The following is a 117687-nucleotide window of genomic DNA, read 5'->3' on the forward strand; positions in this document are numbered from 1 at the left end:
AAAATACAAAAATTAGCTGGGTGTGGTGGTGCACACCTGTAATCCCAGCTACTCAGGAGGCTGAGGCAGGAGAATCGCTTGAACCCAGGAGGCAGAGGTTGCAGTGAGCCGAGATCGTCCATTGCACTCCAGCCTGGGTGACAGAGCTAGACTCCGTCTCAAAAAAAAAAAAAAAAATTTAAAGGGAGAATCTAAAGGACTAGGTGATGAATTGGATATCATCCAATTAGATGGAAGGGAAGGAAGAGCTAAGTTTCTTGTTTGGGTGATATGCTCACAGAATTTCCTTATTTAAAGACTCTTATACCACTGCCTGTCCACCCTTATGGCTTCAGCTTCCAGTTAGGCTACAGATGACACACCCAGATCTCATAGCTATTTTGTTTCACTGAGATGATGAACCCAGGAAAAGAAACAAGTTCAGAGGAGAAGAAAATTAATTTGGGGACATGTAGAGAATGATGTGTGTGTGTTTAACTTTATTAATATTGTCCAAATTATCCTTTCTAACCTGGAATCTTGCCAAAGGTGTCACTTCATTTCCCCACATCTTTTCTTCACACTGAAGTCAGCCTGATTTTTATAAAGCAGTTCTGCTCATATTTTTCTGCTTAACATAACTTGATGACTTTTAATTGTTCTTAAGTAAAGGCAAAAGTCCTTGACATGGTCCACTGGCTGCAGGATCTTACGCCCATCTTTTCAAGCTTTTCTTACATGACTTTCCTCCTCTCTGCACTTTGTTTCCTCAGATGTCACGTGCCTAAGGATCTTTGAGCACGTTAATTCCGTCTGAAAAAAAGGTGACTATCCCTTCACACCATAACCTCATTAGTTCATTTCAGGTCATCCTTTAGATTTCAGCCCAAGCAAGTCTTGCTCAAAGAAATGTTCTTTGATCCCATTGTAATCAGTAAGGTCCCAATGATTATACCCTAGACTTACTCTCTTTAGCACGTACTTAATTTGCAATTATGTTTGTAATTATGTACTTACGTTCATGTGATTGTGTTAGTTATTACATCACTAGACTGTAAGCACTATGAGTCTAGACACCATTTTGTTCATCACTGTACCCATAATGACTACTATGCTACTTGGTGGTCAGTGAATATTTATTGACTGAAGGAATGACACATATTATCAAATTTTAACTTTTATCATATTGTAAGGTAAAGTGATATCATGTTTTAGTTTACTTTTTATGATAATATGAAACTGATTATTGACTAGTATCTATCTTCTGTGAAATAATGGTTCATAGCCTTTGCTATGAAACATTATTTTGCTATGAATCACTTTTCTATTAGGAGTCCTATGTTTTTATTATTAATTTGTAGAAGCTCTTTGCATAGTGGGATTTTATGCCTTTTGTATATATGTTGCAAATACAGTATATTCTCACAAGTCATTACTTATATTTTCCCTTGTATATAGTGAGGTTGTGTGCTATAAGCTTTTTTTAAAAATTTTAATTCTCTAGACAGAGTCTCATTCCATCACTCAGGCTGGAGTGCAGTGGCACGATCTCAGTTCACTGCAACTTCCACCTTCCTAGGTTCAAGCGATTTGCATGCCTCAGACTCCCAAGTAGCTGAGACTACCGGCACACGCCACCACACCTGACTAATTTTTTTTTTCTTTTTTTAGATGGAGTTTCACTCTTGTTGCCCAGGCTGGAGTGCAATGTTGCAATCTTGGCTCACTGCAACCTCCTCCTCCTGGGTTTCAGCGATTCTTCTGCCTCAGCCTCCCAAGTAGCTAAGATTGCAGGCACCTGCCACCACACCCAGCTAATTTTTTGTATTTACAGTAGAGAAGGGGTTTCACCATGTTGGCCAGGCTGGTCTTGAACTCCTGACCGAAGCTGATCTGCCTGCCTTGACCTCCCAAAGTGCCGAGATTACAGGTGTGAGCCACTGAGCCCAGCCTGTGCTATAAGGTTTTACGTAGTCAAATCTAAAAGTCTTTTCCTTTCTGGCTTTTGAATTTCTCTTGTTTAAAAAGGGTATTCATATACCAATTTTTAAAATATTTCCTACACTCTTAATTTTCCTTATATTTGGGTCTCTTTCTGGATCTTCTATTTTGTTACATGGATCTCGTTGCCTATTTCTGTGCCAATATTATATGGTCTTAATTACTGTAGCTTTCTGGTAAGCACATCCTCTCTTACTCTTTCTTTTCTAATTTTCTAGACTATCTTATGTGTTTTCTCCTGTAGATAAATTTTATTTTTTATTATTTATTTATTGAGACGGAGTCTCACTCTGTCGCCAGGCTGGAGTGTAGTGGCGCAATCTTGGCTCACTGCAATCTCTGCCTCCTGGGTTCATGCCATTCTCCTGCCTCAGACTCCTGAGTAGCTGGGACCACAAGCGCCCACCACCACACCTAGCTAATGTTTGTATTTTTAGTAGAGACGGGGTTTCACCATGTTGGCCAGGATGGTCTCGATCTCCTGAAAATTTTTTTTTTTTTTTTTTTGAGACCGGGCCTCACTCCATCACCTAGGCTGGAGTACAGTGGTGCAATCATGGCTCACTGCAACCTCTGCCTCCTGGGCTCAAGCAATCCTCCAGCCTCGGCTTCCCAAAGTGCTGGGATTACTGGCATGAGCTATCACACCTAGCTGTAGATAAATTTTAAAATAATCTTGCCAAACTCCTTTTGCAAAATTTATTAGAAATTCCATTGTGATTATATTCAGTGTTAAGAGAGAAACAATACATTCCCTATGGGGTAACAACAATTTGAATGACAGTAGCTTTGTCATCTGAAACCATGGAGGCCAGAGGGAGGTGGCACATTTTCCAAGTGCTTGAAAGATTTTTCAGCCTCTAATTCTATATGTACCAAAAATATCTTTCAGGAATTAAGGAAAAATAAAAATATTTCAGATGAAGGAAAATAATAATTGGTTGACTGCCCTTCAAGACTGACTCAAGAGCATCTCTGACTGGAAAGGTAACAGGCTGGAACTTCAAAAAGACAGAAAAAACTGTGGAGTGGTTAAAATTGGGGTAAATGTAACAGACTACCTTTCTCGTGAGTTTTTAAAATCATGCTCAATGGTAGAAGCAAAAATTTTAACATCATCTTATGTGAGACTTCAATGTATGTAGAGGAAAGATTTAAGACAATTATAGTAAAGCGTGAAAGGGCCAGGTGCAGTGGCTCACACCTGCAATCCCAGCACTTTGGGAGGCTGAGGTGGGAGGATTGCTTGGGGCCAGGAGTTTGAGACCAGCCTGGGCAACATAGTGAGACCCTGTCTCTAACAGCAAGAAGAAGAGTAAAGGGACCTAAATGGAAGAGAAGTTTTTACACTTTAGTCAAAGTTGTAACATATCAATACCTGTAGGTTGTGACATTAGGCATGTATATCATACTACCTATTGAAACCACAAAGCTATATTCAAAAATACTTTCAATAACTAAAAACTGGAATTCTAAAATAAGTTCAAGTAGCCCACAGGAAAGCAAGAAAATGGAAAAAGAGTAATAAGAAGCAGAAGGAAGAAACAGAAAATAAAAAATAGATGTCCCACATAATGCTTATGTATAAAAAATAAAAGTCCCACATAATGCTTATGTATAAAAAATAAAAGTCCCACATAATGCTTATGTATAAAAGTAGGAAACACACAGACACACAGGTGTATATCACTGTGAGTATACTGTAAATTCTTTTTTTCTTTCTGTTTCTTAAATATACTAAGATAATTCTGACGAGTTACTCCTCTCTGCTAGAACACTGTAGGATTTCCACTCAAATTCACCTTCTCAAAAAGGCCTATTAAACTACCAATTATATGTTCACTATTTGGGTAATGGCTACTCTAGAAGCCCAATCTCCACCAGAATGCAATATACCCAGGTAACAAACAGGCACCAAGTACTCCCTGAATCTAAAATAAAATTAAATTTAAAATTTAAAACTTAAGGCCGGGCACGGTGGCTCACGCTTGTAATCCCAGCACTTTGGGAGGCTGAGACGGGTAGATCACTTGAACTCAGGAGTTGGAGAGCAGTCTGGCCAACGTGATGAAACCCCATCTCTACTAAAAATACAAAAATTAGCCGGGCGTGGTTGTGCACAACTGTAGTCCCGGCTACTCAGGAGGCTGAGGTGGCAGAACTGCTTGAACCTGAGAGGCGGAGGTTGCTGTGAGCTAAGATCATGCCACTGCACTCCAGCCTAGGTGACAGAGCAAGGCTCCATCTCAAAAAAAAAAAATTAAAAATTAAATAAGCTTGAATAAGATTTTAAAAAAACCACCAATTGCAGTTTTCCTCACATTTAAATCAATCTGTATCATATTACCCTGTTTTGTTTTTATCATAGCATTTATTCAAATATTAAAAAGTGTATGTATATATAATTAAAAAGTATATGTATATATACATACACTTTTATATACATATATGTACATATATATACATATATATATGTCTCTTGTTAAAATATAAACTCTGTGAGAGAAGAAATCTTTTCTTACTCAGACTTTTACCCTATTGCCTAGAACATTATAGGTAGTACATGGTAGGTAAAGGTTCATAAAACATGTTTTGAATTACTATATTCAATTTTTTTTGTAAACGTCTGTGCACAGTTTCATTGTATACATTTTCCATAAATTAGCCAATAAACACTTACAGGAGACAGTTTTACTTTCTATAACCTTAAGTTTTATGCAAATGAAATCTATGTTTTATAGTTATTCTCCTTAGTGTATGTTTTAACATTTTTTCACCCACATTATAGATATTAATGTCATTATATATAATATTTTTACTTTTTTTGAGACAGGGTCTCACTCTGTCACCTAGGTTGGAGTGCAGTGGTGCAATCATGGCTAACTGCTGCCTCAACCTCCCAGACTCAAGTGATCCTCCTACCTCAGCCTCCCAAGTAGCTGGGACTACAGGCCTATGCCACCTTGCCCAGCTAATTTTTATTTTTTGTAGGGACAGGGTCTCCCTATGTTGCCCAGGCTGATATCAATTCCTGGGCTCAAGCAATCCTCCCACCTTGGCCTCCTAAAGTGCTGGGACTACAGGTGTGAGCTACTGTACTGTTTCTTATGTGCCAATTGTAGAATTATCCTTTCTGGCATTTGTCTTTTTTAGTGTGATATAGGGATGCAACGTTATTATTTTGTACAAACTGCTTGGTTGTAGGTCCAAACAACATGTATTGGATAAAACATGCTTTGGGCTGGACATAGTGGCTCATTCCTGTAATTCCAGCAGTTTGAGAGGCCAAGACAGGAGAATCACTTGAGGCCAGGAGTTCAAGACCAACCTGGGCAACATAGCGAGATCCCCATCTCTACAAAAAAAATTAGCCAGACATGGTAGTGTGCACCTGTAGTTCTAACTACTTGGGAGGCTGAGCCAGCAGGATCACTTCAACACAGGAGTTGAAGGCTGCAGTGAGCTATGATCGTACCACTGCATTCTAGCCTGGGTGACAGAGTGAGACCCTATCTCTAATAATTAAATTGGCCGGGCGCGGTGGCTCACACTGTAATCCCAGCACTTTGGGAGGTCAAGGCAGGCGGATCACCAGAGGTTGGGAGTTTGAGACCAGCCTGGCTAACATGAAGAAACCCTGTCTCTACTAAAAATACAAAATTAGCTGGGCGTGGTAGTGCATGCCTGTAATCCCAACTACTCAGGAGGCTGAGGCAGGAGAATCACTTGAACTCAGGATGCAGAGGTTGTGGTGAGCCGAGATCATGCCATTGCACTCCAGCCTGGGGGACAAGAGCGAAAGTCCATGCCCCCCCCAAAAAAAATTAAACTAAATTTTAAAATCAAATTGTTTTCAGTAGCCTAGAGAACACATAGAGGATGCTTCTCTTCAATAGGGCTCTGCCACATGAAGTCATCTCTGGATGTATTTTTAAGAATAAGGATATATATATGATCTCTCTATATTATATATATAAGATGTGTATGTAGAGAGATATAGATATAAGAATAAGTATATATATATCCCCCTCAGGGTTCTTTTAATGACTCATTTTTTCCTTTTCTTTGATCCTCAGTTTATAGCTTCAGCAGCAGAGATCAGAAGAGATCAGCCTAAACATTTCTTAAAATGATATTGTGAACACTAGCGTATAAGTCTTTGGAGACACATGTTTTCATTTTCCTTGGTAAATACAGAAGAGTGGAATTGCTGAATCATATGGCCAGCATATATTTAACTTTTAAGAAACTGCCAAACTGTCTTCCAAAGTGGTTTTATGTTTTTAATTCCCACTAGCAACGTCTGAGAGTTCTGGTTCCTCCACATTATTGCCAGCACTTCGTATTGGCAGTGTTTTGTTTAGCCAATATAATGGGTGTAATGTGGTATCTCAGCTTTATTCTTCATAGCCAAAAATCTGAAACAACCCAAATGTCCACCAACAGGTGCATAGAGAGACAACTGGGTATATTCATACAAAGGAATATTCAGCAATAAAAAGGAACAAACCACTGATGCCCACACAACACGCACAAATCTCAAATACATCAGAGTGGAAGTAGCCACACAAAAACAAATACTTTTGCATAATTTCCATTTATATAAAATTATAGAAAAGATAAAAATAATCTATAGTGTTAGAAGGGAGATTCGTGGTTACCTGGGGTCAGTGATGGGAGTGAGATTTGACTGGGAAGAGAAACAAGGGAATATTTTGGAGTGATAGAAATGTTCTACATCTTGACAGGAGCTGTGGTTGCACAGCCACAGACATTTTTCAAAGCTCATAGAACTTGAACTATACATTAGAAATACATACACTTAGCCAGATTGGTGGTGTGCACCTTAGTTCCAACTACTAGGCAGGCTGAGGCAGGACAATCACTTCAGCGTAGGAGTTCAAGTACAACCTAGGAAACATAGCGAGACCCAATCTCTAAAGAAAAAAAAGAAAAGTAAGTATACTCATTTGTATGCAATTTTTTTTGAGACAGAGTCTCGCTCTGTCACCCAGGCTGGAGTGCAGTGGCACAATCTCAGCTCACTGCAGCCTCCACTTCCTGGGTTCAAGTGATTCTCCTGCCTCAGCCTCCTGAGTAGCTGGGATTACAGGCACCTGCTACGCTCCCAGCTAATTTTTTGTATTTATAGTAGAGATGTGGTTTCACCATGTTGGCCAAGCTGGTCTTGAATTCCTGGCCTCAAGTGATCCATCTGCCTCAGCCTTGCAAAGTGCTGGGATTACAGGCATGAGCCACCACGCCTGGCTCTATGCAAATTATATCAATAAAAATTCTAAATGTTTTGAAGAAATAATAAGAATTGATAGCAGTGGCTCAAGCCTGTAATCCCAGCACTTTGGGAAGCCAAGGCAGGCAGATTGCTTGCACCCAAGACTTAGAGACCAGCCTGGGAGACATGGTGAAACTCATCTCTACTGAAAGCTATTTGGGCATGGTGGTGTGCACCTGTAACCCAGCAATTCAGGAGGCTGAGGTGGGAGGATCACCTGAGCCCAGGAGGTCGAGGCTGCAGTGAACCAGAGCTCCACTGCACTCCAGCCTGAATGACAGAGTGAGACCCTGAGGAAAAAAAAAAAAAAGCAAAGCAAATAAATAGACTAAAATTTGTTAAAGGAATATTTAAAACATAGCGTGTCTGACCCCACAGAAAGCAACAGTTGAACCAGAAATGGTGCCTGGGCCCTGTGGAGAACAGATCTGTAATTTTTTTTTTTTTGAGACGGAGTCTTGCTCTGTCACCCAGGCTGGAGTGCAGTGGCGTGATCTCGGCTCACTGCAAGCTCCACCTCCCGGGTTCACACCATTCTCCTGCCTCAGCCTCACGAGTAGCTAGGACTACAGGTGCCCGCCACCACGCCTGGCTAATTTTTTGTATTTTTTTTTTTTTTAGTAGAGACGGGATTTCACCGTGTTAGCCAGGATGGTCTCGATCTCCTGACCTCATGATCTGCCCACCTCAGCCTCCAAAAGTACTGGGATTACAGGCATGAGCCACAGCGCCCGGCCCAGATCTGTAATTTTTATGTAAGAAGTAGCAAGTACCGAGAGTGGCCTAATAATACATATATGTGCTAGAAGATTTAAGGCCCGACATTTATGAAATTTTTAGTTCAGTGAACGGAGGAATGCTAAGACATCCCTTTAAGGGAAAAGGCAAGTTAATTGCTATTTGTACCCCACACATGCAGAGGTAAAATGCTTGGTGGACCTCGTTGGATTTGGAAAGCAGCATAGAACACACTGGGAAATTCTATTCTAACAAACAGACCTCTTGATGGATCCTAAGTTGTACAGCGTGTGCTTTTGATGCAACTGCAAGGTCCATTTTCAAAGTTACCTCATTTCTTCTATATTTTGGGTTCTCAAAATAAGGTAAGACCTTCACAAGTTGTTCATCTATTTTGGCCTTTAAGATCCCTGATCAGTTAACAGCTTCCAGAGGTTTATGTAGGTTTCACAACTCTCATCACCATTATGACCATGAACCTCCCGCACTAACCATGCCTGTCTTGCTCCTTGTGAGTAAATTGTGCTATGAGAACTGTTCCATTCCAGAACCTATCATCCCCTTTGACATCAGGAATCTCATTTTAATGACAGTATCTATAACACACAACTATACCCACGTTTTTACATGAGGCTGGTTCTCTCTTTACCAAGTAATTTCTCATTGGTGAAAGAACTGTCCTCTGGCTCCTGCTGGGGGTCAGAATCGGAGGAATGAGTGAGTGGATTACTTATGACAAACCTATATTAACAGTATTTCCTTACATCCTTAGATTTATGCCAAGAAATTTTTAACATCTCTACTTTACCTTAATATTGGCCTCTGTCAAGTCCAGCTTTCAGCTAATCAGCTAAGTAGAAACAAAGATACAAATAGATCAATAAAACCAAAGTCTTGTTTATTGTAAAAGCTAACAAATAAATTTTGCCAAGATATAACAAGAATAAAAGTAAAAAATAAATATTATTAATGGAAAAAAGGCAATATAACTACAAATACAGAAGAGATTCCAAATTTGGGTTTTTTTTTGAGATGGGGTCTCACTCTGTCACCCAACTAAGGTTCAGTGGTGTGTTCATGGCTCGCTGCAACTTTGAACTCTCAGGCTGAAGCAATCCTCCCGCCTCAGCCTCCCAAGTAGCTGGGACTACAGGCAAGCACCACCATGCCCGGCTAATTTTTTTAATTTTTTGTAGAGATGGAGTCTCACTTGTTTTGTTGCCCAGGCTGGTCTCGAACTCCTGGACTCAAGCGATCCTCCCACCTTGGCCTCCCAAAGTGCTAGAATTACAGGCATGAGCTAGCACGCCCGGCTGAGATTTTAAAATCAGTAGGAACATATCTGTAATTTCATGTCAATAAACATATATAATTAGCAGGAAAAAATCTACAAAAACTTCCTCAAGAATTGATAAAGCAGTGTGAAAAAACTGTGACTTATATGCTATCTTTTGTGGTAACTTGCTAAATTTTTATAAGGTTTGTCTCCAGCCCTCTAAAATGCATGTGGTGTCTCCAACCTGGTGGCCACTTCCTACCTATCCTGCCTGACTGACATGACTTTGTTGCCATATGTATTACTGTGATGTTCTATAAAATGTTCAGTCTATTCAGATTATATTATGATAGCTGACAGCCCTGGGGTAAAACTGTGAATGCACAATATTGTCTGTCCCATGTTAATGCTACATTTTCTGATTCTTCTTCCTGAATGGAATAAAAAGAATTGATTTTCCAAATCAAAGGCCACTGCCACATACCCAAGACCACTTAAATCTGCTTTAGAAATAATGTCATGTCTGCAAGCGGAACATGGACGTGGCTGCGTTCACCTGTAGTTATTCCCTAGGATTTGTCAGGCCACTACAAGGTCCGTGTTATCGAGTTAAATAATGGTATCCCAGGGGCACTGCTACCACATTCTTCAGGTCTTTACGAGTCACATTCATCTCTGTCACCCCCTCCAACTCTTCTCCCCAAAATGCAATATTGTTTTCAATTTATGATCTTACCTTCGGGGTGGGATTCAGAGGTTTTCACCTGGCCTTCCCCACTATGGTGGCTTTTAACCAAAGACCAATAGTCCAATGTAGAAAGTACTCCAGCTGCCAAGAATGTCAATCCCAATTATACGTTCGAAGACCAAGCAAATGAGTAATGCATGGGTCAGGGTTACTGGGACCATTGGCCCCACAGTAAGCCTAAATGTATGACCAGGCCTAAATATGCTCTCATGCTAACGGAGGCATGATAATGCTATGAAAGTCTGGTATCAGTATCAACTCAGACTTAACATATAATAGTCTTTAAAATCTCTGGATATTACCCTTTACCCAGTGTATAGTCAACCAAATAAGTGCCCATCAGTCTTTGATGAAGGGCTGGAGGTGTCATCACAGTATATATTTGCTGTGGTGTCATAGGGTCCTTCCCCTTGGGGACCCACCTACCTCTTTAGTGTCTTTCTGATCTGAATATTAGCTCAAGTTCAAGGATCATGGCATTTTACTGAGGCAACTGCCCTTAGCCTCTTGCTCACCCATTCTCATCTTCTTGGATTATGTTTACTAACAAATTTCCTGGTTGCCTGTCTATCTAGTTTATCCTTAGGGAAGTCATGTTTTACTAACCATCTTCACAAGTTCCTGTGTATCAAACCCTCTTGGCTGTCACACTGAACTTACCCTTTATTATAATAAATGTGAATCCCTGGCTTCTGCCAATTAAGACCCACCACACAGGCTTTCTTCCTTCAATTGGGGGATCCTTACAGGTGTGATGCTCCAAATACCTTCCAAGAAAATACTTCCCATTCTCCTGGAGGGATTCAATGCTTTTGGGAGTTATGACACTATTTGAGACTGTGGCCTTTTCAGGCAGCTCCCAGCCAGTGCGTGAGCAGCATGGGGGATAGGATGGCCTGGCATCATTTCTGCTCAATGTGGAACTCCTCTGTGGTAAATATTTGTGCTTGCATTTTACTTTGAGCTGACAAGAAATATCCCATTCCAGAGAGACTCTGGCAAAGGTGGCAGCCCAGCTGCTACATATTTCACTGGCAGTTACCTGGGAAAATGTCCAAATGGAGGAAAACACCCTGGTTGGTGTGATGACCCAGGCAATTAAAAGGTATGGAAGGGGCTGGGTGCGGTGGCTCATGCCTGTAATCCCAGAACTTTGGGAGGCCGCAGCGGGCAGATCACGAGGTCAGGAGATCGAGACCATCCTGGCTAACACGGTGAAACCCCGTCTCCACTAAAAATACAAAAAATTAGCCAGGCATGGTGGCAGGTGCCTGTAGTCCCAGCTACTCGGGAGGCTGAGGCAGGAGAATGGCGTGAATCCAGGAGGCGGAGCTTGCAGTGAGCCGAGATTGCGCCACTGCACTCCAGCCTGGGCAACAGAGTGAGACTCTGTCTCAAAAAAAAAAAACTTGATTGCCTCTCCAATTGGGTGTTCTTTCTTTGTAGCCAATGTAATGTAGGGAAAGAACACAGTTTAAAGTGACAAAAGGACTCACTAAAGGAATAAGCCCATTAAGCTTCATATCAGTGCATTAGTTTATCAGTGTTATGACAAGTTACAACACATAGCTGAAAACCACCCAAATCTGTTATCTTACCGTTCTGAAGGTTGGAATTTTGACATTAGTTTCACTAGGCCAAAACCAGGGTGTAAGCATGGGTGCATTCCTTCTGTAGGCTGTAGGGGACAATCTGTTTCCTTGCCTTTTCCAGCTTCTACAGGTCACCTTGATTGGTTAACTTGTGGTTTCTTCCTCCATCTTCAAAATCACCAATGACTGGCCAAGTCTTTCTCATACTGAATCACTCTGACACCTCTGTAGCCAAATATTCCTTTGCCTTTCTCTCATAAAGACACTGGTGATTACCTCTAGTCCACCCAGATTATCTAGGATACTCTCTCAACTTAATAATTATTAACTTAATCACATCTGCAAAGTCCCTTCTACTATGTAAGGTAACATATTTATAGGTTCCAGGAATTCATATGCCAACATCTTGAGGGAGCCATTCAGCCTACTAGTTAGTATAGAGATTCAGAAAAACCCAAACAGCAGAACTGAATGTTCAGCTACTTGTGTATTAGGACAGTGTCCCTGGTAACTCTGAAGCCAAAGGATATAAACTGGGCTATACAAAAGGATATTGCAGCTTAAGTGTTTCTCATCACATTGAGGCGCCTTATAAACCATCTCAGACACCAAATGCAGCCATTCTGGTTTGTGAAGTTCAGTTGATCCCAAAGTTTTATACATCATCATTTGAAATATCCTCCTGCATGCAAGTCACATCAGTAACTTCAGAGAATCCCTTTATATTCTTAAAAAAACATACAATTTTATGCCATGTAATTTTGCCCTTATTCCCATAATGTGGCCACTCCTTTCACACAGACCTATCCTACACTGGATGGTTATTGTAGGAGTCCTTAATTCAGTGATCTTTTCACCTGAATTACCTCTAGAGAGAATTTAGAGGTTAGCCTTTATTTTTAAAACTGTTGACTTAGTCAATGAAATAAGATTTTCCAGTGTAAGGGAAGGTTTTATTTGAGAGCATCAAATTTGGGGCTGTGTGCCTTAGCAGGCATGGGGATGTGCTGTTTCGATCTCCCTTCAAGGAAAGGCTTGTAGTACAAGTGTGAGGAGTTCAGTTAGCAGACAGCCCTCACTCACCTGTCAAGCTGTTCATGGTCAGCCTTTGCTGCAGAAGAGCTTCGTCCAAAGTCACCTCCCTTCCCAGATCAGGCTGTATTCAGTGACTGAAAGAGGTGTGAACATAGACTAGACCATGCTTGTCTGACACATGAGACCTATCAGGCAACACTCACTACAGAGATCCATTCTGAGTTGGGAGTAGTTTTGTAGGATCTGCATTGCAGTTTAACCTTTTCTTTTGCTTAATCCTACTTCCTTCTCTTTTCTTTCAGATACTGATCTACAGTGAATGCCTCCAAAGTATATCTCAGAGTTGTCTTTCAGAAAACCCAACAGATTGCAGCTTGTACCATTATTGAGGTGCTCCAAAATAGCAAAGGATGGGCCAAAGTTTTGGAACTGGATTACTCATTATCCAGCTGACATACAAACCCCACCACTGTGGCAGGTGGAGCACAAAGAGGCCCCGGCATAAGGAGGTGGTTCAATCATTAAATAGTTCACCAATAGTAAATTAAGAGGCAGCACCTGTGTTATGTAACAGATGTTTGAACTTAGGAGATAAATTATTATTAAATAACAGGTTTGGGTGGCTGATATGTTTTGGCTGTGTCCCCACCCAAACCTCATCTTGAGTTGTAGCTCCCATCATCCCCCCGTGTTGTGTGAGGGACCTGGGGGAAGGTAATTGATCCTATCATGGAGGTAGGTTTTTCCCATGCTGTTCTTGTGGTAGTGAATAAATCTCATGAGGTGGGATGGTTTTATAAAGGGCAGTTCCTCTGTACACACTCTCCTGCCTGTCACCATGTAAGACGTGTCTTTGCTCCTCCTTCATTGTGAGTACTTCCCAGCCATGTGAAACTGTGAGTTCATTAAACCTCTTTTTCTTTATAAATTACCCAGTATGAGAACAGTATGAGAACAGTATAGCAGTATGAGAACAGACTAATACAGTGGCTACTGCTAAAAGCCACTGATGCTCTACATAAAGATAACAAACAGTTGAGGACAAGTAATAGACAATCGATTGCAGCTATGAAAGTTAGAGGGCCTTTGGCTGCACAAAAAGCAGTTCACATCCACTGTATCACAAGTGGTATTAGGTCCTTGGCTTGCAGGAAAAAAAAACTATTGCGTGAGGAAAGGCCATGTGGAAGCCTCAAACTATAATCCACCCACGATAGTAAATAAGAACAATCTCTGGGGGGATAGTAGAGATTAGAGTCACCCTTCAGGATATAAAAGATTTAGGAGTGATGGTTCCCATCATATCTCTAGTAAATACTCATAACTGCAGTTCAACTTCAAGCTCAACTAAGTAGTAGTCCTGATCACAGCCATTAGGCCAGATGTGATATTTCCACTAGAAGAGATTAATACAGCCTCAGATACATGGTATATGGCTACTGATCCAGTAAATGCATTTTAATATCCCGATTCAGAAAAAAAGCATAAATGTTTGCATTCATATCAAGTGAAATGATGTGGGAAATGAAATGAACATACACGGCCAGGCGCAGTGGCTTATGCCTGTAATCCCAGCACTTTGGGAGGCCGAGGTGGGTGGATCACAAGGTCAGGAGATCGAGACCATCCTGGCTAACATGGTGAAACCCCATCTCTACTAAAAATACAAAAAATTAGCCAAGCATGGTGGCAGGTGCCTGTAGTCCCAGCTACTCGGGAGGCTGAGGCAGGAGAACGGCGTGAACCTGGGAGGTGGAGCTTGCAGTGAGCCGAGATCGTGCCACCACACTCCAGCCAGGGCGACAGAGTGAGACTCTGTCTCAAAAACAAACAAACAAAAAATGAAAAACAATGTACATGAAATGGACAACAATATAACTACAGTTTTGCTCCCAGGGCAATATTAACTCTCTCGACTTCAGAGCTGTGGTTATGGGAAGCACAAGGTCCCCCCAGAGGATCATCTGTAATCTTCCTGCTTCCACACTGTGGTACCCAAACCCATGTGTTCTTTCTCTTTGAAAACACAGCACCGTATAAAGGTCAAATATCAAGGATTAGCCCCAAAGGGGGCACTTTCCACCAGAGGACAGAGTGTTCTAAATTATAAACTACAGATACAGCATGGAACTTTGCACCCTTGTGTCCAAGGACCAGCATGCCAGAAAAGCCACTCTTTGCTGGGGCATTGACATGGATCATCAGCAGGTATGGCTGCTGTTACACAACAGGGCAGGAGAAAAAAGGAGTGGAACTCAGGTGGCCCATCTAGGTGCCTCTTTGAACTTCCTTGCCCCATTGTGATGTAAGTGGACAAATACAGCAACTTGGATCTGAAAAGGACATGGTGCCCAGGGCTCTGACCCCCTCAGGAATAAGGGTCTGGGACAAGCTACCACATAAGCCACTTACATCCACAAAGGTGCTAACGGAGTGTGTTGAGAATCTACACTGAATAATACAGAAAGCAACCGCAACATTAGGGGATGTGGTTTGTCCTACGAATCTTCGTTTTCTTAATCTCTCTTCAGAGAGAGCCCCACCAGAATCCTAGAGCAGCAGCTTCCCAAATGTAACACAGACAAGGGGATCTAAGCGGTGGGAAGGATGGACTGTGTGATCACAAACATGCATTATGACTCAGATCTCTCCTCAAGGAGAGACTTGCCCAGGGCAGGGAGAGTCATCAGCAGAGAGCCTCCACTTGTGAAGCTGGCCTCAGCTGAAATGAGCTGCTTCACCTAAGAAATCAGCATCACTGAAGAAAATAGCTGCTTCACCTAAGGTTGCTTCCTTCCCAAGGCAGCCTGAGTCTGGGTGATGGGGTGAGCAATGCAGGGTTTTAAGGGCCTGGCCGTCTTGGTTCAATACGAGGCACTCCAATGGGCAGTACATGTTCCAGAGTTCCCTGCTGGCTCCAATGCAGTGCAAATTGACTTCTTCCTCAGCTCAATGTTTTCTTAACTTCTTCTTCGATCATTTCACAGCTGTTGATCCTCAATAGACATCTTGCACCCAAAGTTCTCAGTAACCACTTTCAGAGAACAAGTTACGACATAGCCTGATTTCCTCTGTTAGAAATATTTGGGTTGTAACAAACACAACTTGAGCCAGATGAAGCAAACATGAGAATTTATTAGGATATTTGAAGTATCTCACAGAAGAATTCAACAATCAAGACATGAAAAGGGCAGAGGTGGACCTGGACATGAAGACCAAAAGAACCAGGTACTGGAACACAATCGGGACTCTTTCTTGATTTTGCTTTCATGATGGCTTCATTCTTCTCTCTCACTGCAGACCATGTTTCTCCATGTGGCAGAAAAACAGCCACTCACTGCACCCACATTTAAATATAGCTTGTGATGCTAAAATTACATAGACAAAAGAGATAGTCCTAGCTTTCTAGAAGCTTTCTAGTGGGAAACATAAAACATGCAATGATTATATTATCACAGTGCGAAACACACGTACAGGTTCATACAGATTCAATAGGCATTAACAAGGAACAAGGGCATTTCAATTGCAGATTTGCAAAAACGTAAGTGATAATAGAAATCTCAAGGAACTACAAGTTGTTCACAGAGGCCAGAAAATATTGCATAGGAGGAAAAAGTTTTCAGAAATGACAGGCATTGTTTTGTACAAAAGTCCTTGCATACCATAAGGAGAATGTTACACTTTATGTTACACAATAAGCCACACGATATTTCAACATGAGGCATGTGTAATCAGGGTTGTATTTAAAAATAATTACTATGTATACATGTGAAAAATGGACTGAAAAATGATAGCAAGGTGCAGAAAACATGCATGCATCTGCAAGGGTTATGGTTGGTTAAATTTATCAGCAGTTAGGCCAGGGGTAGGTGTTGAACATCTGAAAGTTTATTGGTACCTCTATAGACTAGTAAGACCTCTGAAATTGACAACATGGACATAGATTACTGGAATGACCAAATGACTGCAAAGGTCTCAAATGCAGATTCCAAATGCCTACTGCTGTAGATTTTGCTAGAAAGTTACTTTTGATAAATATGGCATTCTGTGGGTGCATTTTATGTCAACATTCTAAAAGTGATGTTCCTGAAACTAAAATATCACAAATATATGGACCCATAGATAATGATGTCAGATCCCGCAAGAAAAAGCCACACAGAAGGCAATCCTGGTACAGGTCTCAAAATTCAGTCTGGACCTTAAGGAAAACCCACTACTTAGTAAAAGGAAAACAATGTAAATTGTCCTTTGTAGAACTGTGCACAATTCCAGGTCAGTGGGAAAATCCAGGCGGTAAGAGAACAAGAAAAGGTGATGCTTCCTGTATTTGGCCTCCTTTAGTATGCTATCTCAATGTACCTTATTGTGCTCCATAAAATCAAAAATAAATCCACTCTAACTTTAAAACTTTCTTCTTGATGTAGAATTTGTGGTAGGAACCAATAAGGGGCAATGCAGAGACATAGATTTGTGATTTACAAGGTAATTTCAAAAACACACTAAAAAATCTCTAATTTCAGAATCAGAGCTCTCATGACACTTTAGATGGTGAGTTCCAGTGATTACTGCACAATGTATTTGAACCTCTGCATTAGTTCTTAACTAGACCTCTGCTGTCAGCATCAATCCTCTCCATAACACCTGACGTTTAGAAAAAAATGTTTGTTCTTGGGCAATCAATAGGCTAATGTTGAAGTTCCATTATCTAGTGTAGGAAGTATCAGGTTTAACTGCTTAATAGTTAATGGAATAATCTAGAATTTCCAAGACCTAATGAATCAATCTCTGGGATTGGAAAGAGAATGATGACAGATGGAAAGAAAAAATAGGGCAAAAATCACAAAGTACAACATCACCCTGTAACTGTTCATTTGCATTAGTTGGTCTTCCACGTCTAGTAAATTGAATTTGAGATATTAAAAAGTAAGAAGTTCTTTTTCTTTTTTTGAGACAGAGGCTCACTCGGTCGCCCAGGCTGGAGTGCAATGGCGTGATTTTGGCTCACTGCAACCTCTGCCTCTCAGGTTCAAGTGATTCTCCTGCCTCAGCTTCCCAAGTAACTGGGATTACATGCACACGCCACCATGCCCGGCAAATTTTTTTTATTTTGAGTAAAGACAGGGTTTCGCCATGTCGGCCATGAACATGTTGGTCTTGAACTCCTGACCTCAAGTGATCCACCCTCCTCAGCCTCCCAAAGTGCTGGGATTACAGGCGTGAGCCACTGTGCCCAGCCAGGAAGTTCATACGCTTCAGTATGAAAAGTTGGAAAATTAGATGCTTTAAAATTATAGCATGGAAAGACAGAATTATTTGGCTGTTGAACCGGTATGCTGGTTTAGAAAATTATTCTCATTTACTTAAAATTCCAACTTTCCCAAAATGTTGCAAAATCAATAATTAAAGGAGAAAATACTGTTTAAGGTAAAGGTGCGAAATACCATACTGACACAACAATTTGAACATAAAAGAAGTCTTGAGTTTTTCTAAGTTTGCAATCAAGCTCAATATTGGACTTTTCTAAATTTCATCAGCATACAAAAAATATTAACTTTGCCAAGCAACATTATTGAGAGAACATTACAAAATCCTTACTTAGCTAAGGGATTGTTCATGCATTTTTATGGAAACATACTTATATAGTAAGTTCTCAATGTGAAGTTTTCCATGGGGATAATGCAACTAGTGAAACAAAGTCAAATACATTTCAAATGATAAAATGGAAATTTTGTTTCCTTATACAGATAGTTCCTGACTTAAGAGGATGTGACTTACAGTTTCTCAACATTACAATGGTATCCATACAACTATTATTTTTCACTTTCAGTATTCAATTACATCAGATATCCAACACCTTTTTATAAAATAGACAATGCATTAGAATGTGTTCTGAGAATGTTTAAGGTAGGCTAGGCTAAGCTATGATGCTTGTTAAGTTGGGTGTATTAAATGCATTTTTTACTTACAATGTTTTCAACTTACAATGGGTTTATTGGGATGTAACCCCACTGTAAGTCCAGGATCATCTGTACTTTTCCAGGGACCACAGAAATTTGCTAGAAGATAAAATAGGCGTCCTTGAATGTCAAAAATGTTTTTCCAGCACAAAATTCCCTAATACTTTACATCTTCAGAAATGTGATTAGTAATTCATTTATCCATCTAATTTTTACAAGATATTTTATGCAACACAGAAAGCATAATAGCAGCACAAAATATCCATGATACTTTATCACAGTAAATTAAAATAGTGGCATTTGGGTTACATATCACTCAAGATACATATATATATACTATATGGAGGCACCTTACTAAATGAGAAAAAGATTTGATACAGCACTACTTTATTTCATTTAGTTTGGGTGTTGTAATGTAGTTCACACATCTTTATTTTGCTCATTCAGTTATATATTACTATGGTTATTCTGTGGTTCCTGCCTTTGCATATTTATTTTATATAAACTGTTACTCAGACTCTGAGGATGCATAAGACTTACATAATGTTGGCATCAGTTACTGAATAGAAAGGTCCGTAAAAACAAAAGACCCCTTATGTATGTCTATAAGGAAAAAGAAATGGGTTATCACTTAAGGTACTTATTCATGTAGCCATGTTACATGAGTTTCCATTTTTTATATTATTGGTAAAAAACAAAAACCAGTGGTGTGTAGTGTTGTCTTCACAGACATCAGAGGCACTAAAAGGCGTATGCATTTCATACTCCCAATTACATTAAATTATATGTAAGTCCAAAACACAAAACATATGTGACACTAGAAGATAAGCCACAAATACCACTAACAAATGTCTTAGATGTTTCAATGACCAATTTATTCACGTATTTTTAAAACTTCACACTTCAAAGTGAACATCTGTCAACCACTTAGAATTGGGTATTTTTGGTACCCATGTCTACAAAAAGTGTATGGCTTCCCTTGACAGTACTATATTGAGGGGCAAGTGTTCCCAGGGTCTTTAAATTGTTAGGTTCTCCATAATATGAATTCTCCAAAATACAAAATAGTCTGGTTACTTGTTGCACTGTCCCATATTTAGTACTTTCATAGAACTTCATTCCTAAGGGCATTTTCTTATGTACAATGAACTGTCATTTCTTCAAAATATTGCCTCATTTCCTGCATTCATGGGGTTTTCCCTCATCCCCAGTGGGAATATTTCTAATAGCTTAAGAGAGTTGACTTCTGGAAGGCTTTTGGATATTCACAGGACTCTTCTTTGCTGTGAATGTTCTACTCCATAAGGCTTGACTATGGTTTTAAAAGTTTTTGAGATCCACTGCATAGATTCACTCTACTCTATGAATTATGGTCAGCTTTCCATATACCACCTCATTTAGAGTTCTCATCCTCATGGAGTACAGACACCCAACACGATGTGACTGTCTAAAAACATTATCATAATTGCATTTCCTGAAGTCCAAGATAATCTGTCAAAGACTATTAACTGTATTCCTAGGATTTTTTTACTGTATGAGTTCTCTGATGATTGATGAGCTGTGACTTCTGTGAGAAAGCTTTCCCACATTCAACGCATTGATAAGGCTTCTCTCCTGTATGAATTCTCTGATGATTAACCAGCTGTGACTTCTGAGAGAAGGCCTTCCTACATTCACTGCATCCATAGGGTTTCTCACCCGTATGTGTCCTTTGATGTGGTATAAGGTGTGACTTCCGAGAGAAAGCTTTGCCACACTCACTGCATTCAAAAGGTTTCTCTCCTGTATGTATTCTCTGATGATTGATGAGACTTGACTTCTCCCTGAAGGCTTTTCTACACTCATTGCATTCATAAGGTTTTTCTCCTGTATGAGTTCTCAGATGTCTAATTAGCTCTGACTTCTCAAAAAAAGCTTTCCTACAAAGACTGCATTCATAGGGTTTCTCTCCAGTGTGAATTCTCTGATGGGTATTTAGCTGTGATTTCTGGGAGAAAGCTTTTTCACAGTCCCTGCATTCATACGGTTTTTCTCCAGTATGAGTTCTCTGATGAGTTGCAAGACTTGACTTCTCACCAAAGGCCTTCCCACATTCACTGCATTCATAGGGTTTCTCCCCTGTATGTGTCCTCTGATGTGATATGAGATGTGACTTCTGACAAAAGGCTTTCCCACATTCACTGCATACATATGGTTTTTCTCCTGTATGAATTCTCTGATGATTAGTGAGACTTAATTTTTCACTGAAAGCTTTCCCACACTCATTGCATTCATACGGTTTTTCTCCCGTATGAGTTCTCTGATGTCTAACGAGCTGTGATTTTCTGCTGAAGGCTTTCCCACATTTACTGCATATAAAGGGTTTTTCTCCTGTGTGTGTCATCTGATGTGATATGAGATGTGACTTCTGGGAGAAGGCCTTCCCACACTGAATGCATCCATGAGGTTTCTCTCCTGTATGTGTTCTCTGATGATTAATGAGACTTGACCTCTCTCTAAATGCTTTCCTACACTCGCTGCATTCATAGGGTTTCTCTCCAGTATGAATTGTCTGATGTCTAATAAGCTCTGACTTCTCAAAGAAGGCTTTTCTACAATCACTACATCCAAAGGGTTTTGTTCCTGTGTGAGTTCTGTGATGTGTAACGAGTTGTGACTTCCTGCTGAAGGCTTTCCCACATTCCCTGCATTCAAAAGGCTTCTCACCGGTATGAATTCTCTGATGGTTAATGAGATTGGACTTTTCACTAAAGGCCCTCCCACATTCATTGCATCCATAGGGTTTCTCTCCTGTGTGTGTTCTCCAATGTGATATGAGATGTGACTTCCGGGAGAAGGCTTTCCCACATTCGCCACACTCATATGGTTTCTCTCCTGTATGTGTCCGCTGATGGGATGTGAGCTGTGACTTTTGGGAGAAGGCTTTCCCACACTGGCTACAATTATAAGGTTTTTCTCCTGTATGAGTTCTGTGATGTGTAATAAACTGAGACTTCTGGGGAAAGGTTTTGCCACAATTACCACAGCCAAAGGCTATGTCTCTTATATGTCTGCTCTGATGTTTAATGAGACTTGGTTTCTTACTGAAGCGCTTCCTACATTCACTGCATTCATAGAGTTTCTCCCCTAAACGATTTCTATGATATATGATAATCTGTGACTTTTTATAGCTCTCTTTATATTTATCACAGTCATAGTATTTTAACCAGGTTTCAGTATCCTCAGGCTTGGAATGGAGAAAAAAATTATCAAACACATTAAAGTCATCTGATTCTGCTTTTCCATAATCTCCTTTTGGAATAAGCAAATCTAAATGATGTTTTAAAATCAATCCATCTAAGTCACCTTCATTGTTTGATTTCCTTAAAGGAACAAAGTTCATGTTCAGATTGAAATTTTTTCCAAATGCATCACATTCATGACCTCTTTTTATAATTTTAAGCTTGTCTTGGTTATCCTGGTGCCACATCATGTTACCATCTACTTTCCAGACTTCTATAAAGGAAACAAAAAAAATCTGTTTGGTTGTGCTTTCTAAAAACAAAACAAAACAAAACAAAACTAGAAATGCTATGCTGAGGGGTTGGCTGCTTTTAAGGCTTAGTTTCCAAGTCTGAAATAAGTCCCAAGCATAATAACTATCTTCTAGGTATTGCGAGGAAATGCTAAAAACAGAAACAGGAAACTGACTGGAGATTAAGTCACCTTTGGTTGTTGACAAATATGTTTATTAAATGGGGAATGTGAAAAACACATGAAAAGCAATGAGAAGCAAAGAAAAAAGGTTGGAAGAAGCTTTGACCCAATGTTTTGAGTAATTAATTCACTCAATACTTTCTGAGTATATACTATGCCCAGGCAGTGTGTGAGGTACTAGAGACACAAGAGAAAAAATAAGTTCCTGTAGGCCGGGAGCGGTGGCTCATGCCTGTAATCCCAGCACTTTGGGAGGCCGAGGTGGGCGGATCATGAGGTCGGGAGATCGAGACCATCCTGGCTAACATGATGAAACCCCATCTCTGCTAAAAATACAAAAAATTAGCCGGCATGGTGGTTGGCACCTGTAGTCCCAGCTACTCAGGAGGCTGAGGCAGGAGAATGGCGTGAACCCGGGAGGCGGAGCTTGCAGTGAGCCGAGATCGCGCCACTGTACTCCAGCCTGGGTGACAGAGCAAAACTCCGTCTCAAAAAAATAAAAATAAAAAATAAAAAAATAAGTTCCTGTCATTATAAAATTTACACTGTAATGGAAAAGATAAATAATATTTTAAAAACAACAAACTATATACTGTAGTAAATACTGAGAAGAAAATGAAAATATTTGAAAGAATAGTCATTTCAAGCTTAAACAATGAGAAATATTTTGCGTATTGTTTCTCATTTCTAAAGTTTTATTTAAACTTGCCATATGCATCTTCACATTACTATTAAGAAAGCCACTTAATGCAACACATTTTCAAAACCATATCATCTTTCATCTAAACTATTCAGGCACAGAACTTTAAAATCCATGTGTACTTTCACTAAAACTATCCCAAGACTCAAGTTCCCATTCTAAAAATAATCTGACAGTTTGACAGTCATTTGTTACATAGCTCTATTTCCATTATCCTCATGATATAACCATTTATACTATTGTAAGTGAACTTCAAAATATGTATTTTTTGAGATAGGGTCTTGCTCTGTCGCCCATATTGAAGTTTAGTGTTGTGATGCAGCCTCAGCCTCCCAGGCTCCCAGGCTCAAGAGATCCTCCTACTAAGCCTCCCAAGCAGCCAGAATACACAGGTGTGCAACCACATGGCTGGCTAATTTCGTTGTTGTTCTTGTAAAGATAGGGTCTCCCTATGTTGTCCAGGCTGCTCTTGAACTCCTGGGCTCAACCAATTCTCCCACTTTAGCCTCCCAAACCAGTAAGACTTGGTCTCTCCCAGAGTCTTGGGGTTTCAGGCATGAGCCAACATGCTGGGCCCATTTTTCAATAAAAATCTACATTTCAAATTTTTTGTGAGGTTGTACCTAGAGGTAAGAAAGATAATCAGTAATGTGAAAACATTCTACAAATTTAAATGTCAACTGAAGGTAATATATTTGTAGGATTTATATGGTGGAGGTAGAATCAACAAGATTTGCTGATGTATTTGGTACAGAGAAAATAAAGGGAAAAAGAGAATCAAGAATTACCCTTAGGTTTGGAGTTTGAACAATTTGGTAGATTATAATGTTTATGAATTGAGGAAGACTGAGGGAGAAATATGAGGGTTAAAATCAAGACTCCACTATAGACATATTAATTTTGTTTTTTGAGACAGGGTCTTGCCCTGTCACTCAGGCTGGAGTTTAGTGGTGCAATCATAGCTCACTGCAGCCTTGAACTCCTGGGCTCAAGTGATCCAACTCAGCCTCCTGAGTAGTTGGGACTACATGTGCATGCCACCATGCTCAAGATAATTTTTAGAATTTTTTTGTAGAGATGGGTCTCACCATGTTGCTCAGGCTGGTTTCAAACTCCTAGGCTCAAGTAGTCCTTCCACTTCAGCTTCCCAAATTGCTGGGATTACAGGTGCAAGCCCCCACAGTTGACACTGTTAGGCCTAATATATTAATTTTGAGATGGATGTGAAGTTTCAATAAAATGGTATCAGAAAATATGGGTGCAGAAAATGAAACATCTATAAATTAAACTTACATTCATGTTATTTTAAATGTTATCTAATTATTGAACTATTAATACTTAAGTATGTGTTTTAAATTTACATCTGCCTTCCCCCATCTTTATTTTTTTCCTATTAGAAAAATGGAATTGCCTTATATTTGGTCATTTGTGGTGTATCCCAAATAGTCCCACTCTCTCCATCACTTTCTCTGCTATATTCTAAACTATCACATTACCTCAACGAAATACCCTTCTACTTGGTTTCCTTGCTTCCAATTACATTTTCTACTTGGCAGTCAGACTAAACTTTGATAATTCTAAATCAGATTTTACTTTTCAAAATTTCTTGACTCAATTATAAGTCCTTTGTATTGCCTACAAGTTGAGTATGATCTAGTTCCCATGCTCTCTCCAACTTATCTGTATCTCTCAGGCATACTGACCTCAGCCACATGGGCTTCCATTCCGTTTCTAAAAGTAACTAAACCATTTTCTGACTTAACATATTCTTATTTATCATTCCTTTTGGAGACACTTTTCCCCATGCTCATTTCACATCTTTCATGTCTACAATTAGTTTTCCCATGTCATTCTCTGTTATGGACTAAATGTGTCTCCTCAAAATTTGTATATTGAAGCTTAACTCTCAGAATGGCTGTATTTGGAGATAGGACCTCTAAGGAAGTAAGGTTAAATGAAGTCATACGGGTAGGACCCTGATCAAATAGGGTTATTGTCTTTACAAAAATAGATATGAGGCCAGGCACACTGGCCCACATCTGTAATCTCAGCACTTTGGGAGGCTGAGGCAGGCAGATTACTTGAACCCTGGAGTTTCAGAGCAGCCTGGGCCACACAGTGAAACTGTGTCTGTACAAAAAAGAACCTGTTTTTAATTAGCCAGGTGTGGTGGTGCACACCTGTGGTCCCAGCTGCTTGAGAGGATCACTTGAGTCCAGGAGGTCAAGGCTGCAGTGACCCATGATTGTGCCATTGCACTCCACGCTGGGTGAGTGAGACCCTTTCTCGAAAAAAGAAAAAGAAAAAAGAAACCCCACAAGAGATCTCTCTCGATCTCTCTCTCTTTCCATGAACACACCAAGGAAAGGCCATGTGAAGACACAGTGAGAGGGTGGCTGTCCACAAGGCAGGAAGAGAGCCCTCCCCAGAGAGATTACTCACTCTCTCTCTCCATGTACACACTGGGGACAGGCCATGTGAACACATAGTGAGAGGGTGGCTGTCCACAAGGCAGGAAGACAGCCCCTCCCCAGAAAAAGATCATGGTGGTACCTTGATCTTGGGACTTTCCATCTCCAAAACTGAGAAATAAATTTCTGTTGTTTAAGCTCCCCAGAATATGGTATTTTGTTATAGCAGACTGAGCAGACTAACCCATTCTCTTATCTAATTTATTTCTGTAATAACACTTAGCAGGATCTGAATTTTTTCCTGCTTACTTAGTACCCTGTTCTTTTTTTGTCCTCTACCAAGTAAACACTATGTTGGCAGGAAATATATATCTCTAATGCTCTAATATACCCATAGTACCTAGCACAGTAACTTAAAAATAAAATAAGTCAATAAATATTCTATTTTATCTGAAGCAGTCTGGATAGAAAAGAGCATCAGGACCAAAACTACCATCCACAGAAAGCCCTGCTTGCAAGACTGGCCCTTGGCTGGCATCTGAGAACATGGGTTTCAGGAATGTCCCTACTATTTCCTAACTGATAATTACTATGCCGAGACTGTATACAAACAATATGATCAGCACATGTTAGGCAGAGAATACCTACATGACCAGCTCCCAGTAAAGACCTTGGGCACTTATCTCTAATGTCTTTCCTGGGCAGAAACATCAAACACATGCGTTACCATATTTTTGCTGCAGAGGGATAGTAAACTTTGACCCTTACGGGAGGGAGGGAGCTTAGGAAGCCCGCACACGGGTTCTTCGAGACTCTGCCTGTGCCTTTTTCATTTGTGATCCAGCTGTGTCCTTACAGTGTCACTGTAATAAATCTCAGTCATAAGTACAAATATGCTGGGTCCCGTGAGTCCTTCTAGTGACTCTGAACATAGGGGGATCTTGGGGACTCTGACACACAGCCTCCATTTGTGTAATCTTGATAATTAGCTCTCCACTGCCTTGCAATAAAACATATGCTCAGTGTTTTAAGTGCTCAATTTTTTAAAAAAAGAACACAAATATCTCATTTTCTTAACTAAGTGTTATGCTTCTGCAACTTATTTTCTGGTCTTACTTTGTAATCCTTTTCAGTAAAGGATTAAACCCACTAGGTGAGTGGATCTCGACTAAAAAGGGCACATAAAAACAAGAAGTTTCTCAAATTACAAATCCCAGTCTTACCACATAAAACAAAAACAAAAAACAAAACAAAACAAACAAAACACAGGCATGGTGGCACACACCTGCAGTCCCATCTACTCAGGAGGCTGAAGCAAGAGGATCACTTTAGCCCAGGAATTTGAGGTTGCAGTGACCTATGATCACGCCAATGCACTGCAACGTGGGCAACAGACCAAGACCCTGTCTATAAAAACAAAGACAAGGCTTTTGGAAAGAAATTTATCGAATATCACATGTTCTATAACTAAAGTGAAGACATTTAATTATAAGCCCCTGCATCTATGTGTGCAAACAAAGCTCAGGGACCAACCTTCTAAAAAATATTATATATACTATGATCAGGTCACAGATGGGACTTCAGAAAAAGCTGAGAAAAATTTAGGTTGGGGTAGTAAAGGAACATTTCATAAATATGAATGCAGTGAAAATCAAGTTCCTATGGAAAGGATTAAGAATTTCTAGGTAACTAGTATAATACCATCAAAAGTTCAAGATGTTACATATCTGAAAACACTTGAGAAATGTTTAAATGGAACTGACCATGAATGTGAGGAAGGAAGAAATGACTGAATAGGCAGCAATAGAGTCATACTATGGAGGTCCCTGAAAGCAGAGATTACAAGTCTGTAGCAGATGCTACCACTGCCTTGCCCATACTCTGACATGATTCCTACCTGAGGCACTCACAACTCTCTACCCAAGAACTTTCTTGAGCTGAAAGCACAAGATTGGTCTGTATGCAGGGACCCCGGACATTCTGGATACTATGGCAGAGCAAACCTCAAGACTGAGAGATGGGAGTTAGTACATAAATACCTGGGCTTCCTGGTACCTCAGAGTGTCAAGACTGAGGAATATTCTCACAGTACCTCAGAGGAACTCAGGAGAACTGAGCATCCACCACCCACAGCAGTAGTCGGAGCGTCAGCCCATCCTTCACTGGCATTAATGCCCCCAGCACTTCCATGGTCTGACTTGCCCATTCTCTCACTACATTTGTGGGGACCATGACCCCAGTAAGTTCTCACACTCACATAAGTATCTGAGGGTCTGCTTTTGAGGTAACCTGAAGTAAGTCAATGTCAGAAAGTAGATAATGAGTAAAGAGGTTCAACTGATCAGAGTAGTGTGGGATGCTTTAGGAGATAAAATATGGTGGCATCATTAAGATAGCCTGTAAAATATTAGAATCTGGATCTATCCAGCAATTTGACAACTTCAGAAATGAGACATCATGGACCTAGTTTTAAGTGGAAGTTGAGGGAGGAAGACTTTAAAAAGATACTTTCCCAATAGAAAAAAATTTTTAAACCACATGAAAGGATGGTAGAAAGGGGTTATTCAGCCATGTGCGGTGGTTCACACCTGTAATCCCAGCACTTTGGGAGGCCAAAGCGGGAATCACGAGGTCAGGAGTTTGAGACCAGCCTGGCCAACATGGTGAAACCCTGTCTCCACTAAAAATACAAAAAAAATTAGCCAGGCATGGTGGCATGCGCCTGTAGTCCCAGCTGCTCAGAAAGCTGAGGCAGGAGAATCTCTTGAACCCAGGAGGTGGAGTAGTGAGCCAAGATCACACCACTGCACTCCAGTCTGGGTGACAGAACAAGACTCCATCTCAAAAAAAAAAAAAAAAAAACCACAAGAAAGGGATTATTCATATACTTCATGGTGTCTAATCTATAAAAAAAAACACAAAGGAACCTATTTAAAAGGGAGGATAAGGATAAATTAGGAGAAATGATGGCTCCATTTTCTAATATAATGAGACTGAACAGATGGGGGTTTTTGGGCATCAGAGAACCCAAATTGAAGACAAAATCAAGATGCTTCAATGTACAAATGGAGGTGTCTTTGACCACAGGGGAAGGAGGGACTGAATGGGATCAAACATATGAGAGGACAGAATACCAAACAAGAAGTCAAGGTCCTAGATGTTACAGAGAATAACGTCATGGCCAAGATAAGCAGGACACATTTCATTTTAAGCTACAAAGAAGCTACATCTAAATGTGACTTACTTCAGTAGCTAATGTCAATTGTTCTGAGATACCACTAAAGGTTTAGAGATTTTGAAAAGAGATCCCTAAAGCACATTTCAGAGATGCCAACCCATCACTGACCAGCCAACCCATCAATGACCAGCCAAACCATCAGTAACCAGCCCACCCGTCACTGATCAGCCCACCCATCACTGACCAGATGACACAGGGCTTCTGCTCTCTCCCATCTGCCTGGTTCTCATACACTCACCTGGAGAATCTGAACTTGGAATTTCTCCATCTCCTACCCATGGCTCTTCTCCTTGCTCCAATTTGAAGATGACATCTGGTTTCATAACTTCATACCCTGTTAAGGGAAAAATCACAAAGGCCTTGGGCCCAACCGCTTGGGGTTTAGGGCCTCTGAAGATGAGCAAGGTTTCACATCAAAGTTGGTCTGATGAAGTTGTACCTCAACAGAGTAAGCAATTCTCAAAGTTACAGTAACGGTCTCCCTTGGTGGCTAACAGGGTCTAGTACAAAGCCACTGAACACTTCAGAGGCTCTGGAGCCAGTAAGCCTGGGTTTACATCCAGGCTCTTTAATTTACTAGCTGTTAGTTCTTAGGAAAGTTACTTAACCTCTCTTGGCCTCGATATTCTCATCAGGAAAAATGGATAATAACTGTACTTGCCACACAGGATTGCTCTGATGACTAAATGAGTTGATATACGTAAAGCACTTGGTATAAGATGTGGCATATAGTAAGTTATATGCATTAGGTGCTACCACTACTGCTCAAACTATTACTCAAACTATTACTACTTAAGTTTCAGAGGCTGCATAACAAACTTACGACTTCATTATTGAAAGGTGAGAACCAAATACTTCCTTGGTGTCATAGTCCAAGCAATTGTGATCTAAGTTTCAGGTCTAAAATCATTAAAAATTTCAGAAGCCTAGCTATAGGCTTCTGAAACTTCCCAGCAACTAAAAATAAAAGGCAATGCATTGGGCATAGTCCAAGGTCCTTAAGAAAGCTTTTATTACCCAGTGACACTAAGCTGCTATAGTTCTCCAACATCACATCCTTGTATAAATTCTTCTGAGAGGGATCCAGTAGCTGCCACTCCTTTTGGGTGAAGTCCACAGATAAATCGTCAAATGAGAATGACTCCTGTAAGAGCACAATCCTGGTAAATCTGAAGCAGTTAACACTGTATGATGTAAGAAAAAAATATTGGAGCTTGAGCACTTCATTCTCATAACAAGTTATACAAAATGCCTACTATGTCCCTACCTTTGCATATTTTGTGTGATAAAATGTCATTGTGCATTCTTCCATCCTTCCATTTATACAACTGTTAACCTAAAGATTAAAGAAAGCCTCTCCAGAAGAAAACGATGTTTGTTTAGGAACAGAGTACTGCCATGAGAAGACACGTGCCACAGTAAACTACATGTGTATCCAGGGAGGTAAAGAAAGACGAAGGTGTCTACAGCCATTACAATCATACCACCCTCAAGGCGCCCGGTCTCGTCTGGTCTCGGAAGCTAAGCAGGGTCAGGCCTGGTTAGTACTTGGATGGGAAGAAGGACAAAAGTTTTTAAAGGAAAAAAATGAGACGCATCACATAATTGTTTTGAAACAGTTATCCTTGGCTACAAAGATCAATAACAAGGGTGACACCAGTCCAAAGCTGGACAGGCAGCTGCTGGGCAGATGTCCCAATAAAAGTATTTTTTGTGTAAGGCTTCAATGGCCTTTGTACAAGGCTGTGGCTTTTGCAGTCTTTTGTGTTAATTTTTATCAGGCATGCAAGTGTGAGAACACTTTTTTCACAGGCTTCCCAAGCTCTACCTGTAGGGGTTAAAAAAAATTAACACTAGTGACTCCATTTTGATTCTGACAACTTTCACAGAAGACATGCAAACTGGAATAGGTGACTTTAAACCCCCTGAACCACCAATAAAATCTTCACTGAACCTCAAATTTGGCACTGGAAGAGGTAGTAGCAAAAGAAAGAAAATAGGATAGGCAAGGTGGCTCCCACCTATAATCCCAGCACTTTGGAGGCCAACGCGGGAGGATCACTTGCGCCCAAAAGTCTGAGACCAAACTAAGTAATATAGTGAGACCTTGCCTCTACAAAAAAATATATAAATATTAGCTAGCTATGGTGACACATGCCAGTAGTCCCAGTTACTTGGGAGGCTGAGATGCGAAGACTGCTTGACCCTGGGAGGTCGAGCCATCAGTGAGCTGTGATTGCACCACTGCACTGCAGCCTGGGTGACAGAGTGAGACCCCACCTCAAAAACAAACCGATACACTAAAATACCAAGAAGGAAAATAATAAAATAATACTCTCAAAAGTCGCATTGTCTTACATAGGGCTGCAAATACGCACTTACAAATAAAATATAATAACTAAGAAATAAAGGAGAGCACAGTGTGGATAAAAAGCAGGCAGCACTCCACTCTATTTGAGTGTAGAGTTAGGCTCTATGGAAAAGGTAAAATTGAAATGGGTTTTAGAAAATTAGTTGTTTTCCACAAAAAAAAAGAGGATGCAAAGACATTCTGGGAGGCAGCAGCTCTGATTTAAAAAAAAAAAAAAAAAAAACTGTGAGGACTGAGGAGATACAAAAACATCAGTCTGACAGGATAATAGGGAATGGGATAGTGATGAGATTAAAGGCCACCAGTGGGGGCTGGGGCAGAATGTGGTTAGCTTAGCTAGGACACTTTCTTGTTGCCAAGTTAGCCATGAAAGACCTTATAAGAAAGGGAATGATAGAACCAAACAGATTTTAGAAAGGTGACTAGATTTTGGATCAAGATGAATTTCTGTCTCAAGGTCTCCTAAGATAAAAAGAAAACAAAAGCACACATCTTTTAAAAATCTAGAATGCCACTGGAAAATCAAAAAATAAATTTGACCCTCACAGCACACAATACACTTTAAGAGGAGTCAGAGAATTTGAAGACAGATCAACAGAAACTGTCAGTTTTGAACAGACAGAAAATGACTTAAAAATGAACAGAGCTCACGACACTATCAAATAATACCAAAGACTCTAACGTGAGTGTCATAGGAGTCCCAGAAAGAGAAAAGAAAGAGCATGGTGAAAATAAAGTCTCAAGAAATGATAGCTGAATATTCTGTAAAACTGGCAAAAGATATAAACCAAAAAATTCAAGAAGTTCAGTGAATGCCAGACAATAAACATAAGGAAATCCATACCCAGACACATCATAAATGGCTAGAAAGAAAAAAAATCACATCACTTAAAGGGAACAGCAATTCAGATAACTGCAAATTTCTTTCTTTCTTTTTTGAGACAGAGTTTTGCTCTGTCACCCAGGCTGGAGTGCAGTGGCACAATTATACCTCGCTGTAACCTCTGCCTCCTGGGCTCAGGTGATCCTCCCACCTCAGCTTTCTGAGAAACGGGGACTACAGGTGCATGCCACCACACCCAGTTAATTTCTATTTGTTTGTTTTTGAGATACAGTCTTGTTCTGTCACCCAGGCTGGAGTGCAGTGGCCCAATCTCAGCTCACTGCAACCTCTGCCTCTCAGGTTCAAGCAATTCTCCTGCCTCAGCCTCCTGAGTAGCTGGGATTACAGGCACCTGCCACTACGCCCAGCTAATTTTTGTATTTTTAGTAGAGATGGGGTTTCACCATGTTGGCCAGGCTGCTCTTGAACTCCTGACGTCAGATGATCCACCCACCTGGGCCTCCCAAAGTGCTGGGATTACAGGTGTGAGCTGCTGTGCTCGGCTGAGAGTAAGCAAATTAATGACTGTCTTAGGCTGGGGTGGGAAGAGGGATTGCCCAAAACTGTCACAAAGATTGTTTTGGGGTGAGGAAAATCTTCTAAAACCAGACTGTGATGATGGTTATACAGCATAAGTTTACTTAAAAATCACTGAATTATACATTAAAATGGTGGATCTTATGGAGGTCATACTTCAAGAAAGCTGTTAAAAAGATATTACAAACTTGTGCCAACATACTTGACAACTTAGACAAAACAGCTACTTTTTTTTTTTTTTTTTTGAGATGGAGTCTTGCTCTGTTGCCCAGACTGGAGTGCAGTGGCGCAATCTCAGCTCTCTGCAACCTCTGCCTCCCAGGTTCAAGCAATTCTCCTGCCTCAGCCTCCCAAGTAGCTAGGATAATAGGCGCCCACCACCACGCCTAGCTAATTTTTTGTATTATTAGTAGAGACGGGCTTTCACTATGTTGGCCAGGCTGGTCTCAATCTCTTGACCTCGTGATCCACCCTACTTGGCCTCCCAAAGTGCTGGGATTACAGGTGTGAGCCACTGCACCCGGCCAAATAGCTATATTCTTTGAAAAACAATGAACCCAAAGTAACAAGAAGAAACAAAATCTGAATTAATCCTGTAACTGCTAAAGAAACTGATTCCACAATTTAAAACTTTCCCTCAAAAAAAATGCAAGATCTATGTAGTTTTAGTGGTGATTCTTCCAAACATTTACTTAAAATGATCTGGCCAGGTGTGCTGGCTCATGCCTATAATTTCAACTATTTGATAGGGTGAGGCAGGAGAATTGTTTGAGGCCAGGAGTTCCAGACCAGCCTGGGCAATATAGTGAGAACCTGTCACTACCAAAAAAATAAATAAAATAAAAAATAAAAAATTTAAACTAACTGTACTTAGTAGTATGTGCCTATAGTCCCATCTACGTGGGAGACATGTTTGATTCCAGGAGTTCAAGGCTGCAGTGAGCTATGATTGTGCCACTGCACTCTAGCCTGGGTGACAGAGTGAGACCACGTCTCTTAAAACAAAAAGAAAAAAAAAGTTATTGCTGATGTTTTTGTTAATATGAAAAATCCAGTCAAATCTAAAGAAAAATCATCAGAACTAATAAGTGAGCTTAAGAAGTTCCTGGCCAGGCGTGGTGGCTCGCACCTTTAATTGGGAGGCTGAGGCGGGTGGATCACGAGGTCAGGAGTTCAAGACCAGCCTGACCAATATGGTGAAACCCCATCTCTGCTAAAAAAAAAAAAAAAAAAAAAAAAAAATTAGCTGGGTGTGGTGGCACACCTGTAGTCCCAGCTACTTAGGAGGCCGAGGCAGGAGAATCGCTTGAACCTGGGAGGCAGAGGTTGCAGTGAGCCAACATTGTGCCACTGCACTCCAGCCTGGGCAACAGAGTGAGACTCTGCCTCAAAAAAAATAAAAAAGTATACAAAGTCAATATGCCAAAATATAGCGTATTTCCATGTTTTAACAAGAAAATTCTTTCAAATAACAAAATTTCAGATACCATTTACTGTACAAATGGCTAATGGCAGGTTCTGGGACAAAAAGATAAACCTGTGCCTTGACAGATTCTGTCACGCTGGAAAGCAGTGTTCTATCTGATCAAGAAGAAATGATCAAAGTAACATGTCACCATTTTGCAACTCCCAATGAAATACTCCATCTATGCAATGATCATTTAAAAAATGTTGGCCGGGCGTAGTGGCTCACACCTGTAATCCCAGCACTTTGAGAGGCTAAGGCAGGCGGATTGCCTGAGCTCAGGAGTTCGCGACCAGCCTGGGCAACACAGTGAAACCCCGTCTCTGCTGAAATACAAAAAATTAGCTAGGCGTGGGAGCGTGTGCCTGTAGTCCCAGCTACTCAGGAGAATCGCTTGAACCCGAGAGGTGGCGGTTGCAGTGAGCCGATTTGTGCCATTGCACTCCAGCCTAGGTGACAGAGTGAGACTCCATCTCAAAAAAAATAAAAAATAAAGAAGCCACCTCAACTGGGGGAAGGACTGCAGTTGCAAGTGCAGTGAATGCCACAAAATGCGAAGTGAAAGAAGACAGAAGTGGCCGGGCGCGGTGGCTCACGTTTGTAATCCCAGCACTTTGGGGGGCCGAGGCAGGCAGATCACGAGGTCAGGAGATCGAGACCACGGTGAAACCCCGTCTCTACTAAAAATACAAAAAATTAGCCGGGCGTGGTGGCGGGCGCCTGTAGTCCCAGCTACTCGCAGAGGCTGAGGCAGGAGAATGGCGTGAACCCGGGAGGTGGAGCTTGCAGTGAGCCGAGATCGCGCCACCGCACTCCAGCCTGGGTGACAGAGTGAGACTCCGTCTCAAAAAAAAAAAAAAAAAAAAAGAAGACAGAAGTGAGCATACACTACAGCAGACAAAATCAAATATAGTGTTTAAGGACGCACAGATAGGAGCAGAACTATAAAGTCAGGAAATGGTGACCAGAAAAGGAACCTGGTTACCTCTGTCAGGAGGAAGAGGTTGTGACGATTGGGAGAGGGCACATGAAGGGACTCATCTGGGCTAAGAATATTCTATTTCTTGACCTGAGTGGTGGTTTCATGCATATTCCACTGATAACAATTCATCAAACTGTATTTTTTAAAACGTACTTTTCTGCATGTAAATTAGGCCTTACAGTTTAAAAAGGTAAAAAGTAAATAATTATGGTCACGAAGTCCTGCTCTGGCATTCTACCCTTGGGACATACTCTGAAGAATGCTATGAAAAATGCCGTAAGGTTCATGCGTTTATTAGCGTTTCTCTTGAGAACATTACCCACCACAGTAGCCCCCACCTATCCACAAAGGAGATGTTCCAAGACTCCAGTGGATGCCTGAAACCAGACAGAACCAAACCCTATAAAGCCTGCGCTTTTTTCCTACACATACATACCTATGGTGAAGTTCAGTTTATTAATTAGGTACAGTAAAAAATAAACAACAATAATAATAAAATAAAACAATTATGACAACATAGTGTAATAAAAGTTACCACACACTGAGACTATAACTTCTGCAGTTTGAGGTGTGACGGCAGAATTACCATGTATTTATTTTTCCTTCTTCGCAATTTCATGAATAGATTTGTTCTTACTGTAGATCTTAGCAACCTCAGCCTATATTTTTCGTTATGTTGAGAACTTTCACCTTCTCACTTAAAGCTTCTCTTTGGTATATCCGAATTACTAGCATCACTACTTTTATGTCTGGGAGCCATTATTAAGTAAAATAAGGGCTACTAAAATACAAACACTGCAATACAATACCATGAGCTGATCTGACAGCTCAGATGGCTACTAAGTGACTGACAGGTAAGCAGCATATACAGCATGGATCTGCTGGACCAAGGGATGAGGCAGGTCCTGGGTGGGATGGTGGAGGAGTTCATCATGCTACTCAGAACAGGAAGCAATTTAAAACTTACCAATTGTTTATTTCTGAAATTTTCTATTTAATATTTTCAAACCATGGGAAATTGGAAAATTGAAACTGCAAAAAGCAAAACTGCAGATAAGGAGGAACTACTGCATATCTCTCATTCATAAGACTTCATCAAGGAAAAAGAAATGGACACCCGATAACCAAGAAATATTTACTTCCTATGGGCAATCAGTTTGCTTTTACTTTTAAACTATGTAAAGCGTATAAAAGCTCACATTTCTCTATTACGACTACCAAAAATTTGAAAACAAAGTTTGCAGCTCAAATGCAGTAATTATGTAAGATGTTATGGCTTTAAATATGCTATAAATACTCAACCCTAAGAACCTGTCATGGTCCAGTAGTTAATATATCACTGTGCTAATTTTGTTCCAATCCTGATCATCTATTCTGAGGCTATTTTCCTCTGATTTCTTAACTATTTAAACTTTTCTTTTTCACTGGAAGGCTTATACATCTCTTCTAATTCCCTGGGAAAAAATAAGAACTCAACAGTCAACTCACCTGTAACATGGTCATTTTCTGCTGCTGTACGAGATGATCAGCAAGGCTGAGATCGGTTCTACTGTGCGTCTCTTCTGCTTCTGCCCCAAAACTGTGGAGTGAGATCTCAGCTAGGTCTTCTACACTGAGAATGAATTCCTGGTTCCAGGAACTCCTTTCTTATCTCACATGAGCAGGCTTATTTGTAGGGACCAGGATCTGTGGACTTCGGGAGAAATGTACTTCAACTGGTATATTCACACTGCACATGAAATCTCTTTCCCTATTGCTAGGAACTTGGAATTCATGATCATCTAAGGCCAGAGGTACACTTGCTATATAACTGAAACAGCGCTCTCAGGGAAACAGAATATAGTAAAGTGGAACAGTGGCAGCCTAGGTCTCTGCAAACAGATAAAGAAATATCAGAAATAATGTAATTGTGAGATTCACTCAATATTCACTGTGAATGCTGAAATGCAAATCAGTTTAACAGGTGCTGTTAGGAAAAACACAGTTTATATGATTTGTATTAAAACAGATTGAGTTTCAATCAACTTTTTTCCTTTACCAGCTAGATGACTTTTGGCAAAAACAAACAAATTTCACCATTCTGAGCCTAGTTTCCTATTAAAATCTTCTAGTAATATATCCTTTTGTCTGCCAATTCTATCCATTTCAGAAGGAAACGGGTTAAAATCTCACAATATGACTAGAGATTGGTCAGTTTTTCCTTATAATTCTGCTGATGTTTGGATTATATGCTTATGGCTATGTTGTTTGATGTGTCAAGGTTAAATAGGGGTTTTTAAAAATCATTGTGTAACAACGCTTCATTCCCCAAATAATGCTTTTTGCCTTAAAATCTATTTTATCTTACATGAAGTCTGCAACATCAGCATTCTTTTTTTTTTTTTTTCCTTTGGTAGGGTCTTGCTCCCTAACCCAGGCTGGCATGCAGTGGCACAATCATAGCTCACTGCAACTTTGAACTCCAGGCTCAAGGGATCCTCCTGCCTCAGCCTCCCAAGTAGCTGGAACTACAGGTTTGTGTGCCTCCATGCCCAGCTGTTTTTGTATTTTTTTTCTTTGTAGAGACAAGATCTCACTATGCTGCCCAGGATAGTCTCAAACTCCTGGGCTCAAGCGATCCTCCCACCTCAGCCTCCCAAAGTGCTGGGATTATAGGCATACAACACCACACCTGGCTTCAGCATTCTTTTCGTATTTACCTGGTATGTTATCATCTGTTCAACTACACTAAAAATCTCAGCATCATTATCTTTGTCCCTTATAAGCAGCTCAGAGCTCAACTTTATTGGTGTTTTAAAAAAAAAAAAAATCCAAATTAGTCAGGAGTGGTGGCTTATGCCTGTAATCCTAGCACTTTGGGAGGCCAAGGCAGATGGATCACCTGAGGTCAGGAGTTCAAAACCAGCCTGACCAACATGATGAAACCCCATCTCTACTAAAAATACAAAAATAAACCAGGTGTGGTGGCAGGTGCCTGTAAGCTCAGCTACTTGGGAGGCTGAGGCAGGAGAGTTGCTTGAACCTGGGAGGTGGATGTTGCAGCGAGCCCTGCCATTGTACTCCAGCCTGGGGTAACAAAAGGGAAACTGTGTCTCAAAAAAAAAAAAAAAAATCCAAACCAACAGTGTGTCTTTTAACTGACAAATTGATTTAATGTTTACTGTGGTTACTGTTTTTTCCCCCTCCTTTCTTGCCTTCAAAGCCTCAATTTCTGTATTTGCTAAAATGGTGAAGATAAAGTGGACCTCACAATGGGAGTCTAAGAAACAAATGAGGTGTTAAAAGGAAAGCGACTGGGGCCTTGTAATAACAGTTACAGCTAACGTTCCAGTGCTTTCTGTATGTGAGACAATATACTAAGCATTTTAAATTTAACTCTTATGCACAACTCTATAAGGCATTTAACATAATCTCCATTTTACAGAGAGAAAACTGGGACAATGAGTGATTGTAAAATGTGCCTGTGATTGCACATTTAGTAAGTAGCAAAATTTAAATGTTAATTCTCTATCCTGCTACGTTCAAAGCACGAATACTAAAGTCATATTGTCATTTGTGCAAATCTACATGCACAAACACACACAACATAAATCCTGGACTCAGCTCCTATTCCCATGCATGCATTCAGTCACTAATTCCCACAAAAATACAAATGAAGGACGGCCTGCCTCAACCCTGTATCACACTAACAAGCAACACTTTAACTTCTTTTTCATGCCTTTTTGTGGTTCAAACTTCAGTGCCAACTCAGAAACACACAGCAGTTTCTTCCAGTTATACAAGAAATGACTACTTTATACCTTAAATTGTGATAATACATAAATCTTAGAACAAAAGCTGGCACACAGTCATACAAAACATATACTAACTATAATTATTATTATAAAAGTAAAATATAATGGCAAAATATAAAAAACATACACAAGCTAAATAAGAACTATTATCTATGATCTCACCACAGGTAACCATTCTTGAGATGATGGAAACTATTGTGATATTTTTCATACAATGGAAGCATATGGTCTTATTTAAAAACTGTCTTTTGTTTTTTTCCCATTATGTGAAGAACATCTTTCCAGGTCAATAACCTTATTTCTGTAAGATATCAACAACTTACATAAAATAACGAAAAAATAAAATCCTACTCATAATTGAAAAAATACATAAAATATGTAGGAATATCAAGACCCATATGAAGCATACTAAAAACACCAATGAGAACTATAAAAATAGAATTAAAGAAATTTATAATTCGATTTTATTCTGGGATAGGAAGACTTCATATTGTGAAGATAATTTGACCTCAAATGATTTATATAACTCATTCAACTCCAATCAGAATCTCAAAATTCTAAAGTTTATGTGTAAGAAAAAAGGTTCAAGAACAATTCAGACACTTTTTTTTTTTTTTTTTTTTTTTTTTTTAGTGCAGTGGCGCGATCTCGGCTCACTGCAGGCTCCGCCCCCCGGGGTTCACGCCATTCTCCTGCCTCAGCCTCCCGCGTAGCTGGGACTACAGGCGCCTGCCACCTCGCCCGGCTAATTTTTTGTATTTTTAGTAGAGACGGGGTTTCACCGTGTTAGCCAGGATGGTCTCGATCTCCTGACCTCGTGATCCGCCCGCCTCGGCCTCCCAAAGTGCTGGGATTACAGGCGTGAGCCACCGCGCCCGGCCGACTTTTTTTTTTTTTTTTTTTGACAGGGTCTTACTGTGTTGTCCAGGCTGAAATGCAATGGCATAACCATAGCTCACTGCAGCCCTCAACTCCTGGGCTCAAGTGATCCTCCCAACTCAACTTACAGAGTAGCTGGGGCTACAGGCATGCCCTACCACACCGGGCCTGGATGCTTTTGGAAATACAAAATAATGAGTGTGAACAGGCCCACTGTAATACATATAAATTATAATCATTATAACATTTGACACTGGCTCCAGAGAGATTATACAGATGAAAAAAAGCAGAACTGTTTAAATATGCAAGAGTTAGCATGTAATAAATGTAGCATGTCAAAGCCATCAGTAAAACTAAATTATTTAATATGAGAATATTTGAAAGAAAATAAAGGTAGCTATTTCATACAACTACTTCCAGTGGGCTAAATTTTAAAATAATGGAAACCCTGAGAACGTCTAAAAAAAAAAACCACAGGTGAATGAATATATGTATAATTTGAGGGGAGATTTCGCTACACCATAGAAAAAAGCAAAAGTCATTTAAAAAATTTAAAAGTCAATAAATGTAACCATTGAAAAATACAGGGCCAGGCATGGTGGCTCACACCTGTAACCCTAGCGCTTTAAAAGCCTCCTTCGACAGCAGCAGAGCCAGGCTGCGGGTGGATGCGGTCCAGCAGGGCAGCCGCTCCTTAGGGCCACGGCACGGCAACCTGGCTGGCCCGCGGTCGAGGCCAAACGCGCCCGAGGCCGGCGCCTCCACGCCCGCCTGAAAGGACGCCCAGGAGCGGCGCCTCCGGAAAGGCCGTGCCCGCCTCACAGCCCAGAATCCGCGCGGCTCCGCGGCCCACGGCATCTTCACGACCCGGCCCAGCCCCAACCCGCCCCAGCCCCGCATCCGCGCGCGGACGTCCAGGGCCTTGAAGCCGAAGCTCCCCGCGGCCACTCCCGCGCGCCTCCCCCGCCATCCCCGGAGCCCCGAGCGCCGGGCCCGCAATAAACGCACTGAACTCACAAAAGACGCCGCCGCCGAGTCGCGCCCGCGCCCGCGCGCCCGCGGCCCCGCGATCATGTGACACCACCCGTCCCCGTGTCCCGCGCACGCGCCCGAGCCGTCGGCTTTTGTGCGCTCCCGGGCGGCTCCGAACGGGCCGGGACGAGTCGGGGACTGCACACGCGCACACTCGCACGCGCGTACACGCGTACACTCCCCTCTCACGTGGCAGCGAAGGACAAAGAGGAAGAAAGGGCCACCTGCAAGCTTTGCCACAAGTATATGTGCGCATGCGCGAAGGACGGAGCCCGGCGAACTCAACTTCCCACGGTGCCCCGCGTCCGGAAGTGCCTGTCGCCTGGAGATGCAGTGACGCCAAACGGGCTCACACGGTTTTCTGAGAAACATAAAAGGAAACCGAATCCACCAATATTTTTTTCTTTTTTTGAGATGGAGTATCGCTCTGTCGCCCAGGCTGGAGTGCAGTGGCGTGATCTCGGCTCACTGCAAGCTCCGCCTCCCGGGTTGACGCCATTCTCCTGCCTCAGCCTCCTGAGTAGGTGGGACTACAGGCGCCCGCCGCCACTCCCGGCTAATTTTTTGTATTTTAGTAGAGACGGGGAGTCACCGTGTTGCCCAGGCTGGTCTCGAACTCCTGAGCTCAGGCAGTCCGCCCGCCTCGGCCTCCCAAAGTGCTAGGATTACAGGCGTGAGCCACCTCGCCCGGCCCACCAATACTCAATTGGTTTGACTTCAGTTGAGGAAACCAGAAAAAATTTAAATATATTTATGGAAAGAAGGTAAGAATTAACAGAAAAAAGTTGATCCATAACTCGAGTCGTAGGGAGAATTATAGGTAAGTCATGATGCTGATGACAGCGAGATGGGGCCAGGGAGATGGAGGAGAGGGAGGAGAGAGATGAAAAAAGAGACATAACCACAGACAAAATGTCTCATTGCCCGATGTGCACAGAAGCCAATACTATGGCACCAGGCGTTTGAGAAAAGAAAAGCTTAATTGCGAGTTGACCAACAAAGTGACAGGAGTTTAGTTCAAATCTGTCTCTGTGCTGCCCTTAAGGCAGCACTTTTGTGAAAAAAGGTTTAGAGGGTGGATTCTGGGATTCACAGGTGAATGGTGAAGGAAAGAGGAGGTCTGGAAAGTCCCCGACCATGTGCAGTTGTCTCTTCAAGCCTCTTCTTGGGTCGCATGTGCAAATTAAGGTAGAGTTAGTGTGAAAAGTGCAGTGGAAATTCAGGCTGCGACATCAGCAAGCTCATTCTGCATGGACTCCGGTTGGTTATGATTTCAGTCAGTTGTATTATCTTACAAACGGAGTTTCAGCAAACTGTTTCTTATCTGCCATCCTGTAAGCTCAAGAATTTCTGTTAGCCGGACGTGGTGGCTCACGCCTGTAATCCCAGCACTTTGGGAGGCCGCAGCGGGCGGATCACCTGAGGTCAGGAGTTCCAGACCAGCCTGGCCAACATAGTGAAACCCTGTCTCTACTAAAAATACAAAAATTAGCCGGCTGTGATGGTGCGCACCTATAATCCTAGCTACTCCGGAGGCTGAGGCAAGAGAATCGCTTGAACCTGGGAGGTGGAGGTTGCAGCGAGCCGAGATCATGCCACTGCACTCCAGCCTGGGCAACAAGAGCGAGACTCCATCTCAAAAAAGAAACATTCGTTAGTCACTGGTTTCTTTAACTCTTTGGGGGCGTGGTTTCACAACTTTTTTTTTTTTTTTGAGACAATCCCTCACCAGAATCTAGGCTTTTTCTAACCTGCTCCTCCAAACTCTTTCAAAGTCTGCCCATTACCCACTTCCAAAGCCAGTTCCACATTTTCAGGATTTGTTAGCAACAGCCCCACTCCTAAATACCAATTTTCTGTCTTAGTTTATTTTCTGTTGCTGTAACTGAATACCTGACACTGAATAATTTATAAAGAAAATGAATTTATTTCTTACAGTTCTGGAGACTGGGAGGTCCAAGGTTGAGGGACACTTCTGGTAAGGACTTCCTTGCTAGCAAGACTATCTGCAGAGCCCCAAGTCAGCCCAGGGTGCACACTGTGAAGGGGGATCAAGCAGCCGAGCCCATTTCTCTCTTTCTCTTCCTATAAAGCCGCTAATGCCCACCCTCATGAGCTCATCTAATCCTAGTTACCTCCCAAAGGTCCCACCTCTCAATTGCCATAGGCAGCTTTCCCACTCTCCTAACACTGTTACAATGGGGATTAGTTGCAACGTAAGTTTCAGAGGGGATAGACATTCAAATCATAGCAGTATATATCCAAAATAAATAAAATAAAAAGATATCTCAGTGATATCTGCACTCCCCTGTTCATTGCATTATTCACAATAGTGAAGATGTAGAAACAACCTAAGCATCTGTCAAAAGATAAATAAAGAAAATGTGGTATATGTACACAATAGAATATTACTTGGCCTCAAAAAATAAGAAAATTCTGTGATTTACTACAACGTGGATGAGCCTGGAGGACATTATGCAAAGTGAAATACAAATAGAAATACACGGATACAGAAAGAAGATACCACACAATCTCATGTAGATGTGGAATCTTAAAAAGTCGAACTCATAGAAACAGTGAAGAGTGGTTACCAGAGGTCAGGTGGCAAGGGTGGGAAATGAGGAGATGTTGGTCAGATGTTTTAAAAAGAGAACACACTTGGCAGTTATAACATGAATAAGTTCTGGAGACCTAATGGACAGCATGGTGACGACAGTTAATAATGTGTTGTACGCTTGAAATTCACTTAGAGTAAGTCTGAAATACCCTCATCACACATATCCAAAAGGTTAACTATGTGAGGTGATGGATACATTCACTAGCTTGATTGTGTCAGTCACTTCACAATGATATATGTATATCAAAAGATCCCGTTGTCACCTTGAATAGATACAATTTTATTTAATTTTTTTCTTTTCTTAAACATTTTATTGATTTTATAGAGGGATTTCTTTTTTTGTTTGCACTTTTCCAGCCATTGGGAGAGTGGCTGAGTACTGAGTCTATCACTACTTGGATGATACAGGTAAGACTCCAGATTCACATTTCCAAGTACTAAGAGTTCCTCTGAAATGCCACAATCCAGCCGGTCTTCATTTACATTTCTGCTGAACACAGCAATGCCCACTGGTATCTCTGAAGTGTAATTGCATCTCAGGTCGGCATTTCTCCAAGTAAAGCAGCTGTTTGGAATTGAATGCTCCCCTTCTTTTTTGTCTTATAAACTGAACTGCATCTTCATACTTAATTCCATATTCAAAGCAAGCGCTGCCAGCACAGGTACCCTTCCCAATCCCACAGCACAATGCACTGCAACGCAGCAACCTGGCTTTTCACGCCCTTTGTTGTTTAACAGGTTTAGCCAATCATCTGCTATCTGATTAGGTGGTGGAGCTTCGTCGTCAAAAGACCAATCTAAAATGTGGATTCCTTGTTTTTAACCTGGAACTTTACCAAATGTAGCATCACAAACTCAAACCAAAGGTGTCACTCCACGCATCTCTGTGAACTTGTTGCAGTGGCGCTGGTAGACTTGTGGGTTATGAGAAAATGCATGCTCCTGTAAATCTCCACAAGGGCCGAGCAGTCCATTATGGCAAAGAAAAAGTGAGCATGTGTGTGAGTAATGGGGAAAGTGAAAAAAAAATCAATAAATCTTGAAATGTTTCACAGCAGAAAACTTTTTAATGTTTTATTTTTAGATCACTAAACTGCCTATTGATCAGTGTTTTTTCTATTTAACTTGTCTATTCCTTATGAAGCTTCTGTCTTCAAGATAAGCAGAATTGTTCAGAATCCACTGGAATCCAAATTCAACTTGGGCTTCAATTTCTGCAGATGTACACCTCTGGACTCCAAAAAATCCAAGGACATACAAAACTTAACCAGCCTTTATTACATTTAGTTCAACAAGTTGAAAGTGTAGGTCACTTTCCACTTTTGTTTACTTGATGCTTAATTTTACTGGAATTGTTAAAAGAGATATACTTGCAATTTTTTTTAAAAAGGTATCTATTTCTGAGGCCAGTCTTGGTGTCTAGAGTTTTCAAGGCAGGGTTAATGACAGCACGTAGAACCTCAAAGCTCCTTTGTCGGTGAAAATGCTGTGCTAAGCCTGGCAGAAGTCTGCTCCCACACTCAGAATCACCATAAATGTGCAACATCACCAAAAAGTGCCGGTATGCTGGGGCCTGGGCATTGGAGTTGGGGATGGCTGCCCCAGCCTCTGTACACGACACCTGGCCTGGTGGATCCAGAGTTAGTCTTGCTGCCCAGCTGCCACTCTAGCCACTCCCTAGACACAATTTTAAATTGTCAGATATACCTTTAGTAAAGTTGAAAAAACAATTCCAGAGGAATTAAAAGAAGGAAAAATTTCTATTTATTAAATAGCATAAAGATACCAAAATTGATGAATGTATGATTTGAAAAGAAACCTCAGATGAAAGTTAAGATTATGCAAGCATAAATATTGAGAAGTTATTAACAGAGAGAAGCTGGCAGTGCATTGCTAAAATATACTATAAGCAAATGGATTCTATTCTAGAAACACAAAGTTGATCAGAAAACCTACTAATATTACCATCACAGTAAGTTAAGGGGAAAATAAAATCACTTCAATTACATGAAAAAATTAACTTTACAATATATTTTAGATTTTATAAAAATAGCAAATTTGTTTGCTACCTTAACATGATTTAAAAAAAAAAAAAAAAAAAAAAAACATAGGATTTTAACCGTAAAGCCAGTGTGCCTCTTAATGGTAGAACATTAGGAGGAGTTAGGAACAAGATATGGATACTGACTTAGATCAGGATTTTAAAAAACTGGACTAATATCAGAAATGCAGAAACTGCAGATAGTGAGTTTCAGTGGTTACTGCCGACGTACACACGTTTCTATACCATTGGGGGGTTGTTTCTTAAGTTGTCCATTTTTTTTATGCATGGGAGGCATAAAAGAGGCAGAGGTTTGCTGACTTCCGGGAAAAAGGAAATTAAGAAACCAACTTATTACCTGTGGCTAAGTGCAGTGGCTCACACCTGTAATCCCAGCACTTTGAGAGGCTGAGGCAGGAACATCGCTTGAGGCTGGGAATTCAAGAGCAGCCTGGGCAACATGGCGAGACTCCCCATCTCTACAAAAAAAAATTTTGAATCCCAACAAGAAAACAACTTAGCCTGGGATAAGGTCTTGCCTATTGCCCTGCTTAGAGTAAGAGTCGCCCTAGAAGCAAGCTCCTATCAGGCCCCTGTGGGGAAAAGAAAGAGAGATCAGCCTGTTACTGTGTCTATATAGAAGGAAGTAGACATAAGAGACTCCATTTAGTACTGTATTTGAGATGCTGTTAATCTGTGACCCTACCCCCAACCTTGTCCTTGCAAGAGATATGTGCTGTGGTGACTTAAGGTTAAAAGGATTTTGGGCGGTGCAGAATGTGCTTTGTTAAACAAGTGCCTAAAAGCTGCTTATGGTTAAAGGTCATCACCATTCTCTTAAATCTAGAGAAAAAGACAAACATTCATCTCCTGCCCGTCCCTGGGCGATGGATGGAGCAATACTGCTAAAAGGTTTATGGAGATGTTCGCATATACATTTCAAAGCACAGCACCGGTGATGGTAAAGATAATTATCAATAAATACTAAGGGAACTCAGAGGCCGGTGCCGGTGTAGGTCCTCTGTAAGCACAGCACCGGTCCCCTGGGCCCCGCTTTTCTTTCTCTACACTTTGTCTCTGTGTCTTATTCCTTTTCTCAAGTCTTTCGTCCCACCTAACGAGAAGCACCCACAGGTATGGAGGGGCAGGCCACCCCTTCAGGCCCCTATGAAATGCTTTATGAGCGACCCTTCCTTAAAACTAAATTTTGTTAAAATTCATAAAACAGTCATATTGTAAAAGAACTAGATACCAAAAAATATGCACAGTCTGGCCAGGCACAGTGGCTCAGGCCTGTAATCCCAGCACTTGGGGAGGCCAAGGTGGGTGGGTCATGAGGTTAGGAGTTCAAGACCAGTCTGGCCAACATAGTGAAACCCTGTCTCTACTAAAAATACAAAAAATTAGCCAGGTGTGGTGGTGTGCACCTGTAATCCCAGCTACTCAGGAGGCTGAGGCAGGAAAATTATGTGAACCTGGGAGGCGGAGGTTGCAGTGAACAGAGATCACGCCATTGCACTCCAATCCAGCCGACAGTGTGAGACTCCATCTAAAATATGATATATATACAAAAATATCTAAAATATATAAATATGTATTATTTATATATATTAATATATATTTAAAATGATCTTATCCATCTATTATTTTATCCATCCAAAATAAATAAATAAATATACACACACACACACACACACACACAGTCTCTGGGTGCAACTTTGTTCCTATAGATGTTCTTTGTTCCTATAGATATTCTTTGTTCCTACAGATGTTCTTTTACAATGCCTTAGCCCAGGAGAACAAGTACCCCTTCAAATCTGGAAAAATCACAACACTGAGCACCAAATACAGCCCAAATGGAATGGACCCTTTTGAAGTTCTCCTGGTAACTCATTCATTCATAAAGTTAAAAGGATTCAAGCCCTGGGTTAATCAATCACCAGAAAGATTGAACCTGTCCACTGCACTCCAGCCTGGGTGACAGAGCAAGACCCCATCTCCAATAAAAAAGTAGTATGTGATCATATTTAAAACTCTCCGCAACCCCTCATTACACAGCTTACACTTACCACAGACAACAGGAAGCAGTAGGGCCAAGTCATCCAAACCCCAAATGGCTGTAGAAGCCCACAACTAACTTCTCCACCCACGAATACACTTGTGAGCCCCTAACTGATCACCCAGGAATACACCTGTGAGCCCCTAACTAATCACCCAGGAATACACCTGTGAGCCCCTAACTGATCACCCAGGAATACACCTGTGAGCCCCTTAACTGGTCACCCAGGAATACACCTGTGAGCCCCTAACTGATCACCCAGGAATACACCTGTGAGCCCCTTAACTGGTCACCCAGGAATACACTTGTAAGCCACTAGCTGATCACCCAGGAATACACTTGTGAGCCCCCAACTGATCTTCACTTACTTTTCAGAAAAAAAACAAAACACTGAAAGGGCTCTTGGATCTCCAGATAAATGAAAAGCCATTTATCCATATTTTCATTCCTCTTAGAGTCTAAAACCAGCCTCTGCCTGATCAAACTAGAAGGCCAGAAGCAGATGGCAGCTGAAGGAAACAGCTCACTCAAGATGCCAACCAGGCCTCTGTTCATGCCATCATGGATAAGATCTATTTTTGAGGGTCTAATTAAGCTAGGAACTATAATTTTATGTATGTTGGGATTCCTTTTCCTTCTTGTCAAGGTACAGATGGAGCAGAGCTATCTTGTATGTCAGTAGCCCCACTCATGCATTCTTTGTACTCAGTCAGACCTGCGTGCCTTGAAAGCATGAAGTGGCTAGAATGGTCGTCTCCCCACTTCCCTCAAGATTGAGGAGTGCACAAAAAGGGGGGTACCTGTAACTGTGGGACCAGCTCAAACAAATTAGCCATTTCTTAAGTTGTTGCAGGCACACACAGAACCAAAATTGCCTTGGCACATGCAATGCAAAAAGCTTTAATTTCTAATTGTTATCATCACCAGCCTGGCAGGCCTGCATTGGCATCATCTGGGTCTAGCTGGAAATGCCATAAAAACTTGACCCACCCCCAATCACAGAGACAGATCTGAGCATTGCCTCTTGTCTCCTTGCCAGTTGACTTGGTATAAAGCTTTTTTTTTTCTTCCCCAAAAGAGGGAACCATAATGTTGGCTTCTGTGCATGTTGTAAAGTAAGCCTATTGCTCAGTAACAAATATATCTTTCCATTTTTTAGTTTTTCTTTTTTTTTTTTTTTTTTGAGACGGTGTCTCGCTCTGTCACCCAGGCTGGAGTACAGTGGCGCGATCTCAGCTTACTGCAAGCTCCGCCTCCCGAGTTCACGCCATTCTCCTGCCTCGGCCTCCCAAGTAGCTGGGACTATAGGCGCCCGCCACCACGCCCAGCTAATTTTTTGTATTTTTAGTAGAGACGGGGTTTCACCATGTTAGCCAGGATGGTCTTGATCTCCTGACCTCGTGATCCACCCGCTTCGGCTTCCCAAAGTGCTGGGATTACAGGTGTGGGCCACCGTGCCCGGCCCATTTTTTAGTTTTTCTCTTACAAACTTTAAAACATTATTGTATTCATAATTTTTCAGTTTATATGTGGTTTTTGGAAGATTTATTCCCAGACAGTTCTCATTTTAAATTTAACATTTTATAAGATATATTTCTAAGTAGCTTATTTCTATTGCTATAATGAATATGAGGGTTTTTTATAGTATTTTTTGTTGTTGTTGTTTGTTTGTTTTTGAGATGGAGTCTCACTCTGTCACCCAGGCTGCAGTGCAATGGCACGATCTCGGCTCACTGCAACCTCCACCTCCAGGGTTCAAGTGATTCTTGCATCTCAACCTCCCAAGTAGCTGGGATTACAGGGGCTCACCACCAAGCCTGGCTAATTTTTGTGGTACTTTTGTAGAGACGGGGTTTCACCATGTTGGCCAGGCTTGTCTTGAACTCCTGACCTCAGGTGATTCACCTGCCTTGGCCTCCCAAAGTGCTGGAATTACAGGCGTGAGCCGCCACACCCTGCCTATAGTATGTTTTCTTATTGGAAGTTGGTGGAATCACGGACTGAATGTGCCCCTTAAGTCATATATCGAAGCCCTAATCCCCAGTGTTGCTGTACTGGGAAGTGGAATGTCTAAGAAAATAATTAAGGCTAAATAAGGTCATGAGAAGCCAGGAGTGGTGGCTCACGCCTGTAATCCCAGCACTTTGGGAGGCCGAGGCAGGCAGATCACCTGAGGTCAGGAGTTCGAGACCAGCCTGGCCAACATGGTGAAACCCCATGTCTACTAAAAATACAAAAATTAGCCAGGCGTGGTGGTGGACACCTGTAATCCCAGCTACTCAGGAGGCTGAGGCAGAAGAATTGCTTGAACCCAGGAGGCAGAGGTTGCAGTGAGGCAATTGTGCCATTGCACTCCAGCCTGGGCGACAAGAGTGAAACTCCTAAAAAAAAAAAGTTACGGGATCTTTGAGGTGTCACTTTTCTTTTCAGGAACGTCTGTGGCCGGTGGCACCTTTGCTCGAATTTTGCTCAGGCCCGCTGGGCTCATTCTGCCCCCTTGGCCTAGCATGCTGTGCTCAGCTCACACTACCAGCCCAGATCCCACACCTCTAAGGGAGACTGTGAGTCAGGTGTGGAGCAGCAAGGGGTGTGTGAGCAAGCATGGGATTCAGCCACTGCACCGACACGCTGGCTGCTGCTGTGGGGCAGGCAGCTCCAGGTGCCGGCAGGGGTGCCAGCTCTCTGTGAGGCTGTGGCTGAACTAGGCACACCACAAGCAGCTTCCATGGCTGGCACTAGAGAATGCGGTGTTGCCCAAAGGCTTGGAGACCCCAAAAACCACAGGGCCCCAAAGAGGGAGTCACAGCTCTGGCTCAAAGATCTCCCAGGTCTGGGCTCCTCGAAGCGCTGAAGCTCTTCTTTTTCTCTTCACCCACAATGTGGCAAGCAAGGGGCATGTTTCAGCTGTGTGTGCTACAGTTCTTTCAGCCTTGCCATTCAGCAGGTCCTGAGTTCTTGTCCTGCGACCAGAAAGAAGGAGGTAGGCAGACAAGTGAGGGTGAGCAAGATGAAGGGGAGCTTTATTGAGTGATAGAATAGCTCAGAGGAGACCGCAGGTGGCAGCTCCTATCTGCAGCTAGCGTGTCCCTCAGTGTTTAGCTCCTAGCACAGAGGGTACCTCCTCTCTGCAGCTGGTTGTCCTGACAAGGGCTCAGCTCTCAGCGGAGAGGAGGCCCTAGAGTGAATGGCTCCTCTCTGCAGGCAGATGGTCCCCCGTCTGGTCACCTCGGCTGAGCCTGGGGTTTGTACGGGTCTCAGAGAGGAGGAAGTGCTTGCCGATTGGTTCATGGGCAGCCATGGACGGCCAGGAAAAGGAACCATAAGTTCCCACTCCGGGCTTGGGAAGCTGGTAGAGTGGCCCAGTCCAAGTACCAAGGCCTCAAAACCAGGGAAGTCTGTGGCTAACTCTCAGTTGAAGGCTGAAGGCCCAGGGACCTTGGGTTCTGATGTTGAAGGGCAGATGATGATGTCTCAGCTCCAGGAGAGAGAGTGAATTCACCTCTCGTCAGCCTTTTTCTTCTGTCTGGGCCCTCAACAGATTGGACAGTGCCCACTCACATTGGGTGAGGGTGGATCTTCCTTACTCTACTGATTCAAATGCCAGTCTCCTCTGGAAAAAGCCCCACAGGCATACCCAGAAATAATACTTTGCCAGCTATCTGGGTATCCTTTAATCCAGTCAAGCTGACACCTAACATTAATCATCACAAGATCTTGCTTGCAAATAACCACAAATATTCCTCTTTCTTTCCAGCCCATATACCTCTTAATCTTCGTTCCTTGTCTTACCACATTGGTTAGGACTCCAGCTCCATGCCGGGGAGAAACAATGAGAAAGAGAGCAGTGATCTCAGTGGTTCCTCATTTTAATTATACTGTTTGTAAGGTTCTGCCTGAAGTATGTTTGCTGATGGGTTTATCATTGTAAAAAGGTGTTGTATTTTATTCTGAGTTTCTTAAGAATTTTATAACAAAGAATTGTTCCAATTTATTGAATATTTTTCTTAACCTATATAGGTATTTGTTTCATATCACTTATTTCTACATTATCTGGTTAAAATGATACATACATAAGCTTTAATATTATCTTTGACATATTATTTATTTATAAAGTTGAACTAAGCCAGATGCAGTGGCTCACGCCTGTAATCCCAGCACTTTGGGAGGCCAAGGCAGGCGGATCACCTGAGGTCAGGAGTTTGAGACCAGCCTGGTCAACATGGTGAAACCCCGTCTCTACTAAAAATACAAACATTAGCCAGGCGTGGTGGCAGGTGCCTGTAATCTCAGCTACTTGGGAGGCTGAGGCATGATAATCACTTGAACCTTGGAGGCAGAGGTTGCCATGAGCTGAAATTATGCCACTGCACTCCAGCCTGGGTGACAGAACGAGACTCTGTATCAAAAAAAAAAAAAGTTGAACTATATGAAGTTGTCCTTTTTGTGGGTTGATCCAGTCACTCTTCTACATAACAGAACACCTCAAAATTTAGTGACTTATTACTTTAACTTGATTACCTAAAAGAAGAGACTTACTGGCCGGGTGCGGTGGCTCACGCCTGTAATCCCAGCACTTTGGGAGCCCGAGGCAGGTGGATCATGAGGTCAGGAGTTCAAGACCGGCCTGCCCAAGATGGTGAAACCCCATCTCTACTAAAAATACAAAAAGTAGCCAAGTATGGTGGCGGGCACCTGTAATCCCAGCTACTTGGGAGGCTGAGGCAGAGAATTGCTTGAACCTGGTAGGAGGAGGCTGTGGTGAGCCAGGATCGTGCCACTGCACTCCAGTCTAGGAAACAGAGTGAGAATGCATCTCAAAAAAATAAAGGACTTATTATATCTAATAGTTTCCTGGATCAGAAATTCAAGACAGGCTCAGCTAGGCAGCTTTTTCTAAGGCTAGATTTAGAACAGAAGGGGCTGGAATGTGTGGGGGTGCTTTAGGCATCTCTCACTCTTGATGTAGTCTCTGTGTGTGAGCTAGTTTGGGCTTTCTTACCGCAGGGCAGCTCAGGGCCATTGGACTGTTTATATGGCTGCTGAACGGTGCAAGAGTGTGAATTCCAGGGACAAGATGGAAGCTGCATCACCTTTTATGACCTCGTTTTGGAAGTTACACAGCTTCATCTCTGCTGCATTCTTTTTTTTCTTTCTTAAATAGAACCAGGGTCTCACTGTGTTTCCCAGGCTGGTCTCAAACTTCTGGGCTCAAGCAATTTTCCTGCCTTGGCCTCCTGAAGCTCTGGGATTACAGGTGTGAGCCACTGCACCTGGCCTATTTCTGCTGCATTCTGTTGGCTACAGGCAAATTACAAGTCCACCCTGGTTCAAGGAGCTGGTGTCGACCTCAACTCTCATGAAAGAAATAGCAGGCACACTGTAGAAGAGAATGTGTGATAGGAGATACTATTTTTGCCATGTTTGGAAGTACCACGGTCTGCCCTCTGGCTGTAACAATTCACATCCCCCCCATGCAAAGTATAGCCATCTCCTCCCCCAAGATCCCAATGTCTTATCCCATTATAATATCAGATTGAAGACCAGGATCTCATCATCAAACTCTGCTACAGGTGCAGATGGGACTCTTGAGGATGCAGTTCCTGAGGTGCTATTTCTCCCAATCTGAATGCCTGTGAAATATGAGACAAGTTATTTTCATCTTACACACCCAGAACGTAACAGTGGGGCAGACACAGAAAAACTGTTACCAATACTCCTATTCAAAAGTGGGGACAAGAGGAGGCACACAGTAGTCACTGTTCCATAGAAATCCTTAAATCCTGCTGGGTACCCATTACCAGTTCGGTGATTGGGGTTTGGTTCTGCTTTCTTGGACTTCTCCTCCATGGCTCTTTGCGCTACCCTCTGGATCTTAGTTCTGCTGAGTCATCCATGGTTTTTCATAAAATGTGACCATGTTTGCAATTGAGTATCCTCAACCTCCTTCCTGAGCAAAAAGGTTGAGAGTTCAAATACCTTTTTTTGTACAGTTTGTCCTTATCTGTAAAGTTAGCATCACTGTTTTTAAGAACGTGTGGGATTTTTAGCTATCTGTGTACAACCCATTCCATTAGACAAAAGCCACACCCCAAAAATCTCTTAATAAGACTTTCTCTACCATGGGCTCTCTGTGGGCCTTTTGTGGGACCTCACCCTTAAAATTCTTAGCAGTTCTGTTGCTTATGAGAGAGGGCTCACAGAAGCATTCTCTCAAGTCCTTAGAAGTCCTTTTTGTTTATTCATTGAAGGGGGTCAGGAGGCACCACTTCAGATCTTTCTGGAACCTTAAATAAGGGTACTATAGTCAGCCTTGGATTACGTCTTTTCCCTGAGGAGCTTTCTTACTTTGAGAATGCTTAACAAGCTGAAAAGACTGTTTACCATTTCCTCCATGGAATGGTTCATTTTTTAGTTCTCTTTCCTCTCATTTTATTATAAGCAATGAGAAGCCAGGTAGCATCCTGAACACTGGGTCTAGAAAACACTTGGCTCCATCACTGAGGTCATGAGGTACATCTTCTATTTTCCATTTACATTAGGTGACAGTGTTGATAAACCCGTCACTACATTAAAAAGTCTCATTTTCTCCATGTTTCAATAATGCTTCCCTTGTGTTCGTTCCTTCAAGCTCTCACCAGCAACCTCCTTGATGACTTTTAGTCTCTGCTAATACCATCCCCAAAGCCCATTGGGTTTTACTGGTATTTTACTCAAAGGCCTTTCAGATTCTGCTCATCATTCAGTGCCAAGGCCAGTGATCCATGTAAGTAGCACCCCACTTCCAACACTAAATTTCTATTCCAATCACTACTGTGGTCTAACATATCACCTCAAAACATTATAGCACAAATAGCAACAAAGACATTATTATCTCTGATGGTTCCTGTTTGTTAGGGATTCAGGAGAGGTTTGACTGAGCCGTTCTGGGTCAGGATTTCTCATGGAGCCGGAAAAGCATGGAACGGGAGCATATGGAGCTGAACAAGCATCTCTTTATGTCATCTCAGAGCCTCTCTATGTGGACTATTTGAGATTTCCTCCTAGTACTGCAGCTTCAAGGACTGCTTACATGGCAAACGAAGGATCTCTGCAATCAAGGCAGAAGCCGCATGGCTTTTTATATCCTGCAGTCTTACATGATCACTTCCTCCATATTCTTTTGGCTACAAGTGAGTCACAAGCCAACAAAACTCAAAGGATGGGGCAAGACTATCAGTAGGAGGAGTGGCAAGATCACACTGTAGAAGAGATGAGATGGAAGCTACTGTCATAGCCCGCTTCAGAAAATAAAATCTGCCACATATGTAAAACATGGTTGATTATTGTAATTTCCTATGGTTCAACCTTATATACAAACGTATGGCGAAAGAGACCTGGATTTCATTTACTCAGAAAATTTTCATATATTAGATTGACCTGTATTTATTTTTTCTTTTACTGTCTCTATCCCGATTTGGTGTAAAGGTTATAAAAGAATTTCTAGGTGAATTTGGAAGTAATCTATATTTTAAAAATTTTCTAATACTGCTTACATAATGATAATCAAGTCCTTAATGTTTGCTAAAATTTTATTGGACATCCATCTGGGCTTTGCTATATTTCACTGAGGGAAGCTTTTGATACTCCAATTCAATTTTCTTATTTATTGCTGATTTTATTCAGTCTTGCTTTTTCTGCTTGGTCAGTTTTGATAAGGTGCAATATTCTAGAAAACTGAAAAATGTGTTATCTGTTTTTATTTGACTGGCGTATGGTTATCCTTAGTATTCTCCCATAATTTTTAAAAATCTAAACTGTTGTATAGCCCCTGTTCATCAAATATTAGTTACAAGTGCATTCTCACGAATGCTCTTGAATCTTTCACCCGAACAGAAAATTAAAAATAACTTGAAGCCTCTACTTACTGTTCCCTTTTTCCAACTCACTGCTTCCTCCACATGGGTAGACACTATCCTAAAGATTTTATCATTTTCTAGCTTTTTTCCCCGTTGTTTTGTCACATAAACACATATGTCTAAACAATATATAACTCCATTTTGCTTTATCTTGGCCTTTAACAAAGATGTTATACTACATACAGTATTTGGGGAATAACATTTATCACTATTAAATGTCTAGGACTTGAACATATTGATGATTCAATTGTAGTTTATTTCATAGTTGCATATTTTATCAACTGGATAATAGTTTCTTCATTCTTTTACATCTTTATCAGATTTGTTTTAATTAAATTTGTATTGAGATAGTTTCACCTAGAGTATACAAAATAATGCAGATATCCCTTATACAGTTTTCCCAGTTTCCCCCAATGCTAACATTTTGCAACACTGTAGTATATCACAGCCAGAATACTGACACACAATACTTAAGATTTCCCCAGTTTTACTTATACTTTGTATGTATGTGTGTATATTAAGTTCTGTTCAATGTTATCACCAGTGTAGGTTCATGTATCAACAACCACCTTCAAGATGCTCAGCAGTTCCAACACCATAAGGTTTGTATCTATTTTGTATTTTGATGCCATTAAAAATTGATTCAATTTGTTAAATCCCATTTTATATTATTTTCTGATATATAGAAGTAAAATTGATTTGAATATACTGACATCCAATAATTTTGCAAAATTCATTTTTTCTTTTTAATGACTTTAATTTTTTTTGTGTGACAGGGTGTCACTCTGTCACCCAGGCTGGAGTGCAGTGATGTGATCTCGGCTCATTGCAACCTCCGCCTTTCAAGTTCAAGTGATACTCCCGACTCAGCCTCCCGAGTAGCTGGGTTTACAGGTGCACGTCACCACCCTGGCTAATTTTTCTATTTTTGGTAAAGACGGGGTATCACCATGTTGGCGAGACTGGTCTCAAACTCCTGACCTCAAGTGATCCGCCCACCTTGGCCTCCCAAAGTGCTGGGATTACAGGCGTGAGTCACCACACCTGGCCTCTTTTTAATGATTTGATTTAGAAATGACTCCACACAACATGAAAGTTTAAAAAGTAATATAGAATTTACACAATGATAATGAATTTGTAAATATTCTTTACCAATATTCCTCAAATTTTTACCATGTTAGCTTTCTCTACAAATAAACATTTTTCTTTTTTTTTTTTTAGACAGAGTTTCACTCTGTCACCCAGGCTGGAGTGCAGTGGTGTGATCTCGGCTCACTGCAACCTCTGCCTCCCAGGTTCAAGCAATTCTGCCTCAGCCTCCCAGGTAACTGGGATTACAGGTGCCCGCCATCAAGCCCGGGTAATTTTTGTATTTTTAGTAGAGATGGGGGTTTCACCATGTTGGCCACGTTGGTCTCAAACTCCCAACCTCAGGTGATCTGCCCACCTCGGCCTCCCAAAATGCTGGGATTACAGATATGAGCCACCATGCCCGGCCAAATAAATGCTTTTCTTGAAATGTATGAGCATTGGCAGGGCATGGTGGCTCACGCCCGTAATACCAGCACTTTGGGAGGCCGAAGTGGGTGGATCACCTGAGGTCAGGAGTTCAAGACCAGCCTGGCCAACATGGTGAAAACTTATCTCTACTAAAAATATAAAAACTAGCTGGGCGTGGTGGTAGGCGCCTGTAATCCCAGCTACTCAGGAGGCTGAGACTGGAGAATCACATGAACCCGGGAGGCAGAGGTTGCAGTGAACCGACACAGTGTCACTGCACTTCAACCTTGGTGACAGAGTGAGATTCCGTCTCAAAAAAAAAAAAAAGAAAAAGAAAAAAAGAAATGTATGAGCATAGGTTGGAGGCATAATTTCTCGACATCCCTGAACACTTCAGTGTTGAATAGTGTCCCCCCCAACTCAAAGAGGTATGTTGGGGTCCTAATTTCCATACCTCAGAGTGAGGCCTTATTTGGAGAGAGGGTCTTTACAGAGGTAACAATGTTAAAATGAGGACTTAGGAGTCAATATGACTGATGTCCCTATAAAAAGGGGAAGTTTGCACAGAGATATGTGCATATAGGAGATTATGTGATGAGACATAGCGAGAAGACAGCCATCTATAAGCCAAGGAGAGAGGCCTGGAACAGATCCTTCCCTCGGAGCCCTCAGAAGGAACCAAACCTGTCAATGCCTTGATTTCAAACATGGAGCCTCCAGAACAGTAAGACAATATATCTGTGTTGTTTAAGCCATCCAGTTTGTGGTTCTTTGTTACAACAGTCCTAGACAACTTATACAATTGTTCTAATAATGAAAGTGGGATATTAAGTCTCCAACTAGTATTGTTGTCTCTCTTCATCTCTGTCAGATTTTGCTTCATGTATTTTGGTGCTGTTATTGGGTACACATATGTTTATAATTGCTATATCTTCTTTTTTGCCTTTTTTATTGAGGCAAAATACAAATATATAAATAAAATGTAAATATATAATATATAAATATTATCATTACCATTTTTAAATGTACAGTTAGGCAATAATAAATACATTCATATTTTTCCCCTTCATCCTTCCCCCTCTTCCCAGCTTCTGGTAACCACCAATCAACTCTATCTTCATGAGGTCTACTTTTTTAGCTTTCAAATATGAGTGAGAACATGCAGTATTTGTCTTTCTGTGCTTGGCTTATTTCACTTAATATAATGGCTTTCAGTTCCATCCCAGTTGCTGCAAATGACAGGATTTTATTCTTTTTTATGACTAAATAGACATATTGACTGTATTTACATATATCACATTTTCTTTATCCATCTGTTGATGGGCTGATTTTTTTTTTTTTTTTTTTTTTTTTTTTGAGATGGAGCTTTACTCTGTCGCCCAGGCTGGAGGGCAGTGGTTCAATCTCAACTCACTGCAACCTCCGCCTCCCAGGTTCAAGTGATTCTCCTGCCTCAGCCTCCCAAGTAGCTGGGACTACAGGTGTGTGCCACCACACCCCGCTAACTTTTGTATTTTTAGTAGAGATAAGGTTTCACCAGGCTGGCCAAGCTGGTCTTGAACTTCTGACCTCAAGTGATCCACCCACCTCAGCCTCCCAAAGTGCTGGGATTACAGGCGTGAGCCACCGCGCCCGTCCTGATTTCATTTTTTGGCTCTTGTGGATAGTGCTGCAGGAAACGTGGGAGTGCAGGTGTCTCTTTGATGTACTGATTTCCTTTCTTTTGGATATTCACCCAGTAGTGGGGTTGCTGGATCATATGATGGTTCTATTTTCAGTTTCTTTGAGGAGCCTCCATACTGTTCTCCATAGTGGTTGTACTAATTTCCACTCCCACCAACAGTGTACGAGGACTGCCCTTCCTCCATATCCTCATCAGCATCTGTTCTTTCCTGTCTTTCTGATACAAGCCATTTTAACTGAAGAGGGATGATATCTGATTGTGGTTTTAATTTGCATTTCTCTGATAATTAGTGATATTGAGCATTTTTTCATATACCTGTTAGACATTTGCATGTATTCTCTGAGAAATGTCTGTTCAGATCTTTTGCCTACTTTATAATTGGAATATTTGGAGTTTGGGTTTTTTTTGTTGTTGCTGTTATTTTTCTTTGTTTTTGCTATAGAGTTGTTTGAGCTCCCTGTATATTCTGGTAATTAACCCCTTGTCAATCGGATAGTTTGACATATCAAATAGTTTGACATATCAAATATTTTCAAATAGCAAATATTTTCTCCCAATCTGTGGGTTGTCTCTTCATTTTGTTGTTACCTCAGCAGTATGGAAGCTTCCTAGCTTGATGTAATCCCCATTGTCTATTTATAATTGTTACATCTTCTTGATGACTTATCTTTATAAAATACTTCTCTTTATCTCTAGTAAAACTTTTGTTTTAAACTCTATTGTGTCTGATATTAGAAAGCCACTGGAGATTTATTATGGTTGCTGTTTGCATTTTATATCTTTTTCCATCCTTTACCTCTTATCCAATTGTATCTTTGAGTATGTATGTATGTCTCCTATACATGGTTGGATTTTTATCATCACTTTGACAATCTGTGTCTTTTGATATTTTAATCTATTCACATTTAATGTTATTATTGGCCAGGTGTGCTGGCTCATGCCTATAATCTTGATGCTTCGAGAGGCCAGAATGGGAGGCTTGCTTGAGCCCTGGAGTTTGATACCTCCATCTCTATAAATAAATAAAATAAAATAAAATAAAATGGCCAGGCATGGTGGTGTGCACCTGTAGTCCCACCTACTATGGAGGCTGAGGTGGGAGAATTGCTTGAAGCCAAGAGTTCAAGGCTGCAGTGAGCTACAATCATGCAACTGCACTCCAGCCTGGGCAACAGAGCAAGACCCTCTTAAAAAAAGTTATTATTGATAGTTAAATTTACATATGCTGCTTTCCCTTTTGTATTTTACGTCTCATGTATCTTTTGTTCATCTATTTCTCCTTCACTTTTGTCTTAAGTGCATATTTTATAATGTAATACTTTATTTCTTTAATGATTCCTTACAATATTTTTGCAATTATTTCTCGAGTGTTTGTTCTAGGAAGTGTTAAATACACATTAACTTATCAGAGTCTACTTCAGATTTATACTGCCTTAATTCCAATAAGATTTTTATAAACCCATTATTCCTATATAGTTCTAGCCCCCACCCCCACTTTTGTGCTGGTATTGTTATATATATCTGTGTTACAAATGCAGCAACACATTGCTATAAATATTGCTTTATATATTTTATTATTTAAAGAAGCCGAGAGAAGAATGAACAGAAAGTATACATTAACAGCTTTTGTTACAGTAGCCTATTTACTTCCTATTTCTGGTTCTCTCAGCTTATTCTTGTGGCTTTAAGTAGCCATCTAGAGCCATTTCCTTACCCCAACACGACTTTTCTCCCACCCTCCTCCTTTGTGGTGTTATTGGTAGACATATTACACTACTCTATGTTATAGTCCAAACAGTATTGCATATTGTTTTATATAATTGCTTTTTTTGTTGCGGTTGTTGAGACAGAGTCTCGCTCTGTTGCCCAGGCTGGAGTGCAGTGGCGCTATCTCGGCTCACTGCAACCTCCGCCTCCCGGGTTCAAGCCATTCTCCTGCCTCAGCCTCTCGAGTAGCTTGGACTACAGGTGCCTGCCACCATGCCCCACTAATTTTTTGTATTTTTAATAAAGATGGGGTTTCACCATGTTAGTGAGGATGGTCTTGATCTCCAGACCTTGTGATCTGCCCACCTCAGCCTCCCAAAGTGCTGGGATTACAGGCATGAGCCACCACGCCTGGCCTATAATTATTAATCAGTTATTAATAAAATAAGAAATCTGTACTTGCACTATCTTTTATTATTACATAATTACCCTTTACTGGTGCTCTTTCTTTTTTCTGTGGAAACAAATTACTGCCTGGGGTCATTCCTCAGACTGTTGCTCTTCAATCTCCAAACTGATCACTGGAAATGACGTTAAGGGGGGGCCGATCCCATTCCCACTCCTTGGCTCTTGGACCTGTGTATACTCCCTATTAAGGAATCACTACCAGATAAAAGTCTGTGATTCCAGGACTGCATCTTGGAGGACAGTGCCCTGTGCTTGTCAAGTACTGCCACTAAGCTGGTACTTCAAACCACCTTCAGCAGGTCATCCAATGCTCTGTCACACCAGCCGCTTCTAGGTGGTGGGGTAAGCATAAGGTGGGACCAATAGATCCCTTGGTCATGGGACCACCACTGCACCTTATCTGTGGTAAAGTGGGTCTCCTTGTCTAATGCCCTGTCATGTGGGACAATCAGCATCTCTACTCTCCTAAAAATTATTAAATAGACTTCTTCCAGTGTTACATACTATTATTTTCTGGGACTTATTTCCATATTTTTGTACCATCAAATTACATCTTATAATTTTTAAGTCTGTTTAGATCTGGCCAAGCATGACTTTTTATTTTTTTATGTTTCCAACTTTCTTAGTATTAAATATTTTGTTTAAAATGACATTATTTTACCCTGGTTTGTGAATAACCCTTCTATTCTAGGTAGATATTTTCTTTCAGCACATTGAAGACATTCTTTTACTGTCTTCTGGTTTTTACTGTTGCTATTGAGAAGTCAACCTAAGCATGTAAAGTTGGAAAATGATAAAATATCAGACTTTCAACTAATATTCCCATCCTTGCAACCTCCAATGATAATATCTCATAACATATTACAAATACCAAGAGAGTAGACTTTTTTCTTTTTTTTGAGACAAGGTCTTGCTCTGTCACCCAGGCTGGAGTACAGTGGTACAAATATGGCTTACTGCAGCCTCAAACTCCTGGGCTCAAGCAATCCTCCTGCCTCAGCCTCCAGAGTAGCTGGGACCACAGCCATAAGCTACCATGCCGGGGTACTTTTTTTTTTTTTAAAGATGGGGTTTTGCTTTGTTGTCCAGACTGGCCTCAAATTCCTGAGCTCAAGTGATCCTCCTGCCTCCCAAAGTATTGGGATTATAGGCATAAGCCACTGCACCCAGCCAGAGTAGGGCTGATTTTAAATTTTAGACTTTGGCCCCAAAGTGAGCTGTTATTTTCCTTTTACTGTGATGCTCTTAAAACAAAAACAAAAAAAAAACAAAAAAAAAGCTAAATTGTTTTTAAAAATTAAGGTTGCTCTGGCCAGGTACAATGGCTCATGCCTGTAATCCCAGCACTTTGGGAGGCCGAGGCGGGTGGATCACCTGAGGTCAGGAGTTTGAGACCAGCCTGGCCAAAATGGTGAAACCCCATCTCTACCAAAAATACAAAAATTAGCCGGGCGTGGTGGCAGGTGCCTGTAATCCCAGCTACTCAGGAGGTTGAGGCAGGAGAATTGCCTGAACCCCAGAGGCAGAGGTTGCAGTGAGCCGAGATCACGCCCCTGCACTCCAGCATGGGTGACACAGTGAGACTCTGTCTCAAAAAAAAAAAAATTACCCCTACACTTTTTCACAATGAACCTTAAATCTTCAAGACACTCACAAAACCAAAAGCCACTTCCTTCTCTCAACACTTACCCCCAAGACATATGAAGATATATGGAAATATATGGCATACTTAGTTCAGACTTCTAATAAAGAGTCACACAAACATTCCATCAATAAACATCTAGCATGAATTTCTAAATAAACGTCTGCTTGAAGCACTTTTATTTGCCAGTAGAAGTAATATTTCCAACTGTCTCAGGTCAAGAGTTCCTTTTGGCCTCCAGCCTGATCTCAGACTGGACTTTCCTCTTTGGGAACTCCTATGCCCTCTACTCAGAAGACTGTCCTCTTGGCTTCTTTCGCCTTTTCAGCAACATTGACATTTGTCTTCTGTATTATTATTATATAGTTTCTTTATGTATTTATTTTTACTTTTTACAGATATGAGGTCTTGCCGTCATCCAGGCTGGAATACAATCATGGCTCACTGCATCCTCAACCTCCTGGGCTGAAGCGACCCTCCTGCCTCAGCCTCCCAAGTAGCTGGGACTATAGGCAAGCATCTTTTTTTTTTTTTTTTTTTTAGTTCTTCTTTCTTATTCTTTTGCCACAAGTTGATAATTGAGGCCGATGCAAGTGAAGATACAGATACATGCCACAGTTAGGATTGTGTCATATACACAGTACATGTGTTTGTCATTTTCTTTTCTTTTTTTTTTTTTTTTTTGAGACAGAGTCTCACTCTGTAGCCCATGCTGGAGTGCAGTGGCACAATCTCTGCTCACTGCCACCTCCGCCTCCTGGGTTCCAGCGATTCTCCTGCCTCAGCCTCCCGAGTAGCTGGGATTACAGGTGCCCGCCACCATGCCCGACTAATTTTTGTATTTTTAGTTGAGACGGGATTTCACCATATTGGCCAGGCTGGTCTCGAACTCCCGACCTTGTGATCCATCTACCTTGGCCTCCCAAAGTGCTGGAATTACAGGCGTGAGCCACCACGCCTGGCCAGTAGCTACTACTTTCAATAACACATTTTTATTGGGTCTTGGTGGAGGGAGAGGACTTACGGTCTTAGGAACACATAATGGATCCAATCCAGCATGTCACAAAGCATTATCATTCTTTCTTCTAGATTATGGCAAAGTTCCTGACTTTTGTTCTTCCCCTTGCCATAAGCCAGTGTTGGATCTGGTCTTGCCTTAGCTGCTGCAGCTAACTTTTAAAACCATCATCATGGTCGGGCACGGTGGCTCACGCCTGTAATCCCAGCACTTCGGGAGGCCGAGGCAGGTGGATTACCTGAGGTCAGGAATTCAAGACCAGCCTGGCCAACATGGTGAAATGCCGTCTCTACTAAAAATACAAAAATTAGCTGGGTGTGGTGGCACACACCTGTATTCCCAGCTACTAGGGAGGGTGAGGCAGGAGAATCGCTTGAACCCAGGAGGCGGAGGTTGCAATGAGCCGAGATCATGCCATTCACTCCAGCCTGGGCGACAGAACAAGACTTCGTCTCAAAAAAAAAAAAAAAAAAAACCAAAAAACAAAAAGCAAAACCATCATCGCTGCTGGGTGTCAGTGCACCAAGTATACGCTGTAAGTAATTGCCCTTCACTGAACACCATCAAAGGATTTCACAAGTATTTACCCCCTCCCCCAACTTTTCTTTTTTGAGACAAGGTCTCACTGTTGCCCAGAATGGAGTACAGTGCAGCTCACTGCATCCTTGACCTCCTGGGCTCAAGCGATCCTCCTGCCTCAACCTCCTGAGTAGCTGGGATTGCAGGTGTGCACCGCTGTACCCAGCTTTTAAAAAACTTTTGTAGACAGGGTTTTGTCACGTTGCCCTGGGTTTTGTCATGTTGAGAAGTGTTGATATATTACTCATTCCTGCAATGCTCTATGAATTCTACAAATTTTCCTAAATGAGCAATCCCATCCCAGGGCATGTTTAGTGTAGATTATTGTTACCAAACTGGTAAAAATAAGCCATGGGGAACTGGCAGAATAAGCTTCCTCCTGCAAGGCAAATTCCACATTTTCCCAGAAAAGGGAAGGGGTTCTATCTGTATCAGGTGGTGGCAGGTTTTTTATGCCTCAACTACTCAACTGTGCCATTGCTGTGCAAAAGCAGTCAAATAATACACAAATATATTTAGCCATGTTCCAACAACAGTTATTTATGGACACTCAAGTTTGAATTTTATATATTTCCAACATCTAGACTATAGCCTTAAATGAAGCACCTGCAGTGCAAAGTCTATCAGAAGAGTTTGCTAGGCTGAGTCCTCAGATTCTTACCAGATATTCCTATTCAAAGTCTATCAGAAGAGTTTGCTAAGCTGAGTCCTCAGGTTCTTACCAGATATTCCTATTCAAAGTCTATCAGGAGAGTTTGCTAGGCTGAGTCCTCAGGTTCTTACCAGATATTCCTATTCAAAGTCTATCAGGAGAGTTTGCTAGGCTGAGTCCTCAGGTACTTCCCAGACATTCCTATTCAAAGTCTATCAGAAGAGTTTGCTAGGCTGAGGCCTCAGGTACTTCCCAGATACGCCTATTCAAAGTCTATCAGAAGAGTTTGCTAGGCTGAGTCCTCAGGTTCTTCCCAGATATTCCTATTCAAATTATCAAGGGATAACTTTTTTTGGGGGGGGAGGGTGAGGATAACTTTTTCAATGCATGTTTACATTAAGGGATTTAGTAAACATTTGAGGTGAACTGACTTTAATTCGTCAAGCCAAATATACTATTTGATTCCCACCACCTCACTGCTACAGCTGTAAGAAACTTTTTCAGTAATGTCAAAGTTGCCAAGTCTGACACTCCACCCTGAGGTGAGATTTCAGGGCTTCAGGCCTGTCATTCTCATGCCTAAGATCTAGCAAGATCAAAATCAGCCATCTCTGCCCCTGTCTCAGATTTTCTCATAAATTTAAAATTCTTATAAGGCTGTAGTTCTTCAGTGTTTCCAAAATCTCAGCATCAGGCACTACAACGTTCCAAGTGTACAGAAATAATAACACTATTTCACATGATGGCTAAAAGTTGCCATCTTCAAATATAAACAAGAATGCGATTTTCTTGTCTCAGGAAAAACAAACAAACCTAAAACATATACCCCACTTTGTTAACTACATGCTACCAAGGCAACAACTTATCAGTTAAAGCCCTTAGGTTATAAGAAATAGAAAGCTGGCCGGGCTCGGTGGCTCACACCTGTAATCCCATGACTTTGGGAGGCTGAAGTGGGTGGATCACCTGAGGTCAGGAGTTCGACACCAGCCTGGCCAACATGGTGAAACCCCGTCTATACTAAAAATACAAAAATTAGCCGGGCGTGGTGGTGGGCGGCTATAATCCTAGCCACTTGGGAGGCTGAGGCAAGGAAATTGCTTGAACCCAGGAGGCGGAGGTTGCAGTGAGCTGAGATCATGCCATTGCATTCCAGCCTAGAGGACAAGAGCAAAACTTAGTCTCAAAAAAAAAAAAAAAAAAAAAAAAAAAAACCCAAACAACAAAAAGCAAAAGACATTTTTATTGAGAAGTGAGGAAACACACAGAAGATCAGAGAAGCAGGTTCTAAACGAATAGTATCCACAGTTATTCTTGTAATCAATTAGCCAGAATGAATGGATGTTCTCAACAGAATTCTGGGACAAGAATGAATGAGTTCCCACATTTTCTGGTTCATGTGCAAATGAATTAGACTCAAAATTCTGAAAAAGAGATTACCATTATCCAACAATGGGTGAAATGCTCACCTGCAGCTAGTGGAACGGATACCTGAAAGACACTACCACAGGAAGCACCCCAGAGAGGGGAGGTATTTCTCCAGAGAAAACAAGGATGCTCATGTCAATCAATGGACAACAGGCATGGAACTGCAAAATATAATAAACGTTCATTACAATGAGTTCTCTTAAGCGGCAGCCCTGTAATAAATGCCAGATCTGCTTATGAAAAAGAAATCAAAAGACAATTAGCATTTAACATGGAAAATACTGGGGGATATTATTCCACAAACTATCAAATATATATATAGATAGATAGAACAAGTTACATTAAAAAATAAAGTACGAAAAATTTTAGAAATACTATTCAGTGTTAACTCAGGGAAGTCACATTAAATATCCCTTAACTTTAAGAATCGGTTCCCTGCGTTTTTCCTGAATATTATTTACATATTTTTTAAAAAACAACTTTATACTCCACCATGAAGTCAACTGTTCACAACAAGATTTTATTTTACAAAAACACAGCTTCAAATCTGGAATGTGACTTTCCATGGAACACACTTTCAATGGGAAAATGCTTCCTTAATTTATTCAACTTATAAGGTGTTCCTAGTGTAAATTCTCTGAATCTTCATGATGATACTACAACATTTGATACATTTATTGCTCCACATTCCTTCCATTATTTTCATCTACAAAGATTTGTAACTTATTTCTGAAAGCTTTTACACTCATCCCAAATATGGTTGGTCTCTCTCCTCTCTGATTTTTGACATGAGTGTAGTTTTAGGGCCTCCTACTTGTAAATCCTGTCTATATTATCTGAAGTCTCCTGAACATCAGTTTCTCACATTGCATCATTCTGATTTCTCATTTATGAGTCTTCCTATGTATACGAAGCCCTGAATTCCAACAGAAGGATTTCCCACATTCAGAGCATTTCCATGGTTTCTCTCCGGTGTGAACTCTCTGATGTTCACTAAGAGATGATTTCTGAGTGAAGGCTTTTCCACATTCACTACATTTAAAAGGTTTCTCTCCCGAATGAGTTTTCTGGTGTATCTGAAGTGATGCCTTCCTAGGGTAGGCTTTTTCACATTCATTGCATTCATAGGGCTTCTCAGTTGAATGCGTTCTCTGATGTATAATCAGCTGTGATTTTCCACAAAAGGCTCTCTCACACAAACTACATTCATAGGGTCTCTCTCCGGTGTGTGTTCTCCTATGTATAACAAGGTATGACTTGCTGCTGAAAGCCTTCCCACATTCACTGCATCCGTAGGGCTTCTCTCCTGCATGAGCTCTCAGATGTGCAGTGAGCTGTTCCTTCCTACCAAAGGCTTTCCCACATTCACTGCATTGATAAGGATTATTTCCTGTGTGAACTCCCTGATGTACAATGAGTTGTGTCTTCATATTGAAGGCTTTCCCACAATCACTGCATTGATAGGGTTTTTCTCCTGTATGCATTCGGATGTGAACAAGGAGATAGGACTTACTCCTAAAGGCTTTCCCACATTCACTGCATTTATGGGGTTTCACTCCTGTATGAGTTCTCTGGTGTACAACGAATGGAGACTTCAAACTAAAGGCTTTCCCACATTCGCTGCATTCATATGGTTTCACTCCTGTGTGACTTCTCTGGTGTAAAAGAAGCTGTGATTTCCAACTGTAGGCTTTCCCACATTCACTGCAGCCATAGGGTTTCCCTCCTGTGTGAATTTCCTGATGGACAATGAGCTGTGACCTGAAAGAGAAGACCTTCTCGCACTCACTACATGAGTAGGGTTTTTCTCCTGTATGAACTCTCTGATGAGCATTAAGGTTTGACTTGGCACTGAAGGCTCTTTCACACTTACTGCATTCATAAGGTCTCTCTCCTGTATGAATTCTGAGATGTACAATGAGCTGTGACTTACAACGAAAAGCTTTCCCACATTCACTACACACACAGTTTTTTTCTATGCTATGAGCTCTTTGATGCTTAAGAAAATACAGTTCTTCATAACCATGAAACTTATCAGGATTCTTTCTTAAATAACTTCTGCTTGGAGCTGAGTTTTGTGTCAAACTTTTTCCATGTGTGTTATAGAGTCTCTGTCTTGAAGAATCATGGGTTTTGCTCAGATTAAGTCTTCCCAACACACTACAAGCATAGCTTCTTTCAATACTCTCAAGCTCATCTTGATTGTTCTGGTACCATTCTTCCCAGCCATCTACAAAAAAACAAACAAAAGATAACTTTTTGAATCATAACATAAACCTGATATGGAATTAAACAGTATTAGGACTGCAATGTAATCAACCTTTCTCTTTTGGTAACAAGCCTACGACACTGGTTCAAAAGAAATATTGGCCAAGCATGGGGGCAAGGGAACTGAATCAAAACAAACCAAAACAGGTCCCCTCGTGAAAACTGGTAGCAAATTACCAGTAATCAAAAACAGTTTTTAAAATAGAGGTTTAAAATTGGCACTTGGATTAGCCAGGCATGGTGGCAGGCACCTGTAATCCTAGCTACTATGGAAGCTGAGGCAGGAGAATCACTTGAACCTGGGAGGCGGAGGTTGCAGTGAGCCGAGATCACGCCACTGCACCAAGTACAAAGTTCCTGAGGAGGAAGCCTGACTGACAGTGTTTAAGAAATAGAAGAAGGCCAGGAAAGCTAAAACCCACTGAGTGAATGGAATGAAAGCAGAACCAAATTATTCAAAACTATGGCAAAAAGTTGTTTATATTTTTAAGATTTTTTTTTTTTTGAGACAGGGTCTTGCTCTGTCACCCAGGCTGGAGTGCAGTGGTGCAATCTTGGCTCACTGCAGCCTCGACCTCCTGGGTTCAAGTAATCCTCCCATGTCAGATTCCTGAGTAGCTGGGACTACAGGTAAATGCCACCATGCCCAGCTGATTTTTGTATTTTTAGTAGAGATGGGGTTTCACTTGTTGGCCAGGCTGGTCTCAAACTCCTGAGCTCAAGTGATCCACCTGCCTTGGCCTCCCACTGTACTGGGATTACAGGCGTGAGCCACTGTGCCCAGCCTAAAGGTTTTTAATTACAGAAAATCTCAGTCTTCTGCATTTAAAAGATCAGTTTGACTGTTCTGTAAAAAGTAAGAAAAGGGCAGAGAAATACTTTAGGAAGCTATTGTAGCAGTCCATTCCAGAATGAGATAATAATTTGAACTACAGTTCTTGATATACTTTGGATATCTGTCCCCACCCAAGTCTCATGTTGAATTAGAATCTCCGGTGCTGGAGGTGGGGCCTGGTGGGAGGTGTCTGCATCTGGATTATGGGGGCAGATCCCTCATGGCTTGGTGCAGTCTCATGATAGTGAGTTCTTGTGAGATCTGGTCATTTGATAGTATGTGGCACATTCCCCGCCCCTTCTTGCTCCTGCTTTCACCATGTGACGTGCCTGCTCCCCCTTTGCCTTCCACTATGACCGGAGCTATCTGAGACCTCCCCAGAAGCAAATGCTGCCATGCTTCCCAAACAGCCTGCAGAACTCTGAGCCAATTAAACCTCTTTTCTTATAAATTACCTAGTCTCAGGTATTTCTTTTCTGGTTTTTTTTTTTTTTGAGACAGAGTCTCGCTCTGTTGCCCAGGCTGGAGTGCAGTGGCGTGATCTCGGCTCACTGCAAGCTCTGCCTCCTGGGTTCACACCATTCTCCTGCCTCGGCCTCCCGAGTAGCTGGGACTACAGGCGCCCGCCACCACGCCCAATAATTTTTTGTATTTTTAGTAGAGACGGAGTTTCACCGTGTTAGTCAGGATGGTCTCCATCTCCTGGCCTTGTGATCCACCCGCCTCGGCCTCCCAAAGTGCTGGGATTACAGGCGTGAGCTACCGCGCCCGGCCAGTCTCAGGTATTTCTTTATAGCAATGAAAGAATGGCCTAACACATGTCTGGAGTTGAGGAAATTTGGAACATATGGGAGAGAGAACTAAGACGGTTTGCTAAGGGACTGGATGTGGGAGCAGAGAAGGGGAGGAGTCAACAGCTTGAAAAGCAAGATGGCACTCCTCCTTAGAGATGGAAACACTAAGAAAGAAACTTGTGGAAGAAAATGAAGGATTCTGGCCATTTCTTTTGAGGAAGAACGGTAATTTTAGAAGGAAATCCCCATTTCTGATACTGAGAGTAAAGTCTGGGAAAGCATGGGGTAGCGCTCCCACAGGCAGGTAAAACCCAGGACTCAAGCGCCAAAGAGAAAGACATCAATTTTGACATTACAACACTGGTGGCAAAGCGTAAACCTTTGGAATGGAAGAGTCTTTCGACAGTTACAACATTCGGAGAGGAGAGCCAAACTGGGAAAAAATACCCCTCTGGACAATGCAAAAGGGAAGTATAAGGTGTGTAAAGTCACTCAAAGATATAGGAGACACCAGGGCTAAGACTGTGAGTCAAGTCTAGGGGATTTAACTGTGGAAGGCAAAGGAGGAAATAAAAGAAATGGAAATAGAGGGCAACGAGCCACATCAAGTGAGGGGGAAAAGAAATCCCCTAAAGGTCTCGATGCCCAATGAAACCCATGACCATGGGGAGGAGGGAAACTTACCCAAAAGCAAACCTGGAGCAGAGTTCAGGAAAGAGGGGCATGCCTGCCTCTCAACAGTAAGGGGGAAGAAAAAACCAAATATATGAAGAGTGACGGCGATATCCTTATCCAAGGAGCTCCTGGCTTTATCCTGAGTCAGCTCCAGTAGCTCAAGGACTTCCAGAAGCATTTCTGAAGACAACACTGTGACTGCCCACTCCTCAGGTACTCATCAGCTCACTCCCATGCCTCCCACCTTCCTCATTCTCACTCACCCACCTGGACAGCTCTGCCTGGAAATTTTGGCATTTATTATCCATGGATCTTCTCCTTGTTCCAACTTGAAGATTAAATCAGGCTTGGTACCGTGATACCCTGTTGATGGTAAATCACAAAGGGTGGGGACCAGGCTGTTAGGGACAGGACTGAGGAATCAAGAGCTACAGAGCAAAACTGCTCATCTCACTTGGGGAAAGATTACAATTAGGAAGTGTGGGACAAATAGGGACTAAGGAATTTGACCCCTAAAGTTCAAGTTCGTAATATTAAGCACTTCAGAGATCCCAGAGTAGATCAACAACAAAAAGGGATGGCAATTTAATACTATCTGAGTGATGCTGAGACGCAGTACTTACCCACTGATATCAGGTTATGATAGTTTTCCAATATCACATCTCTGTATAGGTACTTCTGTGTAGAATCCAGTAGCTGCCATTCATCCCAGGTGAACTCCATAGATATATCCTTGAACGACAATAATCCCTGAAATAACACACACCCTGTTCAATTGGATGCAATTACATTAGTTGACATGGAAAAGATGCAGAGGAACTGGGAAGGAATAAATGTTCCTCTACCATTTCCTGTGGCTGGTTCAGCATTTACTTTGTGAGAGAATTAAAAATCAATCAAGGAGTGCCAGGCATGGTGGCTCACGCCTGTAATCCCAGCACTTTCGGAGGCCAAGGCGGGTGGATCACAAGGTCGGGAGTTCAAGACCAGCCTGACCAAGATGGTGAAACCCTGTCTCTACTAAAAATACAAAAATTAGCCGGGCGCAGTGGCAGGCACCTGTAATCCTAGCTACTCAGGTGGCTGAGGCAGGAGAATCACTTGAACCCAGGTGGCAGAGGTTGCAGCGAGCCGAGATCACACCACTGCACTCCAGCCTGGGTGACAGAGTGAGACTCCATCTCAAAAAAAAAAAAAAAAGAAAGAAAGAAAAAAGAATCAATCAAGGAGCTTCTATTTGCCGGTACTCTCTTGGGTCCTGAAGATTTCAGGATGAATAAAATCCAGTTCTGTCTTCAAGAAGCTTTCTATCTTGTAGATGGGAATGAACATTTATACATGCAAACAAAATAAGGTGTTCTGAGTCCTTGGTAAAAACATCCAGGGTACATTTTGTACAGAAATGAAAAGAGCCACTCAAGTAGTCTTAGAAGATTCATGATGTGTTCAAGAAGTTGGGGTGGAAAGGGCAATTCAGGAGGTGTTTGGATGAGGTTCAACTGAGAACAGGGGGATAAACAAGAGTTTATCCTTCTACTTGCAGGAGTCTGAAGGCAATTGGTCTGGGGCTTCCATCTCTTGCTCCACCTTACATGGCTTCCACTTCCAGGGCAACCCAGTCTAAGATGGCTCTAGTCATCACATCTGCATTCTAAGCAACAGCAAAGAGTGGGGGCTGGGAGGGAACAGCAGGGAAATTCAGAAATGGAGTTTCTGTATATGCCCAGATGAAAAACTGGCAAATCTATTATGAAAGAAAGAAAAAAAAAATAGATTGGAACATAATTTGCAGTCCCTGTACCAGGAGCAAGCACCACACAGAACACATGGTAGAGCCTGGTCAATTCAAGGAACTGCAAATATTTCAGACACAGAAAAGACTGCTGTCTTTTATAACAGAATACCAGAAACTGGGTAATTTATAAAGAAAAATGTTCATTTAGCTCAAGGTTCTGGAGGCCAGGAAGTCCATGAGCATGGTGCTGGCATCTGGTGAGGGCCTTCTTGCTATGTCATAACTTGGTGGAAGGCATTACATGATGAGAGACAGAGAGCATGCCAGCTCAGGTCTCTCTTCCTATCCTTATAAAGCTACTAATCCCATCATAGGGGCTCTGCCCTGATGACCTTATCAAATCCTAAATACCTCCCAAGGGTCCCACCTCCAAATACCATCAACAAATAAATTTAGGAATTAAATTTCCAACACATGAAATTTGGAAGATACACTCAAACCACAGCGATGGCTACAACAGGTGAACAGTTAAGAGCTAGACTACAAAGTAAGCCTGGAGGCCGGGTGCGGTGGCTCATGCCTGTAATCCCTGGGAGGCCGAGGGAAGCGGATCACAAGGTCAGGAGTTCAAGACCAGCCTGACCAACATGGTGAAACCCCGTCTCTACTAAAAATACAAAAATTAGCCAGGCGTGGGGGCGGGCACCTGCAATCCTAGCTACTCGGGAGGCTGAGGCAGGAGAATCGCTGGAACCAGAGAGGCAGAAGTTGCAGTGAGCCAAGATCGCATCACTGCACTCCAGCCTGAGTGACAGAGCAAGATTCCATCTCAAAAAAATAAATAAGTAAATAAACCTGGAATGATTTTCCTGGTTTACAGAAGAATTGCCAATGTAGGTTTATATAAATAAGAGAAATAATAGGGCATATGTTCAAAGAAATGCAGCCTGAAAATTCTCTTGGAGTGAAGACAAATACAGGAGTTCACATGAGGAAAACCTACCAATTAAAATACAAGATAAGTTAACAAACAAACAAAAAAAGGTCCAAATTTAAGCAGATAGTAATGAAACGTCTGAAAATAAAGTATAAAGAGTACACCTGATAACCAACTAAAAGGAAAGAACAATGCTTCTTGAAAGTGGGAGAGAAATAAAGTACTGAGAAAAAATAATGCTGATTCTGAAATCTTATACCAGCCAAACTAAAAAGCAAAAATAAGGGAAAATAAAAGACATTTTCAAATATACAAGCACCTGGAAAATTTATATCCATCAAATGTGGTAGCTCATGCCTATAAATCCAGCATTTGGGAGGCTGAGGCGGGAGGATCACTTGAAGCCAAGAGTTTGAGACTCCTGGGTCACATAGTTAGACCCCATCTCTACAAATAACAAAAAATGTGTGGGCATAGTGGTGCACACCTGTAGTCCCAGCTACTCAGGAGGCTGAGGTGGAAGGATGGTTTGAGCACAGGAGTTTGAGGCTGTAGTTGGCCATGACTGTGCCACTGCACTTTACACTGGGCAACAGAACCAGACTCTGTCTCTAAAAAAAAAAAAAAATTAACAATTTTTTTAAATTAAAAAAAAATTACACCCTATAGAGACAACATTAAGACACAGAAAGAATTGGTGGGAAGCTGGATACAATGGTGAGCACTGAAATCAGCAGAACATAAATCTATTGATTCAAACACATCTGAACTAAAATTATAATCACCTATGATTTAAGCATATGTGTGATGCAAATAGATGAGAATCATAGAAAATGAAGGTATAAAGAAACATCTTTCACTTGGGAAAAGAGAAAATGCAACTGTTTAGACTTTGGTTTAAAGGGAAACGTTCAGTGTGCCTGCGAACAACTTACAGGCAATAAAGCACTAAAAATGTAGGGAGGGAGCAGGGAGGAAGACAAGTACAGCTTCCAAAACAGTAGAGAAAAAACCGACTGAGAAAGAACACATCCATATTAGAAGAAACACAATGAAAACAAAACTAAGACAGTTTGAAACTTATGAGATACACCAAAGAAAAAATACAAATTAGAAAATAAAGAAATGAAAAAAGATATCAGGTAAATGCTAAATCAATGAAAGCTGATACTCACAGAATTAGCATAAATAATTGCATTTTTACATCAGTTTAACTCAAGGGACTTAAACTAAAGGCATTTCTTATGCATCCCAAGTAGCATGAAGGTCTCACTACAGCCAACAGACTCCTCTTGCCCAGGCACCTTCACGTGGTTCACCATCCCTCCTGGCTCATCAATACTCGGCCATTATACTTCTATGCTAGATGGCTTTTCTATAATATATAATTTCACAAATCAAAACACCTACAAAGTTGTAAGATTTATGCCCGTTAGGGAGGTTGAGATGGAGACCAAACGTGATTTGAAAGTAGAAACAGAGAGAATGGAGAGAAGATTTAAACATGATTATCAGTATCCTCCTCTGAGACCCATTTAAATTACATACAGGAATACAGTACGCACAAACACACCTCTAAAAGAAAAGGGAGGCCAGGCGTGGTGGCTCCCGCCTGTAATCCCAGCACTTTGGGAGGCCGAGGCGGCGGATCACAACGTCACGAGATCGAGACCATCCTGGCTAACACGGTGAAACCCCATCTCTACTAAAAATGCAAAAAATTAGCCAGACACAGTGGCAGGTGCCTGTAGTCCCAGCTACTCGGGAGGCTGAGGCAGAAGAATGGCGTTAACCCAGGAGGCAGAGCTTGCAGTGCGCCGAGATTGCGCCACCCACTGCACTCCAGCCTGGGCAAAAGAGTGAGACTCTGTCTCAAAAAAAAAAAAAAAAAAAAAGAAAGAAAGAAAAGGGAACTACATAAACAGAAGCCAATATGATATTTTGATAAATTTTTAATAAACAGTAAGCCAAAAATCTGGTAACTGACTTCTGTGAGCAGAAGCTCTCCCAGAGGTAAGCTGATGCACAGCAAACCATCTTTCCCACAGAAGCCCCAAAAGCTTTGGGAACAGTTATCCTGCATGACGAGAATGAGGTGTGAACTGAAAACAGCTAAGAGCAGTATATGAATTAGGCTCCCAGGTCCCACCCACCTAGGGTCTCGGGGGTGGGTGTTACTCAGCCAACACATGATTACCTAACATGCCAGTGGTGCTAGGTACTCTTAACAAAATCCAGGCCGGGCACGGTGGCTCACACCTGTAATCCCAGCACTTTGGGAGGCCAAGGCAGGTGGATCACCTGAGGTCAGGAGTTCGAGACCAGCCTGGCCAATATGGTGAAACTCCACCTCTACTAAAAACACAAAAATTAGCCAGGCGTGCTGGTGCACACCTGCAACCCCAGCTACTCGGGAGGCTGAGACAGGAGAATCGCTTGAACCCATGAGGCGGAGGTTGCAGTGAGTAGAGATCGCACCACTGCACTCCAGCCTGGGCGACACAGAAGACTCCATCTCAAAACAAAAAAACAAAAAACAAACAAAAAATCCAAGCAGGTAAGGGACAGAGTCATGAGAGAGAGGGAGGCACAGGTGCTGTTTCAGACAGGGTGATCAGGGCAGCTCTCTGATGAGGTGATACCTAGGCAGAAATGCAAGTGAGAAGCCACTGAAAGGCTTCTCGCTCTGACTGGTATTTTGAGATCATCCTGACTGCTGTGGAAGAGGGAGGGTGTTGTGTAAGAGGAGATACCGGGGAGACCAGTTAGAAGGCAACTGTGTTAGTCCAGTGGAAGAAGGCAGCGTGGGCCAAAGTGACAGCGATGGGGATGGTAAGCAGTGGCTGGATTCTGGGCATCCTGTGGGGACAGAGCCAGAACACAACCTGATAGAGACAGCATGGCACGCTGAGAGACAGAAGGGGGGCCTGGAGGACACCAAGCAGTCTGGCCAAGCAAACTACAGAACTTTCCCTTTAAGGAGGTGGAGAAGCCTGGGGATAACAAACGGAGAAAGAAGACAGTGAATAACTGGTCCATGAATGACTGAAGATGGCGAAGATCCAACCAGAAAACAGTCCACAGAAGTGAGTCACTGAAGGAGAAAAGTGACCTTGCTAAGAACATGTGAGAAGAAAGGGAAGCGGGTATCCATCCTCTCAAACAGGAGGGGCTCCAAGAAAAGGGGGACTGTGCAAGCGCCCCACACACAACCTGGACATCTGCAACAGCCAACCAGGCTAAATCTGGGGAATTTTCAGAAGGAACTGACATGTGCTTAAGAATTTAAGTAAACAAGGATCCAATAACTGCTTTCCTCTGAAAAATTCTGAAGGCAGAGACTGCCGCGGGACTCTTAAAAGGCAGCTGGGGAGTGAGGGCTCAGCAGCTCACCTCAGGCAGCGCCCCGTCTCCCTGCAGCTCAACTCAGGCAGGGCCCCGCCTCCCTGCGGCTCACCTCAGGCAGGGCACTGTTTCCCTGGGCCCAAGGAACACCCAGAAGATTCCCGAACTTGACACTTGAGCTCATTAGCAGGCTCCTTCTCAGCAGCACTACCTGCAGGGAGGGAGACCCCAGGGGAAGAGGCAGTGAATGGACTTCTGGGTGAGTCTGCAAGCAGTGAGAGAAAGAATCACATACACCATGGAACTGCAGGGCAGAGCCCTGTCAGAGGCTCCAACCAAGCCCCACTGATGCCTGTCATAACTCTGGGTACTGACCACCGCACAACAGGAGCCTCTGTGTCTTTTCCTCTAACCACTGATTTTCCCATCCCAACCCAGAAGGAGCCCGCATCGGAGGGCAACAAGTAAATGTAGTGGAAATACAGACAAGCCTCCTCCATCTCCCCTCTGCAGGCTAGAATGAGGTACAAGAGCTTGGAGTGAGAGTGTGGACTGAACCTTCCCATACCTGAAAGTAACTGAGAGTCAATAACAAACAAGGCTGTGATCAGAGCATCATCAGCTCTCCTCACGACGACCACTAGGGAAGAAAGGGCTGACAGAGGAAGCCTGAGGCTGTGATGAGAAAAATGAAGCCACTACTGTGCCCTTATTACGTTCGGGCCGCTTGTCAAGCTGGTCACTTTAAATCTGAGAGAGAAGAAACATGAAACAAGTCACTTCGATGTGAATATATTAGAAGCTGGAGGTCGATAGCAGAAGAGGAAACGGAGCCCAAAGTGGCTGCTTCTGGGGACACAGGATGGAAGAGGGAAGGTGCAGAGCAGACAGCGGGTAGACCAAGAGCAGCGGGGTAGACCAGGAGGCTTGTTGTCTATTTTATTTAAAGCCTTTTACTATTTCTTCAAGCTTGATACGAATAAAAGCAGGCCGGGCATGGTGGCTCACGCCTGTAATCCCAGCACTTTGGGAGGCAGAGGTGGGTGGATCACCTGCAGTCAGGAGTTCAAGACCAGCCTGGCCAACACAGTGAAACCCTGTCCTACTAAATATACAAAAATTAGGCCGGGCGCAGTGGCTCACACCTGTAATCCTAGCACTTTGGGAGGCCAAGGTGGGCGGATCACAAGATCAGGAGATGGAGACCATCCTGGCTAACATGGTGAAACCCTGTCTCTACTAAAAATACAAAAAATTAGCTGGGTTTGGTGGCGGGCGCCTGTAGTCCCAGGTATTCGGGAGGCTGAGGCAGGAGAATGCCATGAACCCTGGAGGTGGAGCTTGCAGTGAGCCGAGACCGTGCCACTGCACTCCAGCCTGGGCGACAGAGCGAGACTCCGTCTCAAAAAAAAAAAAAATTAGCCAGGTATGGCGGCGCACGCCTGTAGTCCCCGCTACTTGAGAGGCTGAGGCAGAAAAATCGCTTGAACCTAGGAGGTGGAGGCTGCAGTGAGTGAGACCGTGCCACTACACTCCAGCCTGGGCGACAGAGCAAGACTCTAACTCAAAAATAAATAAATAAATAAAAGAATAAAAATAAAATACAAAATAACTGTTAAAATTTTGAATTGACCTAGCATGATCAAAAGAAAATTTAAAAAGAAAATTTTATGACCAAGAAGCAGTCCAAAACTCTAAGAGATTTAAAATTTCACAAGAGATTATGATAAACAGTTCTACTGTAATGGGACATACATGCTGCAAAAAATCCCACCATGCAATGTTGCATAAAAAGCCATAAGATTTATGGGAAAAATGGGGTAAAGGCATAATACTGGTGACACACAAAAAGAGAACCTAGGAGGCCAGGCGCAGTGGCTCACACCTGGAATCCCAGCACTTTCAGAGGCTGAGGCAGGCAGATCATTTGAGGTCAGGAGTTTGAGACCAGCCTGACCAACATGGTGAAACCCTGTCTCTACTAAATACAAAAAAATTAACCGGGCATGGTAATGGCAGGCTGAGGCAGGAGAATCACTTGAACCCAGGTGGTGGAGGTTGTAGTGAGCTGAGATCACGCAATTGCACTCCAGCCTGGGCAACAAGGGTGAGACTCCCCCTAAAAAAAAAAAAAAAAAAAATTTCAACACTTTCAAAACTCAGAATTTAAAGCAAACTAAAAGGAATTTCCTTGACACAATAAAGTGTTTCTTCCCTAAACCTATAGAAAATATCATATTTTAGGTAAACCACTAAAATCATTTTCTTTAAAAACACATGAGGCCGGGCGCGGTGGCTCACGCCTGTAATCCCAGCACTTTGGGAGGCTGAGGCAGGCAAATAATGAAGTCAAGAGATAGAGGCCATCCTGACTAACACGGTGAAACCCCATCTCTACTAAAAACACAAAAAAAATCAGTCAGGTGTGGTGGTGGGCGCCTGTATCCCAGCTACTCAGGAGGCTGAGGCAGGAGAATCACTTGAACCTGGGAGGCGGAGGTTGGCAGTGAGCCAAGATCGTGCCACTGCACTCCAGCCTGGGCAACAAAGAGCGAAACTCCATCTCAAACAAATAAACAAACAAACAAAAAAACTAAGAGAATCAGCTGAGATAAAATGAGAACTGGTGGAGATCCACCATCTTGTCTTGCAGCTGCCTGAGACACAGACATGGCTTCTGTTCCACTGACTCTGGAACTGTGTAAACAGCTGTTGGATTCGACAGTCCCTGATAAACAGCTCTCACCTGACTGACAAAGAGCTGCTTGATTTGTGGATGGCAGTTCCAAGGTGAACAAATGACATCCTGTTTGGAAGACTGCTGCTCTGATTAAAGAAGGGTCAAGAATCTTTCTGAGTTATTTATAGCTTAGAGCAATTGGGTAAAGTATGTTTTTGTGAGCAAAATTTACCTTTCTCTCTACCTGATTTCTCCAAAATTTGGAAACTATTCATGAGTATTCTAATTTTGTGGCAATAGAGTTATTTGCATAAGTTCAGCAAGAATCTGTTTTCTTTTGTAAAAAGGACACAATTGGAGAGATTGGTTATTTTATCAAGGCCTCAAATGGAATGGCATATTTTCAGATATAACCAGGCTGCTTTGAGAAATTTAGGTTGGATTTATAAAGCTGATAAAAAGCCCCTTGGAAAGACTGGCCTGGTACCTTGTCCACCTTAAAGATTCCTATCTGTGGCAAGTAAAGAATGCCACTTTCTAACAGGCTCAGGAACCTCATAGTATTTTGGGATCTCGAGAAGACAGGAATTCATACAGGTGTTACAAGCACAGTCGAGCAGCAAATCCTTGGCTTGGCTTCTGGCCTTCTAAGCTTTTAAAAAGTTGAATCCAAAATTCCTTAAAAAAGTTCCAGCAAGGCCGAGAGTAGTGGCTTACGCCTGTAATCCCAGCACTTTGGGAGGCCAAGGCGGGCAGATCATGAGGTCAGGAGTTTGAGACCAGCCTGACCAACATGGTGAAACCCTATGTCTACTAAAAATACAAAAATTAGCCAGGCGTGCTGGCACACACCTGTTATCCCAGCTACTCAGGAGGCTGAGGCAGGATAATCGCTTGAACCCAGGAGGCGAAGGTTGCAGTGAGCCAAGATCACACCACTGCACTCCAGCCTGGGCGACAGAGCAAGACTCTGTCTCAAAAAGAAAAAAGAAAAAAAAAAAAAAAGCTCCAGCAAAGTCAACTTAAAAGAAGCCTACATGGCTGGTCACTATTCTTGCTATTCTTTATGCAAATAACCAGGCCAAGTATAATGAGATCAAAATTTATTTGCAAATAAATTGGTCCTGCTATGATTTATTCTTGGTAGAAATAGGGAAACCGGAGAGAGAAAATTATAGATTCTGATTGCTGTTCTGAGTTTTTATTATTTGCCTATAATTTGAGCTAACTCTGAATTATTTCCTGGCTACAAGAAGTCCCTAAAAAGGAACCAGGTTTTCGTTTTCTTCATGATACTTTTAGTTGGCCCATTAACGGAACAGGTTATTTGCTGCTGTTGTTCTGGCACAATCAAAAGTTCTCTTTCATTTGTAATCCTTGCATGCATTCTATTTCTATTATTCAAATTATTGTTATGTATCTCTCATTGTTTTACTTCATCTGAGACAACCAAAGTCATAGTATTCTGAAGACTAGAAATGATTCAACAACCCTGTGAATCTCCTTAACTTGGAACCCTCCTTGGCCTAATCTGTTTTCCACTGCACTGCTGCTAAAGCTATGCAATATCAAGCACTCTCCCTAAGGTTCAGAGGAGGGCACAGAAGACAGAAAAGCTGGACTGGGAGGTGAAGTGTGAAGGCCAAAGCAACTCCATCTTGGAAGCTCATTGACCATGTGGGCTTCTGATTAACACCTGTTCTGGACTCCATCTTGGAAGCTCATCGGCCATGTGGGCTTCTGATTAACCCCTGTTCTGGACTCCATCTTGGAAGCTCATCTACCGTGTGGGCTTCTGATTAGCCCCTGTTCTGGGAAGGCCTCTAAGATTTCTAGTTCATCTATTGTTCCTTGTGTTAGACCAGGTACTTACCATAAATCCTGCCCTTAGGTCAAACAACCTTGATGTAACTGTACTTCAACTGTCCTACACATCCCTTCTGAACCACCCTTCCCTATGGTCTAGAAGCTCTGGGTCTGGGGGTAATGGTGCAGGGATCCACCATCTTGTCTTGCCACTGCCTGAGACACAGACATGGCTTCTGTTCGTAAGTCGCTATTAAATGTTTCTTTCTAAGGAAAAAAAACAAAAACAAAAACAAAACAAAACAAAAAACCATGAGAACCAGTAAGAAAAGTCAACAGGGTAGCAGTTTTAAACAAATCAATAAGGAATAGCTTTTTGGTACATTAGCAGTCACCAACCAGAAAATATAGTAAGAAAATGCCTATATGATCATAGTAACAAATCTAGAAAGTACTTAGGAATAAAAAGCTTTAAAACGCAGGAAAACCTAACAAAAAATACACATGATAAAATATGTAAGTACAGAAGAGATTGAAGTAACATGCCATGTTTATGATGAGTAGACTTACATGGCAAAAATACTAATTTTCCACAAATTAATTTACAAATTTGATAAATTCTCAATGAAAATACCAAGAAAGTTTTTCATTTTATTTCACCTAATAATTCTAACTCTCATTAATGTAAAATAAAATCATATGCTTCGACTACTACTGCTAAAACTAGAAAATTTTAAATACTCTTATCTTTTTAAAACACCAGAGACCTGTGGAAGCAAGGAGGACTAAATAAACTAAAACTGCAGAGAGAAAAGAGCTCCTCTTGGGTGAGCTAAAATTGCTGGCTGTTACCTCGCTGGGCCATTTGCTCAGCTTGAGAACAGTGAAGGAAGGGCTCGGCCCAGACAGAGGACTATTCTAGGGAAAAGAGAAACCAGTGAAGGTTTTGATGTGCTCCAGTGGACAGTGAGTTTTCCCCATGGGACATCTGTTGAGTGCTGGTCAGTGCAAGAAGCTGCAGGCTGGGCTGGAATGGCAGACTGAGTCTCCCACAGCCTCAAGGTGCTCCAGAAACAAAGTACCAGTAGAGAGGAGCCTGCAATAAATACACCATCCAGAAACCCGAAGCCACAGGTAACAGAGTACAGCCCCTAAACAGCTCAATTCCTGTTTTGATTGAAGTGATCAGCCATTCCCCTACTGCATGACAGAGAAAAGGGGAAACAACCTCTGATATAAAACAACAGTAAGGCCAGGCATGGTGGCTCACGCCTGTAATCCCAGCACTTTGGGAGGCCAAGGTGGGTGGATGACCTGAGGTCAGGAGTTTGAGACCAGCCTGACCAACATGGTGAAATCCCGTCTCTACTAAATAGCCAGGCATGGTGGTGGGCACCTGTAATCCCAGCTACTGGGGAGGCTGAGGCAGAAGAATTGCTTGAACCCAGGAGGCGGAGGTTGCAGTGAGCCAAGATTGCACCACTGCACTCCAGCCTGGGCGACAGAGCAAGACTGTCTCAAAAAAAACCACAACAGTAAACTTCAGTCTCTGTGGTTATTCCTTTTAAAACAATGTCAGCAAAAAATTAAAAACTTTGAGACATGAGGCAGGAAAATATGACTGACAAAAAGAATAGGCAGATAATTGATAAAGATGCACAGATGATCCAGACGATGTTAGCAAACAAGTAATATTACAAATAACTATCATAATATATAACTATATAAATATTTAAAATACAGAGAAGTTGTATACAGTGAATAAAAGAACTGGAATTAAAAAAAAACAACAAGGAGACATTTAGAAACAAACAACTGATCCCTGAAATGAGCATCAACGGGACAATGGCCAATACAAGTCTGTTAAGGATGTGGAGCAAACCATCCTTCTCGTCGGATTGTGCTACTGTCCAGTGAGCGCACGGTGAGGGCAATACCACTAACGCCTACACAACACACCCACATCAACTACAGTGGTGCAGTTTTTTGAAAAGTGGAAAACCTCTTTTCCATGAAAATAAACAGGGATGTATAGCAAATGCAGCTCTCAATTCCTGGTACTGGGAATGTGAAGTCATTTCGCCACTTTGGAAAACTGAGAGTATGTACTAAATTTAAATATATGTATACAATGACTCAACAGTATCATTCGTAAGTATGTGCCCAGTGGTTCTCAATGGGTAGGAGGGAGATTTTGCGCCCCAGGGGCATTTGACAGTGTCTGGAGCCATTTATGGTTGTCATAGTGGGGCAGTGCTACTGGCACCTACATAGGTCGGGGCCAGGAATGCTGCTCAGCAACCCACAATGCACGGGACGTTCCTCCACAACAAAGAATTATTCCGTCCAAAATGTCAACAGTGCTGAGGTTGAAAAATCCAGGTATGTGCCTAACAGAAATGATAGTTGATGTCTACCAAAAGAAATGTACAAAAATGTTCACAGCCGTGTCATCTAAAATAGCCAGTAACTGAAAACAACCTAAACACTGATGTTGACGATAACAGATGACTACAAAACAGACAAATTATGAAATGTTCATACAACAGAATATCATACAGCTTCACAAAAATAAGCCAACACAAACATTTTAAGGATATAAACATATGCATTAAAAACGTACGGGGAAAGACCTAGAAGAATATCTATCAAACTGCTTACCTCCGAGGAGAGAGAGGGGATTGGGATGGGTATGTGGTTATAAGAGACTGAATTGTGTTCTAAGAGAATCAACTGTATCATCAAAAATTAATAGTTCCAGTTCTGCATGTAAAGAGTTTGGAAGTAGCCACTCTGTCCTAACAAGTAAAAAGTTTAACAAACTGAAAAATCAACAACTCTTCTTAGATCTGAAAGAGAAGCGAAGATACAAGGCAAACCACTGTCCCCAAAATTAGAGACAGGCAAAAACACAGTAGTTACCAGAGCACAAATCTCTGTGAGAAAGTGTCAGGACAGAAATACCTGAACTGCAACTGACAAATTGCTAGAGGCTAGGTGTGTACATGTCTGAAGTTAAAAAGTCCAGGGGGACCCAGTCATGGTGGGAGTGGAGGGAGACAAGGTCCCAAGCTTTTCTGAGTTTTACTTTCAGGAGCTCAACCAGGTTCCCAGAGCCTAATATACTGAGGTTTTGTCAGAGCTTAACTAACCTGAGGGAAAAGAGATATACCAGATTCCATCCTGTCCCATCTAAGGGATGGGGTGGGGATGGCCTCAGAAATACTTGTGAGGTTCGGAGTCCAGGAGAACAGGCTCACAAAGAGACAGACCTAATCAGGGGCCTACAGAATGCTCACCCTTTCCTGACATCTCACCACCACATTAGTCAAGTACTATTAAAAGTAATTCTTTTTACTCAGTACATCATGTCTAGCTATGAACGTAAAGGGACAAGGCAATACTAAAAGGCAAAAAAAAACACAGACAGGGCAACCACGCGTGGTGGCTCACACCTGTAATCCCAGCACTTTGGGAGGCCGAGGTGGGCAGATCACCTGAGGTCAGGAGTTCAAGATCAGCCTGGCCAGTATGGTGAAACCCCATCTTTACTAAAAATACAAAAATCAGCCAGGCATGGTGGCGTGCACCTGTAGTCCCAGCTACTCGGGAGGCTGAGGCAGAAGAATCACTTGAAACCAAGAGGAAGAGGTTGCAGTGAGCCAAGATCACACCACTGCACTCCAGCCTGGACTCCGTCTCAAAAAAAAAAAAAAAAAATACACAGACAGGCCAAGCATCAGAACCAGACATGATAGGGATGTTGAAGGTATCAGACAAAACTTAAAACAACCATGAATAATATGTTATGGGCTCTAGTGAATAAAGTAGGCAGCATGCAAGAACAGATGGGCAGGCCAGGCGTAGTGGCTCACACCTGTAATCCCAGCACTTTGAGAGGCTGAGGTGGGTAGATCACTTGAGGTCAGGAGTTCAAAACCAGCCTAGCCAACATAGTGAAACTCTGTCTCTACTAAAAATATAAAAATTAGCCAGGCACCGTGGTGCGCACCTGTAGTCCCAGCTACTCAGGAGGCTGAGGCACAAGAATGGCTTGAACCCAGGAAGCGGAGGCTGCAGTGAGCCCAGATCGCACCATTGCACTCCAGCCTGGGCAAGAAAGTGAGACTCCGTCTCAAAAAAAAAAAAAAAAAAAAATACTAGTGATCAAAAACACAATACAGAAGTGAAAAATGCCTTTGATGGGCTTATGTATTATGTAGACTGCACGAGATTGAGGAAAAAAATCTTTGAACTTAAGGATGTATCAACAGAAACCTCCAAGCAAAGAGAACACTGGGGGAAAAAAAACAGAACAGAATATCCAAGAACTGTGGACAGCCATAAAAGGTGTAGATATGCACAATGGAAATACCCAAAGGAAAGGAAAAGAACAGAAGAAAGACAGCCGGTGCCTGATGCACAGTGGTTTGACTTAGTATTTTTCAATTTTACAACGGCGCAGAAGCAATACACATTCAGTATGTTCCCTAACTTATGGTGAGGCTCCATCTGGATAAACCTATTATAAGTTGAACATATTGTAAGTCGAAAATGCACTTCTGAGAAAGAGATTTTCAGTTTATGATGAGTTTATCAGGATGTAACCACATCATTAAGTCAAGGAGCATCTATATATGAAACAATAATTACTGAAAATTTCGCTGAAGTAATGTCAGACACCAAAGATGGAGGAAAATCCGAGAATACCAAGAAGATAAATGCGAAAAAACCTGCACGCAGGCATATCATTTTTAAAACACAAAAAATCAAAGATAAGCCAGAGGGAAAAAAAAAAAAAAAAACACCTTACCTACAGAAACCACACAAGCAAGAAAATGGAGCGAAACAGTTAAGGTGTTTAGAGAAAAAAAAAATCATCAAAATAGAATTCTGTACCCTGCAAAATTATCCTTCAAAAGTGAAGAAAGTCTTTCTCAAACAAAAACTAAGATAATTTATTGCTATTACAAGTAAACTTGCCTTAACTAGGCAGAAAAGGAAAATACAGGTCAGAAACACAGACACACTTTTTTTTTTTTTTTTGAGACAGGGTCTTACTCTGTTGTCCAGGCTGGAGTGCAGTGGCATGATCTTGGCTCACTGCAACCCCCGCCTCCTGGGTTCAAGCGATTCTCATACCTCAGCCTCCCGAGTAGCCAGGACTACAGGCACGCACCACCATGCCCAACTAATTTTTGTATTTGTAGTAGAGACCTGGTTTCACCATGTTGGCCAGGCTGGTCTCGAACTCCTGATCTCAAATGACCGGCCCGCCTCGGCCTCCCAAAGTGCTGGGATTACAGGGATGAGCCTCCAGGCCCGGCCACAGATATATATTTTAAAAAGTGAGAACATCAAAGAAAGAATAAGTGAAAGTAAAATTAAAATTTTTTTCTTATCTTTTTTTTTGGTACAGTCTCGCTCTGTTGCCTAAACTGGAGTACAGTGGCACGGCAGCCTCGAACTCCTGGGCTCACCTCACCATCTCACCTCCCAAGTAGCTGGGGCTACAGGTGCACACTAGCACACCTTTTTCTTTAGGTTTTTTGTTGTTGTTGTTGTTTTGTATAGGCAAGGTCTCTGCGTTGCCCAGGCTAGTCTCAAACTCCTGGCTTCAAGCGAGCCTCCTGCCCTCAGTCTCCCAAAGTGCTGGGATTACAGGCATCAGCCACCACGCCTAGCTATTTTTCTTTTTTTGTTGTTGTTGAGTCTCGCTCTGTCACCCAGGCTGGAGTGCAGTGGCACGATCTTGGCTTACTGCAACCTCTGCTTCCTGAGTTCAAGCGATTCTCCTGACTCAGCCTCTTGAGCAGCTGGGATTACAGGTGTGTACCACCATGCCCGGCGCTAACTTTTGTGTTTTTAATAGCGACAGGGTTTCACCATGTTGGTCAGGCTGGTCTTGAACATCTGACCTCGTGATTCACCTGCCTCGGCCTCCCAAAGTGCTGGGATTACAGGCCTGAGCCACCACGCCTGGCCATGCCTAGCTATTTTTCTTATTCTTAGTTGACCTAGTCTGTTCAAAATAGTAATAGAGGCTGGGCACAGTGGCTCACGCCTCTAATCCCAGCACTTTGGGAGGCTGAGGTGGGTGGATCACTTGAGGTCAGGAGTTCGAGACCAGCCTGGCCAATATAGTGAAACCCTGTCTCTACTAAAAACACAAAAATTAGCCGGGCATAGTGGCACATATCTGTACTCCCAGCTACTCGGGAGGCTGAGGCAGGAGAATCGCTTGAACCTGGGAGGCAGAGGTTGCAGTGAGCCGTGATCACGCCACTACACTCCAGCCTGGGTGACAGAGCGAGACTCTATAAAAAAAAAAAAAAAAAGAAAAAAGGACAATAAAGGAACATCATACTATGAACAATTCTATATCCACACATTTCATGACCTAGATGAAACAGACCAAATCCCTGAAAGACACAATCTGCCAAAACTGAACAAAAAGAAACAGACACTCTAATAAGCCTAAACTGAATCAAAAATTAAGAATCATCCAAACCAGAAAGCGCCAGGCCAAGATGAGTTCACTCACTGGTGAAGTCTACCAAACATTTAAGGAAAAATCACACCAATCTTTTTTTCCCTCTACAATATTTTTCAGAAGATAAAGGCAGAGAGAATCCTAACTCAGTCTATAAAGACAGCATAGCTCTAATACCAAAACCAGACAGAAACCCTAGAAAACTATAGACAAATTATCTCATAAATATAGATACAAAAATCCTCAACAAAATACTAGAAAATAAAATACCACAATGTATAAAAACAAGTGTACACCACAGCCGAGTGGGATTTATTCCTGGTATGTAAGGCTGGTTTAATACTTGAATCAGTTCCATCATATCAAATGACTAAAGAAGAAAAAGCATAGATAGATGCAGAAAAAACTTTTTTTCTTTTTTGGGACAGGGTCTCGCTCTGTCACCCAGGCTGGAGTGCAGTGGTGCAAACATGGCTCATGGCAGCCTCGACCTCCCAGGCTCAAGCAATCCTTTCACTTCAGCCTCCTCAGTAGCTGAGACTACAGGCATGTGTCACCACGCCCAGCTATTTTGTTTTTTAATTTTTTGTAGAGATGGGGTCTCACTATGTTGCCCAGGCTGGTCCTGAACTCCTGGGCTAAAGCTATCCTCCTGCCTTAGCCTCCCAAAGTGATTACAGGTGTGAGCCACATCTGGCCTAGAAAAAAAATCTGACAAAATCCAACCCCATTCACAATTAACAACAACAAAAACCCTCACAAAACTAGGAATAAAGATCTTTCTCAACTTGACAGAGAATATCTACCAAGAAAAACGCTACAACTAGGCCGGGCGCGGTGGCTCACGCTTGTAATCCCAGCACTTTGGGAGGCCGAGGCGGGCGGATCACGAGGTCAGGAGTTCGAGACCACGGTGAAACCCCGTCTCTACTAAAAATACAAAAAAAATTAGCCGGGCGTGGTGGCGGGCCCCTGTAGTCCCAGCTACTCGGAGAGGCTGAGGCAGGAGAATGGCGTGAACCCGGGAGGCAGAGATTGCAGTGAGCGGAGATCGCACCACTGCACTCCAGCCTGGGTGACAGAGCGAGACTCCGTCTCAAAAAAAAAAGAAAAAAAAGAAAAAAAAAAAAAGAAAAACGCTACAACTAACATCATACTTAACTGTGAGAAACTTGAAGCTTTCCCACTAAGATCAACAAGGCAAAATGTATCTTTAATCCCCTCTCGCCGCTCTTTTTCAACATTGTACTGGAAGTCCTATCTGAGGCAAAAAAACAAGAACAGAAAATACAGGATGAGAATCCCTGTTCCAAAAACCTGAAATCTAAATGCTCCAAAATTCAAAATGTTTTGAGTCCTGACACGTGGAAAATCCCACACATTAACTTAATACAACCTTTGTTTCACTCACAAAATTATTTAAAATACTGTATAAAATTACCTTCAGGCTATACGTATAAGGTATATACGAAACATAAACAAATTCTGTGTTTACACTTGGGTCCCATCCCCAAGATATCTCATGTATATGTAAATAGTCCAAGATCTGAAAAAATCCAAAATCCAAAACAATTCTGGTCTTAAGCATTCTGAATAAGAGATACTTCATCTGTAAAACGTATAATGACTGTGAAGGAAAGAATAAAACTTTGTTCACAGATGACATAATTGTGCAAAGACCAAAAGAATTCACCAGGCCGGGCACGGTGGCTCACGGCTGTAATCCCAGCACTTTAAGAGGCTGAGGTGGGCGGATCACGAGGTCAGGAGATCGAGACCATCCTGGCTAACGCAGTGAAACTCTGTTTCTACTAAAAATACAAAAAAATTAGCTGGGCGTGGTGGCACGTGCCTGTAGTACCAGCTACTTGGGAGGCTCAGGCAGGAGAATCGCTTGAACCTGGGAGGTGGAGGTTGCAGTGAGCCGAGATCGTGCCACTGCACTCCAGCCTGGCCAACAGCGAGACTCTGTCTCAAAAAAAAAAAAAAAAAAAATTTCACCAAAAAACTTCTGGAACTAAGTGATTATACCAAGGTTGCAGGATACAAAGTTAATATACAAAAGTCAACCCCTTTCCTGTACACAGGTAAGCTGAATTTGAAATAAAAAACACAATACCATTTACAGTAGCACCCACAAAAATTAAATACTTAGCTGTAAGTCTAACAAAATATATAATGATACTATATAAAATCTATATGAGAAAAACTACCAAACACCGCTGAATGAAAACTAAGAACTAGATAGAGAGATATAACATGTTCATGGATAGGAAGACTCAATATTCAAGACTTCAGCTCTTCCCAACTTGATCTACAGATTGAATGCACTGTCAGTTAAAATCCCAGCAAGTTACTTTGCAGATGTTGACGAACTGATTATAAAGTTCAGACAGGCAAAAGACTTAGATTAGCTAAAAGGATACTGAAGCAGAAGGATAAAGTTAGGAGAATGAACCTGACTTCAAGACTTATAGGCTGGGCATGGTGGCTCACACCTGTTATCCCACCAACGCTTTGGGAGGCCAAGGAGGAAGAAGTGCTTGAGGCCAAGAGTTGCAGGCCAGCCAGGGTAACACAGTGAGACCCTATCTGTACAAAAAAAAAAAAATTTAATTACCCTGATGTGGTGGCATGTGCCTGTAATCCCAGCTACTCGGGAGGCTGAGGCTCAAGAATTGCTCCAACCCGAGAGGCAGAGGTTGCAGTGAGCCGAGATCGCGCCACTGCACTCCAGCCTGGGCGACAGAGCGAGACTCCGTCTCAAAAAAATAAAAAAAAGACTTATTACAAAGCTACAAAAATCAAGACAGTGTGGCAGTGTGGTATTAGTGAAACAACAAATAGATCAATAGAACTCAATAAAGAGCCCAGAAATAGACCCATATAAATATAGTCAACTGATCTCTGACAAAGGAACAAACTCACAGGGGGAAAAAATCCACTCCTAACTTTCTCTCGATTCTTTAGCACAACAGCCTTTCTTCACCGTGTGTCCTTTCCTTTCATTAACCTGAGTCCTCACCTCGGTCCTCTTGAGGGTTCCAGTTGGTCACACTCTGAGCTTCCACGAATATAATAAGGTGTCTTTATATATTTCCAGTTTAGACCTCCCATGTGAGTTACAGGCTGAAATACAGGCATTGGATATTCAACACCTGCGAAAGTCATTCCCAGGGTCCCTCTTCTAATACCATTCCTAGTCTCCGGCTGTATAGCTCAGTGGTAGAGCACCACATCCAGCAACGTCGTCACCACCACTCACCGAGGGCAAAGGATTTGGCAATCAAATCACTTGTAAAGTCTCCCCTCTGGTTCACGACATCAATAATTCATAAAGTCCCGATGATCCACTGGCCCGCCCCTTACCTCTTGGACTCTCGAGCTCCGCTCCTAGCCTTTTCTCTCTACTCATTCATCTGTAATTGTGTCCATAGTTCACTAGACTACCCTCCCCACCAAACCAAAGCTCCTCTAAAATTAGGAACATACATAATTTATCTCTGCATTGCCAGCACCAGCCCTAGAGTCCAGCAGACAAAAAGACACTCCATAAACAAGCATTTGGCCAAACGAAAAAGGAGGAACTGATCATTTCTCCAATGAAGTTCTAAGGGTCAGCATAAGACAACTTTGTGTAGAAAACATGAAATGATGGAGGATCCTCAGATTTCAGGGCCCGCAGCTGGCCATGAAGTGCAGTATAACTGCCCGTCACAGAATACCACAGGCACGTTTCTGCAGGACCAGAGCTTGGGTGAGCCTCAGATGAGCTTTGGTTTGGTGGGGAGGGTAGTCTAGTGAACTACGGACACAATTACAGGTGAAAGTGAGTTCAGTTCCCGGAGTAACCCTAAAGAGATTAACGTGGCCACCCTCAGTATCCAGTCGACTTTTAAACACGGAAAGTCTCTACTTACCCAGCACGAAGCTGTCCGGAAACTGGTGGCCATCCCCACGCGCACGTTCGCGCGCTGCCTGCGGCGACAGGACCCGCGGGCTGCGGAGAGACCGTGGGGGATGCGTCCGCCCGAAGACAGGTGCGGGACCAGGGCCCCAGGATCCTGACCGTCCCGGGGCTGAGTCGCTGGCAGGGACGCCGGCTCCTCAGCTGTCGCCCAACACGGACCGCGCGTGACTAGACGACCTCCCGGTCTGGGTACCAGGAGTCGCACGGATGGATTTGTGCCTTTCCGTGGCCCTGACTCGGGAGAGCAGGAGGCTGATCTGACTCCGTCCACGCCCCGGACCGACGGAAGTGTTTAGCTGGTCAAGTCCCTGGTTTGCCCAGGATAATCCGAGCCGCTTAGCTCCGCGCCTCGGCGGCCACTGAGACTCAGCCAGGTACCCCAGCTGGCCAGATTCCAGTCCACTGAGTCTAAGCCGGAAACAGCCCTGCACGCGCGCACCCGACTAAGGCCGGGAGTGAGGCGCATGCGGAAGTGAGTCCTGCGTCGATGCGCCAGGACGCGACGGCGCCGGAAAAACTACATCTCCCACAATCCTCGGAGATGGCTCCCTCGTTACAGGCCTGGCTTCCAGCTGCAGCGGATCTAGAGAGGGGCACAGCCTGACGGGAAAGGAAGGTTGGGAGGGGGCTCCGCCAGCGGCACCTGGTTCACCCACCCCCGCCTGCGCCAGGTTCAGTACCATCCTCGGAGCCTGGACGCCCAGTTTCCCAGGGCCTCTAGAACTGACTCAGAGTCCGACCCCAGCAAAGACGCAGGCCTGCTGATATCAAACAAGATAGGGTTCAGACCAGAAGGCACAGCAAAAAAGGACCCTTTGTAAAGCTAAACGCTGCAATTCATAGGGTTAAATAACAGTTTTGAATATCAGTGCACCAAATAATAGAGTAACCAACTTCATAAAGGAGAAACTATAGTAGATGTTAAAGACAAATAAATAGAACCACACCAATAATGAAACTGCCTTTGCAAAAATTATATCAGTGAGAAAATTATAGCAGTGGGGAGGTCTAATCTAACCAAACCCCCGACCCCGCGCGCCTTTGGCTGTCAAGATGCCTTCATTATTGCTGGGCTTAGGCCAAGCTAACTTTGGAAGACATTTAGGTTATAGTTTAAATGATAGCCCTTTTCCAAAACCCACTGCCTTTGTAAAACCTATGAGAGACCACCAAGCTAGCGGGAGGAGAGGAGCCTGAATTCTGCTAAGGTATGGATTGGTCACAAGACATGCAACTTCCCCAGTTACTCCTACAGATAACACCACTATTGTAGATTGGCCTTTTGAGATTTAAAAATGTGCAAAACAGCCGGGCACGATGGCTCACGTCTGTAATCCCAGCACTTTGGAGGGCTGAGGTGGGTGGATCGCGTGAGCCCAGGAGTTGGAGACTAGCCTGGGCAACACGGCGAAACCTCATCTCTACAAAACATATCAAAAGTAAGCCGGATGCGGTGGCATGCATCTGTAGTCTCAGCTACTTGGGTGGCTAAGGCAGCAGAATTGCTTGAGCCCGTGAGGTGGAGATGGCAGTGAGCCGAGATTGCACCATTGCACTCCAGCCTGGATGACAGGAGTGAAACCCTGTCTCAAAAAAAAAAAAAAAAAAAAAGTGCCAAACATCTGAATAGACATTTCTCAAAAGAAGACATACAAATGGCGAACAGGTATATGAAAAGGTGCACAATATAATTGATCATCAGAGAAATGCAAATCAAAACTACAATGAGATATTATCTCACCCCAGTTAAAATGGCTTTTATCCAAAAGACAAGCAATAATAAATGCTGGTGAGGATATGCGGAAAAGGGAACTCTTGTACACTCTTGGTGGGAATGTAAATTAGTACAACCACTATGGAGAACAGTTAGGAGGTTCCTCAAAAAAATAAAAATAGAGCTACCATACAATCCAGCTATCCCACTCCTAGGTATATACCCAAAAGAAAGAAAATCAGTATATCCAAGAGCTATCTGCACTGCCTTGTTTATTGCAGCACTATTCACAATAGCCAAGATTTGGAAGTAACCGAAGGGTCAATCAACAGGTTAATGAATAAAGAAAATGTGGTACATATACACAATGGAGTAGTAGGAAGCCATAAAAAAGAATGAGATCCTGTCATTTGCAACAACATGGATGGAACTGGAGATCATTATATTAAGTGAAATAAGTGAGGCAGAGAAGACAAACTTCACATATTCTCACTTATTTGTGAGAGCCAAAAATTAAAACAATTGAACTCATGGTGATAGAGAGTAGAAAGATGGTTACCAGCAGCTGGGAGGGTAGCGGGACACTGTGGGGGATGGGAATGGTCATTTGGCAGAAAAAAATAGTTAGAATAAGACCTAGTATTTTCTAGCACAACAAGATATACTCAAAAATAATTCAATTGTACATTTTAAAATAACTAAAAGTATAGTTGGATTGCTTGTAACACAAAGGATAAATGCTTGAGGATACCCCATTTTCCCTGATGTGATTCTTATGCACTGCATAATAATCATTGCATTATAATATGCATTCTATATCAAAATATCTCATGTAATCCATAAATGTACACACCTACTATGTACTCATAATAATTAAAAATTAAAAAAATTAGCCAGGTGTGGTGGCATACACCTGTAATCCCAGCTACCTGGGAGGCTGAGGCAGGAGAAATGCTTGATCCTGAGAGGTTGAGTCTGCAGTGAGCCATGATCCCACCACTGCATTCCAGTCTGGGCAACAGAATGAGACCCTGTCTCAAAAAAAGAAATTAATTAATTAAAAATTTTCCCACAGAGAAAATCTGGGAATGGATGGCTCCACTAGTGAGTTCCATCAAATACTTAAAGAAGAAAGGATAATTCTTTAGAAATTCTTTCAGAAAATAGATGAGAGGGAATACTTCCCAACTTATTCTATGAAGCCAGTATTATTCTCATACCAGAGCTAGACAAAGACATCACAAGGGAAAAACAAAACAAAACTACACACCAATATTCCTATGGTGTGTAGTACCATAGACACAGACACGAAAATTCTTAACAGGCTTGAGAAAACTTTTTTTCTCCTCAAACTGGTTTTGCAGGTGTTTACTCATGTGAAAACTTACCAAATTGTTTAAATACATGCAGTTTATTCTATACCAATTATAACTTAATAAAGCTGTTTAAGAAAAATGTTAGTAAACTGAATCTGGCAACGTACAAAAAGGATTTTATAAAATGACCAAATGGAATATATACCAAGAATGAAAGATTGGTTCAACACTGAAAATCAGTATAATAAAAAACAAAAACTATATGACTATTTCAATAGATGCAGCAAAAGGCATTTAGCAAAACCAACATCTATTCATGGCAAAAACTCTCAACAATCTAGGAATAAAAGGGAATTTCCTCAACTTGATAATAGGCATTTTAAAACAACCCTAGCTAACAGCCTACAGAACGGTAAAAGACTGAGTGCTTTTCCCCTATAATAGGAAACAAGCAAGGGTGTCTGCTTTCAACATTTCTGTTCAACGTTGCACTGGATGTTCTGCCTGGTTCTGTTCCACGTTGCACTGGATGTTCTAGCCGGTTCTGTTCCACGTTGTACTGGATGTTCTAGCCGGTTCTGTTCCACGTTGTACTGGATGTTCTAGTTGGTTCTGTTCAATGGCGTACTGGATGTTCTAGCTAATTCTGTTCAACATTGCACTGGATGTTCTAGTTGGTTCTGTTCAATGTTGGATGTTCTAGCTGGTGCAATCAAGCAAAAGAAAAGAAAGAAAAGGAAGCATCCAGATTGGAAAAAAGAGTAAAATTGCCTTTATTCACAGATGATATGATCCTGCATATAGAAAATTTCTAGGAATCAATAATAATAATAAAACTACTGAAACTAATAAATCATGTTAGCATGGTCAAAGGGTACAAGATCAATATATAAACACTATACTTCTATATACTAGCAGTGAATAATCTTAAAATGAAGTTAAGTAAACAATTTCTTTCACAGCATCAAAAAGAATAAAATAGTAATAAATTTAACAAAAGAAGTAAAAATGTGGCCGGGCGCGGTGGCTCATGCCTGTAATCCCAGTACTTTCGGAGGCCGAGGCAGACGGATCACAACGTCAGGAGATCAAGACCATCCTGGCCAACATGGTGAAACCCCGTCTCTACTAAAAATACAAAAATTAGCCGGGCGTGGTGGTGGGCACCTGTAATCCCAGCTACTCAGGAGGCTGAGGCAGGAGAATCACTTGAACCCAGGAATCGGAGGTTGCAGTGAGCCGAGATCGCACCACTGCACTCCAGCCTGGGTGACAGAGCGAAACTCCATTTCAAAAAAGAACAAACAAACAAAAAAACTTCCGAATTTCTGGAGCAATTATAACAATAACATGTAAACCTAAAAAAGAATCACAGAAAATGAAAACAAAAATTGATTTCACTTGTCAACAGTGATGCAAATATCTTAAGTCATAAACAGAGTGAGGTATTGAAGTCTTCAATTATTACTCTAGAATATTGCTGTCATGAATTCTGTCAGTTTTTGCTTTATATATTTTTATGGTCTGTTATTAGATATATAAGTATTTATAATGTCCTATATTGAATATTTTATTAATCTACAAGATTATTCTTTGTCTTGTCATCTGTTTTGGTTTTTTTTTTTTTTTTTTGAGACGGAGTCTCACTCTGTCGCCCAGGCTGGAGTGCAGTGGCGCGATCTCGGCTCACTGCAAGCTCCGCCTCCCGGGTTCACGCCATTCTCTTGCCTCAGCCTCCGGAGTAGCTGGGACTACAGGCGCCCGCCACCGCGCCCGGCTAATTTTTTGTATTTTTAGTAGAGACGGGGTTTCACCGTGGTCTCAATCTCCTGACCTCGTGATCCGCCCGCCTCGGCCTCCCAAAGTGCTGGGATTACAGGCGTGAGCCACCGCGCCCGGCCATCTGTTTTGGTTTAAAGGCTATTTTGTCTGATGCAACCATCACTGCTTTCTTTGGGACGTTTACATGGAATATCTTTTTCAATCCTTTCACTTTCTACTATTTGTGTTTTTGGATGTAAAGTGAGTCTCTTATAACAGCATATAGTTGAATTATGTATTTTTATTCAATCTTCAAATGTAAGTCTTTTGATTGAAAAGTTTATCATTTACTTGTAAATTAACTACTAATGAGGAAGCTTTTTTTTTTTTTGAGACGGAGTCTCGCTCTGTCACCCAGGCTGGAGTGCAGTGGCACGATCTCAGCTCACTGCAACCTCCGCCTCCTGGGTTCAAGTGATTCTACTGCCTCAGCCTCCCGAGTAGCTGGGACTACAGGTGCGTGCCACCATGCCCAGCTAATGTTTGCATTTTTAATAGAGATGGGGGTTTCACCATATTGGTCAGGCTGGTCTTGAACTCCTGACCTCAGGTGATCCACCTGTCTCAGCCTCCCAAAATGCTGGGATTACAGGCGTGAGCCACCGCGCCTGGCCAGAAGATATTATTTCTCTCATTTTGCTTTGTTTTTGAAGTGGCTTATAAGCATTTTTATCTCTAATTTCCTGCATTGCTGTCTTCTTTTGTGTTTATTTATCTATTTTTTTTTGAGAGGGAGTTTTGCTCTTGTTGCTCAAGCTGGAATGCAATGGCACGATCTTGACTCACTGCAACCTCTGCCTCCCGGGTTCAAGGAACTCTCCTGCCTCAGCCTCCCGAGTGGCTGGGATTACAGGCACCCGCCACCATGCCCAGCTAATTTTTTGTATTGTTAGTAGAGACGGGGTTTCACCATGTTAGCCAGGCTGATCTCAAACTCCTGACCTCAGGTGATCCACCCACCTTGGCCTCCCAAAGTGCTGGGATTACAGGCGTCAGCCACTGCACCCGGCCTAGTTGATTTTTTATAGTGGAATGTTTAAATTCCTTTCTGATGTTCTTTTGTGTCTGTTCTATAGCTATTTTTTTGTGGTTGCCATGAGAAGTACATTTAACATCGGAAACGATAACGCTCTAATTTGAATTTTTACCAGTTTAACTTCAATAACATGTGAGAACTCTGCTCCTTTAAAGCTCTGCTCCCACCCCTTTGGTTTGCTGATGTCACAAAATTACATGCTTATACATTGCATGCCCCAAAACATACATTAGTCCTTCTTTTAAATGCATTAATGTCTTAAATTATGTTTTAAAAAAAAAGAAAATGTGGAGTTATAAACCAGAGTTACAATAATGCTATCATTTGGTCTAATGATTATTTTATGGTCTACTCAAACTTTTTTTTCTTTTGAGACAGTGTCTCACTCTGTCACCCAGGCTGGAGTGCAGTAGCACAAACATGGCTCACCGCAGCCTCAAACTCCTGGGTTCTCCCAAGTCAGCCTCCCAAGTAGCTGAGACTATAGGCATGTGCCACCATGCCTGTAGGGTCTAGCCCTACAGGGTCTGTGGGATTTTCTCCCCATGTGCGGAGACCTGAGATCATAGAAATAAAGACACAAGACAAAGAGATAGAAGAAAAGACAGCTGGGCCCGGGGGGCCACTACCACCAAGACGCGGAGACCGGTTGTGGCCCCAAATGCCTGGCTGTGCTGTTATTTATTGGATAAAAGACAAGGGGGCAGGGTAAGGAGTGTGAGCCACCTCCAATGATAGGTAAGGTCACGCGAGTCACATGTCCACTGGACAGGGGACTCTTCCCTGTTTGGCAGCTGAGGCGGAGAGAGAGAAAAGACAGCTTACGCCATTACTTCTGCATTTCAAAGACTTTTAGTACTTTCACTAATTCTGCTACTGCTATCTAGAAGGCAGAGCCAGGTGTACAGGGTGGAACATGAAAGTGGACCAGGAGTGTGACCGCTGAAGCACATCATCACAGGGAGACGGTCAGGCCTCCAGATGACTGCGGGCGGGCTTGACTGATGTCAGGACCTCCACAACAGGTGGTGGAGCAGGGTCTTCTCTACCTCCCCGGGGGAAAGGGAGACTCCCTTTCCCGGTCTGCTAAGTAACCAGTGCCTTTTCTAGGCACTGACGCTACCGCTAGACCAAGATCTGCCTGGCAACAGGCGTCTTCCCAGGCGCTGGCGTTACCACTAGACCCAGGAGCCCTCTGACGGCCCGGTCCGGGCATAACAGAAGGCTCGCACTTGTCTTCTGGTCACTTCTCACTGTGTCCCCTCAGCTCCTATCTCTGTATGGCCTGGTTTTTCCTAGGTATAATTGTAGAGCAAGGATTATTATAATATTGGAATGAACTAACGATTAATAATATTCATATATAATCATATCTATGATCTATATCTAGTATAACTATTCTTACTTTATGTATTTTATTATACTGGAACAGCTCGAGCCCTTGGTCTCTTGCCTCGGCACCTGGGCGGCTTGCCGCCCACACATGTCCGGCTAATTTTGGTATTTTTTGTAGAGACGGGGTTTCACCTTGTTGCCCAGACTGGTCTCCAACTCCTGGACTCAAGCAATCCACCCGCCTTTGCCTCCCAAAGTGGAGATTACAACTGTGAGCCACCATGCCCAGCCAAATTTTCTATTCTACATGATTCAGTCTTGTTAAGTTGTATGTTTCCAGGAATTTATTCATTTTTTTCTGGGTTATTTACATTTTTTTGCTGTACCTTTTCTTGTAGTATTCTCTCATGATCCTTTGTATGTCTGTGGTATCAGTTATAATGTCTCCTCTTTCATTTCTGATTTCATCATTTCTCCTTTTTTCTTAGTCTAGCTAAAGGATTGTCAATTTTATTTATCTTTTCAAAAACCAACTTAGTTTTGTTGATCTTCCTGTTATTTTTACAGTTCTATTTCATTTATTTCTGCTCTGATGTTTGCTATGTCCTTACTTCTACTAACATTGGGTTTAATTTGTTCTTTTCCTAGTTTCTGGAGGTGTAATGCTAGCTTGTTTATAATCTTTTTTAGCATAGGCATTTAGCACTATAATGTTCCCTCTTAGAACTGCTTTTGCTGCATTCCGTAAGTTTTCATATGCTGTGTTTCCATTTTTTTAAGTCTTAAGATAATTCTAAATTTCCCTTTTGATTTCTTCCCATTGGTTGACCCATTGGTTGTTCAGGAGTATGTTGTTTAATTTCCACATATTCGTGGTTTCTATTTGCATAGAATATTTTATTCTATTCCTTCACTTTCAGCCTATGTGTATCCTTAAAACTGAGGTATGTCTCTTATAGGTAGCATATGGTTGGGCCTTGTTTGGGGTTTTTTCCAATCCACTTAGCTACTGTCTGTCTTTTGACTAGACAATTTAATTCATTTATATTCAAGGTAATTATTGATGGGTAAGGACTTACTATGGTCATTATGTTAATTGTTTTTCTGACTGTTTCATAGATCCCTTTGTCCTTTCCTCCTCCCTTGCTGTTTTCCTTTGTGATTTGATCATTTTCTCTAGGTGATAAGCTGTGGTTTATTTCTCTTCATTTTTCATGTATCTACCATAGGTTTTTGTGTTGTAGTTACAATGAGGCTCACGTATAACATAGTTAATAAGTCTATTTTAAGCTTATAACAACTTAACTTTGCATATAAAAACTATATCTTTACTCCTCCTCTATTTTGTTTATGATATTATAATTTACATCTTTTTACATTGTGTATCTACTAACAAATGGCTGTAGCTATAGTTATTTTTAGTAGTTTTGTTGGCTGGGCGCGATGGCTCACACCTGTAATCCCAGCACTTTGGGAGGCTGAGGTGTGTAGATCGCCTGAGGTCAGGAGTTTGAGACCAGCCTGGCCAACATAGGGAAACACCATCTCTACTAAAAATACAAAAAATTAGCTGGGCGTGGTGGTGGGCACCTGTAATACCAGCTACTCGGGAGGCTGAGGCAGGAGAATTGCTTGAACCCGGGAGACAAAGGTTGCAGTGAGCTGAGATCGTGCCACTGCACTCCAGCCTGGGCAACAAGAGCAAAACTCCCTCTCAAAAAAAAAAATTTGTCTTTTAATCTTTATACTAGAAATATAAGTGATTTACACATCATTATAGCATTAGAGTATTCTGAATATGACTGTATGCTTTTAACTAGTTTTATACTTTCATATGTTTTCATGTTACTAATTCGCAACTTCACTTCAGCTTAAAGAATACCCTTTAGCATTTCTAGTAAAGCAGGACTAGTGGCGATGTGTACTCCCTCAGCTTTTGTTTGGGAAAATCTTTCTCTTTCATTTCTGAAAGACAGCTTTAGGGATAAAGTATTCTTGATTAGCAGTGTTTGTTTCTTTCAGCCCTTGGAAAATATCATCCCACTCTCTCCTAGCCTGCAAAATTTCTGCTGAGAAATCCACTGATAATCCTTAGTGATTTTCTCTTGCTACTTTCAAGATAGTCTTTGCCTTTAATTTTTTTTTAAGCAGGGACTGCTCTGTCACCCAGATGGAAGTGCAGTGGCAAGATCCTGAATCACTGCAGCCTCAACATCCTGAGACGAAGTGATCCTATCACCTCAGCCTCCCAATTAGCTGGCACTACAAGCACATGCCATCGCATCTGGCTAATTTTTGTGTGTGGAGACATGGTCTCACTATGTTCCTCAGGCTGGCTTCCAACTCCTGGGCTCAAGTGATCCTTCTGCCTCAGCCTCCCAAAGTGCTGAGAAGACAAGCATGAGCCATGATGCCTGGCCTGTCTTTGGTTTTTGATGGTTTGATTATAATATGTCTTGGTGATATTTTCTTACCTGATTAGAGACTTTTGAGCTTCATGCACATAAATGTTCATATGCTTCCCCAGACTTGGGACATTTTCCGCCATTAGCTGCAAGCTTTGTGGGGCATTGTTGGATTCCCCTCTTTTTGTGGCTTCTTATAATCTTCCTGACTGCTCCAAAACCTGTCCTAGCTTATCACCCTAGATGTTCAAAAGATGTTTTGTTTGTAAAGTGTCTTTATTTATTCTCCCATCTAGTTTCCTCTCCAGATTGGCTATCCTGTTTCTTCATTTACTGTGCTATCACCCATAGTGTTTCTTGTTGACATGCTTTAGGTTTTGAATTTGTGAGTATGAATTCTTTCTAGTTTCTGTGATATTTTTCACTGTTTCTTCTTCCATTTGAACTTTCGTTTCATGAAATTAGAAAAACTCTATGAAATTTTCAGTAGGTTTTTTAAAGACAGGGTCCCACTCTCTCACCAAGGCTGGAGTGCAGTGGTGTGATCATAGCTCCCTGCAGCCTTAGACTCTTGGACTCAAGCAGTCCTCCCACCTCAGCCTCCTGAGCAGCTAGGACGACAGGCAATGCCCCACCAGGCCTGGCTAATTTTTAAATTTTTTTTGTAGAGGCAGAGTCTGGCTACGTTGCCCAGGCTGGTCTTGAAGTCCTCAGTTCAAGCAATCCTCCCACCTTCACCTCCCAAAGTGCTGGGATTACAGGCATGAGCCATCGTGCCTGGCCTTGAGCAGAATTATATTGAATAGACAAATTAACTTGACATTATTTACTCTTCCCATTAAAGTACATCAGATGTTTCTGTTATTGTATATGCATATGCCTCCTCCTGACCTCTTCTTTATTGAAATTTGGAGTCTTTACCCATTCCTTCAACTTCTACTCCCATTTTATTCCGAGAATCTAGCTTTTGCTCCCTGTGTCCTACCAACAACATTCTCCACGTATTCTACCAACAACATTCTCCACGTATTCTACCAACAACATTCTCCACTTTTTCAGAGGTTGACATCTTCTCTTATAGCTTTTCATAATTGGCTTATTATTCACCCTCCTGCCTTTTGAATTGGGTCTTCTCTTTGTCTTCCACTGCCCTGTTTTACTTAGTTAAGTTTCCTCTAAATTCTTTGATATCTTTGGTCTTGTTTCTGTATAGACATTCTTCATTCAGTAAAGTCATTTATTATTTCCATATTACTTACAATTTGTTAGGTTTTATAGCTGTGATGTTGCTATTTACCAGGTTTATAGGGATGAATAAAGTAGATTCTCAAGATTCTGGTTTAGAGAGAGCGCTAGGGGAAAGAGGAGCAAGAAAGAAAGCTTTGAAAGAGCAGCCACTGACTTTGAAGGAAATCTGGGAAAGGATGGCGTCCAGGAAGCAGGAGAAGAAACGTTTTCAAGGTGGAGAGAGCTCCTGATACTTCAAGACTTTTCTGAGGTAAAACATGCGGTGCTGAGAATTTTTTTTATTTCTGAAAATCAAACAGAGCCTCTAAGAGAGAAGACTCAGAGCCAAACAATCATGGATGCAAGTCAGCAAAGGCTGGAAGGTAGTGATAACTTCACAGAATTGAAGAGTTGGGATCCTGTTATACAGAAACCACTGGCTATGCCTTGGGATCAAAATTCAGAACAATCAAATGGAAATTACAGTGAAGATGAATAAAAGGGAAAGCAGAAATGGAGAGGAGGAGAAGCAGGCAGAAAGAGAGAAGGAGAAAAACAAGAGGAAATGTTAAAGGAGCTGGAAGATGAACAGGAGAAAGAAAGGAAAAAAGAAAATGAAAAACGATATCCCAAAAAAAGACTAGTCAGCAAATCCCTCATGGACACTCTTTGGAAAAAGTTTAGATTAAACAGATGTCCCACAATACCAGAGTCTATTACTCTCATTTGAATTTGGCATGACACATAAACAGATACGTCAACAGTTTTGTAAAAAGGGGAAGAAATATAATAAAGAAATGTTCAAGGGAAAGCATAATAAAAACATAAGAGATGGGGGTCTTGCTGAGTTGCCAAGGCTGGTCTTGAACTCCTGCCCTCAAGCGATTTTCCTACCTTGCTCTCCAGAAGTGTTGTGATTACAAGCATGAGCCACCCATACCTGGCTAAGACATTTTATACGACACCATTCTCACAAATAAATGGAGTTCTGAAAGGATAAACAAGAAAATATTAACAATCGTTAATTTTGTGGAGTAGAACTAAATGAGGGCAGTGCAAAGTGGTTCCTGGACATTCTATTTTTACCCTACTGTGGATTTAACATTTTTATAATGGACAATAATTGATTTTGTTTAAGAAAAAATCAATAAGAAAAGTATCAACCTCTGGGGGGAAAAGATTATGGTTTAAATCTTTGACAGACAACTAGACTGGAAATTACTACTAAAAAAAAAAAAAACGTGTTTCAGTGGAAAACTATGTGTTGGTCACACACTGTACATCCTTCCTCAAAGTTATCTGATTCCAGACATGTTTCATTATCTTTCAGCTATTTTTTAAAAACTCTTTGGGCCGGGCGCGGTGCCTCATGCCTGTAATCCCAGCACTTTGGGAGGCCGAGGCAGGTGGATCACGAGGTCAACAGGTCGAGACCATCCTGGTTAACACGGTGAAACCCCATCTCTACTAAAAATACAAAAAATTAGCCGGGCGTGGTAGCGGGCGCCTGTAGTCTCAGCTACTCGGGAGGCTCAGGCAGGAGAATGGCGTGAACCCGGGAGGCGGAGCTTGCAGTGAGCCAAGATCATGCCACTGCACTCCAGCCTGGGCGACACAGCGAGACTGTCTCAAAAAAAAAAAAAAGAAAAGAAAAAACCATATCTTTTGAGAATTCACTCATTATTGGATTACACCGAACCACGAGAGATCTGTCTTCATGACCCAAACACCTCTCACCAGGCTCCACCTCCAACACTGGGGATTACATTTCAACATGAGATTTGGGTGGGAGCATACCTTCAAACTATATCTAGTTTCATATACTCAAACTATATCAGAGCATAATAAAAAGATTCTCATAGAATTGTTTTAAGAATAAGAAATGATGGGCTGGGTGCGGAGGCTCAGGCCTGTAATCCCAGCACTTTGGGAGGCCAAGGCAGGCGGATCACCTGAGGTCAGGAGATAGAGACCAGCCTGGCCAACACGGCAAAACCCTGTCTTTACTAAAAATACAAAAATTAGCTGGGCATGGTGGCGGGCACCTGTAATCCCAGGTGGATCTGGTTGTTTAAAAGTGTGGTGCCTCCCCCATTTTTCTGCCATTTCTGCCGCATGAGATGCCTGCTCCACTCCATGTTCCACAATGACTGAAAGCTTCCAAAGGCTTCCCCAGAAGCAGATGCCAGGACTGTTTCCTGTACAGCCTGCAGAGCTGTAAGCCAAATAAACCTATTTTCTTATAAATTACCCAGTCTCGGGTATTTCTTTATAGCAATGCAAGAATGGACTGACACATGCTCATTGTGAAGAAACAAGCATAGAAAATTTGCTATTTGCCCAAGGACATAGGTAGCAACTGAAGGACTTATGGTATAAAGTCTGGACCATTAGGGATCCAAATCCTGAGTTCTTTTCTTTATTCCATTTATCCCCAATTGTCTCAAGATACTTGGGGTGTTGCCTTTCCAGCCAGAAACCTCTGTGGCCTATGGCACCTTTGCCCGAGTTTTGCTCAGGCCTTCTAGACTCATTCTGTCCACTCAGCCTGGCATGTCGTGCTTGGCTCGCGCCACCTGTCTGGATCCTATGCCTGCAAAGGCTGAGTCAGGCATGGCGTGAGGAAGAGCGTGTGGCCGAGCATGGGGTCTGGCCCTACACAGTAGACATGCCGGCTGCTGCAGTGGGGTGGGCAGCTCCAGGTGCTGGAATAGGCACCAGCTCTCGGCAAAGCTGTGGCCGGACCAGACACACCACAAGCAGCTTCAACAGCTGGCACTGGGGAACGCAGTGGCACTCAGAAGCTTGGTGATGCCGAGGACCACAGGGCCCCTAAGAGGGAGTCACAGCCCTGGCTCAGGGAGCTCCCAAGTCTGGGATCCCTGAAGGGCCGCAGCCCTTCTCTCCTCTTCACTCGCAACATGGCGAGCAAGAGGCACGTTTCAGCCATTTGTGTTACAGCTCTTAGAGCCCCACCATTCAACAGATCCTGAGTTCTTGTCCTGCGACCAGGAAAAATGAGGTACACGGACAAGTGAAGGGTGAGCAAGGTGAAGAGGAGCTTTACTGAGCAATAGAACAGCTCAGAGGAGACCCACGGCGGGTAGCTCCTTTCTGCAGCCAGGGTGTCCTGACAAGTGTTCAGCTCCTAGCAGAGACAGCAGAGAGAACACCCTGGAGCGGGAAGCTCCTCTCTACAAGCAGGTCATCCCATCATCTCTGCAGCTCTCAGCAGACAGGAGGCCCTGGACTGGGTAGCTCTTCTCTGCAGCTGGTTATCCTGACATCTGCTCAGCTCTGGCTGAGCCTGGGGCTTTCGTGGGCCTCAGAGAGGAGGGAGAGACTTCCAGTGGGTCCATGGGTGGCTGTGGGTGGGCCTGGAAAAGGCACCACAAGTTCCCGCTCTGGTCTGCGGGACTGGGAGCCCGACCCCCAGCCTTCAAGCCCTTCCTGGCCTCAAGGTGGGGCCTCACCAGGGACATGCCCCTTCCACCCAGGAGCCTGCCTGCCTCCTGCTGTCGTTCATGGTGCCCAGGCTGTAGGTACCAAGGGGTGCCTACAGGGCAATGCCAAGCTGCCCTCAGCCCCCCATCAGCTTCCCTCCTATACTCATCAGTGCCCAATGTCCAGAGGGGACTGAGGCAGCAAGGGACTGGCGTGTCAGCATTGCCTTGAGCGTGTCCACACCCAGCCAGGCTGTGACAGTGCCCAGGCTTGGCCTCAGCTTTGCTCTGAGACTGGAGCAGGCGCCGACAGCAGAGAAAAGCCGGGCAGTGGGAGCAGGCATTTCCCAGCTTGCGAGGGCAGGGGGGTCTTCCTCGTTCCCCCAGAGTGCAGAGATGCCTGTGTCTGCAGTCATGGTTTGCAGCTGCATGGGAAGGAGGGGCGGGGTGGGATTCCTGCCTGTTCCATAGAGCCAGAGGCTCAGATCTGCAGCCACAGTTTGGACAGCTGCAGCTGTGCCCAGGAGGGTGGGGCTCCAGCCTCCTCCCCCCACTGAGAGCACAGGGATGCCTGAGTGGTTTGGGCAGCTGCAGTGGCACCTGGGGAACTCCCACCCCAACTTGGAAGGGGCGAGGCTCTCACTTGTCCCCAGCTCCATGGAGCATGCAGCCCCAGGCGTGCTTCACTGCTGCAGCCGGCATGATGGCAGCAGCCACTCCAGAAAGCCCGCCGCTGCCACGATTTAATCTTCCCTTTCTATCGAAACCTAGAGCTAATAAGGCACTGCTACAGCCTCATAACATTCCTAACAAATTGTATTTTTAGCAAATTCCAAACACATATTCTACGCCCAGTTCTCTCACTGAAGCAAACTTAGTCACCACTTATGACCTTTCATAGGCCGTCCTTCCACCTGGATTGTGATATTACATCATTGATGTAAGTTTAAATGCATAGTCCCTAATCATGCAGGCTTCCCAGATCTATCCATATTAGACAGGAACCCTGGTCTCCTGCTACCCCAGGTCTTCGTATTCATAATTATATGAATCTTTTGTTATGTGTAAAGCTGCAACTGGCCTAAAACAATGCAGAGCCACTTTGAGGGAAGAGAATCTACGGTTAGGAATCTACGGTTAGATTTACGTGGAGGGGAAGAGAATCTACGGTTAGGAATCTACGGTTAGATTTACATGGACGGGAAGAGAATCTACGGTTAGATTCACATGGACGGCAAAGAAAGGAGGTCCTGGAAAAGTGCATGAGAGAAATAGACACCTGTAAAAATAATGAACGACAGGATACAGACCAGTGAAGAACAATGAGAACATTTGGGTGTGTGAGACACGATAGAGTCAACACAAGATAACCATTCTGTTCCTAGATGATCAGGGACAGTGTTTGCACATTAAAAGAAGCAGAGTTGGCCGCGCGCAGTGGCTCACACCTGTAATCCCAGCACTTTGGGAGGCCAAGGAGGGCGGATCACCTGAGGTCAGGAGTTTGAGACCAGCCTGTCCAACATAGCAAATTCCCATGTCTACTAAAAATACAAAAATTAGCTGGGCATGGTGGCATGTGCCTGTAATCCCAGCTACTGGGGAGGCTGAGGCAGGAGAATCGCTTGAACCTGGGATGTGGAGATTGCAATGAGCCAAGATCGCGCCACTGCACTCCAGCCTACAGAGACTCCATCTCGAAAAAAAAATAAAATACAATAAAATAAAGGTAGAGTTGGGCCAGGCATGCAGTCATGGTGGCTCATGCCTGTAATTCTAGCACTTGTGCTCAGGACTTTGAGGCCAGCCTGGGAAACATGGCAAAACCCTGTCTCTACAAAAAAAAATTTCAGAAAATTATCTAGGCACAGTGGCATGTGCCTGTACTCCCAGCTACTTGGGAGGCTGAGTGGGAGGAGGCTGAGGCTGCAATGAGGTATGATCACACCCTTGCACTCCAGCCTGGGTGACAGAGTGAGACCCTGTCTCAGAATAAAAAGCAGAGTTGCAACAACATGCATTAAAAAAAAAGTAAAGTTACAACAACAAATAAGCATATATGATTTCTATAGGGACCAGCCCTACAGGGCCTGTGGGTTTTTCTCTTTGTGTGCAGAGACGAGAGATTGTAGAAATAAAGACACAAGACAAAGAGATAGAAGAAAAGACAGTTGGGCGTGGGGGACCACTACCACCAAGACGCAGAGACCGGTTGTGGCCCCGAATGCCAGGCTGCGCTGTTATTTATTGGATACAAGACAAGGGGACAGGGTAAGGAATGTGAGCCACCTCCAATGATAAGTAAGGTCACGCGAGTCACATGTCCGCTGGACAGGGAGCCCTTCCCTGCCTGGCAGCCGAGGCAGAGAGAGAAAGAGGGAGAACAGCCTATGTCATTATTTCTTATATGCATTTCTTGGAGGGATCAACAGCTTAATACTTTCACTAATTCTGCTACTGCTATCTAGAAGGTGGAGCCAGGTGTATAGGGTGGAACATGAAAGTGGACCAGGAGCGTGACCGCTGGTCAGCCTCCGGATGGCTGCGGGCGGGCTTGACTGATGTCAGGCCTTCCACAAGAGGTGGTGGAGCAGTCTTCTCTAACTCCCCCAGGGAAAGGGAGACTCCCTTTCCTGGTCTGCTAAGTAACGGGTGTCTTCCCAGGCGCTGGCGCGACCGCTAGACCAAGGTCTGCTAAGTAACGGGTGTTTTCCCAGGCGCTGGCGTTACCGCTAGACCAGGGAGCCCTCTAGTGGCCCTGATAAGGTGTGACAGAAGGCTCACACTCTTGTCTTCTGGTCACTTCTCACCGTGTCCCTTCAGTTCCGATCTCTGTATGGCCTGGTTTTTCCAAGGCTATAATTGTAGAACAAAGATTATCATAAAAGTGGAATAAAGAGTAATGCTACAAACTAATGATTAATGATATTCATATATAATCATATCTATAATCTATTTCTAGTATAACTATTCTTATTCTATATATTTTCTTTATTATACTGGAACAGCTTGTGCCCTCGGTCTCTTGCCTCGGCACTTGGGTGGTTTGCTGCACACAGATTTCTTTTATTTCTATATTTTTAAATTATTTAGCTTAGGGTTTTTTTGATTGGCATGGAAACGGATGCTGGGAATGCCCTACATAATTACTACAGTAAGTTTGTATTAAGACTCTTTCGAAGTAAAAGAGTGAATTTGTGGCTGGGTGCAATTGTTCATACCTGTAATCCCAGCACTTTGGGAGGTCAAGGTGGGTGGATCACTAGAGCTCAGGAGTTCGAGAGCAGCCTGGGCAACATGGTGAAACCCCGTCTTTACAAAAATTAACCAGGTATTAGGCTGGACGCAGTGGCTCAAGCCTGTAATCCCAGCAGTATGGGAGGCCGAGGTAGGCAGATCACCTGAGGTCATGAGTTTGAGACTAGCCTGACCAACATGGTGAAACCCTGTCTCTACTAAAAATACAAAAAATTAGCCAGGCATGGTCGTATGTGCCTGTAATCCCAACTACTCGGGAGGCTGGGGCATGAGAATCACTTGAACCCAGGAGGTGGAGGTTGCAGTGAGCCAAGATCGTGCCATTGCACTCCAGCCTGGGCAACAGAGCTAGACTCTGCCTCAAAAAAAAACAAAATTAGCCAGGCATGGTGGCATGCGCCTGTGGTCCCAGCTACTCAGGAGGCTGAGGTGGGAGGATCATTTAAGCCTGGGAGGTGGAGGTGCAAACTGTATTTGCACCACTGCATTCCCATTGGTTCACAAAGTAAGATCCTGTCTCAAACAGAAAGAAACGAAAAGAAAAAAGAAAGTAAATTTGTAATAAGGCTCTGCCAGAAATATAACTCAAACTAGCTTAGACTAATAGAGGAAATCTATTAGCTTTTATAACCAAAGAAGTTGATCTGTAGGCTTCAGGAATAGCTGACTCCAGGGCTTCAGTCAGCACTAGGATATGTTAATCTAAAATAACTAAAAGGGCCTGGCGTGCTGGCTCACGCCTATAATCCCAGCACTTTGGGAGGCCGAGGCGGGAGGAGTTAGAAACCAGCCTGGGCCGGGCGCGGTGGCTCACGCTTGTAATCCCAGCACTTTGGGAGGCCGAGGCGGGCGGATCACGAGGTCAGGAGATCGAGACCACGGTGAAACCCCGTCTCTACTAAAAATACAAAAAATTAGCCGGGCGTGGTGGCGGGCGCCTGTAGTCCCAGCTACTCGGAGAGGCAACCGGGGGGGACTTCATGACCGAGATTGCCGCACTCACCTGGTGACGAACGAACCCTCAAAGAAACCAGCCTGGCCAGTATGTTTAAACCCCGTCTCTACTAAAAAACTAAAAATATATAAAGTTTGGCCGGGCGCGGTGGCTCACGCCTGTAATCCCAGCACTTTGGGAGGCCAAGGCAGACGGATCACCTGAGGTCAGGAGTTCCAGACCAGCCTGACCAACATGGTGAAACCCCGTCTCTACCAAAATACAAAAAATTAGCCAGGCGTGGTGGAACACACCTGTAGTCCCAGCTACTTGGGAGGGTGAGGCAGTGGAAAGGCTTGAACCCAGGAGGTGGAGGTTACAGTGAGCCGAGATCGCGCCCCTGCACTCCAGCCTGGTGACAGAGCAAGACTCTGTCACACACACACACACACAAAAAAAAAAAAAAAAAAAAAAGAATTTACCAAGACAGGCAGATTAGAGAAAGTAGGAAAATGCTTTCAAGAAGGTAACAGGCAGCCAGCAATAGAGGAACTGACTGCAAGGAAACGAAGCCTTCCTGGAGATGTAATAGGTGGTTCTTGGGCTGCAGAGTGCTACTTTCAGTTCTGACAACACCAAGGTTGCAGGAAGCTGACTTGCATTTTTTGTATCAGCTGAGGATCTGGTGATAGCTGGGCACAGGAAGATTGTGAGTTATGACAGCTCTGAGTCCTGGACCATTAAGAAAGGCAGACTTACACCTTATCTGCTTTCTCTTATTTCTTATTTTGCTTTCCCCTGCTCCCACTACCCTGTCTCTTTTTCCCGAATTAGGACTCCACACTAATACATATTAATTTACAAAAGATAAGTGATTGGATGGGGAGGAGGAAAAAACTCAAGTCTTGGCAAGGCAGTTTAGAGACGGAGGGATAAAGAGATGCAGAAGCAGAAGGGTGAGAAGTTTTGGCAGTTTCCTTTTTTAATATATCAATAGTTCTAAAGAGTTTAATTTTTCCTGTAGGGAAAGAAATCAGAGTCTCTTTTGGATGCTTTTTAGTATTATTGAAAGTAACTTTCCATTTTTTTAAAATTTTAGACTCAGTTTTTAAAAATTATGCACATAAACTAATTAAGGTATTTTTAATGTCATTTCATTTTGGGCTTTGTAGTTTGGGGTCTTTACGGGTTAAATAAGACCATTTTAAAAGATACTGACAGGAGGTCGGGTCATAAGTACTACATATGAATTTAGCTGGAGTTACTTAAAGGTGTATTTTTTTTTTTTTTTGAGACAGAGTTTCGCTCTTTTGCCCAGACTGGAATGCAGTGGCACAGTTTCGGCTCACTGCAACCTCCACCTTTCTGTTTCAAGCAATTCTCCTGCCTCAGACTCCTAAGTAGCTGGGATTACAGGCGCTGGCCACCACGCCCGCCTAATTTTTGTATTTTTAGTAGAGACAGGGTTTCACCATGTTGGTCAGGCTGGTCTCGAACTCCTGACCTCGTGCTCCGCCCACCTCGGCCTCCCAAAGTGCTGAGATTACCGGCGTGAGGCACTGCATCCAGCCATTAAAGGTGTATTTCTTTTTTTTTTTTTTTTTTTTGAGACGAGTCTTGCTCTTTCTCTCAGGCCAGAGTGCAGTGGCGCGATCTCGGCTCACTGCAAGCTCTGCCTCCCGGGTTCACGCCATTCTCCTGCCTCAGCCTCCCGAGTAACTGGGACTGCAGGCGCCCGCCACCGCGCCTGGCTAATTTTTTGTATTTTTAGTAGAGACGGGGTTTCACCGTGTTAGCCAGGATGGTCTCGATCTCCTGACCTCGTGACCCGCCCGCCTCGGCCTCCCAAAGTGCTGGGATTACAGGCGTGAGCCACTGCGCCCGGCTAAAGGTGTATTTCTTTTGAAGGGGACTCAGTTTTAGATGGATGATTGTCCATAATTTGGGGTTTTTGTTTTAATGATCAAAGATCGAAAGGGAAAGAGTTGTTGGATCTGGTATGCTGCTTAGTAAGGATTACTTATTGAAGAGTCACCCATGAGTCACTTTTTTAGATGTCTTGGTGAAACCCAGTAATTTTGGGCACTTAGGGCACTAGGAGATTTTTGTATGTTTTTTGTTGAGGGGAGTCTTATGGGTCCAACGTAGGTCATGAACGATGAGCTTAAATAGTTTCACAAAACCTAAGTCACTAAGTTATCTTTTGGCTGGGAGAAAGAGTGTCTTATCTTTAAGACTTATCTCCGTCTTTACAGAAAGTTTTTTTTGCTGGCTTTGGTCATTTAAAATGGGACTTTAGATGTGTCAAATGAACTGAACTTAAGAGTTTGGCCAGCTTTTTTTTTAAACTTATAAGTTTTACTTAAGCCATGGAATATTCTTTTTAGAGAGAGAAACTGTTTTCTTTCCTGACCAAAATTTGAATGAAAGAAAAGGCCACGGCCATGCTCAGTGGCTCATGCCTGTAATCCCAGCACTTTGGGAGGCCAAGACCGGCGGATCACCTGAGGTCATGAGTTCGACACCAGCCTGGCCAACATGGTGAAGCCTCGTCTCTACAAAAATACAAAAAATTAGCCAGGCATGATGGTGGGTGCCTGTAATCCCAGCTACTCGAGAGGCAGAGGCAGGAGAATTGCTTCAACCCAGGAGGCAGAGGTTGCAGTGAACTGAGATCGTGCCACTGCACTCCAGCCTGGGTGACAGAGCAAGACTCCGTCTCAAAAAAAAAAAGGAGTATAAATTCTAGTGAGTCATTTAATAAATAACACACTTAATCTCAGAGAAAAGTGAAAATCATAAATCTGTGAACAGCAAAATTTTCTGAGAACAAAAACAAAACTACCTTAAAGCAGAATTTTAATTTTAGGTCTGTTGATCATGGAATTGGTTTGCTTAAATAAAGTCTGAATCTCAATTAGAACCAGGACAATGTGGGCTGGGTACGGTGGCTCAGATCTGTAATCCCAACACTTTGGGAGTCCGAGACACATGGATCACCTGAGGTCAGGAGTTTGAGACCAGCCTTGCCAACATGGTGAAACTCATCTCTACTAAAAATACAAAAAGTAGCTGGGAGTGGCTGGGCGCAGTAGCTCATGCCTGTAATCCCAGCACTTTGGGAGGCCGAGGTGGGTGAATCACGAGGTTAAGAGATCGAGACCAGCCTGGCCAATGTGGTGAAACCCCGTCTCTACTAAAAAAACAAAAATTAGCCAGGCGTGGTGGCGCACGCCTGTAATCCCAGCTACTCGGGAGGCTGAGGCAGGAGAATCACTTAAACTCCGGAGGCGGAGGTTGCAGTGAGCCGATATTGTGCCACTGCACTCTAGCCTGGGCGACTGGACAAGACTCTGTCTCAAAAAAAAAAAATTAGCTGGGAGTGATGGTGGGCACCTGTAATCCCAGTGACTCAGGAGGCTGAGGCAGGAGAATCGCTTGAACGCGGGAGGCAGAGGTTGCAGTGAGCTGAGATTGCACCACTGCACTCCAGCCTGGGTGACAAGAGCAAAACTCCATCTCTCACAGGGTCCAAATTTACTAATATAGAATTGAGCAAAATATTATTTCACAAATACTTTAATTTGGTCTTTATGGCCATTTCAATTTTTTAAATTGCCAGTTGTGTGTGTGTTTCCTGTTTCTCCCCATTTTTATTTTAAAAAACTAATATGCTTTTATTTTATTATTTTTTTTTTTTAGACAGAGTCTCACTCTGTCTCCCAGGGTGGAGTGCAGTGGTGAGATCTCAGCTCACTGCAACCTCTGCCTCCCAGGTTCAAGCAATTCTCATGCCTCCGCCTCCCAAGTAGCTGGGATTACAGGTATGAGCCACTACAGGCATGAGTCACCACACCTGGCTAATTTTTATATTTTTAGTACAGATAGGGTTTCACCATGTTGGTCAGGCTGGTCTCGAACTCCTGACCTCAGATGATCCGCCCGCCTCAGCCTCCCAAAGTGCTGGGATTACAGGTGTGAGCCACTGTGCCTGGCCTGGCCAAAAAATATTTTTAAGAGAAGGTGTCTCTCTCTGTGGCCCAGGGTGGAGTGCAGTGTTGCCATCATAGCTCACTGCAGCCTCAACCTCCCAGGCTCAGGCGATCCTCCTGCTTCAACCTCCAGTAGTTGGGACTACAGGGACAAGCCACCACTTTATATATCCATAAATATATTTTATTTCCCTGTAATGTCCTCATCTCATTTATTTTTCCTTTTTTTTTTGAGACAGTCTCACTCTGTCGCCAGGCTGGAGTGCAGTGGCATGATGGCTCACCGCAACCTCCGCCTCCCGAGTTCAAGCGATTCTCCTGCCTCAGCCTCCCGAGTAGATGGGATTACAGGCGCCCACCACCACGCCCAGCTAATGTTTTGTATTTTTAGTAGAGACGGGGTTTCACCGTGTTGGCCAGGATGGTCTCGATCTCCTGACCTCGTGATCCGCCCACCTCGGCCTCCCAAAGTGCTGGGATTACAGCCATGAGCCACTGGACCCGGCCCTATCATCTATTTTCATTCCTTTTGTCAATACTGCTGGATTGGATGTACTAAATGTAAGGTCCTCTGAGCTGGCCGCACCATGGTCAAGCCATCGTGACATTCCCCCACCCTTGTGATAATGTACTTTGTAATATTCCCGGTCCTTGTGAATGTACTTTGTAACATTCCTCTCCGCCCTTGTGACAATACACCCTCCCCGCCCTTGTGAATGTACTTTGTAACATCCTCCCCTGCCCGCAAAAAATTGCTGCTGAGGCCGGGCGCGGTGGTTCACGCCTGTAATCCCAGCACTTTGGGACGCCAAGGCGGGAGTATCACAAAGTCGGGAGATCAAGACCATCCTGGCTAACACAGTGAAACCCCGTCTCTACTAAAAATACAAAAAAAATTAGCCGGGCGTGGTGGGGGGTGCCTGTAGTCCCAGCTACTCGGGGGGCTGAGGCAGGAGAATGGCGTAAACCCGGGAGTCGGAGCTTGCAGTGAGCCGAGATCACACCACTGCACTCCGGCCTGGGCAACAGAGCAAGACACCGTCTCAAAAAAAAAAAAAAATTGCTGCTGACTCCACCGCCTATCCTATCCCAAACCTATAAGAACCAATGATAAGCCCACCACCCTCCGCTGACTCCTTTCTCAGACTCAGCCCCCTTGCACCCAAGTGAATCAACAGGCTTGTTGCTCACACTTAGCCTGCTCAGGTGGCCTCTTATACGGACGCGCGTAACACTAACATTTACCGATACTACTTACAGCTATGATGAAAAACGGAAAAGAAGCCGGACGCAGTGACTCATGCCTGTAATTCCAGCATTTTGGGAGGTTGGGGCAGGAGGATCATTTGAACCCAGGAGTCGGAGACCAGCCTGAGGCTGCAATGAGCGGTGATGGCACCACTGCACTCCCCACTGGGTGACAGAGCGAGACCCTGCCTCCAAAAAACAAAACAAAACAAGGAAAAGATGCAGACGCTTCCTCCTGTAGGCGCCTTTAGGTTCTCTCACAGACATTTTGGGCCAGCAGTGCTGGCTCCATCCTAGATTTCTTCCAGTCCTCCCCAGTTAGCCGCCAAGGAGCTTTTCCAACCGGAAACCTCCAATCCGCGACCCCGGCGGATGCACCGCCGAGCCCCCCGGGAAGTGTAGTTCCAGCGCGAGAGGGACGCTGGGAAATGTAGTTCTGCTCGTTCACTTCCCGGGTCGGGCCGTGTCCGCCTCGGCACTGCGAGGTCCGAGGGGTAAGGGAGCGTGCAGCGGGGGCGGGACGACGAGGCGGCGGGGCTGGGGGCGGCCTCTGTGTCTGCGCCGGGGGTCGCGGTGACCCCCGCTGCGGACCGGCTCGCGGTGACGCCAGCGCGCACGAGCTGGCTGCCGGCCGGGGCGAGAAAGGCCTGCGGACCGGCCTGGGCGCATGCGCGGAAGGCGGGCCTCGGGCGGGGGCCCAGGGGGCGCGCGGGGGTGGGAGGCAGACGGTGGGGTGGGGGCTGTAGGGCGGGCGGCGGCGGGGCGCTGAATGTGGGTGTCGGGGGAGATTTGGGGTCAGCTGGGCGATTCACTGGGGGCCTGTGGAGGTCGCTGTAGACTTGGAGTGCAGCACGGGCGGGACAAGGGGACGCGAGGCTGCCCTTGGCCCCAGGGGAGAGGGGCCCCTGGGAGGCCGTGTGGAGGATTTCTCTGCAGCGATTAGGACTCTGCTGATCAATGATTTGGATGCCTTTGGGTGAGCATTGGAGGCCAGCGACGTGAATGATGAGACTTCTGCGGGGACCTGCTTTGGAGGGTTTAGGGGCTCGCTCTTGTGGGTTCCATTCACTGGAAAGCCTGCCGGCTGTGACAGTTTTGGATTTCACCAGAGCCCTGTGCTCCTGGAAAACAGCGGAGGTTGAGGAATTTCCCACCCTTTTGGGTTCCAGGAAATGGCTCACTGCAAAGATCCCCCCTTCCCTGTATGACTTAGGTCAGCCTCCAGGATGCCCCTTGTTCACACAGACCTGCCACGTTGCCGTCGCTTGCCTCATCAGTGACTGGCTGAACTCCACTGAGCGGTCGGAGCAAAATGCTCCTTCAGCAAACTTTAGCTAAGCTTCCTTCCTTTCCCCATTTTCTTGAGCTTTGGCCCATCCGCAGCCTGAGCCAACACGCAGCCTCGCCTGAGAACAGGCTGGCTGAGGGTCAAGCTTTCTCTGCTCTGCTGTCTGGTCGCCCGCACTTCCACCTCGCTTGGCCACGCCTGGTCTTTGCTAACCTTGTTTACACCTCTCTGTGAAAGAAAAACCCTTTTTGCCTTGCAGAGATGCACGTGAGTCTCGTGGCTTCACGGTTCTTCCCAGAAGCCCGTTCTCCTTCCCCTTCCCAACCCTCATCCGCGTCTTTTTTCCCCATTTCCAATAACCCTTTGGAGCCGTCTTTCTTTGCTCTGTCCAGTTGTATGTTTTATTTGACAGCTGAATAACAGTGGTTGCTGTTTCAACCCGTCTCCAATAGCGGAGGCGAGTATGGGGTGGCCTATGCTGGCGAGTGGCTGGGGTTCGTTTCTGTGCTTCTGTTTGGGGATCTTATGATGGAAGCATTAGGAATGGGGCGCTGTGTATTTGTGACAAGGGAGTCTGGATGTAAGTTAATGGTGGACCTGTTGCAAGTTGTGAGTGCGTGGACAACGGGGGTCATACTTGGCGTCATTGGAGGGGCCTGCGGGATCGGCATTTGTGCAGAGCCCCACAGTCCCTTTCCAGGTGGTGTTTGGGAGGGCATGTGGGAATGTCAGTGAATGCTCCAGCATGGAGTGGATTAGAGAATGGGGTGTCATGGGGGCGAATGCTTGGGGGCCCTGGGGATAAGGGATTAGGGATCCCTGGGCATCGAGTGACTGGGGTCTAATTTAGGGGGTCTGTGGCGCAAGCCTGAGAATGTCAGTTACCGGGGAGGGGCTCTGTGAGCGCGTGACTTGGACACCCGATGAAGTGAGTGAATGGAGACCAGTGTGTTGGTCCCAGGACAGAAGCCCCTTCTCCTCCCCTCTCCACCCTTCTTCTCCCCTCCCCACCCTTCTCCTCCCCTCCCCACCCTTCTTGTTCCCTCCCCACCCTTCTCCCCCCAACCCTTCTCCCCCCCTCCCCACCCTTCTCCTCCCCTCCCCACCGTTCTCACCTCCTCACCGTTCTTCTCCCCTCCCCACCCTTCTTCCCTGTCCCTACCCTTCTCCTCCCCTCCCCACCTCTCTCCCCCCTCCCCACCCTTCTCCTCCCCTGCCCACGCTTCTCCTCCCCT

General features: G+C 43.0%; 3 protein-coding genes and 1 pseudogene across 13 annotated transcripts in view; 2 read left to right on the forward strand and 2 right to left on the reverse strand.

Moving 5' to 3' along the window:
• Nucleotides 1-15777: 15777 nt before the first annotated feature.
• ZNF84 (zinc finger protein 84) lies at nucleotides 15778-40762 on the reverse strand. Of its 6 annotated transcripts, XR_009209028.1 has the most exons (7): nucleotides 40593-40762; nucleotides 36391-36595; nucleotides 29682-29808; nucleotides 28903-28998; nucleotides 19160-22114; nucleotides 18629-18718; nucleotides 15778-16030 (listed from the first exon to the last, which is right to left on the reverse strand). XR_009209028.1 is itself a non-coding variant. In XM_032168191.2 (5 exons), exons 2-5 carry the CDS (start codon nucleotides 36403-36405, stop codon nucleotides 20136-20138), a joined length of 2217 nt encoding a protein of 738 aa, XP_032024082.1. In that variant the 5' UTR covers nucleotides 36406-36595; nucleotides 40593-40762; the 3' UTR covers nucleotides 15778-20135. The 6 variants fall into 6 exon arrangements, 2 of the variants coding, with proteins under 2 accessions (XP_032024082.1, XP_058281453.1); XR_009209027.1 differs by having other exon boundaries at nucleotides 15778-18718; XR_009209029.1 differs by having other exon boundaries at nucleotides 18645-22114.
• Nucleotides 40763-65729: 24967 nt separating this feature from the next.
• ZNF26 (zinc finger protein 26) lies at nucleotides 65730-91850 on the reverse strand. Of its 2 annotated transcripts, XM_058425409.1 has the most exons (5): nucleotides 91386-91850; nucleotides 90491-90594; nucleotides 71093-72213; nucleotides 70737-70832; nucleotides 65730-68127 (listed from the first exon to the last, which is right to left on the reverse strand). In XM_058425409.1, the coding sequence occupies exons 3-5, from the start codon at nucleotides 71190-71192 to the stop codon at nucleotides 66782-66784; spliced, it is 1542 nt and encodes a 513-aa protein (XP_058281392.1). In that variant the 5' UTR covers nucleotides 71193-72213; nucleotides 90491-90594; nucleotides 91386-91850; the 3' UTR covers nucleotides 65730-66781. The 2 variants fall into 2 exon arrangements, with proteins under 2 accessions (XP_058281392.1, XP_032024083.1); XM_032168192.2 differs by lacking the exon at nucleotides 90491-90594 and having other exon boundaries at nucleotides 71093-71219.
• Nucleotides 91851-95486: 3636 nt separating this feature from the next.
• LOC116479359 (NANOG neighbor homeobox-like) lies at nucleotides 95487-103237 on the forward strand (annotated as a pseudogene).
• A 12369-nt stretch (nucleotides 103238-115606) lies between these two features.
• ZNF605 (zinc finger protein 605) overlaps nucleotides 115607-117687 on the forward strand; it is a 37668-nt gene continuing 35587 nt past the window's right edge. For 3 of the 5 annotated variants that reach the window (XR_009208837.1, XR_009208836.1, XM_032168202.2), the window contains exon 1: nucleotides 115615-115658. The gene's annotated coding sequence lies outside the window, so the exon portion shown is untranslated. Of the gene's footprint in view, nucleotides 115659-117687 lie in introns of all 5 variants that reach the window. The other 2 variants (XM_058424759.1, XM_032168204.2) reach the window with 1 other exon arrangement.

The sequence above is a fragment of the Hylobates moloch genome, unplaced genomic scaffold (assembly GCF_009828535.3).
Source record: "Hylobates moloch isolate HMO894 unplaced genomic scaffold, HMol_V3 SCAFFOLD_12, whole genome shotgun sequence".
NCBI classification, from domain to species: Eukaryota; Metazoa; Chordata; class Mammalia; order Primates; family Hylobatidae; genus Hylobates; species Hylobates moloch.

What these genes read in the sequence shown, in the direction of transcription:
- ZNF26 (XM_032168192.2), bottom strand. Translation starts at nt 91,418, where the DNA reads ATGGCCACCAGTTTCCGGACAGCTTCGTGCTGG. An exon ending in TCCGGACAGCTTCGTGCTGG is followed by an intron (nt 71,220 to 91,385) that starts GTAAGTAGAGAC and finishes GTGTTATTTCAG; the next exon opens with GGATTATTGTCGTTCAAGGA. An exon ending in TTCCAGGCAGAGCTGTCCAG is followed by an intron (nt 68,128 to 70,736) that starts GTGGGTGAGTGA and finishes GTTTTTTTGTAG; the next exon opens with ATGGCTGGGAAGAATGGTAC.
- ZNF84 (XM_032168191.2), bottom strand. An exon ending in TAGCAGCTTAGTGTCACTGG is followed by an intron (nt 28,999 to 29,681) that starts GTAATAAAAGCT and finishes TTCCCTTAACAG; the next exon opens with GGTATGAAGTTATGAAACCA. An exon ending in TCCAAGTTCAGATTCTCCAG is followed by an intron (nt 22,115 to 28,902) that starts GTGAGTGTATGA and finishes TTTCCTTTATAG; the next exon opens with AAGTCTGGAAAGTAGATGGT.